This window comes from Danio aesculapii, chromosome 15 (genome assembly GCF_903798145.1).
Source record: "Danio aesculapii chromosome 15, fDanAes4.1, whole genome shotgun sequence".
Classification (NCBI taxonomy): domain Eukaryota; kingdom Metazoa; phylum Chordata; class Actinopteri; order Cypriniformes; family Danionidae; genus Danio; species Danio aesculapii.
The window spans coordinates 12,557,235-12,701,413 of NC_079449.1; the positions used below are offsets into that span (position 1 = coordinate 12,557,235).

Consider the following 144,179-nt stretch of genomic DNA (forward strand, 5'->3'; position numbering starts at 1 on the left):
GATATGAGGCCTGGCAGCTTTGCGCAGTGCATTCTTAATGCACAGCCGTTATTGACCGACAAGTATTTAGACTAGCAATTTCATCCTGGCATCTTTTCATTATGCACTGAGTGGTCAGAAGGGACTTAATGGAGCTAAATAACTTACCTCTAGATGGCAGTGTTTCACTTTGTATTTAGAGCTGACTTTTTTCTAAGGTATGAAATGTGTGAAATTATTTTAAACTCATTTGTTGGTTTTGATTTAGTTTATTTATTTATTTTTTGGCCTGATTGTATCTTTTTAAATAACCTTATGTGGTTTAATGCACATGACATGCCACATTTTTTGATGTACTGATCGGTTTTTGATATCTTTTTCTGTTACTCAAGGAAAATAAATCAATGTCAGACCTACGATCTTAACCTCTTACTGTATATCAGTACTTCTCTTTCACTGATGCACAGTAGTTTCACACCTCCTACAATGTTAATTAGCACTGTAAACAAGAAACTTTCCGCACTCGCCCACTGATCCTTCCAGTGACATCATACCGTGGTAAACCCAGAAGTTGCTGTTGTTTGTCTGTTGTGTTTGGAAAGGTCAGTGGAATATGTTTTCCCTGGAGGCATGTAGAGGAAATAAGCTCACCTATCAGTTTGCACACAGAAATTGGAGATTTTGGCACTTTTTTTTCCATTGAGGAATTATATCCAGTATGACAGATGGGTCTAAGTCAAAAAGTGCATCTGAGTATATATTTTGTAAATGCATTAGAATACACTCAAAAATGATTTTGCTGCTTGTTGAAACTACTTATTTAAAATGAGCATCATGAGAAGCTGATAAGGTTTTTTTTGGCACAACTTAATTGCTTTATGGTCAGTCCACTTAAATTTGTTGAGTTATCTCATTTTATTTGGGTTGAGACAACATTAATGAATTGTATGAAACTCTGTATTTAAAAAAATGCTGGGTTCCACGCAATCGATTTCTGTTGGGACAACATTATAAAACAAAAGGAATTAAGTTAACTTACAGCAGGGAAATTAAGGATTGAACACGTCATGTTTTTTCTTGGGAATAATATTTCTAAAGGAGCTGTTGACATGAAATTGAATCAGATTTTGTTTAAAAGCCCAAACAATACAAACATAAAAATAAAACAAAACACAAAAAACTGAAAAATGAGTTATGTGTTGTAACAATGGAATGACACAATAAGAAAGTTCTGAACTACTGAAACTGCAACTTAGCAACACCTCTCATATGGAAAATAAGGTCATGTGCATTGCTCAGGTGTTAGTTTTTCACAGACTTCATCAAAGTGTAAAAATCTTGATGGTTCTGTGGGTCTCGTCTATCAAATCTGATCATTAATTTGTATTTTCTATTGGATTCAAGTTAGGTGATTGACTGGGCCATTCTACAGCTTGATTTTCTTTCTCTGAAAGCATTTGAGAGTTTCAGTAGTTGTGTTTTGCTTCAGTGTCTTGCTGAAATTTCCACACTGGTTTCATTTACTGTTTTTATTATTTATTTATTTATTTTTGGACCTGGCGCTACATTAATGTTTATGAATTTAAGTGAATTGGACGTAAAACAATTAGGTTGTCCCAAAACATTTTGTTAAATAAGCTGTTTGAACAAGCATTTTTTGTGCGTCTCATATTTTTACCATGATTTATAGAAAACACTTACTAAAATGTCAATTCAACAAGTATATTCACCAAAAAAAAAACTTATTGTCAGATATAGTTATACACGAATCGATTGATGACGTTAAAATGATCTATTGGATGATTGCAGTGCTGCTCCAAAATGCTATTTTTTACCCAAATACCAGTTAAAGGATACAAAACAATTCTGTATTCTGTACCTTTAAATAAAGGTTATTTATTCTCATATGTGTAAACTAATATGTAAATATCATTAAAAACATTTATTTATTGGATTATTTTTTTATGCAAGGATTTGCTGTGGACTGTAAGAAGATCTGAGAGCAATATGGAGCCAAGTGGCAATAAATGTATATAATGTTGTCAAAAAATTTTTTTATTTTCAAATAATTAAACCATGAATGAAATATAATAAAAATCCTGCTTTTAAGAGCTTAAGTATTGAAAGTGACAGGTAAACAGTAAACAATAAACAGTAACAACACTGATTGACATTGGTGCGAATACAAATATAAGTATTGTTATAATTAGGGCTGCACCATATTGGAAAAATCTGACATTGCAATATTTTATTTTGCTGCGTTTTCTATTGCGATATAAACACAAATTTGTCAGATGACTTGTATAGCTCAATTTGTAATGAAATCATTAACTTAGATTGGTTAGAATAATCTTGTAGAGGAGTGAATTAAAGAAATTGCAAGAATAAATAAATGAGATAGAGCAAAGATAAAAGTGAAATAAGTAGTGAGATATTCAGGTACAGTAATATGATACGATACAATATTATGATATTTTGCCCCCGATAACGATAGATAACGATATCAGCGATATATCACAAGAAAACCATCCATAATATATCATGATATTTGTAAATGAAGAGGAAACAATGCATCAAAAAGTTAGATGTATTCCTTTTATAAACAGCACATATATTTCTTAGAATTGCAGCATCAATATATGTTTGATTCGCCATTACAAGAAGCACCACCTCATGCATATTACTATTTTTCCTGTGTATGTTTCTGCTATTTGTCCGACTACACACATTGTGATATCGATGCTGAAATGATATATTGTGCAGCCCTAGTTATATCTATTTTAATAATCTTGTATGTATGTCATTAGGTATTACTTTGCTAAACGATCATATCTGAAATTAATAATGTTGCAGAAGAATGTCATTGATTTATTCTGCTTAAGATCTCTCTATCAGGTTTAGTATCTTAAAGAGCAAGTATAAAAAAGTAAAAGGCCATGCACTTAAAGGACAGTTATGAATCTCATGACCTTTTGCATGAAAGAAAAAAAGCTTTACATGCTGTAACATGAGCAGATAAAAGTTTCAAAGCATATTTTATCATTAAATCTGTACTTCTGAATAGGTTTAGTAGGTGCTGCTACCCTCTTGGCTTTGGAATAATGCATCATTGACTACACAGTACATTCACGTGCTCAGTAAATCTGGGTGTACATGGGGGTGGGATGTACAGTGTAGTTCATTGCATTATTCATTGAGACTCATGGGAATGCATTGTACTGTGGATGAACAGAAACCAGAATGTGGTAATGTTTATTTCCTCTTCCTATGTCTGTCCTCATTGTGAGGTGTGGTTAGTGTGTATCTCTGGGAATATCTGTTCACACAAGATCAAACCCGACAGGAAGTTTCATGGTTACAATATTGATGTGAGCGCTTGTGTGCTCTGATAATGGGATTTGTAAGCTTTGACGCCTTTATTCTGGCCAACTCCCAAGTGGATTGTCTTTTCCCAGATGTTGTGTAATAAACTCTGTCACAAGACTATTTTAGAAAAAAAATGATTGGAAATTCCCTTTCAGCTATTTACAGTTTAGTTCAGAATTATTAGCCCCCCTGATTTATTAGCCCGCCTATTCGTTTTTTCCCCAATTTTTGTTTAACGGAAAGATTTTTTTTTCAACACATTTCTAATCATAATAGTTTTAATAACTCATTTCTAATAACTGATTTATTTAATCTTTGCCATGATGACAGTAAATAATATTTGACTAGATATTTTTCTAGATACTAGTGTTCAGCTTAAAGTGACATTTAAAGGCTTAACTAGGTTAATTAGGTTAACTAGGCAGTTTAGAGTAATTAGGCAAGTTACTGTATAATGATGGTTTGTTCTGTAGACTATCAAAAAAATATAGCTTAAAGGGGCTAATAAATTTGACCTTAAAATGTTTTTTTTTTATTATTATTATTATTATTAAAAACTCCTTTTATTCTAGCTGAAATAAAACAAATAAGACTTTCTCCAGAAAAAAAACATATATGTTATTGGAAATACTGTGAAAAATGTCCTGCTCTGTTAAACATTATTTTGGAAATAGTTCACACAGGGTTTTGACTTCAAACGTTTTATATAATGTAATTATATAATATACTTGTGTTTATTTAAAGGTACAGTAATTCAAATATTAAGTATAAATGTGGCTTTCCTTTTCTAAAGGATTTTTGAAATGGAAAGATTTGAAATTAAATTCCAAGATAAGGGTTTATTCCAGCAGTATTTAATTTATTAATTCTTCTGATGTTAAAACATGGCATTGTGTTAACATAAAGAGCACCTATAATGAAAATCAACTTTTGTAAGCTATTTGGACAGAACTGTGTGTAGGTACTGTATAGTGTGTCCACTGTCATATTGGAGTGATATAAACACAACAAGTCTCTTTTTTTTTTTAAAGATCCTGATGTTAAAATAAGACCCAAATCCCAGTGATTTTGTGGCACATTGCAACGTATTGTAGGAGTGCAGTTTTTCCCCATGCACTGAATTGATTGACTGGCACCATGTTTCTATTGTAGCATGTATAAACATGTCCACAGAACATTTTATTTGCAAAGAATCTGTAATTAAAAAATCTGTTCAGTATATAATCACCATGGCCACATGGTGTCAGTAAATTCGCAAATTTATGTGAGTGTGTGTGTGTGGGTCTGTGTGTGTGTCTTGCAAATGAAATTTGCGTGAGACTCATCATTTCAGAAAGGCTTGAATAAACTCCATCACAAATACATCAAATAAACTTGGTATTTTTGACTAATGAGCCGTATTTCTGCTGTTTATCCATGTCTGTCTCTATCACTGACTGCTGTTTATCTGACATAATGCATGATGAGAAGCAGAAAAGCATGTGGGAATGGTGGGCGGGGAGAAGCTGCTCATTTGCATTTAAAGCCACAGGCTACAATAACATCTACAATCTAATAAGACACCAAAACAGGCAAATTCTGGAGGCTATAATACATTACCTGATGTCAGTGTTGGGCAGTAGCGTCGCTACAAGTAGTGACACTACTAGCTTAACTACATTTCTCAGTAGCGTGGCGGTTGCATCACTACTTTCTAAATCAAATAGCTTTTCAAGAGCTATTTTTTAGTCAAGGAGTGCAGTAGCATCCACACAAGTTACATTTACTGACCGCGGATCAATAAGTGACAGCACCAACATTCACAGAGCTGTGAGGCCGGTGTCTAGCTGATGAAAGTAAATCTGTTGGCGAGAATGACGATTTCTTCCTGTTTTATGGTGGTCGACAACAAACTTTTTGGTGAGTAACTGACACCTTCTGGTCGGTGATCTCGCCAATCTAATTAGGCTAACACAAGAAATTTGCTTAATGGAAGGATGACTGAGGGAGAGGAGTTATTTCTGAAGCAGGATTCCTTGTGACCATACCTCAAGAAGCACATGTTAAGATGTAATAATGTTAACTCTGATGCTGTGCTCAAAAAATACTTAAATTATTTATAACAAGTACAATAATGTTTTTGAACTACACAATAGTGAAGTGCTCAAATAAATTTTTTGCATGTACAGTTGAAGTCAGAATTATTTACCCCCTTGAATTATTAGCCCTTCTGTTGTTTTTTTTCCCCAATTTGTGTTTAACGTAGAGAAAAATTTTTCAACACATTTCTAAACATAACAGTTTTAATAGCTCATTTCTAATAACTGATTTATTTTGTCTTTGCCATGATGACAGTAACTAGGCAGGATAGGGTAATTAGGCAAGTTATTGTAAAATGATGGTTTGTTCTGTAGACTATCGAAAAAAATATATAGTTTTAAGGTGCTAATAATTTTGACCGTAAAATGTTTTTAAAAAAATTTTTAAACTGCTTTTATTCTAGCCTAAATAATACAAATAAGACTTTCTCCAGAAGACAAGATATTATCAGACATACTGTGAAACTTTCCTTGCTTTGTTAAACATCATTTGGGAAATATTCAAAAAAGAAGAAAAACTTAAACTACTGTAGTAAAGGCTAAAGAATACTATGGTCATTACTATTAGTTCATGATAGTTACTTATGATACAACATTATGTAGTGTAATTCATTAATGAAGATTTATAAAAAAAAAATATATATATATATATATATATATATATATATATATATATATATATATATATATATATATATATATATTATATATATATATATATATATATATACATACACACAATATAATGCTTATTCCTAAATATTTCCCTTTACTATACATTACTATAGTATTTTAAATGTCTAACACCTGTTTTTATTGGATTATTTGTTTTTGCTATTATATACTATAATTAGTTTCTGTTTGGTACAGCATAATAATTGCACTAAATGACTGAACTGAACAATTCTGCCTCATATGTTTTATTGACAGTTTTATTGATCACTAACATATGATTGATTTAAGTTGCTTCGATTTAAAAATGAAAACTGCAAAAATTGCTTAGATGTAGCTAAGCTGCTTTTACCAAGCTTTTAGCTTAGCTTGCTACATTTGCTACATTTCCTGCATAAAACGCAGCATTTTTTTGCTACAAGGGTAGCTTTTAGTGTAGTTAGTGTAGCTCACTACATTTTTTTAAGTAACTTGCCCAACACTGTCTGATGGATATTTTGAGCTGAAACTTTACAGACACATTCTGGAGGCAACAAAGGCTTATCTTCAATCTTAAATGGGTCAAATAGGTGAAAACATAAAAAAAAAACATGGCACATCTGATGCAAAGAAAAAAAAACTAAATGACAAGTGCTTTTTAATATTATGAATAAATGTCTAGTACAGAATAAAGAACTAGTACTAAGAACTAGTACAGAATAAAACAAAACTTAATTATCTCCTATTTTTATTCACAGCTATTATTAATTGTATATCATTCTCATAGTTTACCTTCACAGCAGTGAATTCAGTGTTTATGGAAAAGTCATAAATGTGTTATGTGCATAAATTGTTGTGCGCTATAGATTGTGTTATAAATTTGTCAAGTTTGCATTTTTTTGATGGACATTACATGGCTGTTATTGAATCTTTCTTTCAGGTCTTACGGGAGAAAAAGGATCCTCTTATCTTCAAATAGGTCATGTCCCATGTTCCACGATCTAAACTTGTCAGTTCTCTGATTGGTTCTGAGATTGGGATAATAGGTATTTAAAAGACTGCAGAAGATGAAAGGCTTTATATTTCTTGATTCCCATGAAGGTAAGCAGCATTAAAGACATATTTTCTTGTGGCACGTTGAAATAAATATATGTTGAATTTTACTGCTGCTTCATCAACAGCCAACTTTACAGCTAATCATGGGAGCAAATCTTTTACCAGTTTGTGTTGTGATATTTCTGTTTTGGGGTAAGGCTCTTTATCTTTTTGGATTGCTATTTTAATTGACCAGCATGCATTAAAAGAGTTTCTGCAGGTCTCAAAAAAAGTTTAATTCACTCTTGCTTTCACAATTTACCTTTAAAAAGTTCTGGAATCACAGCAGAATATCGTAAAGTGTTACTGCAATAAATGTATAACACTTTATAATAACTACACACTATGAATAATTTATTAAGCATTAGCAAATAGTGAATTTATTATATGTTAAGTATAACCTCTACATTAATAAACATTAGCAAGTAGTTTAGAAATACAGCTTCAAACCCTGTATTCTTGACATAAAAGCACATTTATAATGTGCTTAATAATTGTATTTTTATGCTTTGTTAGTGATTTATTTTTCATTACTTAATTAAGTATCACATTGTTTACAAACCAGTTATTTAAGAATAGTTGGTGCTATTTTAAGATCATGCAGAATGCATATGTAAACGATTAATAAACTATTCAAATTAACATTCGTATATCTTATTATTCAGGCATATACTAATGGTTAATTTTTATGTTAAGAAATGCCTTATTTAGTCAGCTTTAACCAGTTTTGTGACCTAATCTAAAGTGAGGACTGTTTATGCTTTATAAATCCCCTATACATGACAATTAAAAGCTCAGTTCTATTCTAAACAGGAAAAAAGAAAATACATGACTTTATTCATTTCTATTTATTTGAAGATACACAAATGAAACTGTATTAAATGAAAAATAAATATTTGCAATCTTATGTAAAATAAATTACCATAAAGTTTAAACATCGCTAAATAACTTTGAAATGTTGTATGATAATATATTGTTAATACACTGTTGTTGTTTTATCCAATTTTATTTAATTGTATTTATTTCCAACTGTATTTTAATGTGTTTAAAGTTTACAGTAATTTTACTTTTTTGATAAGATCGCAAATATTTATTGTTCATTTCATACTAAGCCTTTAATTGCCATTAATTAGGGATTTATAAAGCATACATAGTCCTCACTTTAGATTAGGTCACAAAACTGGATGAAGTTGAGTTATTAAAGCATTTATTAACACATAGTAACCATTACTAAATGCCTAAACAATAAAATATATGTATATATTAAAATATATATACAAATGTTGATTTGAATAGTTTATTAATAGTTTACTAACTCATTCTGAATGATTCTAAAAGCCACCAACTACTCTTAAAGACAAATGATTTGTAAATTATATGATACTGAATTTTGTAATGAACAATTAATAAGTAATGAAGAATGAAAATACAATTATTATGCATATTATAAAAGTGCTTATAAGTCAAGAATACAGCATTTGTAGCTGTATTTATAAACTGCTTACTAATGTCTGTTAATGTAGAGTTAATGCTAAATAGACAATGAATTAACTATTTGCTAATGCTTAATAGATGATTCATAGTGTGTAGTTATTATAAAGTGTTACCATTAAGGGTTGTTTTCTGAGAAATTGAACAAAATTGATATCATGTTTAAACATGAAAGAATATTTGTGAGTAAATATGGTAAAAATGTGTTTTAGTTAAGTAGATTTGTTAATGAAATTATTGACATATTTCATTTAAATCATTTGGAATCTTTGGACTTTGCATTGGAAGACAAAACAAAAATAATAAACAAAATAGCACTTATTTTTTTGAGAACAATTATTGAAACCATTATAGAATAATTATTTATCAATTCCAATTTTTTTTTGGTCTTTACAAGTTCTTACATTTATCTCCATGAAACCTGCAGAAACACTACATAATAATATATATACACACTACCGGTCAAAAGTTTGGGGTACAATTTTTAATGAATTTACAATTCATGAATTCTCTCGCGGGGCATCATGGGATATCGCAGCTTGCATGGGATGCGCACTTCAGAATCTTGCCGGAAGTAGTAAGTCATCCGGGTATTTCTCGCATACTGATCTTCGAATACTATGAATTCGGATATACTACTCGGCTCGCATACTGACTTTAGCATACTGTAAAGTATGGAAGTATGCGGTTTCAGACGCAGCCCTAGTGATTACAACAAACTACAGGAAGTAATCTCCAGCAGAGAACACGGCTGGAGATCATAACAAACATCAGCTGTGTGAGTTTAATCAAAGGAGGTTTGGAACAGGTGTGTGGTGCATTACAGGACTTGTAGTCCATATAGAGGCAGAATTGTAGTTCGTGTGAATGTGAATGTTCTCCAGCGTTCTATGAAAGCTAGATTGCTGGTGATCGTGACACATACAATAAGTAATTAATAAATTTTTAACAAATTCATTTTTTTTTTTTTACATTTAATAAATGCCGCCACGATAAACAGAACAATTTTCATTAAACAAAAGCATGAAAAAAAACTGACCCCAAACTTTTGACTGGAAGTGTATGTTCTATATAAACATTCATTGATATAAAATGGACAAATATCTCTTTAAAGTAATCATTAAAGTATGAAACAAATTATTTCTTGTAGTAAATAATTGCATATGCAATGACATTTGATATCAACCTCTTTCTAAGCTGATTATATGAAATAATTCCCTCAATTCTTCTCTCTTGAATTCTTAAAGATGGCACCCACGCTCGATCTGCAGGACAAGAATTTGCCACTGCGTTCATGCAAAACTATGTCTCTCCTTTTGACCTCCCGCTCTTTCAGCTTTATATCACTTGTCTGAATAATAATTGCCTGGTGAAGGTCTTCATACCAGGTCTTCGTTTCACCCAGGAGGTGCAGCTGACCAAGGGTCAGGGCATCACGGTGACCCTCCCCAATGAAGTTGAGCTGTCTGGCACCAAAAGATCCCGCAATACTGTATCCATTCAGTCATCTGAAGATGTAACAGTTTCCTCATTAAACTCAAAACAGTACACAGCAGATACGTCGCTGGTTTATCCATTGAGTGAATGGGGCACTGAATATTTTGTGTTCACCCCTACCAACTCCCCTCCATCTATGTTGAAGGAGTTTGTGATTGTCAACGGTAAAGATCAAAACACTGTTGAGGTGTTTCTTCGAGCAGCGGTCCGGTTCGAAGGCCGCTTATATGCTGTTGGCAGTAAACTAGTTGTGGTGTTGGAGCCTTTTGAAAATGTTCAAATCCAAAGTCAAGGAGATTTAACAGGAACCCGCATTTCATCGCAGCTTCCCATCGCTGTGTACTCGGGTCACATGTGCACATGGTGGTTTTCTAAGTGCAATCACGTTTATGAGCAACTCTTGCCCGTGCAAGGCTGGGGAACTCAGTACCTGGTGGCTCCGCTTAGTATCCAGACCCAGTTTGACAGCATTTATATTCAGGCATCTCAGTCAACAAATATAACCATTCAGTTCGGCCGTACTTCATTAACAAACGTTCTTCAGCGAGGTCTTATCCTAGAGTACAAAATCCAGTTTCCTGATGGTCTTAACATCATGGCGGACAGCGGAATCCAGGTGCTCTTTCTGTTTAATGGTGTGCGAACATCCAGCGGTATCATATATGATCCGTTTCTTGTAAATGTTCAGCCTATCAACCGTTTCTGTACCTCGTATGCAGTTGATGGGATTGCAGGCTTTGGCAACCGAGCCCTCCTGATTGTTCCCACCAGTGAACAAGCAGGGATGCGCTTTGATAGCTCTTCTTTACCTGGAAACCTTCAATGGAGGGTCATCAAAAACAGCAACTATTCCTGGACTGAACTGATTTACCAGACTGGTGCAGGTCAGCACAAAATAACCCATCCAAGCACTTCTTTTGGCATCTATAGTGTTGGATTTGATCAAGCAAATGGGTACGGAGCCCCAGCACCATGCATTGATCCAGGTAATTATTCATTCTAATTAAAAATGCAGTGGAACCTGTTTTAAGTGAATCCATACAGTAGTCAGCATTTGAAGTGGCTCAAAACCTTTCATCAAAGTTGTTCTAGTCTCTTGTATGGAAGTATTATGATTTTAACAATATTAAAACTTTTCAGAAAAGTGTTGTAAAACAAAGATAAGGTTGCATGTAACGTCAAAAGTTAAATTTAATGTCATAAAGGTTGTTTCGTTTAAAAAAAAAAAAAAAAAAAAAAATATATATATATATATATATATATATATATATATATATATATATATATATATGTGTGTATAGCCGATAACTGGTCCTTATACTTGAAATTATCTTTAATTTATATTTGAATTATTATTTTATTTAATGCACAATTATTATATGGCGTTTTAATTAGGAAAATATGTCTTAACGAAATCCTGTTATCACAAGAAAATACTTTTTATAACATAATTGAGTGGGGAAAAAAAATGAGTAGCCTGTGTGTGGCAGCTTTGCGTTACTGTGAATGAATAGCTATCTGGTCTCAAAATATAAAAAACGTACGTTTTTTCATTTTTGTTTTCTGGTGATTTTATTTTTTGTTATTTGAAATAAAAAATCAAATAATCTTTTAATTTAGCTCATTTGATTTTCACTATGAAAAAGAAAATTTTGTCTTACGCACTTTCTGGAACCGTTCTTCACCGGACTCAAACCCCATAGTCGTTTTCAACTCCTCTCATACTGCTTCCCAGTGTTCGTTTTGAAGACGAAATGCACCTATACGTACTTCTGGCTTCATAATTCGCTATCTTCAGAAATGTATATAGGGCTACGTTAAATCCAAAATATACACTGACCTTGTCTTAGGACAATTTTGAAATGCTTTTTTAAAATTCAATTCAAATGTTGACTACTATAATCCAATAATGCATTTGAGATAAACAGTTAAAGTCTAAATTAATAGCCATCCTGTGTTTTTTTTTTTCCTTTTTCAAATATTTCCCAAATTGTTTAACAGAGCAAGGAATTTTCACAGTATTTCCTCTATTTTTTTTTTTCTTCTGATAAAATTATTTTTCGGCTGGAATTAAAGCCGAAATGGAATTGAAATGATTTCGGCTGGAATAAAAGCAGTTTAAAAAAAAAATTAAAAAAAAAAATTGATTTAAGATCAATATTATTAGCCCCCATAAGCTATATATTTTTTCGATTCTCTGCAGTACAAACCATCATTATACAATGACTTGCCTAAATACCTTAACTTGCCTAGTTAACCTAATTAACCTAGTTAAGCCTTTAAATGTCACTTTAAGCTGAACACTAGTGTCTTGAAAATATATCTAGTAAATTATTATGTACTGTCATCATGGCAAAGATAAAATAAACCAGTTATTGGAAATGAGCTATTAAAACTATTATGTTTAGAAATGTGTTGAAGAAAATCTTCTCTCTGTTAAACAGAAATTGGGAAAATGAATATTACAGGGTCAATAATTCAGGAGGGCTAATAATTCTGACTGAAACTGTATATGCATTACAATAAAACAATTATCATTAACCATCTCTTAATCAACTCACTTTTTTAATTAAACCATCATTATCTCTTTTGTTTACTAGTGGGTTTGGCATCACCTCGCTCTTGCTTCGGCATCATCTGTAATGAGGATGAGGAGTGCATGATGAAGGATTCATCCCCCGTCTGTGTAAAGAAACCATTAGGAATCTGTTGGGCTATGGGTGACCCTCACTATTCCACATTTGACCAGCGTTATTTTGACTTCATGGGCACTTGCACCTATGTTGTCACCAAGAACTGCCAGAAAAATGACAGTCTGCCTGCTTTTGAAGTCCTGGCTAAAAATGAAAACCGCGGAGACACGAGAGTCTCCTATGTGGCACAAGTAACTGTGCATATCGGTGGCATCACAATCAGTGTTGAGAGTTCTAAACCCGGCAAAGTCCAGGTAAATTGAAATTACAAAATCAATTAAAACCTTAAATGCATTGTGAGAGAACTTTTAACAATATGTAATATAAGCCTCTGGTGTCTTCAGAAGGTGTCTTTGAAATTTCAGCTCAAATTAACTCACATATAAATAATTATAGCAGGTCCAATGTTTACTTTTTGAGTGTGAGCATAAAAAACATGTTTTTTTTTTCTTGTGTGTGCTTTTCAATGCAAATAAGCTGTTGCTTCACTTCCCCCTTTTTAAAAAAGTGGACAAGTTAGGGGTGTCTAAATAGTCCAAAGAATTCAATGTGTGTATTATTGTAAAAACTGGATGATTATTATTATAATGATTAGTTTGGAAAACAAATATACATATTGTAATGATGGGGTGACAACAGGCAGTGGATCCAAATGCAGCTTTAATAGAATCATTAGGCAGGCAAGGTTCGGTACAGGAACAGATGGTAGCATACAGATAATCCAAACAATAATCTGTGTAAACAGGCGAAAGGTTGAGGCAGGCAGCTCAAAAAACATTAACATAAAACAAACAGGTTCAAAAATACGGCTAGACAATCTAGGAAAAGGCTTACGTAATGCACACAAAGGGTATAAACGGAGGTCGGAGTCAGCTCCAAGTGGGCTGTACAAAACTGGAGTTTTTATTTATTTAATGTCTTGTACATGACACAGACTCCAATATTGTGCTTTATGAATGTCTACACCTATACCCCAAACCTAAACTCAACATCACAGTAACCTGTTGTGTTTTATTAACGTCTACACCAACCCATAAACCCAACTTCACAGTAACCTGATGTGTTTTATTAATGTCTACTTCACCTACATTACCTAAACCCAACCCATCTGCGGCGTAAGTCCCTCACACTTGGAGGCCACTTAATCTATTTGCGGTGTAATACCTTCCACTTGGAGGCCTCCAGACTGCAGCAAGACCTACTTAGCTTCAGCTATGAGTGTGTAATTAGGAGTTGAACAGAAATAGGTGTGTGACTGCAGGACATGATGGTATTTGTAGTTCGGTTGAATGACGGAGTGTTTTCCCAAAGCCTGCAAGGACAATACTGCTGGTGATTATAACACATATATAAAGATATAAAGGGATTGCTTCTGTTTTAAAAATATCGACGGTTTTGGATTATTGAGTCATTGACTAACTTTGCAATCTTTTTGAGTTGTACATCTATAGTATCTAAAACAATTATAATCATACCTGTCAACCTTCGCATTTTTCCCTGGATTCTCCAACATTTTACAATTCTATCCCACTATCATCCCGTAAAGGTATTTTCTTGTATTTCTCCCATATTTTAAAGTTTTCTATGAAGGGTGGCAATAAACATCAAAGAGCTGATCCTTCCTATATGCTACCCATACCGCCGAACCACCAGGTGACGCCCCTTGCTCTTAAATGTGAATCTGTTCTGTACTTTTGTTTTATTTAGGCACAAAAAAACTTTGAAATAAATATGAAAACAGTGGGATTCCCTTCTTTTCCATCACAAGCACCATTGCCCCTCTTATGCAATCCTCAAAACAGTCAGTTCATGTAGCAGCATGTGACTGTCAGACGCACTCCATAGTGATAAATAGATGCTGTTTCCCCAAACGGATTCTGTACACACGATTTGAAGTAGAGCAAAAGTGGGCACTCATTGTTTCAGGTGCGCGTTTGAACAGACATATACACATAATATTAATAATTATAATAATATCCAAACATGTCGATCTTGTATGTATCCCTCATTGTTACATTCCAATTTTGACAGGTAGGATTATAATATCTAAGAAAATCACAATTTCTTTTAAAATGATGCTCTTGGTTATTACAATCGAGCCATTTTTGGCAGGCTGTTACTTTGTAACTTTCAGATTTTATATATGCATAAACAGCTACATAACAAACTAAAGAAAAAAACATTAAATTGCACAATATTGCGCTTTTAAAATTATTATTATTATTATTTTTTTTTTTATAAAACACATCATAAATACTAACTGTTTACTTTGATATGCATTATATTTGTATTCGTGCAGATTGACCAGATTTTGTGGAGCCTTCCTGTCATTCTTGACGATGTTGGAGTGAACATTTTTCAGTCTGGGAGTTTCATCAGCATCCTCTTTTCTTTCGGACTGAATGTGCAGTATGACTGGAGCCACTATCTCATGGTCTCCCTTCCCACTGTCTTCATGAATAAAGTCTGTGGACTTTGCGGCAACTTCAATGGTGATCCCGCTGATGATTTCACAATGCCTTCCAACACCCAGGCTCCCAATTCAACAGCGTTTGGCCAAAGTTGGAAAGTCCTGAACCTAACACTGGATAAGGGCTGTAGAGATGATAATGGAGGTCATGAATGTGATGCTCAAGCACTTCAACAATGGCAGACTGAAAACTACTGTGGACTTTTAATGAAAGACCCATTCAGCCAGTGTCACTCTGTTATAGACCCTAATATTTACATCCGCAACTGTGTGTATGATGTTTGCTTGGCAGACGGGAGTGGAAGCTACTTGTGTAAGGCGTTAGAGGTGTATGCAAGTGTATGTCAACGTGTTGGGATACAGCTAACCAAATGGAGAGAAGTGGCCAATTGTAGTAAGTATAAGAAGTAACACTTTACTTGAAGGGGTGTTCATAAGACTATCATTAAATCTTTATAAGCATGACAACGACACATGTGTTTTTATGCATGCTTATAACAACTGTCAATAAGTGTAATTTGCTCAGTTAAATTCAAATATGACATTGTTTGTTATGACAATTTGACATTTCCAAGACAGCAAAAATTGTCATAAATCTGTCATAAACATAATTGTCATGAAGCCATTAGAAATACATCAGGAATTTTATAACACCATCATTATTTTTAGTTTTTAAATATAGGGATTATTTTGGAAAACAAATATACATATTTTAATGATGGGGTGACAACAAGGGTTGGATCCAAATGCAGCTTTAATAGAATCATCAGGCGGGCAAGGTTCGGTACAGGAGTGGACGGAAGCATACAGATAATTCAAAGAGTAATCGGTGTAACAGGCAAAACGTCTAGGCAGGTGGCACAACAAACATTACATTAAACAAACAAAGGTTCAAAAACATGGCTAGACAATCCTGGAAAGTGCTTACATAATGGACACTACAGTATAACTCAGCATAGTTATCAGTGTGTGGTTTATATATAGTCCTAGTAATCGGTCTAGCTTCAGCTATATGTGTGTAATCAGGAGGTGAACTGAAACAGGTGTGTGACTGCAGAATATGATGGGATTTGTTGTTCGATACAATGACAAGGAGTGTTTTCCAGCATAGATTTGTCGTTAAAATATCAATAAATATTAGTGATGCTGTTAAAGATTATTTTAATACTGTTAATGAGACATTTTAAAGACAAATACAGTTTGTTCCACTGAAAACATGATCAGACACAATTATACAATTATACATGCTTCATGACAATCATGTTTATGACAGATTTATGACAAGTTGTGTTTTCTTGATAATGTCAAGTTGTCATAACAATGTCATATTTGCATTTAAAATGACATAACTGAGTAAATGACACTTAATAACAGTTGTCATAAACATGCATAACATCTTATTCACATTCATTCACTTTCATTCATTCAATCACACATCATGATTATAAATGCTTCATGACAGTCTTATGAACACCCCTTCAAGTAAAGTGTTATCGTATAAGAATTATGCAAAACATACAGTATATAATGTTGTGCAAAATTGATAGTTTTTGTTATTAATATTATCTGACTGTGCTTTCAGCTTACAGATGCCCTGAAAACAGCCATTATGAATCCTGTGGTAGCGCTTGCCCTTTGACCTGCATGGACCTCAAGTCTCATAAAAACTGCACTTTACCTTGTATTGAAACGTGCACTTGTGATCCTGGGTTTGTTCTGAGCGGATCCAAATGTGTCGCATCGACCCAATGTGGCTGTTCCTACAATGGACGATATGTTCCTGCTGGGGAGACTTTCTGGGCAGATAACGCTTGCCAGAGGCTTTGTCATTGCTCCGTAGAGGGTGGACTTCTTGAATGCCAGGATGCCAGTTGTGGAGCAGGATTGCGCTGTGAGGTGGTCAATGGCATTACAGGGTGTTATCCGTTCCTCCAAAGCACCTGTATGGCACTTGGAGACCCCCACTACTACACCTTTGATGGGAAGTTCTTCGACTTCCAGGTACTACTTTGTTGACGTAATTTTTACAACATTACAAGGAAAAAACAGAAAATAAGAAAAGCAATTTGGATTTTTCCATTGTCAAACATAGACAAATATTAATGTAGCAAATGCTCTTTTTCAACAGTTATTTTGCCATAAAAAAGACTTTTACATGAAATGTTTTATATGGTTGATCAGTAATTTGTCCTAGAAAGGCAGCATTAAGTCCATAGTATGTTTTTCTTTTTTCAACTTTAGCCATTCTGTGGTGTTTCACTTTATTTTGATCAACAGAAAATTATGGGAACAATAAAATAGTAATCATTTATTATTATAATCAAAAGGTTGAAAATACTCATGCTTAACTAATGCTGCATAGTTCATGAAGTCACACTGAAACTGAACTGTTCATTAGCTTGATTAAAAAAATTAGGCAATCACATATGTAAAACCAAATTAAATAAACAGTTCTGAATTGCTACAATTACCCTTAAAATGAAACTGAAATGGGTGGCACGGTGGCTCAGTGGTTAGCACTGTCGCCTCACAGCAAGAAGATTGCTGGTTCAAGTCCCAGCTGGACCAGTTGGCATTTCTGTGTGGAGTTTGCATATTCTCCCCGTGTTTCCTCTGGGTGCTCTGGTTTCCTCTACAGTCCAAAGACATGCGGTATAAGGGAATTGAATAAAGTAAATTGGCCGTAGTGTATGAGTGTGTGTGAATGTGAGAGAATGGATGTTTCCCAGTTCTGAGTTGCGGCTGGAAGGGCATCTGCTGCGTAAAACATATGTTGGATTAGTTGGTGGTTCATTCCGCTGTGGCAACCTCTGAAATAGAGACTAAGCTGAAGGAGAATGAATGAATGAACGAATGAATGATTGAATGAATGAAACTGAAATATAAAGATTATAACTGATAAAATTATGACTAATAAAAATGACCAAAAAAAACATAATGTTATTAAAACTTAAAAAACAATAATAAGAAATCAAAAGAATTAAACAGGACCCTTTTTATATTATGAAAAAAACTAATCTTTCTTATACTTTTGCCCTAAAAGTCAAAGTGCAGTATCTAGACATTTTGTCAAGTTTCAGCTAAATCCTAAAAAGGACTTTGTGACATCTATTCAGTTTTTTTTTACAGTTTAAAAGTCTTCTGGTTTCATTTTGTCCCATTTCAGAAAAACAAGAGTATCAAAATAGTCATAACTAAAAAAAATCAAGCTGGTGTAAAAACTTTTAAGGCATTTTCCTCAGTTTGTATTTTGCATCCAACGATGCTGCATTTTGCTTCTGTTGGGCAGACTTAAAAATCTCTTAATTATTTGACCCAGTTCATTTGAAATGTGGGGCTGGCACGGTGGCTCAGTGGTTCTCCTCACAGCAAGAAAATTGCTGGTTCGAGTCCCTGCTGGGCAAGTTGGCATTTCTGTGTGGAGTTTGCATGTTCTCCCCGTGTTCGTGTGGGTTTCCTTCGGGTGCTCCGGTTTCCTCCACAGTCCATAGAGAGTGTGTATGGGTACAGTACTGGGTTGTAGCTAGACGGGCATCTGCTGCATAAAACTTATGCTGGAATAGTTGGCAGTTCATTTTGCTGTGGCAACCCCTGATAAATAAGACAAAGGAAAATGAATGAATGAATGAATGAATGAATGAATAAATGACATTGGCCGTAGTGTATAAATGTGTCTGAATGAGTGAGTATGGGTCTTTACAAGTACTGGGTTTGGGGCTGGAAGGGCATCCGCTGCGTAAAACATATGCTGGAATAGTTGGCAGTTCATTCCACTGTAATGACCCCAGATAAATAAGGAACTAAGTGGAAAAAAAATAAATGAATTTGTAAAATGTAAAGTTATAATATTACACAAAAATACTAAATACTTCATTGCTTCAATGCCTTTGTACAAAATAAAAGTATTATTTGTATATATTCTCTTTTCAGGGCAGCTGCGTATATCAGTTAGCTGGAGTCTGTGTCTCAGCTCCTGGCTTGGTGCCCTTTAATGTGCTGGTGCAAAATGAGTTCCGTGGAAGCAAAGTGGTGACATTCACCAAACTACTGGAGATTAAAGTATATAACATCAGCATTGTTATTGATAGAGAATATGCTGGATTTGTTACCGTAAGTATTAGTTACACACCTAAACCACTGCCAAACTATTTTATCATTTCAAATAGCTTGGTGAAATTGAAGCAGAATTGGCTTTCTTTTTCAGGTCAACGGTGTTCTGTTGAATCTCCCATTTAATCTTCTTCAAGGTCAGGTTTCTGTCTTCAGAAGTGGCTTTTATGCTGTTGTTCAAACCTCTTTCGGCCTCAAAGTCACGTTTGATTGGAACAGCTTTGCAACCGTCACCGTCCCAAGCACCTACATGGGTGCCGTTTGTGGCCTCTGCGGGAACTATAATGGAAACCCAGAGGATGATTTAGCTGTCAAAGGAACAACTTCACTTGCTTATGGAGCCATGGAGTTTGGTGCCAGTTGGCTTGTAGCTCAGATCCCAGGCTGTGCTCATGGCTGCACGGACAACTGTCAGACTTGCGATCCATCCAAAATGAGCCTCTATGGGACGTCTGATTACTGTGGGCTGCTGCGTGACCCACAGGGGCCTTTCAGGAACTGTCATACCGTCCTAAACCCTGGTGCATTTTTTGAGGACTGTGTTTATGATGTCTGCCTGTATGAAGGAAGGAGAGATATCCTGTGCCAAGCCATAACGGCGTATGCATCTTCCTGTCAGGCCATGGGAAAGACCATCAGTCCCTGGAGAAGCGCTGAATTCTGTGGTGAGTGATATCTGGCATTTGTATCGAGAACTTTTGGGATAATAAACACCGAGGAATATTGTGTCCATTCACAAGAGATTAAGTCAGAGTAGATATAGACTTTCATGATGCTGTAGTACTGGTTTCGTTCACATCAGCAAAGGCTTTGGGAAAGTTAAAGCAGAGCACAAAAGCAAAGATAGTGAGGATAAAAGGGTGTGTTAGGACATTCAATATAAGGCTATTCGAGATCAAACCGGACAGGACAATTTAGCCCAAGGGGTTCCCATCCTTTTGATGCCATAGACCCCCAAAGTCATCCCTTTCTTAATATATAAAGGAAGTTGTAGATTTGTTTATCATTAGAGGCACAATATGTACAATTTCCCACTTGAACATGCTTATTCAAAACCATTACAAAGGCGTTGATATATATTGCCGTAAATGAACATGGAATCATGGGAGTTGTTGTGTTTACATAAGTCAGATGAGACTTTGGCAGATATTATGTTCAGGATGCTGAAAACATGTAACCATTGACTTCCATAGTTTCCAGTTTTCATCAAAATATCTTCTTTTTGTGTAAAGTAATGATGACAAAATCTTTTTAAGTTTATAAGTCAACAAAATATAACATTCTTCTAGTGTTTTAAAGACATTTTAACCGGAAACAGCATGCATATTGTGCTTTTAAGGACCCATTGATAGAAGATAAGTCCCAGTTATAATGCGAAAATGGTAACACTTTATTTTGATGGTCCATTTAAGTATTAGTAGACTGTCTGCATTATATCTACTGATACTGCTCCTTCAACAGACATTTAACTGACTATAAGAAACTTTGCAAAGTACATGTCAACTGACACTAACCCTAACCCCAACCTAACAGTTATAATCTAATGAGAGTTAGTTGGCATATAGATGCAATGTAACTTAGATTCAACGAACAGACCATCAAAATAAAGTGACCGTGAAAATTAGAAACACTTCTTCACTGACTTCTTTGCTGACTTTTAGAGATCGTTGGATGTGAGTTTAAAAAAATTTAATATCCTGATCCAGCATATCAGTAGCAACAAAAAAAAAACAGAATCAGAATCAGTTTTATTCCTAAATGTGCTTCACACACACAGTGAATTTGTTTTGGCTACAGAAGCTTCCAGTGTACATAAAGTGACAAGTGACAACATAAAATAAATATGAAAAAAAAGACGATCACCATAAAACAGTGATGCATTTAGTCAAAAAATCTGGATGTTGAATTGTGTGTACAGATTTGTTATAAATATAAAGGTTCGGAGTATACATAGTCATAGTCATAATCAAATCATAGTCATAATCATAATCAAATATAACATTTAAATGTGCTACCTATTGAACACAAAATTAGATCTTTTGAAGAATGTTGGAAACTGGTAGCCAGTGGAAGCTACTTTTATGTTCATCAATAGAAGGAAACTCTGTCCCACTTTATATTAAATGGCCTTAATTACCTCGTACTTTTAAACTTTTACATTTAAATCATTTGGTGCAATGCACTTATTATATACATGCGTGTTCTTACATTGTACTTATAGAAATGAACTGCATGCACATTAACATTATTGTTAATTAATTTTTGTAATTACATTTTTGTAATTATACTTTATATTACTTTTATAAATTAAATGGACTGTTCTATCCCTTAAATCTACCTATACCACCAAACCTGTCTCTATAAACTTACCCGTATACCTCATGAGTAGCACCATAATTGTTGTGCAATGCAATATGAAAACAACAAGTACAGTGGAAGTCAGAATTATTAGCCCCCCGTGTATATTCTTGCCCAATTTCTGTTTAATGGAGAGTAGAACACATTTCTAAACATAATAATTTTAAAAACTACTATTTCATAACTGATTTATTTGATCAGAGCCATGATGACAGTACATAATATTATACTAGATATTTTTCAAGATACTAGTATTCAGCTTTAAGTGACATTTAAAGGCTTAACTAAGTTAATTGTTCTGTAAACAATCAAATTAAAATATGGCTTAAAGGGGCTAATAATATTGACCTTAAAATGGTTTTTAAAAAATGCTTTTATTCTAGCCAAAATAAAACAAATAAGATTTTCTCCAGAAGAAAAAAATATTATAGGAGAAACTGTGAAAAATTCCCTGCTTTGTTAAGAAAAATATCACAGGAAGGCTAATCATTTTGACTTCGACTGTACATTGTATTTATTTTTTGTTGTAAATAGCTAGTAAAGTCCACTTAATATAAAGTGAGAACAGAAACTCAAATAGATTTGGAACAAAAGGAGGGTGGCTACAAGATAACACGATTTTTACTACAAGATTATTAATGTTTTGTTTTCTATCTTTTTAATCTGCCCATTTGTCTTTTTCCAGGTGTTCAGTGTCCTCTCCACAGCCATTACGAGCTGTGTGGATCTGGTTGTGAAGTGACCTGTGAGAGTTTGGCTCCTCCGGCTGGCTGTCGTAGCCTCTGTATGGAAGGATGTGTGTGTGACCAGGGCTTCATCAGGAGCGGGGATCGATGTGTCCCGCTGGCCCAGTGTGGTTGTGTTTATGAAAGCCGCTACTACTTGCTTTACCAAAAGTTCTATCCTGGCAATAGCTGTGAGGAGATGTGCACGTGTTCACCAGACAGCCAGGTAAGAAGACGCAATTCAGTGACAATAAATAGACTGAATATATAATTTTGATTTTGTTATGTGGTTGGATTTGTTTTGTAAGTGTTAGAAAGCGGCTTTAGAGAAGTCATAGAATGAGACATTTTTCTAATAATACAAATTTAAATATCCTGCTTAGTTTATAAAGTCTGTGGAATTAATATTTGAACAAAATTGGCAAATAAATTCACTCGAAGCATACACTACTGTACATTCATTACTATCTTTTACATTTCTCTAGTTTAATTTGTCTGTAATTTGACATGTATATGTCTTTCCTAGGTCTTTCCTAAGTTATGTATTTATAATATTAAAAATTATTTTAATATTGAAAGTATGACTTCTGAAAATTCAGATCAAGTATTTCATTCAATACAGATGGATTCACAACACCTGAAAATGCATTGCTCATCATTTTTGCTTCATTATTCAAACAATAAAGCAATTCTACAGATGACATTGATGACTTCATTTAGCTAAACTGCGTTCAGTGTTGATTCAATAATGAAATACTTGAATAAATTCATCAATATGTAATGGGATATTTTTCAACTTGTCATTAAAGTAATTGTTTTTTATTTTTAAAATATTATTTATTCTTGTGTTTAAAGCTTTTGTCATTGTGCTGCTTCAGTGTTTCAGAGTCATTCCAAAATTATCCTTAAATGCTGGATTAATGCACAAGCGAGTTTTTATTACAACAGTTTTATACCATTTCAAATAAATGTTTGTGCATGCTGTATACATGCACATAGAATGTTTACCCATAGTGTTTACATGGTCATAATACAGCAAGTAATACAACAACATGGTCATAATACAGCAAGTAATACAACAAGCATTTAGTTTGGGCTAGCGTTTGCAGTTCGACATTGCTTTACAATGCCCTTGATGGGTGAACATTAGCCAGTGGGGGAGTGTCTTTAGTCTCTCCAGGTGTGATATATTCATGACTATTGTCACTCCCACGCAAAAGCTAACCCAAAACAGTCTTTACAACATGTAAGTCATTGTAATGTTTTCTTTAAATGAGAGAACAGAATAATTTTCACATAATTGTGAAGTAATTATTCTATAAGACTAGTTACTCAAAAGTCTCATTTAGTTTCTTCAAAACTTACCAACCACGCATAATATTTTTAAACTTAAAAACACAAGCATGTACATCAACATTTCTCACATATTATTGTAGCACAGTTTGTGCTGAATAAAAAAAATACATGTTGGCCAATACTATGTAATAAGTAACTGAAATAAGCACAAATATTAGGGAATGTCAAAACATCTTAGGGGCCCCAAAATCACCTCAGACCCCAGAGGGTTAACAAGCCTTTTTAGGCATGATTTGACAGCATCTCTAAAATGTTTGCGAATTGTCATCTTTATGAAGCTACACTTGATTTGCCACCGCTGCATTTATTTGTTTATTGCTGATCATCTCTTTTAAACTATGTTATAAATCTTGTCCTGTGCATTAAATCTTAATACGATGTTTTCTCTTCATAGGTGGTCTGTAATAAGATATCCTGTGGCCCCTTTGAGAAGTGCGAGTTGGTGGATGGTGTTCAAAAATGCCAGCCAATCGGGAAAGCTATTTGTCAAGCTTCTGGAGACCCACACTACGTGACGTTTGACGGACGACTCTTTGATTTCCAGGGCACCTGTAGATATATACTGGCCCAGTCCTGTGGTGTGGATTGGAGCAACCTCACCTCTTTCTCCATCCAGGTGGAGAATGAGCGATGGACTCCCAATAGAGTGTACAAAGTCTCCGTTACCAAGCAAGTGGCTGTAATTCTGTATGGCAGCACCTTTGTCTTAAGACAAAACCAGCCTCAGATCTCGGTAAGTGGAGGTTTATCTGCTTTTGTTCTTGATTGTGATCTATTAAGCTCCAATAATACATAATGATATGCAATGAGTTCCTTTAATATTTGAAAGCATTGTCGACTTATTTGTTTCTCGGAATCTTAAAAGTGGAAATTGACATACAACATAAATCATTTGGGCATCCATAGATTAAGCAAATGGAAAAACTTGGAGATTATTGCTTCACCACTATATTGAAGGGATAGTTCACCCAAAATTAAAAATGTTGTCATTATTTACTCATCCTCCACTTGTTCCAAACCTTTTGAGTTGGAAAAAAACAGTCATTGACATCAATAGAAACAAAAAAAAAATACTATGGTTGGCTATTTTTCTTTTCAGGATCCTTCAGTATGTTTCTTTCACTCTTCAACAGAAGAGAGAGAGATTCATAGTTTAGAATCACTTGCGGTTGAGTCAACAATGAGAAAATTTGCATTTCAGATGAACTATCCTTTTTCAACCATAAATGAAGAATGATCTATTGTGATGTTATTTCCAGATTTTTTTCTATAATAGTTCTATCCATAAAATTCTGTATTTAATAATTGTATTTAGCTTTTCTATTGCCAATATGTGAGCAGACTTTCCCATGCTTCCAAGGTTGTCTGTGAAAGCCTGTAGACTTATATTTATACTCTGAATCAAAATAATGAATGTGTGTTCCTTCTTTTCTATGACACATGAAATGAATCCTTATTTACCTTGTTTAAGAAGCAGAATGAGGTTTTTTCTGTACTGCAATGATAAAATGTAATGCTAAGTAAGGCAGTATTCGATGCATGACAATCTCAGATAGGATCAATCACATTTGCAATATAATTTCGCTTTATCAACCAGCCCTACTATAAAAACAGTGTGAGTCAGCACCAGTTTGAGCACAACCCCTGGTGTTAACTTAACACATCTCACTTTCACTAATAATAACTAGGTTATAGCATTTAAATATGTGATGTAAACACCTGCTCTGCCAAAAATGCTTTTCTTGTTTAAAATTTTTGTAAGTACAAATCTCATAACGCAACATTCATAAGTCAGGAAGCATTTTTAGACAAGTTAAAAATATTGTTTTGTTTTCACAAATTAGTCAAAGTTATTTGAGTTTTCCCTTTAAACAAGCTAAATAATTTACCCTTGGGGAAGTAAAATATCCAGTATATATATCCAGTAAAATATTTCAAACCAAAAACTATTTTGCCAATATCAAGAGAAGCATTTTTGCAAACACAGGCTCATTGTGAAAACTGTATACATTTTTGAAGATCGTGAATTATGTAGCCAGAGATACAAATGGCTGCATTTCGTCTTTAACATGAACGCTAGTGGTCTACTGGCTGACCACTTACTTCCGTGTGGATGGCTTTTCCGTTAATACTAGTTTGCCCATGGCTCTCCGTGTACGTTGGCACAGAGACTCAGAGAGGAGCTGACCGCAATGATGGGGTTTGAGTTTGGTGAAGAATGGTTCCAGAAAGCAGGTAAAACAAAAACAAAAGTCTAAAAATAAAATAAACAAGTAAGTAACAGGGTGAGAACGTGTTAAGATTTGAAAACATAGTAAAAAAATTTGCTTTCTTTTTATGTGTTGCTTTTGTAAACATTGTCGGTTGGGTTTAGGGAAGGTGGTGGGTGGGGGGATCGGTCGGTCGGTCAGTCAGTCAGCAAGACAGTCAGTCAGCCAGCCAGTCGACAGCGGCCTCTGGTCAGTTGGTCAGTCAGTCAGTCAGTCAGTTAGTCAGTCAGTCAGTCAGTCAGTCAGTCAGTCAGTCAGTCAGTCAGTCAGTCAGTCAGTCAGTCAGTCAGTCAGTCAGTCAGTCAGTCAGTCAGTCAGTCAGTCAGTCAGTCAGTCAGTCAGTCAGTCAGTCAGTCGACAGTGGCCTCTGGTGGATTTACGCAAGAACATTATGGCACTCACGAGAGAAATTGGAGATCTAAAAAAGTGTACACAGCAGCTTCTGTTGGATTCGCGAAAACAAAAACTGCAAAATAATTTACCTCCTGGGACGTATTTCATTCTGTCAAGAAACGTATGCAGGGGTACATATTAATAATGAGCCTGGGTTGATTTTTGCAGTGTGGAAATGCATTATCACAAAGTGAAAAGGGTCTATTGCTTTCAATGTCTTATAATAATACACCAATATTCCCACAGGTCAATGGGGTTTTAACAAACCTACCATACAGTTCAAACAGTTTAAATGGCTCACTAGTGCGGGCCTATAAGGACGGTGTGAACTACATCATCGAGACTGGCTTTGGCCTCAAAGTGACCTATGATCTGGTCTACTACGTCACTGTTACCGTCCCTGGAAACTATCGTAACAAGACCTGTGGACTCTGCGGCATCTTTGACGGAAATCCATCCAATGACTTCCAACTCCCAGATGGCAATATTACAAACGATCCTAATATATTCGGGAGAGCCTGGAAAGTGGACATCCCTGGATCTGTGTGTGAAGAGGACGGATGCGTAACAGGCGCATGTCTGAACTGCGATCCCCAGCTGAAAGCCATCTTTGAAAAGCCTCCATATTGTGGGGTTCTGATTGATCCCAATGGGCCGTTTTCTGCCTGTCACGCTATGCTGAATCCTTCAGCTTATCTAAAGGACTGCGTGTTTGATACATGTGTGTCTGGGGGCAGCAGCAAGGTGGTTTGTGACAGTGTGGCAAGATATGCTATTAACTGCCACACAGCCGGAGTCAGTATACAAAATTGGAGGACAGACTCTTTTTGCCGTAAGTTTGTGCAATCAAAAAGATCATTTCTGATTTTATAATTATTTAAACAAGACAAAAACAAGGAGGTTATGTCCATAAAAAATCAATAATCAATTAAAATTGTATATTATGCATTCCACAAAAAAATATTAAGCAGCACAAATGTTTCTCGTGCATTAAATCAGTGTGTATTGATGCAGAGAATTCAGATTTACCATCCTAGAAATAAATGCAGTTTAAAAAATATTAAAATATGATCATAAACAAAGAGGTTATGACCATAAAGTCCAATCAATCAATTCAAAATATATATTATGGGTTTTACAAAAGTATTAAGCAGCAAAAATGTTTATTATCAGACACGGAAAAAACCTATATAAACATATATGTTTTGATATAGGCTTTGATATAGGTTTTTATTATATGTGACATATATAAAATTGGCCATTTTAAATTTGGCCATATATACGTGCATACATGTACATATATAGGTTCATATATGCATGTATATATGTGTGCATATATGCACATATATCTTCACCTACAGTATATGTTCACCTATATGTTTACCTATATATTTGTAAAAATATTAAAATCCATAGGTGCTAGACAAATAAAAGAAATTGACATTTTTTATTTACTTAAGAACAATTAAATAGTACAAGAAAAAATATATAGTACAAGAACAGAAATAAGACAAAAAAACTGAACAGAAAAAAAACAAAATAAAAAAACAACAAACCGTTTTGTTATACATTTCCTTCTTTTCCACTATCTTCATGCAAGAAAGAATTGACCTTGTAAATGTTTCAGGAAAACGTGTAGACATCGTAGCTTTCCATCTCCCTTCACTTATTTGCCAAATTCCATAACATGCCAATTACATGTGATACCAATTTCAAGTGTTCGCACATACATAGATTTTTTTTGCATTTTTTTGTTAGTTCTTAGTTATTGCCTTTATAACAGAAAATATGAGCTAGGCATCCTATATGACAGTTGCCAAAGTGAGATATAAGCTATTATGTGGATATAAAGAAGCAATACATGAGACCTATATGGCCTGTATATGCACGTATATGCACCTCAATTTTGCCTATTTGTGGCATATATAAGCATATATACAGCTTATATTATATCATATACTGTATGTGTATATAAACTGCAAATAGGTTTCATATATGTGTGTATGTCCTCATATAGGTTCTTTCCAAGTGGGATGTCTTAAATCAGTGTGTATTAATGCAGAAAATTCAGATTTACCATCCTATAAATAATTAAAAAAAAATAAAATATGACAATAAATAGGGAGATTATTTTCATAAAGTCCAATCAATAAATTAAAAATACATATTATGGGCTCCACAAAAATATTAAGCAGCACAAATGTTTCTTGAGCTGCAAATTAGAGTGTGATATTGCAGAAAATTCAGATTTTCCGTCAAAATTTTAAGATATTAGTGTTTTACTGTATTTCTCAATAAATTAATTAAGTGACCTAGATGTAAAATTGATGAGCTACAAAGTAAAATATCATTTAAAAATATATATATAATATAATTTAAATATATGTAAGATTAAAAAAATTGAAAATGCCTTGTATTTTTAATTTTAAAATGTATAAAAATGTACAAAAAATATTCCTGTACAAGTACATTTATATTTATTAATATTATGGATTAGATATATAATGAAATAATACATACTATGAATTTGATAATTATGAAGATAGTTTCAATATATTCCTTGCATGCCAACTTTTGTAAACATACCAGCCATTAAACTGTATTATTTATTTATAAAACAGGCAGAACATTTTTTTGAAACACATCTAACTGCATTTATTGTTGTTATTAATATGATTTTTAATCAGATCCTAAAATAAGCGCTAATGACTATAATTACATAAAGTTATTTAAATATTTTTATGTCATGTTTTATTAGTAATATTGTTATCATCGTGTTGTCTTCTTTGGACTGTCTGTTAATCAGAAAATCGAAACACAATGTATATTTATTTATAATGTCAGTCTTGCTGTTTAATCGCATATTTGTTCTTGTCTTCCAGCAATGTTGTGTCCAGCTCACAGTCATTATGAGCTGTGTTCAGATGTCTGCTCTGCTGCCTGTCCTGGCCTCACCTCAATAATCCAGTGTCCCAAGACTTGCACAGAGGGCTGTGCTTGTGACGGGGGTTTCCTCTTCAATGGCCAGATCTGTGTTGAACACCAGCAATGCGGCTGCTATGAGCAGGGACGGACGTTTAAGGTAGAGCTACAATATTGATTCATACTAGAGTTTATGAATCAGTCAATATCAGTAAGTGTCTTTCAGGATTTCCCTATAAATCCTGTCCTGCATGTGACTGTGTTTGTGCTTTCAGGCTGGTGAGGTGGTTTACCTTAACTACTGTGAGCAGAAATGTCAGTGTGATCCAGGGACAGGACTGACCTGTGAGAAATCCAGCTGTCCCAATGGCACCGAGTGTTTACTCAGAGATGGAGTGTGGAACTGCTCTTATCAAGGTCAAGATAACACTTCTTACATTATTACACTAGCTATCTACTTATGCACTTGTGTGAACTTAAGGTTATTTTGTTGTAATTCGCTAACAGAGTCTGAATGTGCTGTCCCTCTACCGCAAAACTACTACATAACTAACATAACAGCTGTGTGCATAAAGTGTCCAATATTCCACACTTCAGATTAAAATGCACTTAAAAAATAAATAAATAAATAAATAAATAAATAATAGAATTTGAGCATGAACACACTAGTTGCACTATTTTTATTTAAAAACAGGATTTAAATGTGGTAATAGAAGTGCACAAATTGGGACCTGATTTTATTTAATTTGTTTGTAGTAGACCCTTAAAGGCTACATTTTAAAATTATAATACCATACATACAGTAGTAAGTAAATGTAAGTGACAACACCTATTAAATAAATGCCACCTTATTGGGACACTTTTTTCAAATTAAAAACTGATTAAGAATTTTATTTACACATTTGAAGTATTTTATTTGTTTTCCTTTTAAATAAATGTATATATTTATTTTATTTTATTTGCTTATTTGACAATGCACATTAGTTAGCATTGCTGCAAATGCACCAGAATTCAATAGTATCTGGATGCAGCCTTTATGATGCAAGCTGAGTTTACATCACTCAGTTATATATGTGTTATGTATCACTAAAAGTAGTTTTTTGTCTTCTAATCATAGCGAACCCATTTTAATTGGTACTTTAATTGGTATTTAGCACCTTTTTGTATATAGTGAGTGTATATAGTGGTATATAGCATCTTAACCACCCAAAACAACCACTGGAGAACCATTACAGGTTCTTTATAGGCAGGGTATGAATTACACATTGACGATCGGGGGGGTCAAGTTTTTCAGTTATGTTCGGTAATTTGCCTCAGTGAACCAAAGTTATATATTTAATTTAATCACTTCTAATTTATTAATAAAACTTCTGTTTTCAGTGTTTTGAGGAATATTGAGTGGTTTTCAATGACATTTGTGATATTAAATAAACGGTGACAGGTTTGCATTCCTGCACTTTTTAATGGATGACCATGAAAGACTGCACATGTTTTTTATTTGACTTTTTAACCTCCATATGCGAGCAAGGGTATAATAAAATACAAACTATGCATCTAGTTTTATGGACATCTACAGTACAAAGGCGTATTTTACAAGAAACATGTTTTGTGAACACTTACTGATAAATTAATATTTTTAACGCAAACCAAACATTCACAATGCATTCACAATGGTATGAACCATTATAGCCATGGTCAAATGTATATTTACATTGTCTATTATTTTAATTAGTTATTTTTTTAAGTTATTAAGTTATTATTATCTAATTAGTATTATTTTAATATTATTTAGGATACAGATCAGAGCAAACTATTTCTTAACTCTTAAAGGACACCTTGTTTTGAAGTTCTTCGGGGGGAATCAAGCGTTAATTAGAGGAGTCAGAGCCCTCTAAATAAAATAAAAATTTTGTTTTAATGATGTTAAATTTGTCACTTAGTTTGCCAAAAAGAACAAAAAGCATCTGTGTATGATACAGATATTGTAAAACAGTTCAACAAACAAGAAATTATTTTTGAGCAAGCTACATTTTTTACACAATTTTGCTTGATTTTATTTTGTTGGCAATGAAAATAATTGGCTTTATTTTAAAATGATCTACTTTTCAATATTTCTTTTTATATTTTAATATAATCCACCAACTCCACTGTATGGCTTGCCTTTTGGACACAACGGTGGATATCAACAGGGAGCACATAATATCAGCATGATGATTATTCATCAATTAAACACAAGTGTTAGCTGCATAAGTTATTCACAAGACAATCAAAACCAGAAAATCCTGGTCGGGTTGACTAATATGCAACTAACCTGAAATATACAAGTAAACAGGAGATTTTACCTTGTGTTTCTTTTTTCTGCAGATCCATGTAAAAACATCCGCTGTCGAGAAAAAGAGACGTGCACCGTAGAATCTGGCAGGGCTGTTTGCATGCCCCTGTACCGCAGCAGCTGCTGGGCATGGGGTGACCCGCACTACAACACCTTTGACGGCTATGACTATGACTTCCAGGGCACCTGCAGATACGTCTTATCCAAGACCTGTGGGCTTTTAAGTGGACTGGAGCCCTTCTCTGTGACTCAGAGCAATGAAAACCGTGGCAGCCCTGCAGTATCTTTTGTGCAGGAGGTGGAGGTCATTGTATACGGCAACACTCTTACTTTGGTAAACCACCAGATGGCACAAATCATGGTGAGGAGCTCCTTCAGATATTCATATTAGTGTTAGTCGCATCTACTGTGTCATAGCTTGATTAACACTGTGCAGTGATGTTTTAGTTTTTTCATTAACATTAGCTAACATAAACTAACAATGAACAACATTTAGTATAATGTAATAATAAATATATAATTTAATATATATACAGTCAGAATTATTAGCACCCCCCCCCCCCCAACCCTTTTTTGTTTTTTATTGATTTTTTTCTTTTTTAAATATTTCCCAAAGGATGTTTAACAGAGCAAGGAAACTTTCACAGTATGTCTGATAATATTTTTTCTTCTGGAGAAAGTCTTATTTGTTTTATTTTGGCTAGAATAAAAGCAGTTTTTAATTTTTTAAAATGCATTTTAAGGTCAATATTATTAGCCCCATTAAGCCATTTTTTTCGCTAGTCTACAGAACAAACTATCGTTATACAATAACTTGCCTAATTACCCTAACCTGCCTAGTTAACCTAATTAACCTAGTTAAGCCTTTAAATGTCACTTTACACTGTATAGAAGTGTCTTGAAAAATATCTAGTCAAATATTATTTACTGTCATCATGGCAAAGATAAAATAAATCAGTTATTAGAAATGAGTTATTAAACTATTGTGGTGATACAGTTATACATAATTCACCATAGCTTACATAGGTCATCTTATTCTGTTCTTTCAGTAAGCATTTGTTGTCAGTATTTCCTGACTAAGTTGTAATCACAATGCTTTTTGTTGCTCAGTGTTTAGCTGTAGATTTCCTTTACCCTTTAAGGACCCTAGTGTTGTGATAATTTCTTTTGCCCTTTAAGGGCCTTTGTTTTTTGGTTTACAGAGTTTTGTTGGTTGGTAAAAAACGACACACGCATTTCGTGTGCTCAGCTAGAAAGTGCATCTGCGACTATTTATTGACCCTTTCTACACTGGTGACCCCGACGCTTGTTTGCTGAACGTATTCAGTGCAACGACGATGACCGCGAACGCTGTCACGCTGAAACTCCCGGAGTTTTGGGAATCATCGGCGTCCGCTTGGTTCGCCCAAACCGAAGCTCAGTTCGCATTACGAGAGATCACCACAGACGCCACGAAGTACTACTACGTTGTATCGGCATTAAACAGTTCAACGGCGTCCAGAGTGGTGAGCCTGCTGAAAAACCCTCCAGCAACGGGGAAATATGACTCTCTTAAGGCACATTTATTGAAAACTTTTGAACTTTCTGACGCTGAGAGAGCCAACAGGCTTTTCTCTCTCCAAGGACTGGGTGACAGCAAACCCTCCGAGCTAATGGACCGAATGATGGATCTCCTCGGTGAGCACAAACCGGATTTTCTTTTTGTCCAGCTGTTTCTTCGCCAGCTACCTGCCCACGTACGGGCAGCACTAGCCAACACAATGATAACTGATTGCCGGGAGCTAGCTGAAGAAGCTGATAAATTTTTTTTGGCAAGCCAACAACACTGTGTGTCTGCACTTTTCCCCGTGCATGATATTTCTACGCCACCAGAAAACCCCACACTTTTCGCTGCAACTTCTCAACGACAGCTGCCTCCTGGCCTGTGTTTCTACCACGCAAAATTCGGAGCCAAAGCTAAACGCTGCCGTTCTCCGTGCAGTTTCGGCAGAACGGGAAACGCCAAAGCCGGCGCTCATTAGTGGCCATGAGCGTCGGCCGTGCAGGCAGGCTACTTTTCGTTCACGATGCTTTATCTGGACGCCGTTTTCTGTGTGATACAGGGGCACAGAGGAGTGTCCTACCCGCATCCCACATGGACGTAATGGCTGACAACCACGGCCCGCCTATGGAAGCAGCTAATGGCAGCCCCATCCGCACGTACGGCACAAGGTATGTGGAGTTGTGTTTTGGCGGACATCGTTTTGGCTGGGAGTTTGTTATAGCAAAGGTAGCTTTTCCTCTAATAGGCTCAGATTTTTTGTGTGCACATGGGCTGTTGGTGGACGTTAAGAACTGCCGTTTGATTGACGCCGTCACGTTTTGTTCATACACATGCACGTTTAGCGAGGACAATTCTATCAGACTGTCTAGTATGATTCCCACTGTTGATGATTTCCACATGTTGCTCACTGAATTCCCAGCTCTTACGCAGCCCACTTTTTCTGCACTGACTGCCAAACATGGTGTGGAACACCATATAACTACTTCTGGCCCACCCGTTTATGCCCGCGCTCGTCGTCTCGACTCCATCAAGTTGGCTGTAGCCAAAGCAGAGTTCGAAAACATGGAACGCCTGGGCATAGTTCGCCGGTCAAACAGTCCTTGGGCTTCTCCGCTGCATATCGTGCCTAAACCTGGTGGCGGCTGGCGCCCATGTGGAGACTACTGACGGCTAAACGAGGCAACAACACCCGACCGTTACCCAGTTCCACATGTGCAGGACTTTTCAACACACTTGGCAGGAAAGGTCATTTTCTCCAAGGTGGATTTGGTCCGGGGATATCACCAAGTGCCCGTGCGGCCAGCAGACATTCCCAAGACAGCAGTAATCACACCATTTGGTTTATTTGAGTTTCTGCGCATGCCGTTTGGACTCAAAAATGCAGCTCAAACGTTTCAACGGCTTATGGATTCTGTGTTGCGTGACCTGCCTTTTCTTTTCGTATATTTGGACGACATTCTTGTGGCAAGCACCTCCAAATCTGAGCATTTAATGCACCTCCGCACACTTTTTGAGCGGCTCAGTCAACATGGATTGATCGTAAATCCAACCAAATGTCAGTTTGGCTTGTCCATAATTGATTTCCTGGGGCATAGAGTCACTAAGGATGGGGCTGTCCCCCTACCATCAAAGGTCGAGGCCATTGCACAGTTCCCACGCCCACTCACAGTAAAGTCCTTGCAAGAGTTTCTTGGAATGGTGAACTTTTACCACCGTTTCATTCCCCGTGCCGCCCAACTCATGCAACCCTTGTATGAGACTTTGAAAGGTAAAAAACCTAAACACAGTGTGGACTGGTCTGCAGAAAAAGACAAGGCTTTCATAGACACTAAGACAGCCCTAGCAAAGGCTACTATGCTGGCGCATCCATCGGCCACAGCCCCGATTGCCATTACTTCAGACGCCTCTGATTATGCTGTTGGTGCAGTGTACGAGCAATGGGTGGATAGTACATGGCAGCCCCTCGCTTTCTTCAGTCGACAATTACGCCCTAGCGAACGGAAGTACAGCACTTTTGACAGAGAGTTACTTGGCCTTTACCTTGCCATCAAACACTTCCGTTTTCTGTTAGAAGGCCGTCCATTTACCGCTTTTGTGGACCACAAGCCACTCACTTTTGCCATGGCCAAAGTGGCAGAGCCTTGGTCTGCCCGCCAGCAACGCCAACTGTCTTACATATCTGAATTCACGACCGACTTGCAGCATGTCGCCGGAAAAAACAACCATGTCGCTGACTGCCTCTCCCGTGCTATGGTTGGGGTTGTCCATTTGGGTTTAGACTACAATGACATGGCTGTAGACCAGGTCAACGACCCTGAGATACAGTCCCTCAAAACCTGCTCTACAAGTTTGCAGATAGAGGCTGTGGTTTTTGACAATGCTGGCACCACACTCTTATGTGACGTCTCCACAGGCCAGCCTCGACCAATCGTCCCCACAACATGGAGACGACAGGTTTTTAATGCAGTCCATAATCTTTCCCACCCTGGCGCAAAAGCATCACAAAGACTGGTGGCAGCTAAGTTTGTATGGCGTGGCCTCAAGAAGGACGTTAGGGCCTGGGCTTCTACATGTGTCGACTGTCAGCGGGCCAAAATACATCGCCATACTAAAGCCCCTTTAGAACCTTTCCACGTCCCAGAAAGACGATTTGACCACGTTAATGTGGACATAGTCGGTCCTCTGCCCCCCTCTCATGGCTACACTCACCTCCTAACCATGGTTGATAGAACCACTCGCTGGCCTGAAGTTGCCCCCCTAGCATCGATTACTTCTGCTGAAGTGGCAAGGGCATTTATTGCCATCTGGGTGGCCCGCTTTGGCACCCCTTCAGACATATCTTCAGACCGGGGCACGCAGTTTACGTCTGAACTGTGGAATGCCGTGGCAGAAAGTTTGGGGGTGCAACTACACCGTACTACTGCTTATCACCCCCAGGCTAATGGACTCTGTGAGCGTTTTCACAGGGTGATGAAAGCTGCTCTTCGGGCCAGCCTCAAGGACAGCAACTGGTTAGACAAACTGCCATGGGTCATGCTGGGCATCAGGACTGCGCCTAAGGAGGACCTCCAGGCCTCATCTGCTGAGCTGGTTTACGGCCAGCCACTGCGGGTGCCCGGTGATTTTTTCCCCAACACTTCTAGTCCTTGGTCAGCAACAGTTCAACGTGCTACATTACTGGACAATGCAAAGCTTTTTACACCAGTCCCAACTTCCTGTCATGGCCTTCCTCACTCTCACATTCCCTCTGGCCTTCAGTCAGCAGGCTATGTTTTCATTCGGCAGAACGCTCATAGGGGACCTCTACACCCACCCTATGAGGGCCCATTTCGAGTTGTTGAGGCAGGGAGTAAACATTTTGTGGTGGACATGGCTGGTAAACGGGAGCGAGTTTCAGTCGACCGCCTTAAACCAGCTCACTTGGATGTGTCCACACCCATTCTCTTGGCAAAACCCCTACGGCGTGGACGCCCCCCAGCTGCACCTTCCTCCCTCAGAACACCGCCACAGCCCCCTCAAACACGATATAACAGGGCCCAGAGTTCTGCTTCTGCAGACAAGTCACCTGTAGCCCCAGAGCGGCGGAGCCGCAGTGGTCGTTTAATCCACCCACCTCGCCGTTGACTTTTCTTTTGTTATGGTGAATTCTGGGGGGACGTGTGTGGTGATACAGTTATACATAATTCACCATAGCTTACATAGGTCATCTTATTCTGTTCTTTCAGTAAGCATTTGTTGTCAGTATTTCCTGACTAAGTTGTAATCACAATGCTTTTTGTTGCTCAGTGTTTAGCTGTAGATTTCCTTTACCCTTTAAGGACCCTAGTGTTGTGATAATTTCTTTTGCCCTTTAAGGGCCTTTGTTTTTTGGTTTACAGAGTTTTGTTGGTTGGTAAAAAACGACACACGCATTTCGTGTGCTCAGCTAGAAAGTGCATCTGCGACTATTTATTGACCCTTTCTACACTATTATGTTTAGAAATGTGTTGAAGAAATCTTCTCTCCTTTAAAAAGAAATTGGGGAAAAAATAAGCAGTGAGCCAATAATTCTGACTTTATATATATATATATATATATATATATATATATATATATATATATATATATAATAGTTTTTATTGATCTTAGTTGTTCATCTTGTAATATCCTAATATATATTTTAAGGTCATGAGAATATTTCATTTATAATTGAAATTTTCTACATGTTTTAATATAATATTAACTAAATACACAGGTAAAATGGCAACTGGTTTATCACTTATATTGTAATCTTACTTAACAGACACAAAATAAATAAATAAATAAATAAATAAATAAATGTATTTTAGTTTTTTTATAGATCTTAGTTGTTAATCTTGCAATATCCTTATATAAGGTCATGAGAGGTTTATAATAAAGTTTATAATAATTTTAAGTTTATACACATTTTATTATAGTATTAACTGAATACATCAAGTAAAATGGTAACTGGTTTATCACTTATATTGTAATCTTACTGAACAGACACTAATATATATAATAGTATAAATAAATAAAAAAATAAATAAATGAAAGAACAAACAAACAAATGAACGAAAGAATAAAAATTGAATGGTAACATGTTTGAAATATATTCATTATTTTTAAAATGCTTATGTTTAAATATATTTATCTTAATGCATTAACCTAAGTATATATTCTGAGATATTTGTTAAACCCGTGGGATAAAATGAAAACTTCTAGACATTGATGATATTTTTAAACTACTAAATTTAATATTTGTTAGCCTACAACAATGCCTGCTTTGAGCAGTTAATTCGATTAGGATTAAATTAAAGGATTAAATAAAGTCTTCTTTACAGGATATTTTGTAACCCCTTATTTTAAGGTACAATTCTCACTTTAAACAAATCATTAATCAGGATTTTTGCCTCAATAAAATCCAAAATTGCTGCTTATAGCCAATATTCACAGTACTACTATTTTATAATGAGAATAGGTACTTAAACTAAAATGTTCCCTGGTATTTTACCATCATGGTTATTATAGTTTTATGTACATTTGTGTGTATATTTATATAATGTGTTTATTTGTGTTACGTTTGTATTATAGTGTATAAATTTGTATTCAAATAATATTATCCGTTATTATATGATCATTATGTCTAACAACTCTTGTAGATCACTGATGATTTCATTGTTGCTTATGTATTAGAATTTCTTTCCACTTTAATCATAATATTACTAAACAAAGCACGATCTTCCTGATTTCTGGTCAGGTGGATGGTCTGCTGTTCTATCTTCCTCTTGATCTTCACGATGGCCGTGTGAGGGTCCGACAGAGTGGAACCGCAGCTCTTTTGGAAACTGATTTTGGTCTGAGCGTCTCTTATGACTGGAACTCAAAGGTTATCCTGCAACTTCCTAGTAGTTACTATGGACTTGTTTGTGGCCTGTGTGGAAACTTCAATAATAATAACGCAGATGAGCTCAGAGACCCTACTGGAAATCTTCTGCCAGGCGTGTACCAGTGGGCAAAGAGCTGGAGAGCAGAAAACAGCAGCACATCTACATGTCAGGATGGCTGTGACACCAACTGCCCTGTTTGCCCTCCCGAACTGCTTGCTCTCTATAAAACAGACACTTTCTGTGGAGTCTTGACATCTGCAGGTCAGAGTGTGTTTAATGTATGTTATGCTAAAGTGAATCCACAGGCGTTCCAGCAAAGCTGCGTGTTTGATTTGTGCTCCAATAATGGAGACCGGAGACTTCTGTGTCAGGCTCTGGAGACCTACGTCCAGCGGTGTCGACAAGAGGGAGTCATTATAACAGATTGGAGAAAGAAATACAATTGCTGTAAGTTTGCTTTAACACTTATTTACTAAAGTTAACTAAAGTTTGGAGTCATTATTGGATGATTTTTAAAAGAAGTCACTGGGTATGTACATCAAGGCTGCATTTATTTGATTGTAATTTCCATTTAAACAGTAGGTTTGAAAATATTAAAACTTAATACACAGCTCTCTGGAATACACTATTCTGATTGGTCAGTCGTGACATGCATGGTATGTTATTCAGAGATGATAACCGCCGAATAACACTGGCTCATCCGGAAACTTCAAATTACCTTGATTGTCCAACATAGGCTCATTCTGAAAACGTAGCCCTATATACATTTCTGGAGATAATTAATTATGTAGCCAGAAGTACGTATGGCCGCATTTCATCTTTAAAACGAATGCTACAGGCGGTATGTTCCTTTTCGAGCTTACCTGCTGACCGCTTACCTCCGTATGGCCGGTTTTCCACTGTTATCAGTTTGTCCAGTAGCTTGCCATGTATGTCGGCGGATTTGAGACGCAGAGAGGAGTTGTCCACGACTATAGGGTTCGAGTCTGGCGAAGAACGTTTCCAGAAAGCGGGTAAGACAAACACAGAAACCAAAGAATTATACAAAAAAGTAAATAACAGTGCAATAATGTGGTGAAATCGAGGGCTTTTTTTCTGGATTCCTTTTTAAAACTGTCAGTTGGGTTTAGGGAAGGAAGAGGGTGGGTCAGTCAACAGTTAGTTGACAGCAGCCTGTGGTGTATTTACGCAAACAGCATTCTCAAATGGCACTCATGAGAGAAATTTGAGATCTGAAAAAGCATACACAACAGCCTCTGGTAGATTCACGAAAACAAAAACGGCAAAAAAAAAAACAGCTCCTGGGACGTTTTTGGCGCTCCCCAGGAATGTATACAACTGTACGTTTTCAGAATCAGCCTGGGTTGTGATTTTCATACTTGCAGTACATCCACATTATATGCATCTGCTTGTCTGTGACCATAATCTGTCTGTCCTTTTCTCCCTCACCGTCAGAGGCGGTTTCTCAAAAAAGACCTTCCCAAACTAAAACAGCAACAGTTGCTGAATTATTTGGACTGCTTTCACAGTTCATGTATCTTTGGAAAGAAGACACTTTGGGCTTTATTATCCATCATCTAGAGTTTATAATACTCAAAATAAGGTGCTTAAGTAATGTAAGAAATGCACTGCACTGAACATTTAATCATTTCATAAACAAATATATGAAATTAGCCCTTGAGCAATGTATTGCTACCCAATCTGGCCAAAACCCATACAATCACCAACAATCCGTCTTTATAAAACTTTATTTAAAAAGGTAATTTTATCGTAATTATTTATCGTAAGTTTAATTATTTTCCTTACAAAAACAAATTTTATCGTGATCCATGTATTTACTGCTGGACTGATTGTTGTGTATAGATTTAGTTTATTATATAGAATATAATATATAGAAACCCTGAGTATAGGTGAATTGAATAAACTAAATTGGCTGTAGTGTATGCGTGTGATAAAGCGTGTATGGGTGTTTTCCAGTACTGGGTTGCAGCTGGAAGGGCATCCGCTGTGTACAACATATGCTGGAAAACTTTTGCTGTGGCGACCCCTGATAAATAAAGGGACTAAGCCGAAGGAAAGGAAATATCACACAAAATCACATTTCTGGAACAATTTTTCTGAGACAATATCTTGTGCTTTTCTCCCTGTCCTTGTTTGTGGAGAAGCAGTCAGATGACCACATGTACTGAAGTTTTCTAACAACTATTTTAGTCTTTTTCACATACCACTTCTGACTAAATATAAATGCAAAACTGTCTCCAGCACAACTTTCTCCAAAATGATGAAGCTGGTTTAAGTCAGGTCATTTTACTCGATGGCCATCTTTGAAATGCCTCTCGGGCAATATGTAAAGTTTGTAAAGCTCACAGTTCAATTACATATTTAGAAACATCAATAAAGTTAAACATCGACTGTCTCTTAAGTTTGGTTTCTAAACATTTGAATCAAACAAAATTGCCATTTTTTTAGGTTGCCCAAGCTAATGCACACTCGAAGGGAACGAGATCACGACACCAACCTCATTTATGGCCACTTAACATTATCATGATCTGAAGAATGCCTCATCTGATTGTACAGGTCTTCTGAAGTAACTTGGTCTTGACGACAAATCTTCTCCCAAAATGACAGAATGAAGATTATAAAACCAAGAAAAAAAACATTTGTTTTCATGTGTAATTGGTTCATTTGAAAATACAGATTTCAAGTTTAATGTGGATATACTGTATTTATCATGTCTGTAAAGCAAGTAGTCATATTTCAAAAACATGTAAACCTTGTACCTCATATTTAAATTGTTCTGCTGGTAATCCTCTGCTCTGATCTTCAACAGCTATCAGCTGCCCGCCCAACAGCCATTATGAGGCCCGTACATCTCCTTATGCAGTGACCTGTTCATATCCTGATCAGCCACAGAATTGCACTGATACCTGTGTGGAAGCGTGTGTGTGTGACAGCGGGTTTGTCCTCAGTGCTGACACTTGTGTACCCACCAATCAGTGTGGCTGTTCTTTTGAAGGCGTCTACTACCAGCCAGGCCAAACATTCTGGGCCGACAATCAATGTCTTCGGCTTTGTGAGTGTAATCGTAACTTGAGTGTCGTGGTGTGTCGTGAATCCTCCTGTCCTGTGGGTGAGAGATGCTCAGTTGTTGATGGAAAATGCAAATGTCAACCAATGAGCACCGGCGAATGTGTCGCATCTGGAGACCCACATTATCGCACATTCGATGGACTCCGTTTTGACTTCCAGGGCACGTGTGTGTATCAGTTGGCAGCCCTGTGTGTTGATAAAGAGGGTCTTGTGCCTTTCAATGTGACTGTTCAGAATGATCATCTCTGGGGCAATGCAGTGAGCTTTACTAAGACTGTCAATGTGTCTGTCAATGGATTCTCCATCACGATGACTAGAGAACATCCCAATCAGATACTGGTGAGTACCATCACAACATATACATATGCACATTAGAAACTTTAAGAATTGTTTATTTCAAAGTATTGATGATTCACGCTCTTGCATTCAGTTTTTTAGCACAATATTCCTTATCTCTGTCTTTTTTATATGTTACAAAATACGCTAGTATGATTCCCAAACAAAAGACTCTGATTTAGTTCTAATAGTAAATTAAATCCAAACAGTGGTGTAGTTTGATTCCCAAGTGTAATTAGATTCCAAAAACATATGACTTTAAATGAGTCTAGTGAATCTGATTCCCAAACAAATGATGGATAGTTTAATCCAAAGTGACATAGTTACAAATGATGTTTTTTTAGTGAATCAAACCGATACAACGTTTGGTGAATCCAATTCTTACAGAGCAATATATACTGATTTAGACAAGTCTAGACCGATTCCCAAACAAATAAGTTGGATGCTTTTAGTGGATTGAATCCATTTAGAATGACCAACGTTTGATGTTTGACCAACGTTGAGTTTGTTCTTTGTTTTGTAAATTAAATCAATACATAATGTCTTATCTGTTTCCAAAACAAATGACTCTGAGTTGATTCTTTTCAATGAATTCCCAGTGGATTCCCAAACAAATGAATCGGAGTCGGTTCTTTTCACTGAATCAGACCCACACCAATGTCACCCAGTTAACAAATATAGACTCTGATATTTTTCTTTATATCATGAATCAAATAAATACACAGTGACTTATCTTATTCCCAAACAAATGACTGAGCTGATTCTTTTTCAATGAATCAAATTCATACTGGGCAACCAGAGTTGTCTGATTCCAGAACAAGTGACTCCGAGTTTATACTTTTCAAAGAATCAAATTCATACTGAGCAACTAGAATTGTCTGATTTTTGAACAAATGACTCTGAGCTGATTCTTTTCAGTGAATCAAATTCATACTAAAATACCAGAGTTGTCTGATTTCTGAACAAATGATTCTGAGTTGATTCTTTCCAATGAATGGAATTCGTACTGAGCCACCAGAGTTGTCTGATTTCAGAACAAACGACTTAGAGTTGATTCTTTTCAATGAATCACATTCACATTGAGCCACCAGAATTGTCTGATTTCCGAACAAATGACTCTGAGCTGATCCTTTTCAATGAATCAAATTCATACCGAGCCACCAGAGTTGTCTGATTCCTAAACAAATGACTCTGAGCTGATTCTTTCCATTGAATCAGATTCATACTGGGCAACCAGAATTGTCTATTTTCCAAACAAATGACTCTGAGTTGAATCTTTTTATTGAATGACAGTTCCACACAGAACTATTGCAATCTGATTACCCTAATAAATGACAATAAATAAATGTAAAACAAATCATTGTTTAAACCTATATTTTCTTAACATGTTTGCTTCAAAATACTAAAAGAGTAATTAGTAATCTTAATTTAAAAGGAACTGTTTCAAATCACAACACAACAAATAAGCACTGTTGTGAATGTTAAACCTTCTTGTTTATTCTCTCTTTAGGTGGACGGCCAATTAGCAGATCTTCCATTTTTGCTGAAAGGCATCTTAATAGTTTTCCGTAGTGGTAACACTGCTCTGTTAAAGACAAAATTTGGTCTCCAGGTGACCTTTGACTGGTCCAGTATGACGAGGGTCACTTTGCCAAGCAATTACAGCAGTGCAGTGTGCGGACTTTGTGGAAACTTCAACAGTGATGTGCAGGATGACTTTGTGATGCGCAATGGGACGAGGGCACCCAACAGTAGTAGTCTGGGACAAAGCTGGCAGGTTTCCACAAAACCAGACTGTTCCTCAGGTGGTTGCCTTGGCACTGGATGCTCATCTTGCCCTTCGACCCAGAGGGAAAATGCCGAGCGCTATTGTGAGATCATTGCAAATCAGACAGGGCCTTTCAAAGAATGTCACACCTATATTGATCCTGGACCTTACGAAGAGGACTGCATATTGGACACCTGCCAGTTTCAGGGATATCAGGGTGTGTTGTGCAGTGCGGTGGCTGCTTATGCATCCGCATGTCAGAGTCAAAGCATTACGGTGTACCAGTGGAGAAACGCCACTTTCTGTCGTAAGTAATTTTGTTATTGTACTATGAAACTTAATTTGTGTACTTAAAATTGAAATGAAATAGGAAACTGTTTAAATAATTGAGATTGAGTAAGCCTGTTTGACAAAATGTTTGACATGAATACAATTAGATAAATTGTTTCAGTTTTTGTAGTTGTGCTAAGAATTTTTAAGGGCTTTTGATAACAGCCCAAATAAAAAAAATGTACAATTTACTTTTTGTTTGTTTGTTTAGATGTTAAAATAAATAAAATATTTGTTTTAATATTGCACTTGTCATAAAATATACATTTAGCTGTATTATATTTTTCCATTACATTACATATTGTATTTTTACAATAAGATGCTTATTTTTAAAATAAAAAATAATAATAAAAATGAAAAATGGCTAAATTTAAAGTATTGTTGTCAATACTGTTTTAGTATTATTGTTTTTCTGGCTTTTATTTTGATTTTTTTTGTTGTTGTTTTTGTTATTTTTTATGTATGTTTTAGTTTAATACAGTGCTTGAACTTAAATGTACTTATTTCAATGAGTTGGTAAAAAACATTCATAAATTTAATAGTTCCAATTCCAAACCTTTTATTTAAAATCAACTTAAAATAAGTTTATTTATTATCTCTCAGAGCCATATAATGGATTCAATAATAAACAAAACTGTATAAAATATTTTTCTAAATATAAAGGTCTGGAACAGAATGAGATAGGAGTAAGCATTATTTGTGGGTGAACAACGTTTTTAAATTTTGCCATCAAAATTGTATCTATTTATAAAGATAAAAAATATTTTTATATTTTTTGCATATATACATTTATAATTTATTTAACCAAAGTACTTTTTAAAATAGTTTTAGTTTTTGTAATCATTTCTGAATTTTATTTTTCTAGCTGCGTGCAAGATCCCTACATTCTACATTCCCTTCTCACATAAATCAAACCCTTGCTATTATCATCCTCTAATGTTCACAAAAACAAAAAGTCTGACTAACTGAACTAAAAATGAACTCTGTCTCCAATCTCTCATTCACAGCTCTGTCCTGCCCACCAAACAGCCACTACAACTCCTGTTCTCCAGGTTGCACAGAGACCTGTGCTCAGCTGTCTGAACACAACTGTACCAGACCCTGCGCCGAGGCCTGCCAGTGTGACCATGGCTTCATCTGGAGTGGCCAGACCTGTGTGCCACAAACTGAATGTGGCTGCTTCTATCAAGGACGCTATTACAAGAAACACCAGGTGTTTTATAACCATCCTCAGTGCATGCAACTTTGCATGTGTGGGGATAATGGAAATGTATCCTGCCAGACATCAAGTTGCGGTCCAGGGGAAGCTTGCGGGATAGTGGATGGAGTATTTGGATGCCACCCTGTCAGCTTTGGACAATGTGTGGCCACTGGTGACCCGCACTATATTTCTTTTGATGGAAGGAGATTTGACTTCCAAGGCACATGTGTTTATACACTCGCTAAAGTGTGTGAGTGGAGTGTAGGACAGCTGAGGAGTTTTTCAGTGGATACGCAAAACGAGCAGTTTGGAAACAGAGGCGTTTCTGTCATCAGGAGTTTGACTGTTAATGTCTACAATTTCACAATCACCATCAGACGAGGAGAACGCTGGAGAGTCATTGTAAGTCAGAGTTTGGCCGTTTTGTTAATGAAAATAATACTTTTTTTCTGCAAGGATGCATCAAACTGATTAAAAAAGTCAAGATTTTTGATTGATGTTATGAAATTTTTATAATTAAAATATATTTTTTTATTTACTTACTATTCATCAGGGAGTCTTTAAAAATTAACTCTACTTTTCCAAACTGCATCTGTAGTTTTACTATTTAAATAGTAAAAATCGGCTTTTTGATACCTGCACAATTAAAAAATAAATACAAAATAAACTAAAATTCTGAATGAACAGGGTAGGCTAGTGTCTAAAATAAACTATTAATCTATAATAAATAATTACTAATAAATAGGGAAATGACTGTAATAACTTCAAGTTAAATACAAATTAAAATGATGTACATGCAATAAGTTTAAAATACATAAAATAAAAAAATGGGGATTGAAAAAAATATTTTTAATGATAAACCCAGTCACAACACACATATACTGTGTGTAAACAAAAAAGTGATAAACAATTGTAATAATAAAAGCTAAGATAAATTTTGTCATGTTGACATTTGAAATCAGAATTATTAGCCCCCCTTTTAGCCTTTTTTATAATCCATTTTAAGGTCAAAATTATTAGCCCCTAATTTTTTTTCGATAGTCTATAGAACAGACCATCATAATACAATAACTTGCCTAATTACCCTAACTTGCTTAGTTAACGTAATTAACCTAGTTAAGCCTTTAAATGTCACTTGAAGCTGTATAGAAGTGTCTTGAAAAATATCTAGTAAAATATTATTTTCTGTCATCATGGCAAAGATACAATAAATCAGTTATTAGAAATGAGTTATTAAAACTATTATGTTTAGAAATGTGTTGAAAAAATCTTCTCTGCGTTAAACAGAAATTGGTGGGAAAATAACCGGGGGGCTAATAATTCAGGGGGACTTCAACTGTATGTATATATGTGCATTTATCTATGGCTACGGATGGCCAGTCCTCCACTGCACCCTGGTCCCACATTCATTTCAAAGGAGCGCTACCCTGTACTAAAATGGCGGCTCTATTGACGCATTCCTTCCAATAGACAACAACAGTGTAGGCGACATCTAAAGTAAATATCTATGATAAACCAAAAATAAAATAGTGTAGTTATTCAGGCTGATGGATGGATGGATGGATGGATGGATGGATGGTTGGATGGATGGATGGATAGATAAGACAGATAGAACAATATTTTTGTTGTTAGATAGATTAATAGATTGATGTTTTGTTGTTTGCATATATAGATAAAATAATATTTCTTTGTCCTCTTTGACAGGTAAACAATGAGTTTGTGAACCTACCTTCGTCACTTGACCAAGTCACCATTAGCCAAGTTGGATTCAATGTCATAATCCAAACAGATTTTGGCCTGAGAGTTCAATATGACACCAGTTACCATGCAGAAGTCCATATACCGTCAAACTATCAAAACAGCACTTGTGGCCTGTGCGGCAACTACAATGGCAACCCGTCAGATGACTTCATGTTGCCTAATGGGACCCAAAGCTCCAGCGCAGAGACATTCGGACAGGCGTGGGCATTGAAAACAACTGGTGTTCAATGCGTAGGTGGAAGTTCCCCGAAACAATGCATTCAGTCTGAAACCGACAGATACCGCAGAGATGATGCCTGTGGCCTGATGGCATCTGCCACCGGTCCCTTCAGTGCCTGTCATGACTTGGTGAATCCTGAGCCCCATGTGATTAACTGTGTGTTTGACATGTGCGTTATGAATGGAGACAGAGAAACACTGTGTCAGAATCTTCAGGGTTACGCCATCATCTGCCAACAAGCTGGGATACAAATCATGCCATGGAGAAATAGTTCATTCTGCCGTAAGTTTGAGATAAACTTAAATTTAAAGCTGTGGTTCTTAATTTCAGTCCTCCGGCACCCCTACCTGCAAATTTTGTATAGCTGCATCCCAAATGGCACACTATGCACTTGTGCACTATGTACTTACACACTCAACAGCATAGTATATATATTTAGTGTCGTCCTTAATGGACGTTTCACAGATGATGTTTGACGGTTGCAAATTGGCAAAATAAATGAAATAAATAAACTACTAAATAATATCTGCCATGTGTATAACCGCATTCACCATTGGGAGGCGGTATAATCATTTTTGTTGAATAATTTAGCTTTCACAATCCAAAATAAATGAATTAATACAACATAAGCGCCTGAAAGCACCCCTTCCACTATGTGAACAAAGCAGCGACCATTGAGTGCATGTGTCCAACATACAGTACTTCATTTTAATGGTTGAATAAGTGCATAATCCAGGGTTATTAAAGTACACTTATTATTATTAGAGTTTTCAATGTGAACGCAATACACTATTTATACTACAAAATGGCGTAGAATACTGCATAAGTATGTGATTTGGGATGCAGCTTATGTCTTCTTTACTTAACACACCTGATTCAGATCATCAACTTGTTAACAGAGAGATCCATGAACTGATCCTTGTGTCAAATAAGAGAGACGTTTGTTGCGTTCCAATTCGCATACTTATACTACGCCCTTGAAGTATATACTTTTTTGTTAAGGAAAAATATATACTTTTGAGTGTGTAACAGAAGAGTATAGCTGCATCTCAATGTACTTATGCACTTAAACACTCAACAGCATAGTATATGTAGGTAGTGTCGTCCCAAATGGAGCACTAATGTTTTTTTACTAAGCGGAAATTCAAACCGTTTCCTTGATGACGTTTTGTAAAATAAATGGCCAAACTATCAAATAATACCTGCCATGAGTATAACCGCATTCACCATCGGGAGGCGCTATAATCACTCTCGTAGGTGAAGTTTGGTTCACCATCCAAAATAAATAAAGTTATCCAACGTGTGCGCCCGATAGCTCCGCCCTTTCTGCTACCTGAGCAAACCTGCGGTCGTTGAGTGCATGAAGTGTCCATCATTCCACACTTCATATTACCAGTTGAAAAAGTGCATCATCCGGACAATTAAAGTGCACTTATTATTTTTAGAGTGTTCAGTGTGAAACTTACACTATTTATACTACAAAATGGCGTAGAATAGTGCATAAGTATGCGATTTGGGACGCAGCTTATGCAAGCTTTGGGACATACTACTTCCTTGTTAACAGATTGTTTAGTTATGAGCCCTGTTAATCATCCGCACATCATCCACATTTCTGTTATATTTAATTTCCTACCTTATTGGAGTCTTTCATGCTGAGAAATCTCCTCAGGTCTTTGAATAATTCTGCATTCAGACGTTAATGTCCAAATAGGTCTTTAAATAAGTTCAACAATGTTGTTGCAGTTGAAATTTACAATAAACCCCTACTGCTGGTTTTAGCTGGTTGACCAGCCTGGTATTAGAGCGGTTTTGGCCACTTCCAGGCTGGTTTCCAGCCATTTCCAGCCTGGTCTTAGCAGCTAAATAAACTACAAACATGGTACAAACATGGTACAAACATGGCGAGACCAAAGCTTCTCTCCTTTACAGTTGGTCTCGCCATGTTTGTACCATGTTTGTAGTTTATTTACACTTTTCACCCATATTTGTAGTTCGAATCGAATTCACATCCAACACGCAATGTACTGTGGGCAATTTCAGCGGTTAGAGTTTGGACGGTTCTACAGTTAAAATTTTGAAATAGTAATCCATCCGGGAACCTTTGACATACTCTTTTCAACATACTTCGATTTGGGACATACTAATTCTGTTTGCAAATACTATTTAGAATGGATAGTATGCGAATTGGGATGCAGCAATACTATACAGAGCGGTCCAAGGACCAGAATTGAGAACCACTGCTTTAAAGAGACAGTTTACCCAATAATAAGATTTTACTAACCATTTACTGACCTTGAAGTTCTTAAGTTTCTAATAAACACACACACACACACACACACACACACACACACACACACACACGCACACACTCAACTAATACTTTGGAGGTCAATGGTTACCGGTTTTCAACATTTTTCAAACTATCTTTTAGTTAACTAAAATAGGTCAATCACAAGTGAAGAGCGAGTGAATTATGAAAGAACTCTTTAAACTGTGTAATAATTAAGTTATGTACATAACAGTATATAAATACAGCTATGGGAAAAATCAAAAGACTTACAAATTCTCAGTTTCTCTGAATTTGCTGGCCATATTAAGAATTAATTCAGCATGTTAGAATAAATCTAAAGGATCACGTGACACTGAAGTAATATGGGTAAAAATTTAGCTTTGTTGTCATAGTAATACAGTGTATTATCTCCAAACATATCACTGAATAGTTTACAATATTACTAGGTTTATCATATCTTTTTCAGTTATTAACAATATTATTGATTCTCAGGCAAATTTCAGAATGGAAACTGGGTCAAGAATCAACATTTTATAATATATTACCATAATTTATTGTTTTACCATATATTTTTAATAAAAATATGCAGCCTTATAGTAAGTATAAAAGACTTAATTTCAGAACATTTAAAAAACAGACTGCTAACGTTTTAAGGGTCACATAAAATTTGTTATATATAACTTTTATATATATATATATATATATTAATGATAAAAAGCATGATTATTTTAATAAATTCATATACATTTGTGTTTTCTTTTCAGCTGCCGACTGTCCAGCTAACAGTCACTATGTGCAGTGCTCTAATAACTGTGCCAAAACCTGCGCCAGTCTTACTGCGTCCATTAACAGCTGCCCAAACATCTGCATGGAAGGCTGTCAGTGTGATGAAGGTTTCCTCTCAGATGGAGATCAGTGTGTGTCTGTTGGAGACTGCGGGTGTGTGCATAACGGCAAATACCTAAAGGTGAGATTTATTGTTTTTTATGGAATTCATAAATGATCATTACTGTGTTACTGCATAAAAAACTTTTCCACAAACCACTGCCGTCATCAGGGGTGGGCTTAACCAATAAGCAAGGTAAGCAATGCCAAGAAGCCTAAATTAATTATATAGCTCTTTAATAAATTTTCTATCATATGTTGTAAAATCTGTCAATAACTGTAAAGATTTTAATTTTACTTCTTTTCCAAACCGGGAATAGTGGAACCTTCCCTCTGACTGCACAAGCAAATATTAAAATCTAATCACAAATATGGCTAATTAACTGTATGCGAGCTTGCTTTATATTTGTGAATTTATTGTATTTAATTTTTCATTAAGAAGATAGAGGTTCCACTTAACATATATTTTTAACATGCAGTTTATTTACAAAAAAATAAAAATAAAAAATCTACAGAGAAAAAAATATCTACACTGTAAAACCCACCAGTCAACTTTATTAAATGAAATGAGTGCCGTTAACTCAAAATTGACTGAAAGCTAATTCTACTCATTTGAAGAGTTTTGAACTCAGTGTTAAAGGTAATGAGTTAATTAAATACCTCATTACTTCAACTTAAATGGATCAAAAAAGTTCACAGTACTCATATAAATATGTTTTTTTTTTAACTCAAATGGTTTGTAGCAATCGGTTTCCTCAAACAGTTTGAGTTGCCTTAACTCATTGGGTTTTACAGTTCTCAGTTGGTTTGAGTTCTCTTCATTTATTGGGTTTTACTGTGCTCAAATTGCTTCATTTACTTAAATGGATTAAGGTCAAAGTACACATTAGGATTAGTTTTTGAAGTTAAATGGTTTGTTGCAATCTGTTTCCAAATGGTTTGAGTTACCCTAACTTATTGGGTTTTACAGTGTATAAAGAGAATGTTTTGAGTTTCAGTGCTAGAGCCCCATACCTGGAATTGCTTAAGTATGCCCCATGGCCGTCACAGATTTTGAAAATGAGAGTGATTGTAAATACATTTTTAATATTATTTTTGCTCGCATGAATAATTTTTCACTTAACATACATTGTAAAAAATATGTTAACTAACTGTTTATGTATGTTGGGATTCACAAGTATTTTCTGTATGTTTACAGTTGTTAATTGCATTATGGGAGCTTAATCTCTGGGCTGTCGACTTTCGATGTTAAAATCTACAGTTGAACAAAGTGACTTTTATTGACATTTTAGTAGTTTAAAATAATATAATGTATAAGAAATAATACATCGAGAACTAAGTGTGCAAAATAACTTATTACATAATTTATTACAAGGTTTTTGCAGTGTAATATACAACACCAACCCAGACGGTATATCACTTTAAACTATTAAAAATGTTAATAAAAGTCACTTTTTCCAACTTTTCAAGGTTAGAAGTTGCTGGAAAAAAATCAAGGTCCCATAATGCAATTCAAAAGCATAAATAAATAGGGAAAAATAAAATAAAAACGTGAATCACAAAATATGGAAAACTGCTTTTTTTACAGTGTAGATCAAACTGAAGTGTGCAATTTTGGCTAAATAATCATGAAAATGGTAATGATTGTAATGGTATCTTCCTATAGATTGATAAGAATTTCAACATTGTACCTTGTAAATACTGTATATCATGATATTTTATATACTGTATATATTTAAGCATCTGCTACTAATTAAGTATACAAAAGTTGTTATGCATAGATAGAAAGCATATCAATGCTACATCTGCTATTGTGTTTCAAATGATCTTCGTGAGAGTAAAATCTCCAAATATGCGGTAGATACAGTTCCATCATCATTTAGAGATGTATTGATGCAAAAATTAAAATGAAAACTTATTCAGATCTGTAATTATTAAAACAAGATTATTAAATATGAATAATGAATAAGTGAAATATGAATAAATAAATTTTACTAGATATTAAATTACTCATTCATTCATTTTCATTCGGCCTAGTCCCTTATACTGTATATCAGGAATCGACACAGGGATTCCAACTATTCCGGCATATGTTTTAAGCAGTGGATGCCTTTCCAGCTGCAACCCAGTAGTGGGAAACACCCATACACTCTTGCATTCACACAAGCACTCATACACTATGGCCAATTTAGTTCATCCAATTCACTTATAGCACATGTAATTGAACTGTGGGGGAAACCGGAGGTCCCAGAGGAAACCTATGTGAACACGGGAAGAACATGCAAACTCCAGACAGAAATGCCATATGGCCCAGCCGGGACTTGAACCAGTGACCTTCTTGCTGTTAGGTGACAGTGCTAACCACTGAGCCACCGTGTCACCTTATTAAGTAAAGTTTTTACATAAACTAATTTCAAGAGGATCACGTGCTTATGATTGACCTACCTGAGCTCTGACTCCCCTCTCACCCTATGAAACAGGAGGAAGCCCTGGGCTCAAGGATCTTCTGAGCTTAGGGCTCTCTCCCATGACAGCATGCCAAACTTGCTCTTACTTATCAATCATCAGCAAAGTGTGAACTCTTAAAATTTGTTATTTACAGTATTACTTATTAGAATTTAGAATTGGCAAAATTCTAGTGGTGTAGAAGATGTTGACAAATATAAAAAAAAGTTTTGTGGAATATTTTGTGGACACTTTAAACAAGCTGTATTCTAACCTAAATTGATGCTTGGAAAAAATGCTACCTTATCTGTTGGTAAAAACTTTCCTCTGCTCTTTCTCTTATAGGTCGGTGAAGTCTCCGTGACTGAAACCTGCAATATGAAGTGTTTCTGTCGTGCTGCTGGAGTGCTGGAGTGTGTGAAACTAGCCTGTGCCAGCGAAGACACCTGTGATGTTCAGAATGGCAAACGTGATTGTTACCCTCTTCAAGGCCTCTGTGCATTTGATACCAATGACCAGTTGCTGTCTTTTGATGGTGTTAAAGGCACTATTGGGCAACTGGGAGCCTTTCAGATGGCATTCCTTTGTGATGAACAGTCTCCCGACTGGTTCCGTGTGGTGTTAGACATACATGCATGTGCCAGGAATCAATCTGGTAACATGAAAATAGTCCACGTTTTCTTCCAGGACATGATCATCACGGTCAACAACCGGCTACACAGCTGGGTAAGTGGAATGAGTGTTACAGTTTTAGAATATAGCAATATCTTTTCCATATTTTCAGTGGGCAACTTCATGTCAAAACCATATCAAAAGACATGTCAAATATACAATTCAATTTGATGTCAATTGACTAACTTTTTAAAAAAAAAATATTTTTATATGGTTTTTCTCATCATTAAAACAAGACATCTAAACATCTGAACATCACATTCAAACAAAACGACTCCACGACAACATACACAACTTAAAAATAATAACAACAGTAAAAAATAAAAAAGTTTTAAAATAAATAAAGAAAAATGGGGGTTAATATGGAGTATAATTATTTACATACAATATCAACAGTGATTCACTATTTAACCTTGATGTTTTATTTAAGTTCTATTCTGCTGTCAGATCCACTTGGTTGCAGAAGTGTAGAAACGGATTCTAAGTGCTATAAAAGTCTTTTAACATCCCTTTGATAATATATGTTAGTTTTTCCAGAGTAAGATTAAGGGACATTTCATTAATCCATTGATTAGAAGAGGGCCTTTGGGTCTCTTTCCATTTTAATACAATGACGCATTTGGCCTGCACAACCAGAGTACTTGGGTACATATGAAGTAAACACAGTTTGGGGTCGAGAGGAACATTTTCCTCCGTTAATTGTCAGATAAAACAAAGAGTCTCCAGAGACCCCAGTATTGTACACCAGTCAAGAATATTTGGATTTAATTTATTTACCTTTACTGGGGTAATGTATGTTCTAAAAAGCCATTTCAAGAGTTCACACTTGATAATGATTGATAATTTGGCATGCTGTCTTGGGAGAGAGCCCTGAACTCAGAATATCCTCGAGCCCGGGGCTTCCTCCCATTTGAAGGGCAATAGGAGAGTTTGAGCTCAGGTAGGTCTCGACAACTCCCCCGCTTGTGAATGCTGAGATATATCTGGCTAAGAGTTGTCTTAAGATGCTATAGTCAATTTACTAACGGTGGATATCTTTGGACGGTGCGAGGAAACCAGGAAACCCGAGAAAACCCACGTGAACACGGGAAGAACAAGCAAACTTTACACAGAAATGCCGACCGGCTCGGTGAGGGGCCGAACCGGCGGCTTTCTTGCTGTGAGGCAACAGTGCTAACCATTGGGCTGCCGTGCCGCTCTATCAGAGAAGGGGAGGAGTAGGGGTGGAAGGGAGGATTCTTCAAGACGAAGATGACTGGAGTGAAAAGCTCTGGTTATTTATAGTATGTCAGTATTCATCTGATTGGTGCAATATACAGAGCTGATGCGGTACCAGCTGAGTTAATTCATAAGCACGTGATCCTCTCGAAATAAGTTTATAAATAAACCACACTTATCCATTTATACTTCAGTAGTCTACATCTAGTGTTGATGTCAACTGACTAAATGTCAAAACGACATCTCATAAATTTTATTATTATTAAATTTTTTATTATTCATTCATAATCTTTGCGGCTTAGTCCCTTTATTAATCTGTGGTCGCCACAGCGGAATGAACTGCCAACTTATCCAGCATATGTTTTTACACAGCGGATGCCCTTCCAGCTGCAACCCATCACTGGGAAACATCCATACACTCTCATTCACATACATACACTACAGACAATTTTTAGCTTACCCAATTCACTTATAGCCCATGTCTATAGCCCCCGGAGGCAACCCACGTGAACGCGGGAAGAACATGCAAACTCCACACAGAAATGCCAACTGACCCTGCCGAGGCTCGAATCAGCAGCCTTCTTGCTGTGAGGCGACAGCACTACCTACTGCACCACCGCTTAGCCCTTTTTTATTATTATTTTTATTCATTAATTTATTTTTTATTAATATTTTATGTAAATTGGCGTCAAACATTGGTGTCAAAAAACACATCAAATAGCGATTACTGGACTGTCCTGTAATCGGTTTTTGATGTGTTCTTTTTATGCCAATGTTAGACGTCAATTTGTTGTGTGACTATCAAATGGATGTGTGGAAGTCAAATGGATGTGTGGATGTCAAATGGATGTGTGGAAGTCAAATGGATGTGTGGATGTCAAATGGATGTAAAATTTTTCATATGTTGTTTGACATCATGTTTTTTGACATCATATTCATGTCAATTTGATGTTGATCAAGGTGCCTGCTGGGTCAGTCATTAGTTCTACAATGTAAGAAAATAAATCATGCATTATTTAGACTTTTTAACTTGTAATTATGAATTTTTGCTACAAGACATGAATCACGGTGGAAATTGACTTTCCATTTTAAAAATGTAATTATTTAAGTGCTGTCAGGTTAATAACTGTGAAGTAAATTCTGTTTTTCTCTTATTGAAACAGGTGAATGGAAAAAACATCTCCTATCCCTTTATACCTAAAAAAGGCCTGTCAGTCTCATTCAGAAATGAGGCAGTCATCATTGAGAAGATGTCTACTCTGAGACTGACTTACTCTGTCGCTGAAGGGGTGGCGTTAACCATAAGCACAGACCTGAGGGGCAATGTTTGTGGTGCCTGTGGCAACTTCAATGGAGATTCTGCAGATGATATGACAATTTCTGCTGGGAGAAACTCCACTGTGATGTCTCTGGATGTATCCTCCTGGAAGGCTGAAGACTTCTTTACATGGTGAGCGCTTGCTATTACAGAAAATAAAACTCATTTAGTTTGCAAGTTTAGTCACCTAATTGAAAAGTTCACTCAAAAATATAAATTGCTGTTAATTTGTTTGCTTTAGTAGAACATTAAAGAAATGTTACAGCTGAATTTGATTTCCTTGGTGATTCACAAAATGCAACTCGAACAGCTACCTACACTTTTAGAGACATTCACAGTTGAAATCACTATTATTAGCCCCCTGTTTAGTTTTTCCCAATTTCTGTTTAACAGAACATGATCGTTTCAATAACTAGTTTCTAACAGCTGGTTTCTTTTATCTTTGCCATGATGACAGTACATAATATTTTACTGTATATTTTTAAGACACTTCTATGCAGCTTAAAGTGACATTTTATGGCTTAACTAGCATAATTAGGCAAGTTGGGGTTATTAGGCAAAACATTGTATAACAATGGTTTGTTCTGTAGACAGTCCAAATATTAGTCCAAAATATTGCTTTGGGGGGCTAATAATATTGACCTTAAAATGGTTGTAAAAAAATTTTAATCAATAATGAAACAATATTAAAACAAGTATGACTTTCTCTTGAAGAAAAAAATCATATAGGTAATACTGTGAAAAATTCTCAACTGTATAGGCAAAACAAAATTAATACCCATGGCTCCTGAAGATACATTGAGGTCTTGCATTGTAAAACAGTCATCTATGCAATAAGCGGAATGTTATTTACAATATTAACACCTTTAAAATGCCACTTTTGCTAATGTTGTCACTTAATGGCCTTTATCAAACACTGGGAATATGTAACCTCAAGACCTTAATGTATTGTCAAGAGCCACTAGTATTAATTTTGATTTGTTTTTTGTTTTTATTTTTACTTTAAGTATTGAAATTAAGTAATCTACGTTTGAGAGTAAATAAATTATATTGCAAACTTTCATTTTTGAGTGAACCCGTTATACTATATAGGGCATTTGTGCTGCCTCCACAATATTGGCATTACATATTAAAGAATGTGTTTGTTTTGCAGTTTCACTGACTAACCCATTACTCATCATTTGTTTTTATTACAGTGATATGTAACACAACTGGAAGGGAATATGTTGCCACCGCAGAGATACGTATCTGAAATTGTACATCTCTTTATTGCACTTTTATATTTTAAAAATATGCACAATAAATACACTTCTGTTCTGAAATCTGCCTTCAGAATTGTTTAGTAATGTTTTTTTTTTTTATAACTCCTTGACATGTACACAAAACACCAGCAGATGGCAGCAACAAACAATTCTTTACTCAAACGTTTTGAGTAGTATTTTAAAACCATACTATAGTAAAGTACTTAAATTAATTTGTAGTGGTCATTCTATAGTTGCTGTGGTAATAGAACAACTATAATAATATGAACAAATTAATCAAAAGGTTTTTAACAGCAAAAATAATTATTCATCAGCCATATAATTATATTAATATATGCAATTTACCTTGGTAAAAACTATCTATATTTACTAGTAATAACTGTAGTGAAATGATAAGCTGTAATATACAGTATACTACAGTAGTTATTATAGCTTACCCTAGTTTACTATAATCAATATGGTATGCTGTAGCATTCATTAAGAAAGTGTGTAAATAATAGATATTTAAGAGTTAAATGCACTTTACTGCAGTATGGTTTTTCACATGGATACTATATAGTCTTGGACTGTATGATTTAATAAGTTATGGTATTAAGTCTTTCATTAGGGTACATCAAATACAACTATCTTAACTGTCGTGATTTCTCATGCCTATTGGAAAAGAATATATATATATATATATATATATATATATATATATATATATATATATATATATATATATATATATATATATATATATATGATGTTTGTCACTGTATTCAGTTTCTGATTTAACATATGTATGACTTTCTCATGCGGTTGCATTTTACTCTGGTATTGTTCTAAAAATGTTCTTAAGAATCAATGCAGCTGTCTTTGTACTGGGATACATAAAACTACGGATTGTGCATGCTCTTTCCTCTGTTTCCTTTCTCATGATGTCACCTTTACAACTAATGCATCTTTCGTGTGTGTTGAATGAGTTCTTTAATAACGAATATACTTTTAATAAAGATATGAAGATTGTTGATTTCATTGTGTTTATCAAATAAACATGTTTTTATATATTTACTAGATTATCTGTTTATTTCACTTTGCTGAAATGTCTACATAACTTTATCCATTTAATAATAATTTCATTTATATTAATTTATGTTTTATTTATATTTATATATAGTTGAGAAAAACTGCATTTAGAAAAATAATAATAATTATGATAACTGATTTGAAGAACAAAAATCAGTCCACACCCAGCACTCCATATGTGTGTGAAAAATGCAGACAAATAGTGAGAAATTTAATACATTCAATATAATATAATATAATATAATATAATATAATATAATATAATATAATATAATATAATATAATATAATATAATATAATATAAATTCAATATATAATAATGAATAGTAAATAATAATATATAAAAATATAGATAAATAAGGCCTATTTATGTGCATTTTTGTTTATTAAACATTATAGTAGGCTGTGCTGAAATTACCCTAAACCTTACAAAAATAACTACTATTTCTGTTTTACTACAAAAAAGCATGGTTATTGTAGGTAAACCATAGTAGTTTTGTGGTTATACGAATATTAATCTTAATTTATTTTCATATGGCTAAATGCTGTGTTATGTTGCTAAGCCAAATAGGCTGGTAGGTAACGTGTATTTTGAAAATCCTTTTCTCATCCTGTAGTTCAGAAGGAAACAGTGCCACCTTCAGTCTAAAAGTAGTCCTGCACATTATTTAATTCGTTTTATAGTATTGTTTACAATATAGCCCTAGTAACTGATGTTAGCCGATGTTCTCTGGAACTGTCTAAAAACGTATCGGTTTCTGCACACCAGTCATCCTTATTCAGGTCAAACAGAGGTATGTGTGTAAGGTAAAACGATTGTTATCCTATTGGAAGAACAACATGAATTGAAAACGAAACCTGGAGCATTTTTTGGGAATCGAAACTCTTTGAAACTGACCTGTTTGTCATTTTCCCCCACAGTTTGCAGTTATATTTTTGATGCTTCGTTTGACCATCGTAAATATTGAAATCTGAGAGAAACTGATATAACGAGTTTTCCAGGATTCATCTGCTCTCTGCTGCAATGGCGAGTTGTAAACTGGAAACGTTGAGGTAAATCAGATTATGAATCACCTTCTTCTCGCACTTTCTTGTCTTTAATCAGTCCAGGATTACTACAATTCTTGAAAGTACTTGCATTTCAGACATAAGGATTCAAGGCCTGGAAAGTACCTAAAACAAACAGGTCCTTGAAAGTGCTTGAATTAAACATAAATTAGTTTATGGTGTTATTTCAGCAATTGTACTGTGCTGTTGCCAAAAACAGAACTAAAAATGTTAAATTCTTAATGTAAAAATCTTACATTTAAATCTTGTACAGGAACTGATAAATAATGCACATTTGATCACTATTTCAGAAATCACCTTTGAATATTACCAGTATTTTACTAAAGTTTTTTTAACATGAAAAAATGACATTCAAAAAATCATCAATACTCTAATGTAAATATTACGTGTAAGTGAAATATTTAGTGCAGTAAGCACTACATATGCTGGGGGAATTTAAGAAGGTGCTTGATTTGAAGTCAATGGTGCTTAAATGGCCCTTGTAAGTCCTTGAATTTGCTGTTTATAAAAGAGACCCTGTCAGTCAAAGATTTTTAATATGACAAATACAATAATCTCTCTCTCTCTCTCTCTCTCTCTCTCTCTCTCTCTCTCTCTCTCTCTCTCTCTCTCTCTCTCTCTCTCTCTCTCTCTCTCTCTCTCTCTCTCTTTAGGTTAAATGCTTGTGGAATCACAGATGATGGTTGTTTTGCTCTGTCTACAGCTCTGACATCAAAACTCTCACACCTGAGAGAACTGGATCTGTCTGGAAATAAACTGGGAGATGCAGGAGTGATGGTGCTCTCTGCTGCATTCCAAAATAACTGTTCTAATCTTGTAACATTGAAGTAAGATCACTTTAAAATAGCTTCAAAACTTTAAAATGAGCTGCCTCTCAAGAATAATATGTTCGTAATATAATAATAAATTCGCCAATATTTTACAAAAACAGTACTAATATTAAAGGGACAGTTCCACCCTGTCATAAGTCACTCGCCATCCACTTGTTCCAAAACCTGTGTAATTGTCTTTCTTCTTTTGAACACAAAGGAAGATATGCTGAAAAATGTAAAGAAAAAACAGCCATTGATTCCATTGTGTGTGTTCTTACTCTGGATGGTGTCTTTTTTTTCTTATTCTGAACATTGACATTCAAAAATATTTTTTGTGTGTTCAACAGAAGACAGAAATTTATAAATGTTAAGTATCACTTGTTTTTCAAATTTTGGAAGAATTTAAGTAAATATAAGATAAGATATCACCAATTTTAATTTAAAGATAACACATGCACGTTTTTTAACACAAATGCACAACAAAGTGAAAAAAAATAAATATACTTTTTAGAGGTTTTAGTCAGTTTAAGTTTAGCCCAACACAATAACCTTTGCTATATTATAAAATACCTGGGACACAACATGAAAATGACAACAACAAAAAAACAGCACTATTAAGGATAATTTACTGTCCAGGGGTTTGTTCTTCGTACGTGGATTACTCAGTTAACTGGATTTGGTTATTGACAGTTTGACATGATCCAAGATCGTTTCGTTCTTCAAAACTCATCCGAGAGTTGTTGTCATAGCAACAGTTCTGGTAGCTCAAACCTACTCAAGAGCAGGCTCATTTCATAAAAACAGGATTAGATCAGGTCAGTTTAAGCAAAGATAATACAGAAAGTATGTACCAAATTCTGATATTTTCTTATAGTAGAAGTTTAATACACTTGGGAAAATAGTAAATATATATTTTAAATATATATAATATATATATATATATATATATATATATATATATATATATATATATATATATATATATATATATATATATATTAATAAAACTAATGCTATCTGCACTCTGGAATAAAAGTACAAAGACTGCCACCTGGTGGTTCAAAGAGAAAATTTATTGATATGAAGTTTTTAGATACAAATGTGTACAATCGCTTTAGTATAATTTGTGTATGATAATAGACATGCACAATATGCAACTTTTTTTTCTTCACAAACGTTGCAGACGCTTACCGATATCAAAATGCTTTTGTGATGCAAAATTAATTTAAACATCCATTTATTCTTTACACTGATTAAGAAACCGGCTACAATAATACTACTATGAATACTATGATAAACAAAATCCGCTCTAACTGTAAAACTAAATAAATTGCTAAATACTCTTGACACATGAAAGTGTAAAGCCTGCAGCCCACAACAAAGGTGGAAAGTTATTGCATATCATATTTAACAAACCATTGCCTATGAATTGTATGTAATTTAGCTCACATGGATAATTAAATATTAATCAGATTATGTCATTACGCTGCTGTGCTGTCAGCCAATCGTTGTATTGCTCTTCATGATTTCGAGGATCGATAGATCTGTCCTTCACAACACACGCAGCGATCTCAGATCAGTTCATCCAGACATTTTAATCTGATTCGTGAACTTGTTTGAAGAACCAAATTAGCCTGAGATCAGTTATCAAGAATAAAAGATCCAGGATCTGCCAAATTATCTTAGATCATTTAAGCGAGGTACGAAGAACGGAACCCCAGTGCTAATATGCAGTATGATGGTCAACAACAATGGTCAATTATTGATTAATTAATTTTCCTTCATCTTAGTTCCTTTATTCATCAGGGGTCGCCACAGCAGAGTAGACTGCCAACTTATCCAACATATATTTACACAGCGGATGCCCTTACAGCCACAACCCAGTACTGGGAAACACTCATTCACACTCATACACTACAGCAAATTTAGTTTATTCAATTCACCTTTACCGCATGTCTTTGGACTATGGGAAAACCGCAGCACCCGGAGGAAACCCATGCAATCTCAGGGAGAACATGCAAATTCACACAGAAATGCCTGACCCAGCTAGGACTTTGAACCAGTGACTTTCTTGCTGTGGGGCGACAATGCTAACCACTAAGCCACCGTGTCGCCCCAATGGTCAATTAAATGATAGAAAATGTTCCGTATTAATGTGTGATTTTTGGGTGTAAAATTCTAATACTGTAAGTTGTGTCAGGTTTAAGTATTTGAAATTGTGAAAAATGTAATATTGTTTTCTGCAGGATGAATGATATTGGTCTTACATATGAAGGTTGTGGTCCTTTGGCTTCAACTCTCGCATCAAACCCCTCACACCTGAGAGAGCTGGATCTGTCAAAGAATAACCTAGACGATGTAGAAATGTTAGTGCTCTCTGCTGGACTGGAAAATTCTTACTGCAAACTGGAGAAACTGAGGTAAGATCAAACCCAAGTGCTGTATGCAATGGAAAATGAAGAATACCATATTAATAAAGTAACCTTTTGTTAAAAGCAGTAGTGTGTCAATATTGAACATCTTTCATTAAATAAATCACACAATTGTTAATTAAAAGTAAACGGTAAATCAATTTTTTGGACAGTGGATTATTTTACACCTAAAAGTTACAGCATTTACATGTATGTTGTAAATTAGTTGTTTTTAAATATCTTTAAGAAGCTAAAATTATAAATGTGTTTTCTAAGAAAATAAATAAATCAATAAATGACTGAAATTTAGTAAATATTGTATTGCATGGTAACTTTTTGGTAAAGATTAATGTGAAGAAAAAACTATTTCAAAACAAAACTCCGAGACTGTTCATGATTTCCTGATCTAAAATGTAAGGGTGTGTAACCAAGATTCAAGTGAACCAATCGTAACAATTTCAACAATATCTAACCATTAACAAATCCAAATCAGTCTAATGTCTTATGGTTATTATTATTTTCTTGAAGCATCATGTTCTGATTTCTTTCTTTTCTGCAGGTTGGTTAATTGTGGTTTAACAGATGAAGGTTTTGTTGTTCTGAATAAAGCCCTGAGATCAAACCCCTCACACCTGAAAGAGCTGGATCTGTCTGAAAATAACCTAAGCTATTTACATACAATGCTGCTCTCTTCTGTGTTGGAGAGTCCTTACTGGGAGCTGAAAACATTAAAGTAAGTTCATAAAACCAGACTGTCAAACCAGAGGCAAACCTCATTAAGGCACATCTTAGCAATTGTTGATTGGTGCACTGGTGATTAATGTGTGTATTTTTGTTTATTTTTTCAATCTTGCAGACTGGTGAATTGTAGTTTCACAGAAGAAGGTGGTGCAGCTCTGATGTCAGCTTTGAGATCGAACCCCTCCCACCTGAGAGAGCTGGATCTGTCAAAGAATAACATGGGTTACTTAATCATGATGGTGCTGTCCTCTGCGATGGAGATTCCTTACTGGGAGCTAGGAACACTGAGGTAAAGTCATGTCTTTGAGTGATACAGTTGATCCAGATGAGCATCAGTAGATTCTGGTCTTGTATGCTAGAGGTTTATTCTCTGAAACAGGACAAAATTGAACCAGGAGACTATATCACAAGACAGAACTGATGTCACAAAACCCAATTCAAGAGTTCCCACCTAGATATGCTTAGCGTTAATAGCTGGTTTGGCATGCTTGCCCAGGAGAGTACCCTGAGTTTGGAGATACTTGAGCCCAAGGCTCCCGCCCAGTCAATAAGCATATAAGGGGATCTCGACAGCTCCCTTTAGAAAACGGAGGGACAGGAGGAGATGGGATGGAAGGGAGGATTTATCCAAAATGAAGATAGAGCAGTAGGGAAAAACAATGCATTTATTGTAAGCTTGGATCACTCTGATTGGATTATTACTGATTACAGATGAGCAGCCAGTCGTACTCAATCATATCACGTGGTCCTCTTGAAATTCGTATATGAAACTTCACTTCAGGCCCTGAAGTAGGGATCACCAGACTTGTTTCTGGAGGGCCGGTGTCTGAGAAAGGTATAAATGAAGGTCAGAACCAGCTCCAAGTGGGAGGGCCTTCGAGCTCCAAGTGGACTCTACAAACCTGGAGTTTTTATTTATTTATTTATTTATTTATTTATTTATTTATTTATTTATTTATTTATTTATTTATGTCTTGTACATGACACAGAGTCCAATATTGTGCTTTATGAATGTCTACACCTATCCCAACCCTAAACCCAACCTCACAGTAACCTGATGTGTTTTATTAACGTCCTCATCTACCCCAACCCTAAACCCAAGCTCACAGTAACCTGTTCTGTTTTATTAACATCTACATCTACCCCAAACCTAAATCCAATCTTACAGTAACCTGATTTGTTTTCTGAATATCTGCTCCACCTACACCCCCTAAACCCAACCTACTTGTGGTTCAAGTCCCTCCCACTTGGAGGTCACCCAACTTACTTGCGGTGTGATCCCTCTTAATTGGAGGTTTCTGGGCTGCAGCGATACCTACTTACTGTGTCCTGCAGAGTTTAGCTCCCACCCTAATCAAACATACCAGAACAAGGCAAACAAGGTCTTACTAGGTATATTTGAAACTTCCAGGGAGGTGTGTTGAGGCAGGTTGGAGCTAAACTCTGGAGGGACACTTACCAAGATTGGTGACACCAGGCCTAAAGGTTTACTTTTCCCAAAACTAATAATTCTGGCATCTTTTATTCCTCGTCACTTGTGGCCCGTTTCCACTAAGTGGTACAGTACAGTATGGTATGGGTCATATGGGTCACCTTTATCAGGCTTGCATTTCCACTGCCAAAAGAGTGCCAATGGTAACTTTAATGTTATAAATACAACATATATGACACATACAGACCCTTATAGCCCACAGTAAGTGCAAACCTCTCATCTGTATCTTTATTTTTCACCAGCACATATAACCTCTTGTTAGAAAGCAATTTCGTCATTCCAAGTTCAAATTGTCCAAAAGCTGATGATAATAGTTGAACATGGCGGTTTGTTCATGTTTTAGGTTGCTGAAAGAATCCTTTGTTTTTTCCGGCTTCTCCTTTGTTTTTTCACGCTTCACTCTCGCATTTGTCCATTTCAGAAAGGATCAGATGTCAGAACCACTTCAATAATCACACGCCAATATTATCATCAGCTCAAGAAGTTCGGAGAAAGTGAAACCGCTCGCACTTTTAGACAGCCTTGTAAAGCAAAAACAGGACATGGCCGATTTTGTTCATCAAGACAATGTCAAGGTTTATTGAGCTTGGGTTGATCATGGCTTGTTATTATATGCCTATAGTATTACGATGTAATGTCTCGGCTATGTATTTAAAAACGTCGGTTCTTTTGTTTTTATTTTCCTGCTTGTGTTCGCTAGTGACGTATATTTGTAAACCAATAGCGTTCAGCTGCGTGTTTACGTCCGCCTTTTGGTACCCTTTTGTCATGCTAGGTACCCTTTGCAAAGGGTACACAAAAAGTAGTATGGTACAGTTTGCTTTTTGGTACCTTTTGACAGTGGAAACGGCCATAAAAGCGTACCAAACCGTAAGGTACCACTCGGTGGAAACGTGCTATTGTTCCAGACCTGTTCGACTATCTTTCGTCTGTTGAACAGAAAATTAAACCGGTCATCATTGACTTCCATAGTATTGTTTTTCCTACTATGGAAGTCAATGGTTCTCAGAGTATTTTAGTTTTATGTTCAGCAAAACATAAACTCATAACGGTTTGGATCCACTCGAGAGAGAGAGTAAATAGTGTAAGATTTCTTTTTTTGGGTGAACAATCACTTACTTTTGACAAAATATGGTGTTACTGCACTTTGCCCTTGAACAGCAGTGTAGTAAATGCTTGGTCTAATCTTTATATACAGTGAGTGGTATCTTCAAAATCTTCTGAAATTAGTTGTCCTAAACTAGTGACTGTTTCTCCAGGTTAAATGATTGTGGCATCACAGATGATGGTTTTGCTGCTCTTGGTACAGCACTTAGATCCAACCCTTCACACCTGAGAGAGTTGGATCTGTCTAGAAATAAACTGGGGGAATTTGGGGTACACATGCTCTCTATTGCACTGGAGATGCCTTATTGTCAACTTGAAACACTGAGGTAAGATCTGTCATGGATTGGTCAGGCTCTCACGACCCCCACTCACGAAGATCACCATCACCTGACTTCTAATGAGCACACAGCTGCATCACATTCACGAGCACCAGATAAAAGCACAGCACTCCAGTCGCTCATTGTCCGGGCTCGTCTCGACGAAAGCGGACAACTGAGCGACCACTCAGCGTAGTCATCCTCAGCTAAAACAAACGATTTACTTACCTGTTCTCTTTGTATTCCTCCTAGTCTTCCTGGTCCTCCCGAATCGTCCTGTCTTCCAGTCCTTCCAAGTCTGTGTCATCCTCTGTCAGCTGTATCTGGTGTGTGCTGTCCATCCTCGTGTATTCCTGTTACCCAGCCACGGAGGAAAAGACCCCAACATCATTCCTGATCCTCCTGGCTATCCTTCATGTGCTCCTTGTTGTCATTTAATAAACACCCTAACGTTTCCTTACCTCTGTCTCCTGTCCGCTTCATAACAGAAGCCCGGACCTATAACGACGACAACATGAGCACCCCCGATCACCTTCAAGAGCTGGTGGACCAGTTGAAGCGGATTCTACAGCCACCAGCTCCACTTTCCAACGCACCACCAGCACCGAGCACTTCCGCCTCCACAGTTTCTTCTTCGGCCCTTCCTTCCAGTCCCATGGCCCGACCAGCGCCCTACTCAGGCGGAGCGGGGGAGTGCAATGGTTTTCTGTTACAATGTTCCCTCATATTCGAAATGCAACCTTCTCTATATCCCACAGATAAGTCGAAGATCGCCTACATCGTATCTCTACTCTCTGGACCTGCACTTAAATGGGCTGAGACGATCTGGAACCAAGCCGGGCCGGTCATGAATTCCATCACTACCTTCACGGAGTATTTCAAAGAGGTGTTTGGACGTTCTGATGGGGAAGTAGCCGCTGGAGAGCAGCTGTATCATCTAAAGCAAGGTACTCTATCTACACAGGAATATGCTCTCCGGTTTCGCACTCTAGCAGCTGCAAGTGGATGGAATGAGAGATCGTTGTTGACCACGTACCGGCTCGGCTTGGAACCCACTCTCCGAATCCAACTGGCCACATTAGATGATACAATGGGTCTGGAGAGATTCATCCAACATTCTCTCCGATGTTCCGATCGTCTCCGTTCCTATCAACAGGACACCATCACCCCCTCGTCTGCACTCCTCCAATCGCCTGAGTCAACAGCCTCTCCAGAACCAGAACCCATGATAATAGAGTCTGGAAGACTGACATCAGCGGAACGACAGAGGAGGCTGACCCGGGGTCTGTGTCTATACTGCGGTGTCAGTGGACACACCCGTATGGAGTGTCCCCTTCGTCCCATTCGGACTTCAGTGAGTGTATTCAGTACGAATATTGAACAATGTAAACCACTTACTACCACCGTACAAATAACTACTGCCTCTATTTCTCTCCTTGTCACAGCCCTCATCGACTCCGGGTCAGCAGGGAACTTCATCTCCCAATCCCTCTGTCGTCAACTCCACCTCCGTACTGAGGCGTCCTCGCATATATACCAGATACAACCGATAACCCAGTGCACTCGATCTTCGACCCGTATCCATCGACAATGCGAAGACATCCTTCTTCAAGTGGGGTTGTTACATCAAGAGAGGATTCAATTTCTGGTTCTGGAGGGTGCAAATATGGACATCATTCTAGGGCGCCCGTGGCTGGTGAAGCACGATCCCATCATCTCTTGGGGCACAGGAGAGATAAAGAAATGGGGATCTGGATGTACACCTGCCTGTTTTCCAAATCTCCCTCTTCAAGGTCGGAACCCCATTTCTTTGTTTGCAACATCGGTCGAGAGCCCTCCTGAGAAGCAGTCTATCCACATTCCTAAGGAGTACAGCTCCTTTCATGATGTCTTCTGCCCCAAGAGAGCTTCCCAGCTACCGCCGCATCGGCCATGGGACTGCGCGATCGACCTAGTTCCAGATGCCCAGTTGCCAAGAGGTAGGATCTACCCGCTCTCGCTTCCAGAGAATCAGGCAATGGAAGATTACATAAGGGAGGCTCTGAGTCAGGGGTACATACGTCACTCAAAATCACCAGCCGCCTCAAGCTTCTTCTTTGTGGCCAAGAAGGACGGAGGGCTGCGTCCATGCATCGACTACAGGGTCCTAAATAACGGTACAGTAAAATACCGATATCCCCTTCCTCTGGTACCAGCCGCTTTGGAACAGCTCCGAGAAGCTAAAGTCTTCACTAAATTGGACCTCCGCAGCGCGTATAATCTGATAAGAATACGTGAGGGGGACCAATGGAAGACAGCATTCGTGACCCCTACTGGCCACTATGAATATGAGGTCATGCCTTACGGTCTGGTCAACGCCCCCCTCCGTATTCCAAAACTTCATTCATGAAGTCCTCCGGGAGTTTCTTCACCACTGTGTAATAGTGTACATAGATGACATCCTCATTTACTCCCGGAGTGAGGCCGAACATCGCCAACACGTTGCGGAGGTCCTACACACATTGAGAGAACATCACCTCTACCTCAAAGCGGAGAAATGCTCATTCCACCAGAAGTCGATTCATTTCTTGGGATACATCATTGACCAAACCGGTATACGTATGGATGGGAAGAAAATTGAGGCTGTTCTATCCTGGTCAGAACCCACTTCCATTAAGGAGCTCCAGAGGTTTCTTGGGTTTGCTAACTTTTATAGACGGTTTATCAAGGACTACAGCAGGATTACATCACCTCTCACTAATCTCCTCAAGGGTAAACCCAAAGGACTGGAGTGGACCAAAGAAGCAGCCGCAGCCTTCCGCCTTCTTAAGAAGGAGTTCACAAGGGCCCCACTCCTGACTCATCCTGACCCAAATCTTCCTTTCGTGGTGGAAGTGGACGCATCCACCACCGGCGTCGGGGCAGTATTATCTCAACATCATGATACACCGCCCCGACTGCATCCCTGTGCCTATTTCTCTCGGAAGTTGAGCCCGGCGGAGCAGAATTACAGCATAGGAGACAGGGAGCTTCTAGCAATCAAGCTAGCCTTGGAGGAGTGGCGTCACTGGTTGGAGGGAGCCAAACATCCGTTCCAGGTGATCACAGATCACAAAAACCTCCAATACATCAAAGAGGCCAAGAGACTATGTCCACGTCAAGCCAGATGGTCACTTTTCTTCTCACGTTTTGATTTCTCCATTTCCTATCGTCCAGGACCCAAGAATCTAAGAGCAGACGCTCTCTCTCGTTTACACGAGCATCACGATCATGAAGAACTCCCAACGAAGATTCTTCCCGAACACATCTCCATTTGTCCGATCACCTGGAACGCTCCTCCAGTCGTTGCCACTCCGGAAGCCCCTGCTCCGCCGGGATGCCCTCCTCATCGGCAGTTCATACCACCTGAACACCGGGTAGATCTGATCCACTCCTTACATACCTCGCTAGGCACTGGACATCCAGGGATCAACAATACTCTCTCGCTAGTATCCCAACGATTCTGGTGGCCAAACATGGCAAGGGATGTGAGGCAATATGTTCAGGGCTGTAAGGACTGTGCCCAATCCAAGAGCCCACGTCATCTACCCGCTGGAAAGCTCCATCCCTTGCCGATTCCGAACCGTCCCTGGTCACACCTAGGAGTGGACTTTATCACTGACCTCCCTTCGTCAGAAGGTAATACCTGTATTCTAGTCATAGTAGATAGATTCTCAAAGTTTGTCAAACTAATCCCTCTGAAAGGTCTTCCCACAGCCTTTGAAACTGCCGACAATATCTTTAATCAAGTCTTCAGGTCATTTGGTATTCCAGAAGATATTGTGTCGGACAGAGGTCCACAGTTCATCTCACGTCTATGGAAAGCCTTCTTCAAGCTCCTAGGTGTGGCCGTCAGCCTCTCTTCTGGATATCATCCCCAAACCAACGGGCAGACAGAGAGGAAGATTCAGGAGGTGGGACGGTTCCTGAGGACCTTCTGCAGTGGTCACCAGAACTCCTGGAGCCAGTATTTGGGCTGGGCAGAATATGCCCAAAATTCACTGCGGCAACCCTCCACCGGACTCACGCCATTCCAGTGCGTCCTGGGCTTCCAACCACCGCTCTTTCCCTGGGATGGCGAACCATCTGATGTCCCCGCAGTGGATCACTGGTTCCGGGAGAGCGAGAGAGTCTGGGACGAGGCTCATCAACATCTGCAGAGGGCAGTCCGTCGAAGCAAGGTAACCGCCGATAGGAGAAGGTCTGAAGAACCCAGATACACACCCGGACAAAAGGTGTGGCTATCCACCCGGGACATACGCATGCGACTGCCCTCTCGCAAGTTAAGTCCCCGATTTGTTGGTCCCTTCACCATCGTGGAACAGGTTAACCCCGTCACCTACAAACTACAATTACCCTCTCACTACCGTATTCACCCTACATTCCACGTATCACTCCTGAAACCCTATCACGATCCTGTTCTTCCCTCCACAGAGCCTGACCACGAAGAGGAACCCCCTCCTCCACTGCTCCTAGAAGAAGGAGCCGTCTACGCAGTGAAGGAGATCTTGCGTTCCCGACGTCGTGGTGGCCAGTTGGAGTACCTGGTGGACTGGGAAGGGTACGGCCCCGAAGAAAGGACATGGGTTCCCAGAGCTGATATTCTCGATCCTAGTCTCATGGTGGAGTTTCATGAGAGCCACCCTGAGTTCCCAGCGCCTAGAGGCAGAGGGAGACCACCACGGCGTCGGAGGTGTCGGCCCTCAGGAGCGGGCCCTGGGGAGGGGGGTACTGTCATGGATTGGTCAGGCTCTCACGACCCCACTCACGAAGATCACCATCACCTGACTTCTAATGAGCACACAGCTGCATCACATTCACGAGCACCAGATAAAAGCACAGCACTCCAGTCGCTCATTGTCCGGGCTCGTCTCGACGAAAGCGGACAACTGAGCGACCACTCAGCGTAGTCATCCTCAGCTAAACCAACGATTTACTTACCTGTTCTCTTTGTATTCCTCCTAGTCTTCCTGGTCCTCCCGAATCGTCCTGTCTTCCAGTCCTTCCAAGTCTGTGTCATCCTCTGTCAGCTGTATCTGGTGTGTGCTGTCCATCCTCGTGTATTCCTGTTACCCAGCCACGGAGGAAAAGACCCCAACATCATTCCTGATCCTCCTGGCTATCCTTCATGTGCTCCTTGTTGTCATTTAATAAACACCCTAACGTTTCCTTACCTCTGTCTCCTGTCCGCTTCATAACAAGATCATGAACATGAATTTCAAAAATAAGCTACTTTGCATTCAGTATTATAGTTAAGGAAAAGCTGGATTAATTTTAAGTAATATTGTTCTCTCTGCAGGTTGGTCAGTTGTGACATCACAGATAATGGTTGGATTGTTCTGGTATCAGCTCTGAGATCAAACCCCTCACACTTGAGAAATCTGGATCTCTCTGGGAATAAACTTGGAGGCTTAGAAATAGCGTTGCTCTCTGAAGTATTGGAGAGTCCATATTGTAAACTGGAGACATTGAAGTAAGATCATGGCTTTGAGTGTTGCAATTGAACTTGTTCTCAAAGGAAGTATTTTATAGTCCTTTTTATCATTGTGACACCTAAACATGCACAATGTTAAGGCCAATTCACTCAGCACAGACACACATGGACAATCACCAGATTACAGCATATAGTTTCTCAGACGATCTACAACCCGAAAAACAAGCTCAGGCAGATGGCGAAACTGACTGATCCATGAAAAACCAGCAAAATGTCTGTTGGCATCTGTCAGTGCAGTGTGAATCTGCCTTTAGGCTAAAAGTCTCTCTAATTAGGGTGTTCTATCTGAAATCTCACAAATTAGGAATCATATTCTTGACATGATTTACAACTGTGTCATGCTCAGAGATTTAATGGTGTACTTTCTCTGTCTCCAGATTGAGTGATTGTAATCTCAAAGATGAAGAATGTGTTTCACTGGCGTCTGCTCTGAGATTAAAGATCTCAAAGCTTAGAGTGTTGGATCTATCTGGGAATAAACTAGGAGATTCAGGAGTGGAGCTTCTTTTTGCTGAACTAGAGGGACATTTATCTAAATTTGAAGCTTTAAGGTAAGATCCTCATTTTGAATGCCACCCATGGTCCCATTTTATATTAAGTGGCCTTAATTACTATGTAGATACATTTGAATCAGTCATTTGGTCTAATACACAATATTCACAGTATGTAAAATATGCCTCATTTCCACTAAGTGGTACGGTATGGTTTGGTACGGGTCACCTTTATCAGGCTTGTGTCTCCACTGCCAAAGGGTATCAATGGTACCATTTTGGTGGGCACGGTGTTTCGACAGAAAGTTGCTGTCAACATCATTCTTGCCTGAAGTTCACATATCGTATGAGAAGCACTTCTTACTAAACAAATGGTTTATATACATAAATACATATGTATAAATAAATATTTATTACCAACATTTCTATGAACAGGTTTTTATTATAGCTGCAGATCAATGATAATGCTATGATAAAACTGTAACGTCTGCGATTGTCAAATACAAAAAATAAATAAAACTTTTATGAACACATACAGAGACGTACACAAACACAACATCTCTGAAATGTTACCAATTACGAATAAAAAATACCCCAAACTTACATTTAGGGCTTATATGGGTTCATAAACAAAAGGAAACATATACAGTCTGTTCGTCTTTATTATACACCAGCACATGTAACGTTAACATATTGTTAAAAAGTAATTTCCTCTCGCGTTTGTCCGTTTCTGAAAGGATCGGATGTCAGAAGCACTTCAATATCATCAGCTCAAGAGGTTCGTTATTTTAAATATAGACGCGCAGCGGGTGCACGCAAGCTCTCTGGAGAAAGTGAAACCTTCTTCTTGGCTTTGTAGCCGTTCATCAAGACGATGACAAGTTTGTTTGAGCTCGGGTCGACCATGGCTTGTTATTTTGTTTTGTTGTGCTAGGTACCCTTTGTAAAGGGTACCTAAAAAGTGGTACGGTTCACTTTTTGGTACCTTTTGACAGTGGGAACGGGCATAAAAGCGACCCGTACTGTACCACTCAGTTGTACTTTACCTAACCAACTTTCCTTCAGCTTAGTTCATGATTTATCAGGGGTAGCCACAGCGGAATATACCACCAATTACTCTGGCATATGTTTTACACAGTTAATACCCTTTCAGCCGCTACTCAGCACTGACAGTAAACTAACTCGTGAAGCCCCATTGCTGGGAAACCATATGCTCTTTTATTCACACATAATGGGCAATTTTAGTTTACCCAATTCGCCTATACCGCATGTCTTTGGAGTGTGGGGATGTCTACAGACCATGTAGTTGTTTTTTCTGCAGATTGGTGAATTGTGGTCTCACCGATGAAGGTTGTGGTGTACTAGCTTCAGTTCTGAGATCAAATCCCTCTCACCTGAAAGAGCTGAATCTGTCTGGGAATAAAGTGGAAGATTTAGGAGTGAAGATGCTCTCTGATGGACTAGAGGATCATTGCTGCCGACTGGAAACGTTAAAGTAAGACAATCTCTGATTATTGCAACTCATTCTTTATTGCTTTCCTTAATTCTGCTTAATATCGATCTTTATGATGAGGTTTGGGTCATACTTTTATAGAAAGCATGCACAGGAGCCAAGTGCAGATTTCTATAATAGTTATATAATATAGATTATAGTTTATTGTCTAGTATAGAGACTAGATGCTATTTCATTGACTGAAAGTATTGCATAAAATGTTATTTAGCACCACTTTGGCTGTACTAGAGTATGACAAATAAGATGTATTATGTAGATGAATTGGTTAAGACAATGTTAAATGTAATGTGAAAAAAATATATATTTTTTACCTAAATCACTCATTATTTGAAAAGATACTGTAATGGTTGTTCTCATGGATTAAATCTGGGTTTTATATTACTCTAGACATCTATGGTTGAAAATTGGTAGGTGGATCAAGATTTTAGTCTCTTTGAAGGATGTAAATACTGACCAGAGCTGATTGTTGTTCACTGTTCAGGTTGGTGAGTTGTGGTCTCACAGATGAAGGTTGTGCTTCTCTGGCTTCAGCTTTGACATCAAACTCCTCACAACTAAGAGTACTGGATCTTTCTAAAAATAAACTTTCAGACTCAGGAGTTAAACTGATCTCGGCTGGACTGGAGAATCCCTACTGAAGTGGAAATCCTCAGGTATCCTATTGGGTTGATGTTATTGTCAGTAAATGAGTGATGTGAGCATGCATGAGTGATGTACAGTGATGGCTAGTTTTTAGTCAGTATTTGTTTTTCCTGCAGGCTGATTGATTGCGATGTGAACGATGAAGGATGTGCAGCTCTGGCTTCAGCTCTGACATTTAACTTCTCAAATCTGAGAGAGCTGGATCTGTCTGAGAATAATTTAGGAGATTTAGGAGTGAAGCTTCTGAGTGTTGGACTGGAGGATCCCCACTGTAAACTGGAGATACTGAAGTACAGTAAAACACAGTTACAGCCCAAAGCAATATGGATGGAATTTGATCTGTTAATTGAAGAAACTTGAGTTACTTTCTAACTGTGATGATGAAATAGAATTTTAATAAACTGAAAAATACTAAATAAAAAATGACGAGAAACAAAGATCAAGTTTGTGTCCATCCTCCTAAGATCAGGCTAGATTTATTTTTCTAATATCACCAACTTACTTTCTGATTTCATTTTACAATAGTGATTTAAGTTTGAATAACTCTTTATAGAATAATAAAATAATAAACTGTTGTTCTCTCTCTTTAGGTTGAAACATTGTGGCTTCACAGATGAAGGTATTGCTGCTCTGGCTTCTGGTCTAGGATCAGACCACTCATACCTGAAAAATGTGGATCTGTCTGGTAACAAGTTTGAGGATTTTGGGGTGCAGCTTCTTTCTGCTGCATTTTCCTAAGCATACTTGAGGCAACAGAAAAATTCAGATAAGATCATGTCATTAACTTTGATATTCTAATGAAGCATATTGGCTGTTTTTTATTGGTTGGTAATGATTGATTTGTTTTTATTCTATGACTTGTGTCCCACATACAAATTGATGACTGGGCCTTAGTGATGGCAAGTTTCTCTTTCGTTTAGCTGATTTTTTTTACTTTTATCATCAGACTTATCATTTACTTACCACCAATAAACTGAATCTAGGAAGAGTTAATGTTTAGAGGACAAAGTGGATTTTATGTTATCATGTACAAGCAAAAAGGCGACAGATTTCATGAACACTAGCAGCGATTTGAGACTCATCTGAGCAGTTATTTTTTAAAATACCATAATTTTGCAAATAAGTGGGCCTTGCTAAAATAGTTTAGACCTCTATTCTTGTATGTCTTGTCAACATCTTTAAAAGACTGCAATTTAATGTATTGTATGAGTACAAGTTTTAATGTTGATAACATTTTTGCACAATTTTCCATATAATTCATTTATATAGTTAATTGTAATAGTTTCTCATTGTGGAGCTGTGATGCAGTTAAACTTTGCATTTCACATAGTGCTTTCTTTGTTATGAACATGTTTTTGATATGGATTTCGTTTGGAACAACACACCTGACTGCTCTTTGATCGCTTGTAAAAATATATGGCTCAATAAAAAAAGCAGCAATAAGGAAACAAAGTTCTGCTGTTTTCTGAAAACAAGTTAGTCTGCGCAACAGAACGTCTTTGAAAAGTGCTCAACTGTATCTAACTGCAGTTAATGCATTATTTTAAAGAACAGAATCTTACATTTAACCATTAAAGAGGACATTTAGTGTCAACATGAATCCAAGTCGTCCATATAATTCCTCAGGTAAGTGTGATGAATTTATATTACTGCAGTTTGATCGATCAGATTTTACTTTGTGTATATTAGAGCTGCACAATATGTAATGATTAAAGTATTTGTTATTAATTAACATTTTTCTTGGGCAACTGAAACCTGTGTTTCTCATTTATATATCCAAAACAACCTGAAAAGAGTTTTATATATCGTCGCCTAATGCATCAGTAAATCAAGATGTTCTCTAAGTAGTCAAGTTAACAGTAGTCAATAAGCATTATGAAAGTCAAAGTAAATAAATGATGTAAAGAAAATTTAGAATCAATGCTACTGTTATTACATTATCTATCACTTAGGCTGTCAGTCACTTCAATTTAGCTAGGACTGAATTCAAATACAAACCATTGATCAAAATGTTGTAAGTATTTACTTTTCGCTAATTAATTGTGGCAGCTATTGTTGTTATGTCATTCTTTCACAAGTTAATTGTGCAGTCCTAATGGAAGCGCTATATTACCACAAGCCAGATTAGTGTTTTGTTTTTTTGTAAAGTTCATCCCTTATGTTCACTTACAGAGCTGAGGATTCTTCTTTTGGGTCCAAAAAATGATGAGAAAAGTTTAGCAGGAAACACTATCCTGGGCAAAGTGGAGTTTGACTCAAAGCAGACTTTGCCTTGTGTGGAGAAACAAAGTGAAATCGCTGGAACAAGGATCACTGTGGTTGATACTCCAGGCTGGTGGGGAAATTTACCGTTTGAAGAAAACCCTAAACTGTACAAACAAGAAATTGTCCTGAGCGTAAATAGATGTCGTCCAGGACCTCATGTCCTGCTCCTGGTTTTAAATGTGGACACACCATTTAGACAAAATGAAAAAGACATTCTATGTGAGAATATGAGATATTTTGGGGAGGAAGTGTGGAGGCACACAATAGTGTTGTTCACCTGTGAGGATCAGACAGAAGATAAAGCCACTCGACTGTTGGAGAATGAAAACCTTCGGTGGCTTATTGAGAAATGTGGAAACAGATATCATGAGCTCAATATTAAACACTGGGGTGATGGATCTCAGGTCACACAACTGATTAAGAAAATAAAGGAAATGGTGGAAAGCAACAGAGGTGGCTATTATGAAATGAACAGAGATACTTTACAACATGTGGAGGAGAAGAGGAGAGAACAGCAGAAGAGAGCAATAGAAAGAGGGATCAAACATCTGCAGCTGAAAGACAAGACAACAACTGGTGAGCTTTCTATAACCACAAATTTTGCTTTTGTTGAAAAGAGAGTGATTGTAACACTTAAAATCTCCAAGAATGTACAGTACAGCAAGTCTCAATTTTCACTTAAAGAAGCCAATTATTACCTCTCTCTGACTTTGATCCATAACCTTTAGGCACATTATGTTATTATTTTCCATATTTTGTACTAAAATGTGCTAAAAAAAAAAGATACCAAATAGGATAGAATGTGTTTAATTTACCTTTTAATTGGTATTTGGACTGCACAGAAACACAATCTTGACAAATAGTTTTAGATACTTTAATTATGTTTAAAGGGATACTTCACCCCAAAAAGAAGACGTCCTTACCATTTGCTGACACTTAAAGGGTTCTGAATCTGGACTCTTCAACGTTTCTTTTGTTAAACAGAAAACAAGATATTATCTATGTGTATTATCTATGACTGCTGCTTTCCAATATTCTTCAAAATATCTTTTGTGTCTGCAGAAGAAACTCAAACAGGTTTGGAACAAGTTGAGGGTGAGTAAATAATGACAGAATTTTCTTTTTTGGGGACAACTGCCCCCAGTAAAGAGTAGTTGCTATAGATTAGTGACAAACTGCCTATTTTAATTGAGTATGCTACAGTACAATTAAACACACATACACTCACATACAGACATTCAAAAACATGAATGTGTTTTCAGATGGAGCATCATTCCAATAGGATCTGGATGCAGCCTTGATGATGCAAGCTGAGATTGCATATCTCAGAGATACAATGTCCGACACAATGCACTCATTGGAGCTAGTAACGTCACTGTGAAGGGTAGCGTTCGGTACTGTAGGCCTAGGCAAATACACTTAGCCTTTAAATTGGCCAACACACCAATAAAAATAAGCCTTTCTTAACAAATTAAATTCAAATAAATTTTAAATTATGATGGGTATTTGGCAATAATGAAATTAAGATAAAAGCTCTGTGGGAATTGTTTCGCCACTTCTCTTCACAATCTAGCCTTAAGGTGACGGTGAAGCTGAATATTAAAAGAACATTGCCAACATTAGCCTGTATACTCTGTCCACATTATGCATTTTTGATTAATTAATATTTAGTTATAAATTGAAAACACTTTACTCACCAAGATTAGGCTACGTGGTTTTGTGGAGGAACATTATTGAATCCACTGTAAATGGCTTTAGCGTGATGCTGCACTCATTGATGGTGTGTCCAGCAGCAGTAAACACCCTTTCACTGCTGCTGCTACTGGCCGAGATGCATAGTATTGATCTGGCAAATTTGGCAGTTTTGGGTAGGATTGTTTGTTCATCTTCCACCAGCGAAGAACAGTAATTTCATTTTTTCATGACAGCGGTTTCAATGTAGCGAGTGACCTCGTCATGTTCCCTGTCAGCTTGCTGTACATTGCTGTTTAGCACTCTACCTTAATACGCAGTGTATGAAGGACTGCCGAAATACCTTGTCGGCTAGAACGACCGTTCTTTTTGAACTGGCGGCTGGCCTGACCGCAGTCAAAATTTGCTCTTTTTGACTTCTCCATCATCATTTGTTTCACCTTCGTAGATGGATTTTAATGTTGTAACAAACAATTTGATTACTTTCTCATGCTAATCGAAATGCATCACATGAAAAAAACCCAGAAACCAGAAATCAAGCCCAAACCCGTCGGGTTCCTATGGGTTCGGCACAAATGATTTGGATATGTCCACAAACACCTTGTATAGACCAACTGTTCCTGCTAAATTTGCTGTCTGTAAACAATATGCTAATCTATTTAGGTAAACTGACTTCAAAGGTCTTCAGCCTTTTTAGTTGTATTAAGGATGTCCCTTCATATTATTGGAAGATATAAACACAGAGCTTAAAGAGTAACAGAGTTTAGACCTGTCATAAAAATAAGCATTTATGTCTGCCAGCAGATTATCACCTCTCAGAGCTGAGGATTGTGCTGCTGGGATATAACAGCTCTGGCAAGAGTTCAGCAGGAAACACCATCCTGGGCAAATCTTCATTTGACTGCAAAAGATTACGTAGATCTGTGATACAAGAAGGAGATGTTGCAGGAAGACACATCACTGTGGTGAACACTCCAGGCCGAAAAAGAAACTACCACTCGAAATATACTCCCAGACTGTATAAAGATGAGATTGTGTTGAGCCCATCTCACTGTCCTCCAGGACCTCATGTCTTTCTGCTGGTCATACGAGTGGACGTTTCTTTCACTGAAGTCTACAGAAAGGCAGTAGAGGAACACGTGGCTCTTCTGGGTCTCACAATCTGGGATCACATGATTGTTCTCTTTACTTTTGGCGACTGGTTGAGAGACACGAGCATTGAGGTATTCATCGAGAGTGAAGGAGAAGCTCTTCAGTGGATAATAGACCAATGTGGGAACAGATATCATGTCTTCAACAACAAGAACACAGATGATGGTTGTCAAGTGGCAGAGCTGTTTGACAAGATAGAAGAAATGGTTGCAGGAAATGAAGAATGCTGTTTTATGATAAATGAAACAAATTTACAAGAAGTGAAAGAAAGGAGGATTAAAATAGAGGAAAGAGCAAAACAACTGCAAGATGAAGTCCAAAAAAGAAAAGAATTAAGATCTTCAGTAGCAGGTGAGTGAATTGTGGAAACATTGTTTATTGTTGCATTATGTGCTTGTATTAAATATACTCAATGTTGATTCACTGTATTTAAGCAGATGCTGCAAAACTTTCTGAATTGAGGATGGTGTTGCTTGGACCCCACTATTCCAGCATAAGTTTGACAGGAGAAACGCTTTTGGGAAGGCAAGTTTTGGACAAAGAAATCAAAGTGAATCTAGAAGAAATTGGGGAAGTGGCTGGAAGGAAGCTCACTGTGGTTTGTACACCAGGTTTTGAGAAAGATTACCTCACTGGAGAAAGACTTGAGGATGCTAAACGTAATATCTGTAGAAGTGTAACAGAAAGCTCCTCTGGAGGAACGCATGCTTTCATTCTTGTCCAGAGTGTTGACTCTTCTTTTGCAGAAGAAGAGAAAGTTGCACTTGAAGAGATCATGGAGCCTCTCGGTGAAAGTGCCTGGAAACACACACTGGTTCTGTTCGCTGTTGGAGATGAACCAGAAGAAACTCCCATTGAGGTGTTCATTGCAAGTGAAGGTGATGCTTTTCAGTGGCTCGTTAAGAAGTGTGGGAACAGGTATCATGTCCTTAACAATAAGAACTGGGGTGATGGATCTCAGGTCACAGAACTCCTGGAGAAGATTGAGGAGATGGTGGCAGAAAACAGAGGACGTCATTTTGAAATTGACAGAGAGACTTTAGAGAAGATTGAAAGAACAATCGCTGTACCTATTAAAAAAGCACATAGTTTAGATGATCCAGTAAACTGTAAGCTGCTGTTTAAGATTATTATTATTTTTTTAAATTTCGAGGTTTTATTTGTTTTATTTGATATGCTTTTATTCCTCTTTTTGCAGTTGGTGATAAATCCAGTCTTTCCTCTGGTATAAGTTCAGCATTTGTGTCGCAGAGATCCCAAAAAACACCTGGAAAGTCAAGTTCAAAAAGAAGTTCTGGAGTGGAGTCTCTTGGCTCAATCCCTGAGTTTGATTGAGAAATTGGTTCGGATTAAGAAACATACAGTTTAACATTGTGTAGTAATGTGCGGTAAAAGCAACAATCATTTTATATACAGAAACAATAATTAATACTAAGTTTGAAAGTGAAATCTACATGATTATCATGCCAGAGTGTGTGTATGGTCACGTGATGTACATTTTAAGCAATATATTGTGGATAGAGACCTTTTCAGAAATGCGAGATGAAATGTCAGTGTGGATGTGGACTGTGTGGCTGAGGTTATTCCCTAGAGCAAGGCACTGAACACCCAACTGCTCCACGGGCAGCCCACTGCTCTGGGTGTGTTCACAGGTGTCATTTATGGATAAAAAGTCTGCTAAACGCATAAATGTAAATGTTTAAAAGCAAAAACGGGCCTGAGTTCAGATCCCCGTAGCTTTTTTTTTTCAATGGCAAACAAATAGGCTGAGGTTGATTACCAGCAATAATTATGGCCAATGAAAAACATAACAGTGTAATACGGAATAGGCAAGCAGCAAACATTCACAGGTACAGCCCATGAAGACAACTCAAAAAGAAACAGACAACGGTGAGGAATATCAGCCAGAACAAAACATCACTTTGCAAAGAGAGTGTGTTTGTGCACTGTTTGAATAGTCCAGGAATTACAATGACAATGTATTGTACATACAATATTTTAATTATAGAATTACTGTACATACAGTTTGTTTGTATATTTGTATTCCCTATTGTTATTTGAAAATTATTTTATTATCTATGTTTTTTGTCATGTCAGTGTCATTCTGTTGCACTGTAAGCTTCAGTCACAAAAACAAATTCCTTATATGTGTAAACATACCTGGCAATAAAGAAAAACGGGGAACAAAAAGTCAATACTCTCCTAAGACTGCTGCCCCCGCGATATTAAATATAATATATGTAATAGGCTACTTTTAAAATACTTTGAAAATGATAGAGGGTTTATTTCATTGCATTTTAACTTTGCCAAGTATATATGCGTCTTGTAATTTGTGTCTAACTTTTAGTCTGAATTAGTGAGTCAATTGACTTTTGCTTGCCTGCCTCTTTTTTCAGTGCTTTCCCCGCCATGCCCACTCCACTGTATTCTGCGGCAGCTCCTCACTCATCATGTAGCATTTTTTTTTAATTCGTAGGTAAACTTTAACTAAAAGAGGGGAGTTTCATGAAACTCTAAAGGCATAATTCACCCCAAAAATGAAAATTCTGCCATCATTTACTTGTTCCAAACCAGTTTTCTTTTTTGTTCTCTTCAACACAAAAGAAGATATACAGAAGAAAGAGAAAACCTTTAACAAAACAATTAATAATGGTTACAGGTTTCCAACATTCTTCAAGATATCATCAAATAGAAAAAAAAAAAATCAAACAATTTTGGAACAAGACTGGTGATTAAATGACGGCAGAATTTTTATTTTTTTGGGTGAACTATCCCTTTAATGAATTGTTATTTTAGGGATATGTGAGGCATTTATATGTAATTCCACTAGAGGGAGATATTTCTCAGTTTAACTGCTATTTCATGTGAATCTGACCATATTTAATTTAAATAGAAAACGTGAATATACATATACTGTTAAATATTTTTTCTCGTTTTCATTATTTAATAATATAATATAATGTTGGGATAGGAATGACTTGATGCCACTAATTTGATTATTACCTTGAAATTATGCAAGATATTTATCCCTTTGTTGTGTAAAATACTTTATGCTAATAGGTTATATATTGTTTTTCAATATATGCTATTTTACAAATTGTGCACAACAGCCTACTTAAATTCAATTTAAATGCGCCAAACTCGTTTTAAAACAAGCTCATCAGAACTACCTGTTGACGCTAGGTGTGTCTCTGTGTGTGTGTGGGAGGGGGGGGGGGGGGGGGGGGGGGGGGGGGGGGTGCTGTCAAACCTGTCAAACCAAAACTGCTGTAGGCCTATCACGGTCTTACTTTCACTTTTACTTAAAAAACAAGTTTGCCTTTAGGTCTGTCCACAGGAACCGAACTCCAACTCCGAACTCCGCACAGGGCGCTGCAGAAACTGGTAAAGATAGATTTTCATTATATTTATCACTTTACATATTACATAGCGATGCTAACATTATAGACTTTTTTGTTAATAGCCGTGTTCGCAAATCAGGTGATTAAAGTACAGTAAGTACGACTGTAAACAGGGATGGGCATTATGATACATGTATTTCTAATACATCTTAAGCAAAATATAGTTGCATTTTGTCATTTGTATTTGATGAGGTTTATAAAAAAAATTATTAATATTTTGTACCAAAATACTTTCTGGTGTCTTTTTGTAGTTTTTTTATTTGTAGTTTATTTACTTTTTTTTTATTGCATAACCGTCAGGAACAAACATACAACAAAATAAAAAATATGAAACACAAAAAAACTAATCCAACAATGGTAAAAAGTCAAATAAATGAATGAATTTATGTTAATTAATTAACATAAAAGTATAGAGTATGGCATTTCTACATCCAATGATTTTAAGAATTGACAGGGGAATCAAAAAAGAGTCATAATAATTGATGCATATCTCAGATTTTTTGCTTTTCAACAATTTGACTGTGGAAATAAAGAAGTCAAACTCGATACAAAAAACTGTTTATGTGGGAGATGATTTAGCAAATTTCTGTTTGTGTATGGAAAACTTTGCCAATAAAATAAGGAGATTATCAATATATTCAAGACATTTGTTAGATTTGTTTTCATAATAAAAAATAATATATTTTAATGTAAAATAATAACTAAGTTTTGTCCTTTTAAAAAATATATTTGGCTAGATTCTTTCAGAAATTCTTTACAATGTTGCATTCAAAAAACAAAAGACAAAGGCTCTCTTTATCCACATTGCAGAAACCACAGATATCCTCTATTTCAATGTACTTTGATAAAAACGATTTTACTGGGTAAATTGTATGTAATATTTTAAAATGGATTTCCTTAATTTTATTATTAATAATTTGAAGGGAGTTAACCTCTTTTCCAATTAATATTAACTATAATAGAGTTCCAGAAAAATTTGCCTCTCTGAGAAATTTTATTTTGCTTTTGAAAAATATTACGAATATGTTTGTTAGTACATTTTTTTTCAGTCAACTCAACACCTTCTAAATGTAGTTTTGGGTTTACAGCAGATAGAGAATAATAGAAAATAGGATTTTTAAGAAGTTGAATAATTTTTACATGGATATATTTAATAACTGAATTAAATTATCTAATATTTCTCCCTCTTTGAGGCATTTGGCTCTAGAGCGAAGGAAGGCACCTCTAGCGAGATCCAGGTACATTAGATCAAGTTTAGATAGAATTTTAGTCAACTCTTCCTCATCTTCTTTAGTACGAATGGAAATGGAATTACTGGATAATTTACATATTCTGGAAGAGAAGGAATTCTCTTCCAGAATATGTAAATTATCCAGTAATTCCATTTCCTTTTGTTTGTTCATTTTTTAAAATTCTTTACTACGTTTTATGGCAATTTTTCTAACTTTATATTTAAAAATTTCCCAATTACTTTTGAATTTATCTTTTAATCCTCCAAAAGTATCAGTTGCAATATTTTTATCACAGGTATTAAAGTTATTAAAGATGATTATTATTAAATTTCCAATATCCTCTAAGACTAGAATTTTCTTTTGAACCTTTAATAGATTAATAAATAAGTTTATGATCTGTTAATGTTATGGAGCATGTCTATGATCAATTTACTTAACATAATGTAAAGCTGTGTTAGAGATCAGAAATTGTGAAGACTTGTTTTTGTTAGACCGTGTGTACTCTAATTTCACAGGGTTATAAAAAGGCAAGTATCTGTAAGTCATAAAGAGGCACAAAGAGATGACAGATTGGATTGACCAGCATGTTGGAGGGTACGAGAGGGATATCTATCAAACAAACCATCTATACAGTCATTAAAATCGCCTGAGCATATAATATATGAAGCATGAAAATTGTTTAGTTTTTTAGTGATTAATTAAATCAGAAATTTTGGCAAAAAAGTCTTATTCAATGAATTAGAATTACAACCATAAACATTTTAAATTATAAACATTGTGTTGTTCAGTCTAATAGTTAAAATCAACCATCTTCCATTTTCATCTGCAACAAAGTCAAGTACATCTCCTTTAAATCGATTCAATGGTTTCATCAAAACCATTACACCTGCTGATTGTGAAGTTCCATGACTAAAATAAGTAGAGTTTCCCCATTGTGATTTCCATAATTTCACATTCAAGTCCGTGGAATGAGTCTCTTGACAAAAAAACAAAGTCGGTATCAGTTCATTTCAAGTAAAGAAATAAAGCTTTCCTTTTCGTGTTATCTCGAATACCCCTTAAATTCAAGGATGCTATACTTAAAGAACAGAACTCAAAAACCATACACTAACAACTATAGTCCAAACAGACGAAAAGTGATAATAAACTAAATAAAAAATTAAAGGAAAAAAAGAACGGGATTCCCTTTACAACCTACCAAACTACAAGACCTAGCCTATAGTCTTGAGGTTAAACGTACATCAAGAGATGCAGCAAAATATTATCATAAATGTAAAAAACAAACTAGAATTGTAATTTAATGATGCCTCTTGTATATATTATACAGTCAATTAACGTCAATTCTTTTCCCTTCAACGAATGCCCACTGACCACGGAATACAGCCATTTTTCCTTCCTCTCTTGCCTTTTTTTTACAATCGGCCATAGTTTTTCTCTTGCTGCTTTATCTTCAGGTGAAAGAAATTCAGAGATGCAAAGGTTGTTATCCTGTAGAAACGTAGAATTTCTGGTAGCCTTCCAGACTTCGTCACGGAAAATGCGCTTTGAAAAAAGAATGACAATGGCCCTCTTAGAATTCGTGTTTGACGGCAATTTGCCACCAAGACGATGAGCCACATCCACCACACGATTCAGCTGGTCTTGAATTTTCGGCACAACTTTTCCAAGAGCATCAATGTTCATTTGTCTAACGTCTTCCCCGTCTGCTTCTTTTAAGCCGTATAATTTAAGTGCCCATCGCCGGCTGTAACGTTGCGCATCAGATATTTTAGCCTTCAGCGATGCATTTTCATCTTTTAAAGCACGTAGTTCTCCATCCATGTGGGAAAATCGGACATCGTGAGCTTTAACATCAGCGACGAGATGTTGCACAGAAGTTGCTAAACTATCCACCTTGGCTGATGTAAGCTCCGTTGTTTTCTCTATCGATAATACCTTTGTAAGAGTATGATCAAGCTTCACACTGAGCGCCTGGATAGCTTCAATAATATCAGAGGAATATTCCAAACTTGTAGTGACATTGTTTCTTTTTTTGAGGGGAGAGTCACTTTTATCTGGCAGATTTGGGAAGATCGCAGAGATCCATAGCCGACTCTCCAGAGAGCTCCATCTCATCAGATTCAAAGTTTACCAGAGGCGCCTGTTGTTTTCTATTTCTTCTCTTGCCCATTCACCGTCTATATACTTATTCTGGTTAGGATTTGAGAGGCATCCTATATTTAACTAGTGCATGTTGGCTGCAAACTCCCGATTTCTTTTAACAGCGTGACAGAAGTCTACCTACGTTGACGCCATCTTGGCCGCCTTCAGGCTGTCAATCCAGTTTATATACTTTGTACATAAGAAGACTACACAATGACATCATAAAAATGTGGCCTCTGATTGGTGCTTTCTCAGTTATTTACCTAAGCTTGAGATTAGAACAGAAAACTGATTCATTTTTAAGAAGGTGGTCAATCCTTGGAGTATGGATGGAAATTATGCATCACATATAAAGAAATTAACAGGCCATTGGCAGGGGTAGATTCAGAAAGTCAACAATAATTGAAAATAGTACACTGCACAATGCTAAATAATATATAATGACAGTATTAGGGATGGGCCGTATTCATGATACATGTATTTCAAATACATATTTGGAACGGAAGGAAATTATGCATGAAGAAAGTAACAGAAAATGGTGAGGGTATATTTAGAAGCAATTCAACAATCATTGAAAAGTAAAGTTTTTTTTTGTGTGTAGTTTTTAGATGTCATAGTTAATGTTGTGGGGTTTTTCCTAGTTGAAAAAAAATCTTCATTTAGGCCTAGAAACCTTTTAAATATAAGATTGTTAATAGGTTGAATAATCATTAAACAGAGATGATGGGAATTTTACTGGCCACACAATGGCTAGAAACATAATCAACACTCAGATATAGTAATATGACTGATCTGCATTAAATGGTTGACTGCCATCATATTCACAATGCTTAGAAATTGAGGTAAAGTTGTTCAGTGATAATTTGTGACACGGTATTTTGAATAATCAGTCTGAATTCAAATGCAGGTATGACTTCAAAACAACATTAGCACTATTTCTTTGACTGAGAACTATGTTGTAGTTTGATATAGTCATTGACTGCTAATATGATTTCACTATTTAGAATTTGCAACAAATACTTTCCTGAAATTCAAATATTATGAAGAAAGTCTGAATACACGAATATAACCAACTTTATCTCAGTTGCTTAGGAACAGTTTAGATTTTAGGTTATAGAATGAAGCCAATGATTTTTGTTTCCCTGATTGGTAATGTAATATTATTTGGCAATAACCATCATTGTTCATTGTCATAAGCAACGTCTATATCAATAGACTATTTTACTGCTGTACAATATTGTCAATAAAACCAATCATATCATTTCAGTAGGCTATTTTAATAATCTTGTTTCCTTGCAGTACTTGCTAGATGAATACAATGTATTCTAATTAGGGTAATGTTGATTTTTTTTTATTGTACATTCAGACTTTCTCTTTAATAATATAATTTCAGACAAATATTCTTTGCATATTCTAAATAGAGAAATCCTATAACAACACTGAATCTTATACTTACACATTATACCTATAACAAACACACTTGCTTATATTCTTAGTAAGTAAATAAAGAATATGATAAATTAAGTTTAGCTTTGATGATGATCAAATGCAAATATGCTACATTTGTAAACACCAGGGCGACGCAGTAGGTAGTGTTGTCACCTCACAGCAAGAAGGTTGCTGGTTCGAGCCTCAGCTGAGTCAGTTGGCATTTCTGTGTGGAGTTTGCATGTCCTCTCCGCGTTCGCCTGGGTTTCCTCTGGGTGCTCAGGTTTCCCCCACAGTCCAAAGACATGCGGGTGACTTGGGTAGGCTAAATTGTCGGTAGTGTATAAGTGTGTATAGAGGTTTAATTCTGCTAAATTGTCTGTAGTGCATGAGTGTGTATGGAGGTTTCATTCTGCTGTGGCGACCCTGGATTAATAAAGGGACTAAGCCGAAAAGAAAATGAATGAATGTATACACCTTTTGTAAAAATGAACGCTTTAAAAGAGAATTCACAAGCCAAGTGTTTCTGATACATATCACTAGGGCTGAAGAAACTCTGGATCCCCAAAGTGGTGCAGCATTCAATCAAGTGTGAGACAAAGTTTGGAGATAAAGTACCCTAGAAACACGGGTATAAACAATGAAGAAAATTGATGTGGTGAAGATTTAATGACAGATATAATAACAGGCAAGGTCTTACATATAAACCTTTTCTAAATAAAGTGCAAATTCATTTTTCTTAAAGCTCAATGGAGACTGAGGGTCCAGACTCACCAGAGCCCAGCTGTGTGTCCTTAAGAAGTGACCAGTCAAAAGTACATACTATTGTCTTCAAGGAGGAAGGCCCCTTTGAATACAGGTATTAAAAAATTATGGATTATAAATTTAATACTGAAGCAATGTCTGTCTTCTAATTATATTATCACAGTATTAATAACACTGACTGTCAACGGACTAAAAAGAGATGACTTAGCCACTCTATGAGTGTCAGTTTTCCTCACTCATTTTTCAAATACTGTCAAAGTAAACCGCTCACCCACTAAAAATAAAATGAGTGAAAACATTAGCTATGTTTTCATCCAAAAATGTGAATACATTTTCAGTCAAAAAAACTAAAACAAAATCATCACTTCCTGATTAACTGGTGCCAAATATTAACAGTAAAAATTGAATTTGCTGCTGTAGAATAAGCTGCGTGAATCTTTTATTTTATAAATTACTTGTTCCTCAGATGACAAATGTGGACATGCAATGAATGCGGGGTGGTGTTTAAAGGCGTGAGACAGCAGATGCTCTTGCTCTTGAGAGTGCAGATGCTCTTGATTTTTTTATGATTTTATTTTGTGTATAAAATATGGTTTATCTCTTTAAAAAGCAATGGAGAAAGGCAAAGTCTTCTCAAACAGCCACACCATTTAAAAAGACTAATGAGGAAAAATAATGAATGCGTCTGTATAAATTAGAGCAGTAATACTTTAGTTTAGGTCACAATACATGCTATTAATTGGCTTATTACCTGCCTATTTTGAGTTATTAACTGTTCATAAGTAGTTATAAAGTCTGAATTTATTCTGCATCCCTAATCCTACCCAAAACCTAAACCCAACTTCTACCTTACTATTAATGAACAGCTAAATAGTAGTTTATAAAACTAGTAGTGTTAGCTAATGGTTTGTTAATACTGTGAATTGTGACCTAAACTAAAGTGCTAGAGCTTTAAGCTGCTACTCACACTTTATATACTATTATAACTATTATAACCTTTACTATTACTTCTTGGAGACTTTATTAATTCATTTAAGGGAATATCTGCATTGTTAGGTTGTCTTTAACCCTACAATTTCTCGTCAGACTCCCTAAAAATATATAAGTTTATGATGGCCTTAGTCACCTTTAAATTTATGTAGCTCTTAGCACATGAATGAATGCTTTATCAAACACCAATGCAGTTTATATTTGAAAATGTATAACTTTAAATATAAAGTTATCAAGTCATGTGCACATGGCCATACAGATATTTACAGAATTACACTAATTTAAATAAGAGATGGTGGCATGGTGGTTCAGGGGTTAGCACTGTCACCTCACAGCAAGAAGGATGCTAGTTTGATTCCCGGATGGGTCAGTTGGCATTTCCGTGTGGAGTTTGCATGTTCTCCTCATGTTCACGTGGGTTTCCCTCTGGGTGCTCCGGTTTCCCCCACAGTCCAAAGGCATTTGGGATACAGACATGTGGTATTGGCCGTAATAGTAGGTGAATTGCTATTATTCATAACATATCATGATTGTTTATTAAAAACCGTACACAGGTCTTGCATGTTATGAGGCAGCTGTGTGATCTATGTATTTTAACAAATGCTGCAGTTAAACAGTCAAAACAAAGCATTTAAAATAAAAAGTATTTCTTGTGACACAGAATGGCTTTTTATGGTAGAGTATGAATTTGCAAAAGTTAAATAAATATTTGGGATAGATGAGACATTGAGTATTGGATTAAAACATAAATAGTTTGAATAGACATGTTGCTAATTAACATACAGCTTTTGGTGACTACATTCATTTTTATTTATATTGAATAACATCCGCTCTTTGTTTTTAATGCTGCTTCATAAACCGGTTTGTCTGGTAGGTATGTTTGACTATTGTTCTACTTTGTGATTGTGGAGATGAGGGTTGTTTTGCTGTGAGAGTCATCAGACTTAGCTGTGAGTGACTGGAAAGTCAAAGTTTAATTGCTTGACAAAATCCCAGGTGACTGACTGGTCTCCTGTTGCTGGACCAGAGAAAGTACTCTTATCTTTGGCCACAAATCAGGTAAAGACTGAAATTCTGTTCTTAAAAATATTGCTCTTAAAAAGTAAGATAGACATTAGGTAACAACACATTGTGCAGGACATCGTTACATTCTGCATATCAATTTTTCTAATTTGGGGTGGGTATTAGTTTTCATTAATTAGCATTTTTCTTATGTAAAATAAACTTTTTAGTATGGTGTATCTGTAAAGCAGATCCTACCTGTGTGACCATAGTTTTACTTCAAATACCATGCTTAGACAATATTTAGTAGCACTTTGTGGTTCTTGTTTAACTCATTTAAAATGTATTCTGTATAAGATTTTCTGTTGTTTTTATGATCTACATAAGCAAACGAAAAATGGTTCTGACCGAAATACTAAATGCTGTAAAAGTATGTAAAATAAATATAACATACTGTAAACTTGCAGTTTTAAACTGCAATTTTGTAATTGTTCTGAAGTCCCACTATCAGCTCATCTGTCTGATTACTGTAAATGAACTTGTTTGGCGACATGTTTATCATGTGCTTTGACAAAAGCAACTGTTGTTTTGAGATAACTTGTTTGCTTAAAACATTAAAAAGGAAACTGAATGTTTACACAATTAAAATGGTTATATTTTTATTATATTCACATTAGTGACAGCATTTCACATTTAAGTGTCTTGAAATGTCCCGTTCACTGTGTTCACGTCCTGCTTTAAATCTGTATGAACATGCAAATAAAGTTAAAGCTTTGTGACTGTCAACTGTAAACATGGCCACAGCAACTATAAGTAAAATAAAGAGTGCAAACCCAAAACTTGTACATTGTACAAACTTGTACAAGTACATTTGACATGACAAATGTTCATCTGAGATGTGATTCTATCCATCAAATCATCCTCAGCCTAAACAAAGCGCTTTCTCATCACCCAAGTTATAAGAATGGAGCATTTAAGTCACGTGTAAATCACGATTACAGCACTAACAAAAGTTTTTACTGATTTTTAAAGCTTTTTCTGTTTTAGCATTAAGTAATAAAACTAAAGCCTCCTTTCTTCACTTTTCAGTTTTTATAATAAAATTAATATATCCGTTTTTATCTGAAATTTGTAGATTTTTATTGTTAATGTCAATTGTAAATTGTGCAGCAACTGGCTCTGAATCGCAAGAACATTTACTGAAATAATGTTATATTCTGTTTTACTGAAGCTCAGGGCAGACAGGTAGATCTTCTCCATCTCCCAGCCATGTGACCTTGGGCAGCAATATTTCAATGGATCAGCCTTTGGAATTTAAATCATCCAGGTAAATGTTTTATATTTATGGTAATTATCCTTTCTTCTCTTATGCTTTGATTTTTATATAATGTAATGTATAGAAAACTAAAAGATTTAATAAAAAGGAAGGAAATTCTATAGGTCTAATTCTATGTGGGAAAAATTATTTTAAATCAGTGGTTCAGAGAGGGTGGCATTGTTGCCTCATAGCAAGAAGGTCGCTGGTTCGAGTCCTAGCTGGGTCAGTTGGCATTTCTGTTTGGAATTTGCATGTTCTCCCTGTGTTCGCGTGGGTTTCCTTCAGATGCTCCGGTTTCCCCCACAGTCCAAAGACATTTGGTATAAAGACATGTGGTATTGGCCGTAATTAGGTGTATGAATGGAAGTGCATCCGCTGTGTAAAACATCCTGGATAAGTTGGCGGTTCATTTCGCTGTGGCGCCCCATGATGAATAAAGGGACTAAGCTGAAAGAAAATGAATTAATGAATGGTTCAGAGGTTGTATCAAATTGGCAAGGTCACGTAATGTCTGTAAACTTCTCTTTTACATTACGTTACTACTGTTTATAAACATTTTTAAAAAATCAATGCTTCTCTTTGGGGCCAATCTATGTAATGCAGAAAAATCCATATGGATCAAATAGGTTCACTCAGACCAATTCGCAGTGGTGAATCACTGAACAAGTTTCATAGTTTTTAAATGATTCAAGATCAGTTTTATTTGTTTTATTTTGACGTTTTCATGAGACTTTTGCAAAACAAAAAATATAAGCCTGAGAATTGATCAACGCATTCATATTTGATAAGTTACCGTGCGTTCACACCGAAGGCGACGAAAGCGTCAGAGTTTGCTCTGGCCGCCCTGGTGACAACGATGTCTGCCTTTACTGCTCCACTGGCGAGAGTGTCAAAATTCGCTACATTGATCTTATATTTAAAGGAACTGTTGCAGCATATCAACAAAACAGTTAAATTTCTGCATAAAAACAGGCTTTCTAGCATGAAATTTCCACCAATTTTCTTGCATGTTGCAAGTTTTTTTTAAATCAAATTCATTTCGTCACCTTAGAACTATAAGGTTCTATCTGACATTTTTGTCAAAATTGAGTTATTGACATATTCTTATTAAATGACATCTTATTTACATTAAGGTATGTTTTTTTTTATAAGTTGTTTACATTTTAGACTTTAAAAAAAATTAAATAAAATGTTACACATATTGTTTGCTATGGAATGCAAAAACTTTGAAGCTCAATATCTCAAAATCATTCAGAATGCAGATAGAATCTTCAAGATAGAAGACAGATAGAAGATCAAGTTCCACTTATCCAAAATATTCATATGTCTGAAATATTGTGAAGCTGTTAGAGTTAGCATGAGATTCCCACTTTTTTTAAAGAAAAAAATATATAACATTAATGCACATTAGTAACTTGCCAGTAACTTTATGTCCCTGTAAGAAAACATTGTAAATATTTGGAAATCCGGCGACTGCAATATTCAAAGTCATGGGAACAACTGTGGTCGGTTCACAGGACGTGCTCTCTGGACTCCTCTCAAGAGGTGGACTTTTACATTCTGATTGCTTGCCGTCTAACGGCATCGTAGCTCATTACCATCAAGTTGACTTGATTTCAGCTCTCCTCGAAACACACTCTGGTGAAGACACACCGCACTGCTCCTCGCCACTTATCACCGCTGGCTACCATTGAAAATTAATGACTTCTGACTACTCAGTTAGTTCAGTTGTTTTGAAGCTTTGAAGTTTCTCCCATCAATACAGAGAGGTCACATCTAGATCTTTTATTTGTCTAAACTCTAGTCTAAAGCATTGACGTGATGCTAATTCCTAGGTCAGAGTTCACCAAGATCTAAGTATGGAACAAAACCAACAGTATTTAGATGCAGACCTGCATATGCAGAATGCACTTAATGGAGCTAGTGACGTCACTGTGAGGGTTAGCGTTAGGGGTGAGGTTAGGTGTGCACATTAAAAGCATTGCATGCAGCAAGAAACTTGCATTTCTGATGTAGCACATTCACATGCATTTGAATGTAGGTCAATGGGGTAAAAAGGTTTTCATTTGTGTACTTTTCTTTCATTTACAGGTACATTACATTACCGATAATAAAGGGATCAACTGTATAATGTTACAGTTTTACAAGTGTCTCATTAATTCATTAATTCACTCATGTTTAAAATGTATTTAAGAGTAACAAGTTTTGTGTTGATTTTTCAGTATTGCCTTACTGCCGAAAGAAATTCAAGAAGCAATCCAATCAGACCTAAGGAGAAGGTTTCAGTGTTTGCATGAAGGACTATCAAAACACAGTGTCCTCATACCTCTCAATGAGATATACACTGAGCTCTACATTACAGAAGGTGAAGGTGGAGAGCTTAATAATGAACATGAGATCAGGTGGATTGAAACGGCTTGTAGGAGAGCATTGACAGAGGACAGACCAGTTAACCTGAATGATATCTTCAAACCATTACCTGGACAAGACCGACCCATCAGAACTGTGCTGACTAAAGGAGTTGCTGGCATTGGAAAAACAGTCTCTGTGCAGAAGTTCATCCTAGACTGGGCTGAAGGAGAAGCAAATCAGGACATCTGGTTTATTTTTCCATTTCCTTTCAGAGAGCTCAATTTGCTGAAGGACCAATCATTCAGCCTTAAAGGTCTTCTCCAGTATTTCATGCACATAAAACTTGATGTCTCTTTACATGAAGGTAAGATCATGTTCATCTTTGATGGTTTGGATGAGTGTCGTCTGCCTCTGGACTTTCAGAACAATGTGAAGTTGTGTGACGTGACTGTATCAGCTTCAGTTGATGTGCTGCTGACGAACATCATTAGAGGGAATCTTCTTCCCTCTTCTCTCATCTGGATCACCTCCAGACCAGCAGCAGCAGATCTTGTCCCCTCTGAGTGTGTGCATCGAGTAACAGAGGTACGAGGCTTCAGTGACCCTCAGAAAGAGGAATACATCAGGAAGAAAGTCAGAGATCAGACTCTGTCTGACAGAATCATCTCACACCTGAAGACCTCCAGAAGCCTCTACATCATGTGCCACATCCCAGTGTTCTGCTGGATCTCAGCCACTGTTCTGGAGAAGATGCTGAGTGAAGCAGGGAATACAGAGATCCCCAGCACTCTCACTCAGATGTACACACACTTCTTGATGCTTCAACTAAGAATAAAAAATGAGAAGGCCTATGATAAGAAGAGTAAGGATATAGACATAGTTCTCAAACTGGGGGAATTAGCTTTTCAGCAGCTAGAGAAACTCAATCTGATTTTCTACAAGGAAGATCTTCGAGCGTGTGGCATTGATGAGCAGGAAGCATCTGTGTACTCAGGATTGTTCAGAGAGGAATCAGGAATGTTTCAGGACAAAGTCTACAGCTTTGTTCATCTGAGCGTTCAGGAACATCTAGCAGCTTTATATGTGTACCTCTATTTTGTGAATGAAAACACAAACAAATTAAACCAACCAAATATTCTAACTAGCATCCTAAAATGTGTTCCAAATGTATTTGATATCTATCAGACAGCTGTGAAAAAAGCGCTACAGAGTACCAATGGACATCTGGATCTGTTCCTTCGCTTTCTACTGGGTTTCTCACTGGAGTCCAATCAGACTCTCTTAGGAGACCTACTGGTGCAGACAGATAGCAGCTCTGACAGCAGGGAGCGAATAGTTGGGTTCATAAAGGAGAAGATAAAAGAGAGTCCTCCTCCAGAGAAAGTGATCAATCTGTTCCACTGCCTGAATGAGCTGAATGATCATTCCCTAGTGAAGGAGATACAGGATTTTTTACAAACAGAGTCTAGAATAAATATGAAACTCACAGCCTCACAGTGGTCAGCAATAGTCTTCTTATTGCTGACTTCAGGACAGAAACTAGATGTGTTTGATTTAAATAAATACATCGGAACGTACATCTTGCCAGATGAAAGTCTTCAAAGGCTACAGCCAGTGCTTGCAGCATCCAGAATTGCAAAGTATGTCATATAAAATGTTTATTAAAAATATTTTAAAATTTCCTTTTAAGTGCTTTTATTTAAGTCTATATTAAAGATTTGTGTCATTCCAGATCTACCCATCTGTTGTACCTTGCCTATACACACAACCTATATATAACAAGACCTGTATTTAACAAGACGTTTTTTTTTTTTTTTATCTCTTTCAGGCTTTGTGAGCATAACCTGACAAAGAGAGGCTATAGTGTTTTAGTGTCTGTTCTAACCTCCAGAACTTCATGTCTAAGAGAGTTGAACCTGACTAGGAGTGCTGTAAATGATTCAGGATTAAAGTTGCTTTGTTCTGGGCTGCAAAATCCTCAATGTAAGCTAGAAACACTGAGGTACAGTAATTCATCTTTTTTCTTCATTATGTTTTTGTCATTTTTGTTTTGATTTTTAAATTACTCACTTCATTTTTGTTATTGAAAAAAAATGTAGTTGTCAACAGAGTGATGTAATATACAGAAGCGATCTAATACCAAAGTCCCTTTAGGGCAAGTAATTTCACTCTGTGGCCATCTTTGAAATGCCTCTCAGGTTGTATGCTCAGGCATTCTGTCTGAATGGTGAAACATCAAATTCTTCAAAACTGCTTGCCAAGTTTATGCTTGAATTTCATATTAGGAATCACCAATGAAATTAAACAACAACAGTCTCTTTAGTTTCATTTCTAAACATCCATATTGACCATTACACTTTTCCCTTATTCAAAAAATACGAGTGACATGTGTTGTGTATTCTATAGTCTTTGGTAATACTCAGCAAAATAGCCATAATAGCTATAACCAAAGCCATAACCAGGTGCGCCAGGTCTTCCGGAAACAGAAGAGGAAAAAAGCACCAGGCCCAGATTTTATAACACCAGCCTGTTTAAAATCCTGTGCTGACCAACTGGCCCCCATCTTCACCCTGATCTTCAACAGATCACTGGAGCTGTGTGAAGTGCCCCTCCTGCCTCAAACACTCCACCATCATCCCCATCCCAAAGAAACCCAAACTTACAGGACTAAATGACTACAGACTACAGACTCAGTGGACTTTCTTCAGTCTCTCTACAGAGCAAACAGGTCTGTGGATGATGCAGTAAATATGGGACTGCATTATGCTCTGTGACACCTAGACAGACCAGGGACCTATGTGAGGATCTTGTTTGTTGACTTCAGCTCGGCGTTTAACACTATCTTCCCAAAACTTCTCCTGCCCAAATTAACTCAGCTCTCTGTGCCCACCTCTGTCTGTCAGTGGATCAACAGCTTCCTAACGGACAGGCAGCAGCTGGTGAAGCTGGGAAAATTCTCTTCTAGTATCCACACAATCAGCACTGGCGCCCCCCAGAGGTGTGTCCTCTCCCCACTCCTCTTCTCCCTGTACACGAATGACTGCACTTCAAAAGACTCCTCTGTGAAGCTCTTGAAGTTTGCAGACGACACCACACTTATTGGCCTCATTCAGGACGGTGACGAGTCTGCTTACAGACAAGAGGTTAAGGAGTTGGCTGTCTGGTGCAGTCACAACAATCTGGAGCTCAACACGCTCAAAACAGTGGAGATGATCGTGGACTTCAGGAGAAACCCCCCTGCTCTCCCCCCACTGAGCATCATGGACAGCACTGTGGCAGCAGTGGAGTCATTCAGGTTCCTGGGCACCACCATCTCTCAGGACCTGAAGTGGGACACTCACATTGACTCCATTGTCAAAAAAGCTCAACAGAGGCTGTACTTTCTTCATCAGCTGAGGAGGTTTAACCTCCCAAAGGAGCTGCTGAAACAGTTCTACACCTCCATCATTGAATCAGTCATCTGTACATCAATACTGTCTGGTTTAGCTCAGCTACTAAATACGATCTCCAAAGACTACATCGAATAGTTCGAACTGCTGAGCGAATCACTGGTACAACCCTTCCTACTCCCCAAGAACTGTACTTATCCAGAGCGAGCAGAAGGGCCGCCAAAATCACTGTGGACCCCTCACACCCAGCACACTGCCTCTTTGAACTTTTACGTTCTGGTCGACGCTACAGAGCACTGCGCACCAGAACAGCCCGACACAGAAACAGTTTCTTCCCTCAGGCAATCCATCTCATGAACACTTGATGATAATAATTGTGGAACCAACATCACTACCTGCGATACACTTTTATACAAATATACACTTAACCACACACTTTACATGCCAATTTGCACATAACAGCTGCACATATAACGTTGTATATAGTAATAAACATGTACATACACTTGTCAATTTGTATATTTGCACTCACTACTTCTATTTTTTTTATATATATATTTATTATCTGTTTTTTGTTCTGTCTCTGTAATCCTGTTGCACTGTAGAAGCTCTGTCACGAAAACAAATTCCTCGTATGTGTGAACATACCTGGCAATAAAGCTCTTTCTGATTCTGATAATATAATTATTGATATCATATAAGTAATATAAATAATAGTTATTTTGTGTTTTTGATGCTGAATGGCTTTCCTGTGGTAAATAAATGTCATGTAATACGTTTTACTGTATTTAATGAGATTTGTATGGTCATTGTATTCTCTGTTATTGGCTAAATTTATTAGGCTATTTTTGCATAACAGAATTTGTTACAGTAAACAGAGCTAAAATACAGCACTGTCTCAGAAAACATGGGATTTCAGATCACCCTAGATACAGTATGTTATTAGAAAACGTAATATATTAGTAATGTTTTAAGCCCCATATCAGAAAAATGTACCACAATGAACATTGAGGGATATTCTTAACATTTTCTTGAATGATGAACCCCTTGTTTTTTTGTTTTTCAGACTGGAGTTTTGTGGTGTTTCTGATAAAGGTTGTGACTTTCTGGCATCAGCTCTGAGATCAAACCCCTCACATCTGAAAGCACTGGATCTCTCTGGAAATACATTGAATTTCACTGGATTGAAAAATCTTTTGGCTGAATTTCAGCAACCTCATTGTAAACTTCAGAAACTGTGGTGAGATTACTAGATTACTATAGCTATCCCAATGAGTAAAGTACCTTTATATCAGGGCTACACGGTATTGGAAAAAAATCTAATATTGCTATATCTTTTTATTCTGCTATATATATATATATATATATATATATATATATATATATATATATATATATATATATATATATATATATATATATCGGGTCTAATCGTAATCAGGTACAGTAACTGTAAAATAGAAATAAAATAATTCAATAAAATTAATTGTTATTAATGTTACAAATGTATTATGCCTGAATGCTTTTACAATCATTATACAATAACAGGCCTCAAAAAAACATGCAAATTCTCAATTATAAAACAAACTCAACATTGCATACCCTGCAATGTGACTATTGTGAATGATCACATTGCGATATCGATGCTGAAATGATGCTACTTTATATATAACATTACCTAATGTACCTTAGCTAAGATATATCATTAATTATTCTTGATGTAGGAAAATCTTTATTTTTAAAATAAACCTAATGGCATTTTTTTTTTTTGCACAGCATGAGACTTTGTGGTCTCACAGATGTAGGTTGTAATGCTCTGGCTTCAGTTCTGAGATCAGAGCCCTCACACCTGAGAGAGCTAAATCTGTCTGGAAATAAACTAGCAGATTTGGGAATAAAGCTGCTCGCCGGTGGACTTGAGAATCCTCACTGTAAACTACAGATGTTGAGGTAAGGTTATCTCACAGAAAATAATAAATTACAATCACTGAAGAATCTATGACCCTGTTTTCTTTCTGCAGGTTGGGAGACTGTGGTATTACTCTTGAAGGTTGTGCAGCTCTGGCTTCAGCTCTGAGATCAAACCCCTCACACCTGAGAGAACTGGATTTGTCTGGGAATAAATTCAGAAATGCTGGTGTACAGATGCTGTCTGGTGTACTGGAAAATCCAGACTGTAATCTTGAGATACTCAGGCAAGATGAGCACTCATCACTTTTGTTAAAGGAATGGTTCACCCAAAAAGAAAGATTTACTCCATATTTAATCACCTGCATGTGGTTTAAAACCTTTTTGAGTTTCTTTTTACTGCTTAACACAAATGAAAATAACCTAAGATAAACTGACTTCAATTGAAGGAATAACAGATAAAAGTCATGGGTTAAAGGTTTTTTGCTTTCTTAAAAATATCATCTTTTTAGTGGTGTAACAGATCACAATCACGGTTTGGATCATATTATGTTTTTTTACGGATCGGACCATTTTTCGGATCAGCCAAAAAGGGGAGGAGACAATTTGCTTTCCATTTATTACAAAAACAGTGCTGCAAGAAAACTTTGGTTTTAATAATCAGAACTTAGAACCTGGAATATTATTAAAAATAAAATGAAGAAATAATCAGCTGAAAAAAAAAAGTAAAATATTCATTACTGTGAAAAATTCACTCTTACTATACTGCTGCTGATAACGTGAAATGTAGAAATCTAACATTATAATTTGTACAATCCATATTTGTTTTTAGTCTCATTTTCAATAAATGATTCAGTTATTCACTCATATGTGTGATGGCTGGTTAACCTAGTGGTTAAATAATGTAATTGCTGCCTACAACTTTCATTTTTGAGTGTCAGTGGGTATATCTAAACTATAAACTGTTCTCCCAGTCATACCTGTCAACCCTCCCATTTTTCCCAGGATTCTCCTGTATTTTACAGTTCTATCCCGCTATGATGCCGTAAAAGTATTTTCCAGTATATCGCCCGTATTTCCAGTCTTTCCCTGAAGGGTGGCAAATAAACATTGAAGAGCCGATCCCCCCTTTACGCAACCCATACCGCCAAACCACCAGGGGCCGCCCCTTGCTTTTAAATGCGAGTCTGTTCTGTGCTTAGGAAAAGCATGAAAACTCTTTGAAATAAATATAAAAACCACAGGATTCCCTTTCCTTTTCCATACAGGTGCCGTTTCCCCTTCATATGCAATCCTCAAAACAGTCATATAGTGGTGCATAACTGTAGATTCTACATGCGATTTAAAGTGGAGCAAAAGTGTGGGTTTACGGTACCTGTTTGAACTGACATACAGGGGCACTGCTGGGGGGGTTTGGAAGGGCCCATACATTTGGGTGGGCCCCAGAGACATTATCAAGGGCCCGCGCCAATTCCCCCCCGTCCTCCAACCAGCACCACAGCAAACCCCCCCTTCACTTTCAGCCGCGATACCAAAAACCCCCAACCCCAACACCCCCCCCCCCCCCCCCCCTCGCTATTAAGTTTCAGCCCCGATACCAACTACCAACCCAAGCCCCCCACTTCACTTTCAGCCGCGATACCAACTACCAATAGGGCCCATGTCATACACATAATTAATAATAATAATATCTAAAGATGTCAATCTTGGTGGGGTTTTTTCAAACACAACTCATTTTTCCTTAAATGAGCATAAAAAGTTAGGAAAGCAATCGAAAACTTTCAGTATAACGTTAGATCTGTGCATTTTAAAAGAGACACCTGTTATTTAATGTAATGAAAAGAAAAAAATCTAAATTAATGAGAGATTCATTCATTGCTCTTTAATCAGAATGTGTAAGTTATAGAGTGAAGAAATGGCTAATGAGATTTGATAGCTTGAATCTATTTCATTATAATAGCCTTTAATTTTAATAAGCTGAACTGTTTGCTAATGTATTTGGTGGGGGGGGGGTACTGGGGGAATCCCTTATTATGGTGGGCATATCCCTTATTTTCACATCCCAATGTTGACAGGTTAGCTCACAGTATTTCTGTGTTATTTGATTGTTTGTAACTTCATAACTAACTCAAAAGACTAGAAACTGAATCTCTTTCTTGATTTTTGCTTTTTCAGATTTAAATGCAGAGATTCTAAGGATTAATAAACATATGCAATTTCCATTATTAATAATTTATGTTGCATGAGTGTTGAGATCCTGATCTTGTAATGATTAATGATGCAGCTTACACTGAATTGATCAATGCAGCCTGAATATGTAGTGACAGAAAAAACACCTTTAATAACCTAAGAAACCCACCACATCCTGAATAACCTACCACAACTTCCGTTATCATTATATTTCACAGGAAAGCCTAAATGCTTTTTTATACATGTGATTTGAATGATGCAGGAGGTGATCTCTTGGATTAATCCAGGGGTCACGTGTGTTCCAAACCGTGGCTTGTGATCTGTACGAATCCCGGTTAAACCATGATCTGTTACACCCCTAGTCTTTTGTATTGACAGACAAGGGAACTATCACTTTAGGTAAATTTTGTGTGCCAAACGTAGCGACAGATATGAGTGGCTCATTCTCTCAGCAGGTTAGAGAATTGCAGTGTCAGTGAGGAGGGGTGTGCTGCTCTGGCTGAAGCTTTCAAATCAAATCCTTTAACTCTGAAAGAGCTGGATCTATGCTGGAATAAACTGGGAGACTCAGGAGTGCAGCGACTTTGTACTTCATTGGAAAATCCAAACTGTACTTTGAAAGTTTTACGGTAAGTGTGAATTTCACTCCCAGTCAAATTACAATGATAGAGAAGCTGTTGCATAGATAGAATTACGTTCTTTTTTCCACTCTGTTTGTTGCTTGTATCTATTGAATAGATTTACAATTGTTGCGTAACACTTTAGTTTAGGTCATGCTATTAGCTACTGGCTTATTACCTGCCTATTATTAACATATTAACTGCTCATTAGTAATTATAAAGTATGATCTTATTCTGCATCTCTAATCGTATTCTCAAAACCCAAACCCAACTTCTGCCTTACTATTAATAATGATCTAATTAATAGTTTATTAAGCTAGTAGTGTTTTATCTAATAGTTTGTTAATACCGTGAATTGTGATCTTCTTTGCAGGCTGAGAGATTGCAACATATCTGAGGACGGTTGTGCAGCTCTGGCTTCAGTTTTAAGATCAAACCCCTCCCATCTCAGAGATCTAGATCTTTCTCAAAATGATGTGAGAAGCTCAGGGGTGAGATTGCTCTCTAGTGCTCTAGAGAAGCCTGATTGTAAACTGGAAATACTGCGGTAAGTTCTTAATTTTTCTAAGAATCTCCTGTACGTTTCCATACACTTATTTTTATGCACATTTTGGAAGATTTAAAAAAAAATACTTAACGGAAACACCAAGATAACTTTGAAAATGTGCACAAAAACATACACAGACAGCTGAGTAGGATAAACTTTTGATCCAATAGGAAAAAATGTGCATAAACTCAGATGGAAACACATTTATCGAATATTTATGACTTAGGCCCAATCCCAATTCTTTTTTGTACCCCTACCCCTTCCCCTTAGCCCTTGAAACAGAGTGTATATATAAATATAATCATAAACTCTTTTTGTTGTTATTTTATGAAAAAATGCTAACAATATAATTGCGTTTCAGTAAAAATTTGGACATTTACAGCATTTTTATTTCATAAAAAACTTTTATTATTAAAACGTATTCAATTATTATTCCAGTGTATTCACATTATAAAAGTGTTTTAATTACAAATATTTTTATATTTAAATATACAATATATAATATACGTAAAATTGTTTTAGAACATGTTTCGAATATATTCCAGCTTGATTATCAAATAGTAATGAGATGTTGTTTTAAGAGATGACCGTGGGATTAATAAATGGGTCTGACTCACATTCCATAAATTACATTTATCTTTTTATATTTGTCACTAGTTTGTCAGAAAGTGACAATTTTGTTCTCTTTGAACAATTGGATGGACATGGTGCTTTATTTGCAAATGTTTTATGCAATATTTCAGTTTTGCGCATAAGTTTAATTCACATCTTTGGCTGTAAATATAGCTTATGATAAGATACATCCCAATTTAAAGGCTGCATTGTTTGAATCCCAATTGCATACTGTCCTATAATGGAGGATTTCCCAAATACAAAGTCTCATTCAAATGCTTGCATCTTTTCCATGGTAATGAATGATGGGTATCACTTTATTTTGATGGTCCCTTTAATGCATTTTGTTGAATTTAAGTTACATTGCATCTACATACCAACTAATTCTCAATTGATTATAAGTAGACTTTTAGGTTAGGGTTAGGGTTGGTGTAAGCTGACATGTACTTGGAAGTTTCTTATAGTCAGTTAAATGTCTGTTGAAGGAGCAGTACCAGCAGATATTAAGCTGACAGTCTACTAATACTTAAATGAGAATTGGCATATAGTTTCAATGCAACTGTTAGTCAAAAAAATTTGCAATAGGGACTATCAAAATGAAGTGTTAGCGAATGATGCAAGCGATGGGTTCTCTAAAGTCCACGTCCTTTGAAAGGTGCAAACTCTGAATTGGGACACAGCTTTAGTGACTGAAACAAGAAGTTACTACAATTCTGAAGTTTCTTTCTCATATTTTTCTTGGCAGTTTGGAATATTGTAAAATCACAGATGATGGTTGTGCTGTTCTAGCATCAGCGTTGAAATCGAATCCCTCACACCTGAGAGAGCTATATCTGTTCATGAACACTTTTCATTTATCAGCTTCAGGAAGGCAGCTGTTGTCTGAAATAAAAGATAATCCAAACTATGAACTGCAGACACTACATTATGAATCACATTCTTTTTGTTAAACAAGTATTTTTCTGTACAGAAAGTGACATGCATGTCTGAAAATGAAAAGAGACTGATTGAAACCTTTCACTCCATCTTCTTGAGGTCTTTTGAAATTAATAGAATTTTAAGTTTGATTGATTTCACAATAAGTTTACTCTGGCTTACTCCAGTGACTCTTGTTTGGACTTACTGTCATTTTTTTTTTACATAATTTGTCTTGTCATGTGGATGCAGAATAAAAAACATGTTGCAGTGTTTAACATGAATGTTTCACATGACAACAAGGTACTGTGACTTTACCAATTTCTGTCTTACGTTGTTTATATTATTGCTTATTTTTTTGTATAAAATTTTCTGGAGCATCATTGGGGTTTTTGTGGAAGTACAAGCTGCCACTTAATTTTTATTATTATTATTATTATTATTATTATTATTATTATTATTATTATTATTATTAATGGTAATTTACAGTGTTTTTTTATTAAAGTAAACGTGCAGTTTACAACAAATACTATGAAAACGACCATACCTATGGTTACTGTAACAAATGCATGGTTAATTTGGTTTATCATCCATGTATACAAAATGTGTGTGCGCGCGTGCGTGCTACAACTTTCTGGTGCATTATTGATATTTTCACTGGAAATGCAGGCACTTTAAAGTTGAATTGTAACTTTGGTAATTGTGTGTAATAGTAATTTGTGTGTATAATACAAAGTTGTAAATGACAACAGGATTGTATTTTATAATTATTGATATTGTTTATTCTTCACATTTCCAGGCGTATTATTGGTATAGAATTTTAACTGGAAAGTCATGTGTGAATGTAGTGGAACGAGTAACCAAAATTGCATTTTTAGATATTAAATTAGCCTCTTGGCTAAATCACCATTAACTCATTGTGTATTTATTTTTATTATTATTATAATTTATTTTTTTTTTTGGTGGAATCTTTATAGGTTACTTCCGCAGAAATTGTCATCTAGAGCGGAAGAACTGTTTTATGATTTCTTGATTGTTTTTATATGGTTTTTATATAATGCATATATAATTGTGAGTCTAGAGTACTTGATAGTGCAAGCAGCCTACACAAAATATAGAATAGTACAAATAAATAATTCCTAGTGATCATTAGTAATTGCATGTTGTGACTGGTAGAATTGAGTTAAAATTGGAAGCATTTATGTATATTTCCACTAGAGGGAGATGTTTATCCGTTTTTAGCTTCACTATGTAAGGTAAACTCAATCAAGACCATATGCTTGCTCTCTCTCTCTCTCTCTCTCTCTCTCTCTCTCTCTCTCTCTCTCTCTCTCTCTCTCTCTCTCTCTCTCTCTCTCTCTCTCTCTCTCTCTCTCTCTCTTATTAGAGCAATTTTATAATATTGCAGGTTAAAACTACAAACAAATTACTTGATGTCAATAATTAGCTTGAAATCATGCAACATATTTGTAATATATAATTGCAATCCATCTCATGAACACTTGATGATAATAATTGTGGAACCAACATCACTACTTGCTATACACTTTTATACACATATACACTTATTTAACAACACACTTTACATGCCAACTTCCACATAACAGCTGCACATATAACGTTGTATATAGTAATAAACACGTACATACACTTGTCAATTTGTATATTTGCATTCACTACTTCTATTTTTTTTTTTTAAATATACTTATTATCTGTTTTTTGTCCTGTCTCTGTAATCCTGTTGCACTGTAGAAGCTCTGTCACGAAAACAAATTCCTCGTATGTGTGAACATACCTGGCAATAAAGCTGATTCTGATTCTGATTTATATATCAATATATAAGAAATATGTAATAAAGGCTATATATATATATATTATTTTATAGGCAGCATAATACCAGTGTTAAAACAGCAGAATAGAAAATAAAAAACATTAAAAAAAACATAAATAAAAAAAAAAAAAAAAAAAAAAAAAATTATATATATATATATATATATATATATATATATATATATATATATATGCATTAAATTTTAAACTAATGGCTGGCATGTTAGCGCCAGATTTTCCCCAAAACTCCTCCTTTGTTACCAGCAAATAACTTTTCAGCATTCAGCATTAGATTAAGGTACGTTTAAGCCGTTATTTTGACAATTTAGTTCTAAAATTTGCATTAGCAAAACAAGAAAAAAAATATAATTTAATTCAAGCCAAAACATCTACAGTGACATTTCCACCTCAAAATAACACCTTTGTTCCGAGGGGTGAAAAAATACATACTTTTTAGTTTCATACGCACGTAAATCCAGGCTTGTTGACAAAATCAGTGAACTAGTAGTTACTTTAAGAGTCTTCATCAATAAATAAATGTAAATGTGTGTGGTCCATGCCATGTTTACTCAAGGTTGATAGATGATTCAGATATGTTGCAATAGTCTCTGACGGTTAAGGATGAACGATTTGATTGACAGATGAATGGTTCAGGACTGATGATCAAGGCTGCAAATGTCTTTCAGCAACAGCCAATCATTGACTACTATGTTAAAGGCCCCTCTGTGTTGCACAATGCCACTTTCTTGCTTATTTTTCACAGTAATATTCTATTTATCCATGCACTCGTGGTTGTGTGCAAATATAAATGTTTGTATTTGCTATTTTGCTAGTATTTTTTATGCAAGAAAGAAAATTTCCAAAGACACAATATTAACAGACATAAAAAGTTACATAAATAAATTCCAGCAAATTATACAAGTTATTATTATATTTATATTATAATTATAAAAGATTTACACCAAGAGTTTTATATGCAATATAATTATTAGACTCTTTTAAGGAGTTCACATATAAAAAAAAAAATTAAATCTGAAAATAAAAAGGGATTTATGGATACATTTATGGATGTCAAATTTAGCCAGAAAAAGCAATAAATTATTAATACATTTACAATGAGAGAAGTCTAGGTTCTATGGAAGCCCGTCCCCGCCACTGAATAATAAATCAAATAAATAAAAAAATATTTATAAAGTCGGAGTTCCGAGTTAGAAAGTCACAATTCCGAGTTAGAAACTCGCAATTCCGAGTTATAAAGCCAGAATTTTAAGTTATAAAGTCGCAATTCCGAGTTATAAAGTCGCAATTCGGAGTTATAAAGTCACAATTCCTAATTGTAAAGTCAGAATTCTGAGTTATAAAGTCGCAATTACGAGTTATGAAGTCGCAATTCCGAGTTATAACGTCAGAATTCTGAGTTGTAAAGTCGCAATTCGGAGTTATAAAGTCACAATTCCTAGTTAAAAAGTCAGAATTCCAAGTTATAAAGCTGCAATTCCAAGTTATAAAGTCACAATTCCTAGTTATAAAGTCAAAATTCCAAGTTATAGTCGCAATTCTGAGCTATAAAGTCGCAATTCCGAGTTATAAAGTCACAATTCCTAGTTGTAAAGTCAGAATTCACAGTTATGAAGTCGCAATTCTGAGTTATAAAGTCAGAATTCTGAGTTATAAAGTCGCAATTCCTAGATATATTGTTAGAATTCCGAGTTTTAAAGTCGCAATTCCGAGTTATAAAGTCACAATTCCGAGTTATAAAGTAGCAATTCTGAGTTATAAAGTCGCAATTCCTAGTTATAAAGTCAGAATTCCAAGTTATAAAGTCGCAATTCTGAGTTATAAAGTCACAATTCCTATTTATAAAGTCGAAATTCCTAGTTATAGTCGCAATTCCGTGTCAAAGTCAGAATTCCGAGTTATAGTCACAATTCTGAGTTATAAAAGTTGCAATTCCGAGTTATAAAGTCACAATTCCTATTTATAAAGTCGAAATTCCGAGTTATAGTCACAATTCCATGTCATAAAGTCACAATTCCGAGTTATAGTCACAATTCCAAGTTATAAAGTCAGAATTTTAAGTTATAAAGTCCCAATTCCGAGTTATAAAGTCGCAATTCGGAGTTATAAAGTCACAATTCCTAGTTAAAAAGTCAGAATTCCAAGTTATAAAGCCGCAATTCCAAGTTATAAAGTCACAATTCCTAGTTATAAAGTCGAAATTCCAAGTTATAGTAGCAATTCTGAGCTATAAAGTCGCAATTCCGAGTTATAAAGTCACAATTCCTAGTTGTAAAGTCAGAATTCTCAGTTATGAAGTCGCAATTCTGAGTTATAAAGTCAGAATTCTGAGTTATAAAGTCGCAATTCCTAGATATATTGTTAGAATTCCGAGTTTTAAAGTCGCAATTCCGAGTTATAAAGTCACAATTCCGAGTTATAAAGTAGCAATTCTGAGTTATAAAGTCACAATTCCAAGTTATAAAGTTAGAATTTTCAGTTATAAAGTCGCAATTCCGAGTTATAAAGTCGCATTTCGGAGTTATAAAGTCACAATTCATAATTGTAAAGTCAGAATTCTTAGTTATAAAGTCGCAATTCCGAGTTATGAAGTCGCAATTCCGAGTTATAACGTCAGAATTCTGAGTTATAAAGTCACAATTCCTAGTTAAAAAGTCAGAATTCCAAGTTATAAAGCCGCAATTCCAAGTTATAAAGTCACAATTCCTAGTTATAAAGTTGAAATTCCAAGTTATAGTCGCAATTCTGAGCTATAAAGTCGCAATTGCGTGTTATAAAGTCACAATTCCGAGTTATAAAGTCAGAATTCTTAGTTATAAAGTCACAATTCCTAGTTGTAAAGTCAGAATTCCTAGATATATTGTTAGAATTCTGAGTTATAAAGTTGCAATTCCGAGTTTTAAAGTAGCAATTCTGAGTTATAAAGTCGCAATTCCTAGATATATTGTTAGAATTCCGAGTTATAAAGTCACAATTCCGAGTTAAAAAGTAGCAATTCTGAGTTATAAAGTCACAATTCCTAGTTATAAAGTCAGAATTCCAAGTTATAAAGTCACAATTCCTATTTATAAAGTCGAAATTCCTAGTTATAGTCGCAATTCCGTGTCATAGTCACAATTCCGAGTTATAGTCGCAATTCTGAGTTATAAAGTCGCAATTCCGAGTTATAAAGTCGCAATTCCGAGTTATAAAGCCGCAATTCCGAGTTATAAAGTCGCAATTCCGAGTTATAAAGTCCCAATTCCTATTTATAAAGTCGAAATTCCGATTTATAAAGTCACAATTCCGAGTTATAAAGTCAGAATTCCAAGTTATAAAGTCACAATTCCTATTTATAAAGTCGAAATTCCTAGTTATAGTCGCAATTCCGTGTCATAGTCACAATTCCGAGTTATAGTCGCAATTCTGAGTTATAAAGTCGCAATTCCGAGTTATAAAGTCGCAATTCCGAGTTATAAAGCCGCAATTCCGAGTTATAAAGTCGCAATTCCGAGTTATAAAGTCCCAATTCCTATTTATAAAGTCGAAATTCCGAGTTATAAAGTCACAATTCCGAGTTATAAAGTCAGAATTCTGAGTTATAAAGTCAGAATTGTGACTTTATAACTCAGAATACTGACTTCATTTCTTTCATTATTACTTTTTTTTCATAAGTCAGTGGCAGAAACGGCTTCCATAAGGTTCAGAGTGTAACCGAAGAAAACAATTTTGGAGGATATAGCAAAGTTTGCAAAAGGAATTAAAATATAAAACTCTTTACAGCAAGCACACCCTCAAAATAAATGATTTACTGTTTCTTCATTCTGAGTACAAAATGAGTATTTAGGGAAAACAGTGTTATTAAATGAAGCTAGTTTGATATTTTATTGGGTAGCGATTATGAATAATTTTGACTGAGATTTTGGCACCCTTTTCTGAAGAAGTCAAAACTGTTCCCATTCTGTCACCAAATATATTATTTTAATCAAAATGGGTAAAGAAATCTGTGATCTATGAATAACTGAGCGAATATCTTTGTTTGACATAGACCTGAGAAGACTGGTCAACAACTTGATTTGTGTTAATTTGTGTATAAATCTCTCCAGCAGTGATGTGGTCACGTCGCATTCCTGAAAGGCACACTTGCCACGCGACAGCAGCAACCCGATCCTCAGAGCGGAACACTAAAAACACCCACTAAACACACACAATAGTTTAACTGCTCTGGCTTTCTCTGTGCCTTTCATTGTATTACAGAGCTGTCTGTTTTGTGCTGTCACCTAAACGCCTCCAACCTTTCCACCAACGCCGCGTATTTATTTATTTCTCACTTCCTCGTCGCGGTCTTCTATCTAAATAATCAAAAGTGCAGTTATTTGATCAGCTTGATGATTGTGGTTATTTGATCAGGATACAGCTTTATTTCAGAGTTTGGCTTGTGGATTTGTTCATGTGTGGAGCTTCTTTCGTACAGTAGGTGGCGTTGTGAGCTGATTGATCATCTGATCAATCTGATCGTATCAGATTTGATCGTATCAAGCCAATGAGTTCTTGGGCGGCCTTTCCTCCTACTTCCACTGACCATTCCCAGTATGACTGCCTTCTCGAGTGAATTACTACGCATGACATGACCAAAATAAAATAATTTCTGTTTGGTAATCTTGGCTTCCGGCGAGGTCTTTGGCTTGATGCACCGTAGGATTTCGTTGTTGGTGATTCTCGCTGTCTTCTCCAGCACCACAACTCGAAGGCGTCGATCTTCTGTCTGTCTTCTTTGATCGTCCAGGTCTCGCAGCCATAGGTGGGGAAGATGGTAATGTTGACTAGCCTTGCTTTAGTTGCAGTGCTGATATCCTTACTTTTCCAGATGGCATTCATGCTCACCATTGCATTCCGTCCAAGGGTTAACTGTCTCTTGCTTTCAGGTGTCCATTTCGGTCAATCTTGGGCCCAAGGAATATAAAATCCTGTACTGTCTCGATTTCTTCATTGTGGATCTTTATGCTGCATCCTCCGTTCTCTGAAGTCGTCATAACCTTCGTTTTCTTGATGTTCAGGCACAACCCCACCTTCTTACGTTCTTCGGTGTCATATCTAAGATCCTTGATGTTCCTGCTGCCAATTTTCACTCAGCTTTCTATGTCTTCTGTGTGTGTGTGTGTTTGAGCTATCTGTCCAGAATGGATCAGGGGCCTCATGTATGAAGACTTGCGTTGAATTCATACTAAAACATTGCGTACGCACAAAGCTTTAAAAAATTCAGCTGTATGAAACACTGCGTACCCGGAATCCCACGCATATTCTCTTTGTACATCCGAATTAACGTGAAACTGAGTGCACGTGCACGAGTGCAAAACCCCTCCCTGGCCAGAACAAACTGAGCATGTGCGCAGAAAAAAACCTGCGCCACCGCTTGCATCACGCACACCGCTTCTGCTTGGCGCTGACTCGCCGCTTTGCTTCCAGTCTGGTTGTGAACATGCACGCCGAAAAAAATAGCCGTGTGGCTCATGCGTTGTAAAACAGGCACGCAGTGAGTTTTGCTAGTCAACAAAACAACGTTTAAATAATATGATGGTGATCTTATTTATACTGCATGGCTCCTGATAGTTTGTTTTTTTTTTTTGGTATGAAGCAGAAAGGAGGGATGAAGTCAGGGAGGTTATAGACTTAATAAACCTAATTCTCGGCCTTGAGACAACACACAACAGATAATTCTATAACATCTTTTTTTGTATTCTATTGAATTGTCCATATTTCATTCTTCTAAAATTAATATTCATGCAAAAGATTTCTTAAATTATTTTAGCATCACTCCAGTTGTGTCTTTAGATTGCTTTCCGGTTACATTTTAGGGTTAATTTCTGTTATGTAGAATAATAATTGGATAACAACAATATTACTGCTATTTATATATATATATATATATATATATATATATATATATATATATATATATATATATATATATATATATATATATAAATTTTTTATTTATTTATTTATTAATTTTTTTTTTTTGGAGGGGGTGCTGTGCCCCAGTAGAGCTTTGTCTAGCAACGCCCCTGCTTTGTTGTGTGCAATTAAACATAATTGCCTCTAGGAGTCGCCAATGGAAAAAAAAAACAAACACCCAGACATGAAGTTGGTGTGGACCAACAACACATTCTCACATTTCATCGTTAGTAAATCCAAACCTGAGCGTGAAATTTGACGTACGCAAAGTTTTTGTGCGTACGCAGCGTTGATACACGAGGATCTAGATGTTTTCACACCTCAGTGCTGGGTTAGTTTAACCCAATAGGTTCAAATATAAGCTCAACTGTTGGACCAAAAAAAAGTGCGTTTGTATTTAATAGTAAAAACTAACCCAACACTGGGTTTGTACATATTTAATATGATTCAACATTGGGTTAAAACAATCAAGCATTTTTTAGAGTGTAAAAATGATAAATCAGAGCGATTTTTGCATCTGCAGCTCCAGTTTACAGTGTACAGTTACTCAAGCTTCACAGCCATAGACACACATTAACCATCACAGCGGGCAGAGCAGCATTCCAGCATACTCTCTCCACCTTATACATGATGTATTACCGCAGACCTATTAGAGATCAAGATAACAGGGCTTCCTTAATTAGACAGGCACACACGGCCAGTTTAAACGTTAACTTTATCTCTGTCGAGTATTCTCCCAATGACTAACATCTGCTTTAGCATTGGACGGCCAGAGTTATGATTTATGATTTGCTTCAGCTCAAACACTAGCTCGTGCTTCTGAATCAGTTTGCATCGCAGCTGAATTATGGGAGTTGTGTGTATTCTGCCAGCCAAAGAGAAACTCGTATTACTTGACAGCGTAATCTGAAGTAGAATTATTGAGTACTTTGTGTATTATGGCTGATAAAGTGTAAATGGTGTGCTTGGTTATAATAGAAGTGGTGCAAGGAGCAGCCAGGAGCCTGAAGATAATGAATAACCATCAGTAGCCATCAGGTGTTTGGTTTGCCTAGTTATACTTTGGGAGAGAACTTAGCTAAGTCCAAAAATAAAGTGTAATAATCATGACGTAAAAAATGTGGTTGTTTTTATTTTAAAGAAATGCAATTTACATTTTTAAATATAGAATGTGAGCTCGTCTTGCTGTTTTGTTTTAACACCTCTTTTGTGTTTATCTGTGAATTTAATAAAGGCCTGCTGATAATATTCCATCTCTCTCTCTTGCTCTCTCTCTCTCTCTCTCTCTCTCTCTCTCTCTCTCTCTCTCTCTCTCTCTCTCTCTCTCTCTCTAATTAGAGCAATTATTGCAGGTTAAAACTACAAACAAATGACTTGATGTCAATACTTACCTTGAAATATGTAATATGTTGCATGATTTCAATATATAAGAAATATGTAATATGGGCTATATATGTAATATAGGCTCTATATCGTTTTTGTAGGCAGCATAATACCAGTGTTAAAACGACAGAATAGAAAATAAAAAAAAACTTTTTAAAAAAATTATATATATATATATATATATATGCATTTAATTTTAAACTAATGGCTGGCATGTTAGCGCCAGATTTTCCCCAAAACTCCTCCTTTGTTACCAGCAAATAACTTTTCAGCATTCAGCATTAGATTAAGGTACGTTTAAGCCATTATTTAGACAATTTAGTTCTAAAATTAGCATTAGAAAAACAAGAAAAAATTATAATTTAATTCTATGTCTACAGTGACATTTCCACCACAAAATAAAAGGGTGGTTTATTCCGAGGGGTGAAAAAATGTCTACTTTTTAGCTTCATACGCATGTAAATCCACGCTTGTTGACAAAATGAGTAAATCTCTCTCTCTCAATTCAAATTCAAAAGTTGCTTTATTGGCATGACAAATGGTACAAATGTATTGCCAAAGCATTTATAGAGTTTACATAAAAAGGAACATACATAAAAAGTAACATACATATATATATATATATATATATATATATATATATATATATATATATATATATATATATATATATATATATATATATATATATATATATATTCATTCATTTTCTTTTCAGCTTAGTCCTTTTATTAATCCAGGGTCGCCACAGCGGAATGAACCGCCAACTTATCCAGCACATGTTTTACGCAGCGGATGCCCTCTCTGGGAAACATCCATACCCACTCACTCACACACTATGGACAATTTAGCCTTCCCAATCCCAATTCACCTGTACCACATGTCTTTGGACTGTGGGGGAAACCGGAGCACCCGGAGGAAACCCACGCGAAGGCAGGGTGAACATGCAAACTCCACACAGAAATGGCAATTGACCCAGCAACCTTCTTGCTGTGAGGCGACAGGACTACCTACTGCGCCACTGCCTCGCCTCATATATATAAACATATATAGAAACATACTAAACATTCTCTCTCTCTCTCTCTCTCTCTCTCTCTCTCTCTCTCTCTCTCTCTCGTTAACACAAGGCTGTCTTTGGGAATTTTCTTTAAAATTAGTCATACTTATATTTTTCAGGGGTACAGCAGTTTTCACCAAGTCAGATCTAAAACTTTTTAAGACCTTTTTAATGCCATCAAGAATTAAATTTCAGGCTTTTAAAGGACTAAACATAACAGATTTTTTAAAGGTGCATTTTTAGGAACAACAAATCATAGCTTGACTTCTATTTGATCATTTGGTATCAGAAGTGGCTTAAATAAAAGGCAAAGGCCTCTGGATTACTCTTATTTTATTAAAATAAAATATGAACTTGCCTTGATTTTTAACTATTTAATTAGGACTGAGGTTTGACTTTGCTTAGACAAAAGTCTTGTCACTCAACATAAATAATGTACAGTATAAAATGATAAGTATAAGAAGGAGCGCTATCCTGCTGAAGAGTTTGTCCTCTCCTGTGGTTTGTAGTGTAATGGGCAGCACAAATGTCTCGATACCTCAGGCTGTTGATGTTGCCATCCGCAGATCACTGGCATGCCCCCATACTGAATGTAACCCAAAACCATGATTTTTCCTTCACCAAACTTGACTGATATCTGTGAGAATCTTGGGTTCATACTGGTTCCAATAGGACTTGTGCAGTATTTGTGATGATTGAGATGCAGTTCAACAGATGATTCATCTGAAAAATCTACCTTCTGCCACTTTTCCAAATGATCAACTAGAAGCCAAGTTATTATTTGTTTCTCTTACAACTGGGATCGAGAACAAGACTTTTGTCAGGTAGTGTATTGTTGGCAATTAGATGTGTGTTGGATCGATTGGGTAGCTTCTCATAAACAAAGGTAAATTAAGACCCATTAAAATTATTTAAGACCATCAAGACAACATTTCAGTGAATTTAAGATTCTTTAAGGCCTAAAATTTAGTTTCCTGTTTCGGTTGAGCTGAATGTGTTGTCATGTATTGATCCTGCCACATACTGTATGAAAATCCATAACTGGCCATCTTTTTGAAGTGTGAATAAATCATTTTACTTACCAAAATCATTGACAATCAGTACTATTCGCTTGTTGTGTCATTTTCATATCCATAGAGTGCTTTGATAATGGCCAACCAAAAAATACACTCAACACTCTGGTGCAGTCAAGTAAACCCAACAGGATTTTTTTCCATTGGGTTTTTAAAAAAAATCTGAAAATAAGCTTTTTAACAAGGAAATGTTTTGATTTTTTAATCAAACTTTTCCATGTGATTGTTATTAATCTCTAAACTTACAGCTGAGAAACGTACTGCTCAAGCTGAGCTTGTGATGCAGGTCTGGGTTGGTCAACTTGTTCTTCTGATGTTTGAGCTTGAACTTATATGGTAAAATAAAAAACACAGTATAGAGATTACTGTAGTTTCTGACACTAATCTGACCAGTCAGTGCAAAGTAGGAACTGGAAAGGACTAGTTTAGAAAAATTGAACAAATCATTTGAGACACTTTTAGGATTGAGGTGACATGAAAGGTACAATATGAGGAAAATGCATGTGTTTGATTCAATCCTACTGAAGAGAACTTTAAATATCGCGCTAATGTTTCCAACAACACTCCCATTTAACCACTTCTTAAAGGTCACACTTTACTTTGATGGTCTGTTTGTTGAATTTAAGTTACACTGTTAGGTTAGGGTTAGTCTAAGTTGACATGTACTTGCAAAGTTTCTTGTAGTTGGTTAAATGTCTGTTGAAGGAGCAGTATCAACAGATATTAAGCAGACAGTCTACTAAGTCTCAAATGGACCCTTTAAAATAAAGTGTTACTGGTAATAAGTATTTTATAATAAAATCTAAAAATATAATGATCTTTACCTACAGACTGCATTAGTATTGCATAAAGATGTTTTCTGATCATGTCAATTCATTTCACAGTACAACCTGTCGATTGTTCCTGCAAAATTCCCTTTTGGTCACCCCCCAATCATGTATCATCTCCTATTCCTTGTTCTTTCGCCGTTATTTTCCAGGCTCCTGTACCTCTCAAGGTGCTCTTTCCTCAATCTGGAGGCCATCTGCAGGGGGCTTAACCGTGTCATTAGAGATAGACCACTCACCCTGGCTTCTCCATGGCTAACTCAGGGCCCAAACTTTCCCTGCCGTCCCCAGCTCCCTGAGGGCAGAGCTGAGAGTGAGAGGCTGGGCAGAGGGGAGGGATAGAGGGGTGTAAGTATCCCGTGTTAGACCCCCATGGGGGTCTCAGACCTGCGGGGCGGATCGGGGAGGAAGTCCCCCTCGAGACCGACCGGCCCTCTCTTTTGTCTCACAGTGGCGCGAGAATGGAGAAGAAGTACCGGAGAGAAAGAGAGGGAGGGAAAGTGATAGGGGAAGGAGGGAAGGAAAGCGGGACAGCTGTGAGAATGACAGGGTAGAGCTAACAGTGTAGCACGAGAAGATTTGGGACTCACGACGTTGATACTTATGATGCGTCAGGTCAAAATTAAACAGGCAACTGTTGACCCAGGTGTCTGAGAACAGGTAACATATGCTCTGTTTGTATATTTGTTAACGTTGTAACAGTAAGGGTGTTGATAATCGTAACTGAGGGGCCGAATGTTTCCAAAAGGAACAACAAAATATCTTTTATTCAGAAAGAAATTTGTGATTTTAATGACTTCAGTCATGATCCTTCATTTAACATCAAAGACAAAGCCTTTCGATCATAATGTATAAAAACACTCTATACATATTCACAATGACAATATATACAAAGCTATGCAATGATAAAGTATTATCATACATAAGTTGTTGCGTTTCTAGCAAGTACAGTATGGGGCACCTTGAGTTGGCTTTTTCCTCTCACAATCCTCTAGGAACATTGTTTGGGCACCCAGGTGAAGTTCCATCCACCTTGCGCATCTCTGCGTGTGAAAGCTTGTCCTTGAGGGAAACTGTGCGTCTTCACGCTGTTTTGTGGACTTAGTGACATGCTAAATGCTAAATCGGTCTTGCTACGGGACATACGAGGTGTGGAGAACTGCTGACTGTCGCCCCCTGGTGATGTGGAGGAACCACAGCCTGGTGTGCTGTAGTATGGACTTACATCCTGAGGTCGATATGGTGTGGAAGCAGCTCGTGGTGGCGTGAAGTGTTGAGTGGTTGTCATTGCTGGTGGAGAGCTGACCGGTGACCCTGTAGACGTAATGGTGTACAGAGCTGAGGGGTCAAGGGTTGAGTAATCTGAACCCATGCTCTGAGAGGTGCTGTAGCCACTGGATGTGTCTAGACTGCAGTTGCTGCTCGAGTCTACAATGCTGTTGTAATCGCAGTGTGTTCCTGCATTAGGACTGAAGCCAGTTGTGTTGTCCACACTGTAATTATCTTCAGTAGGAAGTGGACAGCTGAAAGAAGGGGTGTTCAAACTGCGTTCTGGGTTGATGGTGTTCTCGTCTTGCAGACCTAGAGTCTCTAGTATCCATGAGTCTAGAGGTGGGGTGGCTGCTAGCTCTTCTGCAGAGCAAAACTCCAAAGAGAGGTTTCGGCAAGTGCGCTTGCCCTCGCTAGTGTGAAGCAACTGGCTCAGGTTCAGGAAATCACCATGCATTCGTTTCCGGTGCCTTGACACATCTGGGGCCTTGCCGATAGAAAGAAGTTTCTGAGGGAGAGAGAAAGTTGTTAAAAAAGGATGTTAGAGAGGACGATTGAAGGTAAAAATACAGTGACCGAGAGAGCTTAACGTGCTGCAATTTAAGAAAACATGCTGCAAATAGCAACGAATCAAACTAGGGGTGTCAAAATTAATTGTTTCTTCGGTGCACAGCGATGCAATTCGGTATCGGTTCAGTAATAATCATAACCGGTTATTATGTACTGACGTCATTTATCTCATATGCGCTCTGTCTACAACACTACAGGCGCCAACTACTTAAAAAATTCACTGTGTGTGTGTTTTCTGGAAAGTCTTTCACTGGCACAGCAGAAGCCCCTATTTCTCTGCGATTAAGGGAATGAAAGTACTCCATTTCTCTCTCTCACTCTGGCTCATTTCACCTGCTCGTGTGACTTTTCCTCTCGGCTGCTGGCATGATTTTTCCTCCCCTCTCTTTACCTCTCGGCTGTACCTGTGCATTGTTGCAGGACCCGACCAGATTTCATGCGGCGCAGGAATAAATTTCTGAATAAAAGCGTGGGATCGGTCGGTAACTCTGGTGTAATTTTAACAGGAATGGGCGGTCTCACAATATCACTCCCGAGCGAGCGAGCAAGCGAGCGAGCAAGCAAGCGCGCGTGGCGTGTGTGTGTGAGTGGGTGCTGTCTATGTTTGTGTATGTGTGTGAATAAGAGACAGTGTGGTGCTGTGTGTCCGTGTGTGTGTGTGTTTATACAGACAGCTTTTTATAGCCACCCCCCAAAATACAACACTGTGTATGGAAAGCATCGTCAATGCACCATGATGCACCGAAATATCGAATTGAACCGAATCGATGGCATGATAATCGTAACCGAACCGAACTGTGAGACCAGTATAGGTTCACACCTCTAAATCAAACACACAAAAAAAATGCACTGCATTTTCTCCGAACGCAAACATTTTATGAAAACGCGCTGCATTTTCTCACAACACAACTTAAATGTTTCAAGGAGACCCTAAAATGGCTTTTTAGGTTATGGTTATTTAGGCGAATAAATACAACACGGGAATCGGGATATTAAAATAAGCAACCAAAAAAACCCACCTTTCAAGGACCACCACCAACTTCACTGAGTAATAGTCACGGCACAGCGGTGGCCGTCATGTTTTTGGGTCCCCTTGAAACATTTCCTCTGTCTTCTGTTCGTTTTGTGTTGTGAGAAAATGCAGGTGTTTTTGTAAATTGTTTGCGGTGTGAGAAAATGCAGCACATTTTTTTAATTATGTGTTTGCATTGTGAAGATTTGCAGCATATGTGCTGTCAAACAGACAAAGGTCTTTTCTTAATTTGCTGGTGTTTTTTTGTAATTGCATGTCTTTTCTTTCAATTGCAGAATGTTAAGCTTTCTCAGCCACCGTATAAAAAGTCATTCGTTAACAGCAATGATATATATATATATATATATATATATATACATATCATCCATAACACCGACAACATGCTCTTTATTACCTGCATGCACTGTAGTTACTTTAAGTGCTAAAGTTGAAAGATGATTCTAATTAGCTGTCAGATTTTTTTGTTGGTGATTCCAAGGATATTGTTGCTTTAGTCTTTTAAACTTCACCCTGGGTCATTCCCCTGTGTAATCCTAATTTATCATACATCACACTGTTCAAAATTAACCTATGGTTTAAGATTTCATCCTGAAGTTTTAAATTGTACAACAATGGGTTAACTTTTCAAAGCTTGCAAATATGAGGCACAAGATAAGCATCTAATCGTAACATTGCATCATTCAATTCTGCATTTGTCCTGGAGTAGGGTTTAATAAAACCAGGTAACAAAAACAGTGCTAATCCCACTTCTAAACGACAATTCTGAAAACATTACCCATGGTAAAAATCAGTGTTTATAACAACGAGAATTGTGTAATTTGTGTAATTTTTAATAATAATATATATGAAGAGTTGTGCTTAAGTGCCGGCTAAAATTTTAGCCAAAAATGAACATTTTTTTCAGCCTTCTTCGTTTATGTTGATTTATTTTACTTTAAAGACAGTGGAAATAACCTAAAATTACTGGACCTACACAGGAGCCTGATAAGAATGCTCATTTTAAAAGAAAATTTCAGGTTTTCTGCATCTGAACTATATATATATATATACTGTAAAACCCAAAAGTTAAGGTAACTCAAATCATTTAAGTTTAAAAATTAATCCTAATGAGTACTAAAACTTAATCCATTTGGGTAAATGAAGCAATTTGAGCACCGTAAAACCCAATAAAGGAAGAGAACTCAAACCAACTGAGTATTGTAAAACCTAATGAGTTAAGACAACACAAACCGTTTAAGGAAACCGATTGCTACAAACCATTTGAGGTAAACTAATCTATATGAGTACTGTGAACTTATTCCATTTAAGTTGAAGTAATGAGGTATTTAATTAACTCATTACCTTCAACACTAAGTTCAAAACTCTTTTCAAAAGAGTAGAATTAACTTTCAGTCAATTTTGAGTTAACTACACTCATTTCATTTGATAAAGTTGATATATATTAGATTAAACTATTGTCATATATATATATATATATATATATATATATATATATATATATATATATATATATATATATATATATATATATATATATATATATATATATATATATATATATATATATATATATATATATATATATGCGTGTGTGCGTTTATACATCTTTATAGTTGCAGTAGTTATCAGTTGTATTTGTTGAATATGTCCATTCATCTATTTCCGCCTTTAATTTTTTTTGCTTTTTTTTTTTTTTTGCTTTTCAATAGTTGGAGTAATGTGAAGTATTTTAATATGGAAAAAAACTTGCACTCATCATTAAATATAGTGTTAATATCTGTGACAAATTGAGAGGTTTCTCACCTTAGTTTTTTCCTCCAAAGACTTCACATATGACGAGTTTAAAAACTCTTTGAGCTTGCTGTTCTCTTCTTGCAGTCGGGCCAGCTCTTCCTCTCTTTGCATTAAGGTGTCTTGGAGCTTCACGAGGGAAAATGTTACCACAATCATTAACACTGTCTCAACTGCTAGGCTGAGTAACCCAAATATGATAAACAATTTCAATACCTGTTTGTTTCGTTGAAGCTGAGGTGACAGTTGGTCATGCCAGGTGGGCTGATGTCCCAGTCCATTCTCAAGCAGTGAATCTAAAACAAATGGGTGATTTGAAAAAAAAGGTCATTATCCTCATTAGTAATGGTCTAGGGATAATTTCAATGTGAAATGTGAAGGAAAAAAGAAAAGAAAAACAAAACATCAATTAAAAAAATAGGCTCCTTTAAAAACAAAAGAAAGTACCCAAAAGAACTAACACTTTGGAGGTAGCCAGATACTCCACAGCCCATTGCTACTCTAACAAAAAACATGAAGAAGAAAAAAATCCCAGATGGAAAAATTCCAGTTTGTCAAGGCGGGAAGCCTCTCGCGCCGCTGATCCCGGCATATTGCAGGACTTACCCCGCCGCGGCGGCTCGTGCTGGCGGGCAGCGTTGTCCAGGGGACCCGCGTCCCAGAGGGAGACCAGCGTTGTTGTGGAAACGTCAACACTGCCATCAGCTGACGTCGAGGCGCAGTACTCATAGCGCTGCCCTCCCGCAAAGCTCAGATCTTGGCAGGACAGCATGGTGCTCTACAAAATCCGTCACAACAGCATGAGACAATCACAAATATTTAACATTGAATATTTATTGAATTTCAAACGGAATCACGTCGTGAGTAATATTGATAAAATCCATTGACATCCAGCAAGCATTAATTAGGACGCATTAGGCTACTACATAAACATTGTTTCTATGTTGTGAGAACTTCATAATAATAATAAGTTAAAAACTGGTTAAATAAATGCATTTTAACGATTTATTTATTATTTAGTTTTGGTGACGGAATCAGTTGAGATTCGAGTTAAGCAGCTTTTGCAGCTCTGTTCGTTTGTATGGCATTTCTACACTTCAAAGCTTCACACATGCAGTTGTTAAATTAAAAAGGAAAAAAAAATCAACGAACAATATTTAATGTTATATAATATATTCTCGCGTCTTACACTTCTACGTTGTAACAATGTAGCGAGCACGTAAGTGGCGACGTTGCCTTTGAAAAAATGCGATGTACAGACATTGCTACAACGTAAATGTGTTTGTTGGGTGATCTGTAGCAGGTGCAAAACACAAGAGCACTAACAAGTAGACTTTCTAAACTCTCCATTTTGCTCATTCTTGCGTTATAAAGTGTAAGTCATAAACATTACAGTATATTTTGTTTAGTCTATATGTTCTAACGGAAAGAGCAGCGCTGTACTGTTGCTATGGTTACTCAGTCTAACGTCACTTCTGTTTAGCATGGTCTGGCTAACTAGTAATATAACTTTCTAGTGACTGAACTGCATTTTGCAATTGTCAGCCTTTTAAGTGGTGCCAAAATTACAACATGCAGAGAAATTTTTTTAAAAACATATAGTCAGATGAAATTTAAATGTAATATTTTAAAAAACATATAAAAATATAGGAATTACAAAGTATTCTTTCAAGACATATTGACAAAATGCTAATTTTTCAGCTAAATAAATAATAATTCCATACCTACAGCTAAACTCTCCATCTTCAGTGTTATCCAATAATATATAGAAACTGACAAACATTCCCTGCGGTACCCACGTGTTGCACAGACTGCAGCACCCCACTGTCCATTTATTGGCTCATCGTTGGCGTTGACATTGTTTTTGTGTGCTAATTGGACATGTCAAATAACTGTCAATGCATAAGACAGATCGAAATATGTGCACATAGCACTTCTTAACCAATAACAACTAATAAAACGCCAACCTAAAAGTGCGCATATAAAGGCAGCTCATAAGGAACCAAAACAATTTTATTTGAAATAAATAGAAACATTTAACTACCCAAACTATTATAGTACTTATAGAAACACTTACCAGATTTGTTGCGGGATGTTGCGAGCTCTCCAAAGACTCAATGAAGCAAGTGCGCTAAACTTCATTCAGATGGCTTTGTCACTCGCTCCAGCGCGCAGCAGAAACCTGATTCGGCGTGAAGCTGTCAGATTGATGACGTGACGCCTTCAACTGTTGGATCGCTGATGTGCACCGAAGGCAATGCGCGTTATTTGTTCACCATAAGAGAGAGGATTGAGGCGTTTCTGAAGTGTTTCATGCCACACGCGCAAGGTTTTTTTTTATTGCTTTGGGATGAAGAGCTGGATGGTTCCTGTGCGCATCTGGGTGCTGCGCGCTGCCCAAATAGGTTAATGTATAATTGCTCAACTGATAGTTTAAAAGCATGATGAATTAATTTAACCAAACGAGTTAAAGGACATGTTCATGACCCCCTCTCCGAGTTAAATGAAAGGTGCATACCACAGAGTGACACATTAACGTACTTTTGTGTATTTCTGTCAGTCTGTGTGTGTGTTTTTCCAAAGAACTGAAAGATTATCATTTTAATACTCACTGGGTTTTGAACTTTGCTCTTGATGTGAAAATCATCAAATGGAGCTATGTCTACACATGATACTTAATATTGAATTTTAGCATCCACTAACAAGTTCATTTTAGTCACATTATTGCAATGTGCTGCAGGTTAAACTTTGTACAATTTTTCTATTCAGTTAACATGTCAGAAGAACTGTTCAATAAACTTTAATATATATTTAATAAAAATATTAATAATTATTCTTACGTTTTCATTTATATATATATATATATATATATATATATATATATATATATATATATATATAGAGAGATAGATAGATAGATAGATAGATAGATACATAGATCTCTCTCTCTCTCTCTCTCTCTCTCTCTCTCTCTCTCTCTCTCTCTCTCTCTCTCTCTCTCTCTCTCTCTCTCTCTCTCTCTCTCTCTCTCTCTCTCTCTCTCTATATATATATATATATATATATATATATATATATATATATATATCAGAAAGTGACCTAAATAAAGGTTCATATTTTCATCCCTTTTTTAGGGTATTTTTCTAACATGCATCATGATATGTTGAGTTTTTGATGCATAAAATGATTGGTGCAGATGTTAATTTTAATTGTAAAAATTTATCTTAATAATTTAGTCAAAAATGAACATTTATGCCACCTAAACTGTCACTTTGGCTTAGTGATGTAATGCTATTTTTGAAAACAGAAAAAATTTAATATTTTCTCAGAGGATCAACCAAAACAGTTTTCAAAACATGGGACCCTTTAATAATTCATATCGAGACTAATGTACTCCTCCAACCATCAATACCCCCCAACACCCCCTGCCCCCGTAGGTTATTTATTTATTTATTTTTTATTAATAATTTTTTTATTATTTTTTTTTATTATTATTAAGATTATTTCACTATATTTTTTTTGGTAATCCATTTCTTTTTCTTAATAATTTTATATGTTCATTTGTTTCTGTGTAGTTAAAAAAAAAAAAAAAACGAAAATACCTTTGTCGTCGAATACCTGTAATGTATTGTACCTTTTGTCAAAAACACAATAAAAAAAATGAACATTTAAATATGGAAGAACTTATTTCACATAAAGTGCATTGGGAAAGTATTCATAACGCTTCACTTTTTTCCACATTTTTTATGTTACAGCCTTATTCCAAAATGTCAATGTAAAATTTTTTTTAGAAATTGTTGCAAATTTAATAAAAATAAAAAACCAGAAAAAATCACATGTACATAAGTCTTCACAGCCCTTGCTCAATACTTTGTTGATGCACCTTTGGCAGTAATTACACCCTCAAGTCTTTTTGAATATGATTGCACAAGCTCTGCATACCTGTCTTTGGGAATTTTTGCCCATTCCTCTTTGCAGTACCTCTCAAGCTCTATCAGGTTGGATGGTAAGCGACGGTGTACAGCCATTTTCAGATCTCTCCAGAGATGCTCAATAGGATTTAGGTCTGGGCTCTGGCTGGGCCACTCAAGGACATTCAAAAAGTTGTTGTAAAGCCATTCCATTGATATTTTGCTTTAGTGTGCTTTGGGTCATTGTCCTGCTGGAAAATGACTGTCGCCACAGTCTGAGGTCAAGAGCATTCCGAAGCAGGTTTTAATTCAGGATGTCTCTGTACATTGCTGCATTCATCTTTCCCTCTATCCTGACTAGTCTTCCAGTTTCTGCTGCTGAAAAACATCCCGACAGCATGATGCTGCCACCCCCATGCTTCACTATAGAGATGGTATTAGTCTTTTGATGAGCGGTGCCTGGTTTTCTCTAAATGTAACGCCTGGCATTCACTCCAAAGAGTTCAATTTTAGTCTCATGAGACCAGAGAATTTTGTTTTCCAGGCAGGATGCTATGTGCTCTTTACTAAAGAATGGCTTCCGTCTGGCCACTCTACCATACAGGCCTGATTGGTGGATTGCTGCACGGATGATTGTATTTCTGTAAGGTTCTCCTCTCTCCATTCTCAGAAGAATGCTGGAGCTCAGACAGAGTGACCATCGGGTTATTGGATCACCTCCCTGATTAAGGCCCTTCTCCCCAGATCACTCAGCTTAGATGGTCGGCCAGCTCTAGGAAGAGTCCTGGTGGTTCCAGTCATTTTACACTTTCGGATGATGGAGCCCACTGTGCTCATTGGAACTCATCTGGAACTCACTCTGCTCATCAGAGCAGCAGAAATGTTTCTGTAACCTTTACCAGCCTTATGCCTAGAGACATCCTGTCTTGGAAGTCTACAGACAATTCCTTTGCCTTCATGCTTGGTTTGTGCTTTGACATGCACTGTCAACCCTGGGGCCTTATATAGACAGGTGTATGCCTTTTCAAATCATGTCCAATCAACTGAATTTACCACAGGTGAACTCTACTGAAGCTGCTGAAACATCTCAAGAATGATCAGTCAAAACAGAATGTGCCTGAGCTTAATTTAGAGCTTCACGGCAAAGGCTGTGAACACTTATGTACATGTGATTTTTCAGGTTTTTTATTTTTTTTAAATTTGACACAATTTCAAAAAATCTTTTTTTTCACATTGTCAGTATGGGGTATTGTGTGTAGAATTTTGAGGGAATAAATTAATTTAATCCATTTTGGAATAAGGCTGTAAATTAAAAAATGTGGAAAGAGTGAAGCTCTATGAATACTTTCTGGATGCACTCTAATAGTATCCTCCAAAATCTTTAAATCTTTAGGCGTCTGTGAAGACATTATAAAATGTTATTAATTGGTAACATCATTGGCAACATTGATCATTCTACATGATTTTTTTTTGGCAAACACCCAAAGTATTTACCATAGGGATTAGAGTTTGGATTAGGGTCAGTCAACAGAATGCAACCAAAAAAATTGTCCAAGGGGAAACTTTAGATTTTGGGCCTGGGAATTTGTTCCAAAACTAAGTGATAATGGTAACTTTGAGACTTAAATCGTTAGGCCTAAAAACAAAGACAAAGGTGTATGTAAAGACATTATGAGATGTTCTTAATTGGCAACATTCATCATTCAGCATGTTTTTTTTTTTTTTTTGCTAAACACCCAAAATATTTACCATTAGGATTAGCGTTTTGGGTTAGGATCGGTCAATTTTGATCAGCTTCATTTAAAACAATAGTAGTCTGCGGTATGTCTCAATGGGTGCATTGGGGCCTGTGGCTACTAATTGCAGGGTTTCAGAATGACTTTGTGCGGGTTTTGGGAGCAGCTTTGCCTGAGCATATAAAGGAGCTGAGAGGCGGAGGAAGAATATGGAGATAGTGTTTAATTCAGTACACTTTAACTGCCAATTAAAGGTTCAAACTCTGTCGTTTCATCTGAAACCTCTGTCCAGTCTCAGTTGCACTATCTTTCCGTCATCTTCCACGTATTAGAGATGCAGAAATCCAGTAACAGTAGGGGTGAGCTCAATTAAAAATGTAAGAAACTGCAGTGAGAGGGGCATTTATAAGACACCATTTCCAACTTTAAACTTAACATGTATTAAACATGTAAATCATGTTCGTTTGTATTATGTCTATTCACATGTATTAGGATTAACAGCTAAAACAACAAAGAAATAGCAAATAAATATCACTTATTAAATTAAAACTACTTTATTATTTCATGCAACACCCTTAAATTTAAAAGGGAAACACAAGGGCAATCTTAAGCACAAAATAAGACTCCTAGCCTATAAGGTGTTTTATGGAATCTTAAACTGACCAGCTATGTGTTTTTCTTTCCCTTTTTTCTTTATTTTTTAGCGCATGAACTCATGTGCGATCGGAAAACTAGTGTAATGGCAGCATGCCATCTTTATCAGACTCGGGCAAACTCTGCCTCTCCTTTCACTCTCACTTTGGCCCGCAGCCCCAGCTGGCCCTTTTTGGTCCAAGGTATTTGGCAGATCAAAAAGGTGGGCCACTGGCCCAGAGGGAGCCCCGCTTTGGCCCGATTAGGCCCCGGAAGTGACAGTGGAAACGCGACTGGCCCTGACTCGCCCTGGCATGCTCGCTTTAGGCACAATAGTGGAAACGTGGCTAATGGGTATCTGGGGGTACACATTTTGTTCATTTCATCAGTGAAAATTAGATCGAAAAATGATTGTTTACATTGTTTATTCGTATTTCCAAGACTAAGATGAGACAAAGATGGGATGGCATGGACATTATCAATAAATACAAACATCAGCTGACTACAGTAATTAAGCATGCAATATTGCTAATGAGACTAAAATATAGTCAAACGATAAAAACAAACCCTAATATTTGTAATAAACCACTGGACTGCTGCATTGCCATGGTCAATCTTTAAATGATCAGAGCACACACATTCAGTCACCTATCAAGTGTCTGTTTATCTCAAGCTGTAGACAATGAATATTTTCTGTCAAAATTAACACTGGGTATAAGTCACTGCACAGTGCTCATGAACATGCACCCTATACTGACACTGAGGAGAAGAAACCAACACAGGCTCATTCTGAAAATGTGCCCCTATATGTATTTCTGGAGATCGCAATATATGTAACCAGAAGTATGTATGGCTGCTTATTGTCTTTAAAGTGAACGCTACGGGGCGGTATGACGCCGTTCTTTTTCACGCTTACCAACTGACCGATTACCTCCGTATGGTTAGCTTTCCCGCTGTTAGCAGTTTGTCCAGTAGCTCGCCATGTATGTTGGCGACTTGAGACGCAGAGAGGAGTTGACCCTGACGACAGGGTTCGAGTCTGGTGAAGAATGGTTCCAGAAAGCGGGTAAGACAAAAACAGAAGCCAAAAAATAACAAGTAAATAACCGGGTGAGAATGTGGTATAATCTGAAAACGTGGTAAAAAAAAAATCAGGCGAGGGCCTTTCTTTTTCTGGATTGCTTTTTAAAACATTGTTGGTTGGGTTTAGGGACATGGGTGGGTGGGTCAATCGGTGCTTTGACAAACACTATTGGTTGGGTTTAGGGAAGGAGGAGAGTCGATCAGTCGATTAGTCAGTCAGTCAGTTGACAGTGGCCTCTGGTGGATTTACGAAAGAACAGCAGGTGTGAATGGCACTCGTGAGAGAAATTTTGAGATCTCAAGCACAGCAGCCTCTGGTGGATTCGCAAAAACAAAAACTGCAAAAAAAAAACAAAAAAAAAAAACGTAGCTCCTGGCACGTATTTAGCGCTCTCCAGAAATGTATATAGTGGTAAGTTTTCAGAATGAGTCTGGGTTGGAAGTTGGAAACTGTTGAATAAAGTCATTATTTTTGTTTTAGGTGCGCACAAAAGTATTCTCATAGCTTGATAACATACCGATTGAACCACTAAAGGCAAGTGTTCTGTTTTGAGGACATTTTTTGGTATATTTCTTCTCTGGACTTCTCATTGTCTTTGGAGGATGATGGAGCTCTCAGATTTCATCTAAAGCATCTTAATTTGTGTTCCGAAGATAAACAAAGGTCTCAAGGATTTGAATGATTTCAATGAATGATGACAATTTCTGAATATTTGGGTGAACTAACCCTACAAATAAAAAAAAGATCATCAAATTTGCATAATTTCTGAAGGATCATGACACTGAGTGAACACCAATCAGTACTGCCATCATACACTGTGAAATATATCTGTAAATTTGAATTGTATTAGGAGACCTTGATCTTCCCTCCAAATGATTTTGATGTGGAAAAGCTGACTGTACATTATCGTTATTTTACAAGCTTAGTTCTCTATTCATCTTATTTCTTAAATAGTATCTTGTCTCAAACTACTAAAACATCAATAAAAGTCCATTTGAATTGTCAACATCAAAAGTGGACAGAGCAGAGATTAAACTCCCATAATGCAATTCACTACTGTAAATAAACAGAAAACACTTGTGAATCACAAAATATGAAAAATGTTACAATTAACAGATTTTTTTACAGTATAGGGTTAAATTAAACTTTTAAATGTGTTCAAATACAAATGAGATTATTTAAATTTCAATAACACATATTTACAATAAAATTCTTACTCTTATAAATCAAATAATTGTCATACTAAAAAAATCTGACCCCAAACTATTAAACTGCTAGTGCAGTGAACTTGCATCAGAATGACTGAAGATATTTTGAATGAATTCTGTTTCAGGACATGCATGAGCTCTTCTGAATAAGTCCATGCCTTGGAAAGAGCACTCGTCAATGCACATATAAAATTATAATACAAACCGCAGAATAAGTCAGTTTAAGTGTGTGTGGCAGAATATGCGGGAGTCTATTGAAGAAATCCCGCTCTTGAAGAAGTGTGAATTGGGTGTGTGTGTTCATGCACCCCTCGATGTGCTAACTAAACTCTGAGGTGGCAGCTTGGGTAATTAAGAGTGGAGCTGTTGTCAGGTGCCTCATTATGACATGAATGGCAGTTTGTCACTCTCCTCCTACCTCTATTAAACAGCCTCTGTCCTGCGCCGTCAGCTGCTCTGACTGTTTATCAATCTGTCTGCTCCAGAGATGACTTTTTTTTTTTTTGCAGGTCTGATTTTAGATCTCTGTTCTTCAAGTCTTTAGCTGATTGTTTTGGACTGATTTTTTTAATGTGAATGAACACTGATTAAAATGAATTATGTCTGAGCTAAATGATCAGCTGTGCTTAAGCATCATTTTAATAATTTCTTGTTAGGCTGTGAATCCGGCCTACAAATCTTTGAAAAACCCATAAAATAACTTATTCAACTATAAAAAAAAAAAAGTATAAAAACGTTCAAGTGTTTGAATTACAGGAAAAACCTTCTGTTTCATTTTGTTGTTTCACACTCACCAAAGTTCTGTTCTAATGTAATTAATGTTTAATGCTAGATTTTACCGTTAAAAGTATATAATCAAAATAATTTAGTTCTTTTACTGTACCCAGATTCTATAAGGACAAAAAAAAAAGCTATGCTTATAAATCTATGATTAATATAAATGCTTGTATAAAAGCAAATAAAGCATACAATATTATTTGAAAATATATGATTAATATTAATTAGTTTACAAATTAAGTTGTGTAATAAAATGAAATTACACTGGAAAAAAGTATTGAACACATTTACATTTACGTTTACATTTAGTCATTTAGCAGACGCTTTTATCCAAAGCGACTTACAAATGAGGACAAGGAAGCAATTTACACAACTATAAGAGCAGCAGTGAACAAGTGCTATAGACAAGTTTCAGGTGTGTAAAAGTCTAAGAAGCAAAGCATTAGTAAAATTTTTTTTTTTTTTTTTTTTTTTTTGAGAGAGAGAGAGAGAGAGAGAGCACAGTTAGTGGTATAGCCAGAGAGGCAGTTGCAGATTAGGAAGGAAAGTGGAGACTAAACAGTTGCGTTTTTAGTCGTTTCTTGAAGACAGCAAGTGACTCGGCTGTTCTGATGTAGTTAGGGAGTTCATTCCACCAACTGGGCAGTTTGAATGTGAGAGTTCGGGAAAGTGATTTCTTCCCTTTTTGGGATGGGACAACGAGGCGACGTTCATTCACAGAACGCAAGTTTCTGGAGGGCACATATATCTGCAGAAGTGAGAGCAGATACGAAGGAGCACAGCTAAAGGTCACTTTGTAAGCAAACATCAGAGCTTTGAATTTGATGCGGGCAGCAACTGGCAGCCAGTGCAAACGGGTGAGTAGCGGAGTGACATGTGCTCTTTTAGGTTCATCAAAGACCACTCGTGCTGCTGCGTTCTGAAGCAGCTGAAGAGGTTTGATAGAATTAGCTGGAAGCCCGGCTAGCAGAGAGTTGCAATAGTCCAGTTTGGAGAGGACAAGAGCTTGAACAATGAGTTGAGCTGTATGTTCAGATAGGAAGGGTCGGACCTTTCTCATGTTGAACACATGAATAAAGGGAGGTGAAAAGGGAAAGCCCAGACAGCAGCTAAAATCTCTCAGTAGTTCTTCAGCAATCCTCTGCCTTTCATCATTGTAAATGAATATTAGCTGCTTCAGTCCAACATCTACATTAGCAGGATGATGAGGATGAAACCAGGGTGGACATTTCAGGAAGGCAATTATCCAAAACACAGCCAAGCAAACTTTAAAATGCTTTCAGAGAAAGAAAATTAAGCTGTAGATTGGTTCAGCCAATCACCTGACTTGAATTCAAAATAAAACACAAATTTATATTATAAATGTATATTTATAATATATATATTTAAATATATATTTATAAATGTTTATATTGTTTGGTATTTTACCAAAATCTGGTTCAATTTCATATCAACAACTTCTTTAGAATATTTTTCCCAGAAAAGAAAAAGGTGTGTTGACATGTTGAATACTTTTTTCCCCCACTGTAGGGGCCATACCTTGCATAGTGCTCGCATAGGGGGGATTGATACTGGTCATTAGCCAATGCAGATCACAACTAAAATTTTCTATGCATGAAAAGGTAAACCTCTCTCACTAACTTCTCCATCTCGATGAAATTCAAAAGGGTCAAAACATTCATTTATTTTCCTTCTGCTTAGTCCCTGTTCCCTGTTCCCCTGCAGCCGCAACTCAGCACTTACAGTACACTAAGGCCCAATTCCAATTCTACCACTTAGCCCTTCCCCTTACCCCTACCTCTCAATTTGTGTGTTCACATGAAGGGGTAGGGGTGTCCCAATTTGCTTTAGCTTGAAGGTGTAGGGCTAAGGGCAGGGCTAGATAGCCCTCGAAAGAGAGATTTTCAAGGGGCAATAAAATTTCCCAAAATACACCAGCCACAACACCAGCATAGCTGCACCCGGAAGTAAGGAGATGCACAAATTAGTATTTTTTGTCATTTTTACAAATTTGTACAACAAACTAGCATGTTTTAATACATTAATAACAGCATTCCACTTTTACTGTCATGCTTTAAAAAAAAACTATTTTAAAACACCCCGCTAAATTTCGTTATCTATAATCCCTGATAATAACTCCTGTACAGTAGTCTCAAAACATACTTTCACATCTGACACTGGAATCCCCTGTCAGAAAAGTCTAGTGGCTGAGAATCAGCTTTTTTCAGTGTTGGTATAATGTTAATGTTGTTTTGTGTGTTTACAAAGATGAGTTATGATCTTATTGACACATTATATTGTTATGATAACATGATATTGTTGCTTTCAGTGATTTCCTGAAGAAACCACAACTGGAATAACTACAGCAGTCACCATTGTCGATCTCATATGAAGTATGAGCTCACAATGGCATGTGCAAGTGCTGTTGTGGTGTCCCATTTCTTAGGGGTAAATTTTGAAGCCCTTCCCATTCACACTCTGTTTCAAGGGCCAAGGTGAAGGGCTAGGGGTAAAAGAATTGAACTGGAATTCGGCCTAACTGTTAGCTGCATACTTTTTCATTTTTGCATGTGATCTGATGGACTCCTTTCTAACATGTGATCTGATCTTTATATTTCGCACACATGGGACCCAGAAGTCCTGTAACTCATTTTGAACATGTGCTAAAAGGCTTCTGTCAACGTAATACATCTAAAACATTACCATAAAAACTTGTCAGTGGTGGGGAGGAATCATTGTCTCTCGATTGACAAGACATCTTTCATCAATTCATTCATTCATTTTTCTTTGGCTTTGTCCCTGAATTATCAGGGGTCAAGACAGCGGAATGAGCCGCCAACTACTCTGGCATAGGTTTTATACAAAGGATGCCCTTCCAGCGGCAACCCAGTACTGGGAAACACCCACACAATCTCACACACATACTCATACACTAAGGCCAATTTAGTTCATCCTATTCACTTATACAGCATGTCTTTGGACTGTGGAGGGAACCGGAGCTCCAGTAGGAAACCAACCCAGGCTCATTCTGATTATGTACCCCTATATACATTTTTGAAGATCGCCAAATATGTCCCAGGAGGTACATTAATTTGCAGTTATTGTTTTGACGAATGCACCAGAGGCCGCTGTGTATGCTTTTTGAGATCTCAAATTTCTCTTGCGAGTGCTGTTTGCGCCTGCTGTTCTTGCGTATATCCACCAGTGGCCGCTGTCGACTGACTGACTAACTGACTGACCAACAGATCGACCCCTACCCCTTCCCTAAACCCAACCAATGCTGCCCCCACGGTAGCCTGACTTTTACTACGTTTTCAGATTTTACCACATTCTCACCCTGTTATTTACTTGTTCATTTTATTTTTTGGCTTTTGTCTTATCTGCTTTCTGGAACCGTTCTTCACCAGACTCGAACCCCGCTGTCTCAGTCAACTCCCCTCTGCGTCTTAAGTCTGCCGATGTACATGTCGAGCAGTGGAAAAGCCATCCACATGGAGATAAGCGGTCAGCTGGTAAACAAGAAAAGTAATGCTGTCATGCGACCCCGTAGCATTAGTTTTAAAGACAAATTGCAGCCATATGTGCGTCTGGCTACATAATTTGAGATCTCCAGAAACGTATGTAGGGCTACGTTTATAGAATGAGCCTATGTTGGAGGAAACCCATGCAAACTCCACACAGAAATTACAACTGGCCCAGCTGGGACTCAAACCAGCGACCTTCTTCTTTTTTACATTGCTTGTTCATATATGCATATAAATACTTGATGAATAAAGTGAATTGATTTTAACCTGACATGTTGGCTTCCTAAAAGTATTATAATATTAAATAACTAGTTTTGGAGCAATGCTGGGTGTTTGGATTTCATGCACTTGCACATGGCTTTTGCTGGAGGTGTCTGCTAAATGAATGTTAATGTATAAGTGGAGCACATATAGGAGCAGTGAGTGTGTGTGTGTTTGTGTGGGAGTGTGTGACCCCTGCTGACACACTCAGACAGTGGGAGTGAAGAGGAGTGTCAGGGGCTTAACTAATCAAAAGACTTCAACACAACACACAAATCCTATTCTGACTCAACCAGACATATCAAAGTCCCTTAAGTTCATACATGCATTGATACACACTTCAGTAAACACTCTAATATATTAATTCACCGCCATACACACACACCATCTGACCCTCCACCCGGTAACAGCCCTCCCTCGTTCCGCAGTTGGAGAATTAATTGCCTTCTCTCAGGGCTGGTGATGATGGAGGTACAGGTGGAGATACCTGGGCGTCTAACCCTTCTGCCCCGGCCCAGCTGTCTCTGAGTACCGGCCCTTTTTTCCTGAGCTGCTCCCCACCGAGGGCTCTAATAACCAGACACTGCTGCTCAAGATTTGTTGGCCAACAAACTGGACTCATGGGGGCTTGCAACCTGTTAGATATGTTAAGTGGTCGCTAAACTAGTTAAAGGCTTGATGTTTGGGTGTGTTTGTGATTATTGGGACATGTATAAATGAAGGCTTGGTATTGAAACTTATCAAGATAAAACATAAAAATCATATTAAATAAATTAGAATGTGCAAAGAAAGATGCTAATCGGAAATACAAATATAATGGTATTATAATGTTTATTACACTACAGTCTTTGAGATAAATACCAAGGTAAATAAATATACATGGTAGACAAAAAATATATAATCCCAAAGGAAGTGTTTAGGTTGTTCCTAACTTTTGATTTAGTGGCTAATTCGTATGAATTTATATGATCTCATTCATACATTTTTACATGCGTACCTGTCAACATTGGGATGTGAAAATAAGGTACCCCCCACACCTCACCCAAAAAATAATAATACAAAAAAATCTCCTAATAGCTAAATATGTTCTTCTAAAGCATTGTAAATGAACAGATGAAACAATAATACGTTTTGATGCTTTCCTAAATTTGTATGCCTATTAAAGACAAAATTGTGTTTAAAATAAAACCACCAAGATCGACATCGTTAGATATTATTATTATTAATATTATTATGTGTATATGGCCGTTTATGTCCATATTCGTTCTGCTTTAAATAGTGTGTACAGAATCCATTTGGAAAATAGCGTCTATTTATCACTATGGAGCATGTCTGAGTAACGCACCGCTACATGAACTGACTGTTTTGAGGATTGAGAATCCTGCTGCTTTTATACATATTTAAAAGTGTTTTCATGCCTAAATAAAATGAAAGTACAGAACAGACTCACATTTAAGAGCTTGGGGCATCCCCTAGTGGTTCGGCGGTAGGGGTTGCGTATATTCAGCGTTTATTGCCACCCTTCATAGACAGATAAAGCATATGAGAGTAATACAGGGAAATACCTTTACGAGATTCATAGTGAGATAGAAATATGGGAAAATCCTTGGAAAAATGGGAGGGTTGACAGGTATGACAATTTTGTATGATTTGCTCATCCCCCAATGATGGTTGGGTTTAGAAGTGGAGTTTGGTGCCATGCCTCCTTTTCAAAATTGTACATTTTCATACAAATTTAGCCACTAAAATGACAAAATGTAAAATAGTTACGTTTCCTTGTGAGATCAGGCTGATATATAAATATCTTTTGGTCAGCAAGACTGCATTTATATGATCAAACCATAATCTTTTAAATGATAATTTTTTTCAGATATTTTTGATGGATATCTCTGGGTCTGAAACATAGGTCCATAACAATAAGGAGAACAACAGAAAAGTTACTTAAAAACCAAACATATATTAGCATACTTTTAGTATCTAATGCAGAGATGCCCAAACTAGGGCCCGCGGACCAAAGTTGGCCCATGGTAAGCTTAGATTTGTCCCACCATCAAATCTGAGGAGAGGGAGAATTTTGAGAATGGTTTAGAGACTGTGATTTTTAATTTAATATAAGCTTTTTTGTTTGTTTGTTTGTTTGTTTTAACGCTAAGCTACAAAAAAAAAAAAAAACTAACTGAAATGAAATGTTTCAATAAAATGTTGTAAATAAGTATTTTACGTACTGTCACCCGACGGATAGAGCACAATGCAAAGACATCAGTGAGCAAATGAAGGCCAAGGCAGATTCAGCTTAAAAGTTAAATTGTTTATGTTTTTATTGTAATAAGTTATAATTGAAAATAATACTGCTTTAGTTAATATGATTTAAAGTAAAGTTTTCAGTTTATTTTTAAACATTATAAAATAAATTAGGAAATTAATAATGACAGCTCTGGCCCACAGCTCTCAATATTTGGTTTGTGGTCCTTCAAACAAAAACGTTTGGGCACCCCTGATCTAAAGTAATGCAACAGTTACCGCTATGAGAAGTATATCATATTTCAGCTTTCAACAGTGTTTAGATTTGTCTTTAATGAAATCAATTAGTAAAAAAAGTACTGATATGATATAAAACTGGCTGTACAGTAAGTAAAAGCAGCGTCTTGTTCGCCAAGCGTCCTCAGACCAATTAACTGAGAATCACATGTCGATGTAAAGTCAAAACAAAGTCAACAGAGCCCTTGACTTCTTCACAGGGGTCCTGGATCCCCTCCTCTCTTCATTATTTCCAAGCCCCCTCCCTCAGAGAAAATTGCCCCCCTTCCATCCAGATTACGCTCCATACGCGTGTCAAAGCGGCCTCGGTGTGCTGTTAGCATGCTGCGATGCTAAGCCTCTTTTACCTGAACAATGGTCTCCAGCGGAGCACACGCTGCCAATTAAGCCCAAGGGCTCTCTCCTGCATCCCCGCCCGCCATGGTTGCCCATGTCCCGGCCCGATCCCCAACGCCCCTTCCCTCACTACAGGCGCATGTAGGACAGCCCTACTCAGGGGTCCTTTTGTGTGGTGTGAGGAAAGCCATATTGGTTTCGGCGGGATATGTACAGACTGTACAGACCCCCTCACACGCCGAACCTGATGCCGGGTAGATGAAAGTATGGTCAACAGTAGCGCCCCCTTTGCACCGCTAACATCCACTTAAAGCTCCGCCCTGTTTTATTACTACCTTCTGTCTGAAGTGTTTTTATTAATTTTTTTGGCAGTGGTGGAAAGAGTACTGAAAAAAACACACTCATGTAAAATATCATTCGATTAAGTGACTCAGTGGTTAGCACTGTTGCTTCACAACAAGAAGTTTTTTGGTTCGAGTCCCAGCTGGGCTACATAGGTGCCATTTCTGTGTGGAGTTTGCACTTTCCCGTAGATTTTCTCTGGGTGCTCCAGTTTATCCAAACTACCATAAATTACCACAAAATGTAGTGAAAGTACAGTAAAAGGCATGCAGTAAAGGTGAACTAGTGTTTCCCAGCATTGGGGGTTTACTGGTTAGTGTTTTCTCAGTGCTGGGTTGTGGCAGGAAGGGCATCTGCTGCATAAAACATATTGCATATTGAGTAATTGGTGGTTCATTCTGTTGTGGTGACCCCACAAAAAATCAGATACTAAATCAGAAACTAAGGGTGCTTTCACACCTTGGGTTCGGTTCATTTGGTCCAGGGCAACAAATGATACATTGTAGCATTTTTCTGCTGTTTTGGGGTCCTTTTCACACCACACTAATTGCTTTGATCCGAACCAGTTGAAAAAACACCAAAATGCAGTCATGTGACAAAATCCACACCACTCATTGGCCAGATGTTATAGAATGTATTTCCTAAACTGCTTTTTAAATGGTCAGAATTAAAATGCGGGAAAATGCCAATGGAACTCCCACAAGTAAACACACCGGCAGACACAAAATGTCCCTTTTTACTATGGAGGGACCAGTTGTGCCCCCAGAAAAGTTTCTTAGGGGTGGCCAGAAAAGGCCACTCCAAATCTTGGAGTGGCACACAAAAAAATAATGAATTGTGTATATATTGTGAATAATGAGTACTGTTATATTGTTGTTTCTGGTAAATGAATGAATGTGGTTTTAATGAATTTTATTATTATTATTTTTAAATATTGCAATTTATTCCTTGAAATAATTCAGCAAGAACATGTGCAAACCAAATAAAAATCAATATTTAGTTTAAAAACACTTCAGGTCAGTCATTTTTCGCATGCTTTTATTGTACAGCATACAGTATATGCCATGTCTAAATTAATGAAGAATAATGAATTAATTTAAAAAAACAGAATTACAAATTACTGTAACAAACTGAACAAAAGGTATTACTGCATACACACACACACTAGATCCTAAAAATATCATTTATCCATGTTCCTTTTTTAGCCACAATATTATTAATACATCTTCTTCTATTGATGTACCTTTTCGCAAAATACATCCACAAATTCATTGAGATTTTTGGCCCTCGTAAGTCAACCACGAGCTAAATAAACTAGAATCTGAAAAGCTGATTTCAAAATGCATCTTTTTTTGTGTGTGTGTGGTTTTCAATCGGATAAAACAACATTTTCATTAAAAAAATCTCAGTGAATCAGCTGCGTCATGTCGGTGGCGCCGATCGATCCACAATAATTTAGTGACTGCATTTTATTTATTTATTTAGTTTTATTTATTTAATCATTCAGCCATTTTCTTTTCGGCTCAGTCCCTTTATTAATCTGGGGCCACCACTTATCAAGCATATTTTTTACGCAGTGGATGCCCTTCCAGCTGCAACCCATCACTGGGAAACATCCATACACACGTTCACACACACTCATACACAACGGTCAATTTTAGCATACCCAATTCACCTGTACCACATGTCCCACGCGAACATGGGGAGAACATGCAAACTCCATACAGAAATGCCAACTAACCCAGCCGAGGCTCGAACCAGCGACCTTCTTTTTATTAATTAATTTATTTATTGAAATATTGTGAATTTATATAAGTACATTTAAATTAACAATATCAACAACAAATCATATTGGGTTGGACACAGGGGTGGCCCCTGGGAGGAAAGAGTGCGCTGGCTGATTGTGTCCCTGGTCACAGCATACTTACTATATATATATATATATATATATATATATATATATATATATATATATATATATATATATATATATATATATATATATATATATATATATATAGTTTGTATACATCACTTTAGATGAACTATACATTTTGAGAATGAAGCATGGCTGTGGCTGAGAAACAATGTTTTAATGCATTGCAAACCACAAAGGCGCATCGCAAGTCACTTCAGGAGGAGGCATGAACTAATTTAACTAAACTGCGACATGATCATCTTCCAGAAATATTACCAACGATCCATCAGGTAATGTTTCTCTCTTTTTCTCTCTCTCTGTTTACAATTGATGGTAAAGCTCTGTCAACAAATATTTTTCCTCCACAGCCCATAAGATTGGACAGCTCATCCGACTACAGCAGCTGGATTAGTGCAAAAAGGCTCAGTACTTTTTGTGGTTGGGTCTGTTTTATTTCGAATCATGTTCTCACCACAAACGAACTGCTCCAGGGTTTGTTTGAAAGCTTTTTTGGTTCGCTTCTGGTGCGCACTCGAGTGCGATTGCTACATTTACACATGATCCGCACCAAGAGGGAAACGAACTCTAGTGCGATTCAAACAAACTAAATAAGGTAGGTGTGAAAACACCCTAAGCTGAAGTAAAGTGTGTGAGTTAGTGAGTGAGTATAAGAGGAAAGTAGCGCTTCTAAAAGTACTCATGAGAAGTGAGTATTAGGCTGTGAGTACAATGTGATGTGTTTATATGTGAAACGAAAACTGCATAACCTATCAGGTAAAATCGACAATAAATTAATGCTTAGGTTATGCACTTATAAACTTATAAGCTATAAGTGTCCAGAAACTGTCTAATGCAGAATTGATAGGAAACATGCAATCTGAAAACGTTCTGTAGTGCATTTAGCTGTTGTTTAAGGCCATTTGGTGATTATAGTCATCATACAGTACTGTAGGTGTCATTCATCTTCTCATCAGTGACATGCAATCTAAATGTCTCTGTCATATCAATTTCACATTATTCTTGGACACTTTTAATGCTTTCACACTGTACATGTTTGCTGCATTTATAAGGTGTCCATGTTCCGAGGTCGGTTTGTTTGATGTGATTTTTCCATGTGTGATTTGATCGGACAGGAATCACAGGACTGGTTTTTCATCTTAACCAATCATTGTGGAATATTACAAAAATAAAGTAGTTGGAGGAAAATAGTGGAGTAAAAGTACAGACAGAACTCAAAATGTACTCAAGTTAAGATAAAATACACATTATGAAAACTACTTAGTTAAGTACAATTCCAGACAAAAACTAATTACAGTCATTTGAGAATTTGAAATTCATTATTTTTTTGGGCATATTCACACATGCTTAAACCATTAGTTTTAGATCCTGGTGTATTGTCTTCCACAAACTGGTTCATATATCAACATGGCAATCATGCTCAGATCTGCATCAAAACAATCAGTCTGAGAACGGCTGAACAACATTTGTCTTGGCCTGACAGAAAACAAACTCTGGAGTGATTGTTTTGAGGTGCTAAATAAAGTTGAATTTATAAGTTCAAAATATTCAATATATTAATATATAAGATACGATATTAAATCTGTTACAAAAGTAGTAGTGTCTGATTATGTGAGCACATCACAGTTATCACAGTTTTAAACAAAAGAGTGATAACTCAAAAGTGATAACCAGGCATAATAAAATTATTACCAGTGGCTCCAGATATTACATTAATGTCTAAAAGGGGTAATTCATCCCATCAAACAATTTCATTCTGTCATCATTTTCTCACTTTGACTTAGTTTTTTTTTTTCTTCTGTTGAGCACAAAAATGCTGAAAACTTGTAACCACTGATGACCATCGATGATAAAACAAATACTATGGAAGTCAATGGTTATAGGTTTCCAACAGTCTTGAAAAAAAAAACTCAAGTGAAAGTGAGAATTTTGGGGTGAACGATCCATTTAAGGAGCGAAATGCACCAATCATGCACATAAAAAAAGAAAAGAAAGAAGAACGTTATATACAACATGTCTTGGCTATACACAAGAATCATCGTCTCAATACATTAATGTTACTCTGAGGTCCATTACATGTGTTAAATGTTTTTTGTACTGATTAAATATTCTTAACATCCTTACATATATAAAAAATAACATTCTCATGTATTTCTCATGTTTTGCACATTTCATATTAGACTGAGGCCTCTTGCAAAACCTCGGTTTTACAACTGTATATAATATAGAGATTCAGAGATTTCAGTCTTTCAGTGTAACCAATGCATATCAGCAGACAAACTTGTTTAGCTGGTGCTGAGCAATTCATTGACTTGTACAATGCATTTACTAAATGTTCAACACATTGTACAGACAATGACACTGAAGCATGCCAATTAAGCCCAAGGGATCTAATTACTAATCTCAAACAGATATATAGTACACTACCATTCAAAGGTTTGGAGTCTGCCATTTTTTAAAGGAAATCAATATCCTTTATTCAGCAAAGAGATATTGAATTGATTAAAAGTGACATTCAGGGCATTTGGGAGGTGATAAAGATTTATTTACATGCAGTTATTGGCAACTTTTGATTAAAGCATGATTGGGATGTTTTCCTTCTCATGAAAGTGAAGACTGAGAAAATAATGGGCTGCACGGTGGTGCAGTGGCTAGCACAATCGCCTCACAGCAAGAAGGTCACTGGTTCAAGCCTCGGTTGGGTCAGTTGGCGTTTCTGTGTGGAGTTTGCATGTTTTCCCCGTATTCACGTGGGTTTCCTCCGGGTGCTCTGGTTTCCCCCAAAGTCCAAAGACATGCGCTATAGGTGAATTGAATAAACTAAATTGACTGTAGTGTATGAGTGTGTGTGTGAATGTGAGAGTGTATAGGTGTTTCCCAGTACCGAGTTGCAGCTGGAAGGGCAACAGCTGTGTAAAACATAATCCGGAATAGTTGGCGATTCATTCCGCTGTGGCGACCCCTGATAAATAAGAGACTAGGCTTAAGGAAAATGAATGAATGAATGTAATTTGCGTCGAATCTATAAAGGATTACTCTTAATATGCATATTACATTACATTACATCACATCTATACAATACAATTGAATGCAAACACTGAACAACCCTCTCACTTCATTTCTCAAGCATGAAACGCTGTAGCTCTTAGCTTCCGGCATGTATAGATGTGTGTGTAGGCTGGGTGTTTTAAGTGTGGAATGTGAGCATTACCGAAACGCAACCCGCCCCTGTGCACTGCCTCTGATTATGTGCTTGTGTTTCATTTCTTCTCTTTATTCTAATGAAACTATTAGATGATCAATGAAAAGACAGATTACGGTGGAATGCCTAATACCTTCCCCAGTCTGGCACCTACAACATAAACTTCAACAAGAACTCGCCAGATCTCAGGTGACACCCAGCGCCCAACAACACCTCCGCTCGCCCACACAGTTCCCCTCCCACATAATGGGCCTGCCGCCTCATCATGACCTAATCCCCTTTTCAGTGTCTGATTGGCTGATGGTCAGGTCATGTGATGTATTGAAGAGGGGGGGGGGGCTGCAGGTTGAAATTTTTGCTAGACAATGTGTTCTACAGGCGCAGCGGACCGCGAGGAATAAAAGAGTTCCTGGAGGACTTGACAGGCAGCAGAGCACGACCGGAGTGATGTCTTTGTCTTTAATCCACTGCTGAGGGTGTGTGTGTGCCAGTGTGTGTGCGTTTAGGTTACGCTGTTCCCCGTCTAGGGTCATTCACCTGGGTGGTTAGTTAAAAATATGTGGATGCATGTCAGCCAAATTTAAAAAAATAAATAAGTGAGGGAGCATAATGTTCTGAGTGGTGAAAAAATGCTAGGGGAAAACTGACAAGCAGGTCAGTATTAAAAAAAATATATCACCGTTTGTCACTTCAGCTGCAAACACACTGAAGGCCTCAGTATATACAAGGAAATAAAAGAAGGATATAACCAATATAATTGTCAAAAGACCAGTTTACACCTGGTATTAAGGGGATAGTTCATCCAGAAATGGAAAATCTGTGATAATTTGTTATCTTTCATTCTAAACATTCTTCAAAATATCTTCTTTTATGTTCAACAGAAGAAAGCTTTATTTTTGTGAACTATCACTTTGAGATGTACTTTTGTCAGTCTGATAACAAGAGCACAGGGCTACAGTAAAATCAGCTTTAAAAGCTTTTAGACTTAACCGCTTTTAACCACAAGTCTGCTTTTTTTCTGTTGGTCACGTTTTACAACAGGGGTCTCAAACTGCCGGCCCGCGGGCTATTTGTGGCCCGGCTTCCTGCTCCCTCCGGCTCGCAACTGACGTCAGAAATATAAAGAGATTTGGCCCGCCAAAACATATATTTTTGAGCCTCTATCATTGTTATGCAGTCTCGTCTAGCCACTTGTGATTTTGGCCAGCCACCTAGTCGACATTTAAAGTACTATTCAGATTAGTTTTACTTTCATTTTCTCTCAGTGAACAGTCAAGCAGGGGCCCAATTTACTGGGGAA

At 36.6% G+C, this 144,179-nt stretch overlaps 5 protein-coding genes across 6 annotated transcripts; 4 read left to right on the forward strand and 1 right to left on the reverse strand.

The window, feature by feature from the left end:
* Positions 1-7,259: 7,259 nt before the first annotated feature.
* On the forward strand, positions 7,260-57,840 carry LOC130241850 (IgGFc-binding protein). Its single transcript, XM_056473815.1, has 22 exons — positions 7,260-7,322; positions 9,908-11,143; positions 12,758-13,104; positions 15,150-15,714; positions 16,903-17,321; positions 19,251-19,430; positions 19,525-20,095; positions 22,474-22,739; positions 24,264-24,602; positions 26,779-27,364; positions 29,415-29,614; positions 29,730-29,871; positions 31,819-32,147; positions 38,587-39,163; positions 41,547-42,145; positions 43,653-44,217; positions 45,248-45,843; positions 47,146-47,704; positions 50,477-50,679; positions 53,388-53,768; positions 56,096-56,382; positions 57,447-57,840. The coding sequence occupies exons 1-22, from the start codon at positions 7,274-7,276 to the stop codon at positions 57,454-57,456; spliced, it is 9,006 nt and encodes a 3,001-aa protein (XP_056329790.1). The 5' UTR covers positions 7,260-7,273; the 3' UTR covers positions 57,457-57,840.
* A 1,434-nt stretch (positions 57,841-59,274) lies between these two features.
* si:dkey-23k10.3 (ribonuclease inhibitor) lies at positions 59,275-75,867 on the forward strand. Of its 2 annotated transcripts, none has more exons than XM_056473254.1 (13): positions 59,275-59,387; positions 59,502-59,633; positions 60,302-60,475; positions 62,707-62,880; positions 63,431-63,604; positions 63,728-63,901; positions 66,364-66,537; positions 71,846-72,019; positions 72,418-72,591; positions 73,853-74,026; positions 74,526-74,697; positions 74,803-74,976; positions 75,277-75,867. In XM_056473254.1, the coding sequence occupies exons 2-11, from the start codon at positions 59,605-59,607 to the stop codon at positions 74,680-74,682; spliced, it is 1,578 nt and encodes a 525-aa protein (XP_056329229.1). In that variant the 5' UTR covers positions 59,275-59,387; positions 59,502-59,604; the 3' UTR covers positions 74,683-74,697; positions 74,803-74,976; positions 75,277-75,867. The 2 variants fall into 2 exon arrangements, with proteins under 2 accessions (XP_056329229.1, XP_056329228.1); XM_056473253.1 differs by having other exon boundaries at positions 59,275-59,374.
* A 271-nt stretch (positions 75,868-76,138) lies between these two features.
* On the forward strand, positions 76,139-82,021 carry si:dkey-23k10.5 (GTPase IMAP family member 8). Its single transcript, XM_056473256.1, has 6 exons — positions 76,139-76,312; positions 76,859-77,527; positions 78,014-78,046; positions 79,448-80,146; positions 80,233-80,904; positions 80,994-82,021. Exons 1-6 carry the CDS (start codon positions 76,282-76,284, stop codon positions 81,128-81,130), a joined length of 2,241 nt encoding a protein of 746 aa, XP_056329231.1. The 5' UTR covers positions 76,139-76,281; the 3' UTR covers positions 81,131-82,021.
* Positions 82,022-91,980: 9,959 nt separating this feature from the next.
* Positions 91,981-105,491, forward strand: si:dkey-23k10.2 (NACHT, LRR and PYD domains-containing protein 12). The gene is made up of 9 exons (XM_056473252.1): positions 91,981-92,082; positions 94,296-96,065; positions 96,254-96,427; positions 98,881-99,054; positions 99,591-99,764; positions 99,836-100,009; positions 102,368-102,541; positions 102,906-103,079; positions 104,437-105,491. Exons 1-9 carry the CDS (start codon positions 92,051-92,053, stop codon positions 104,639-104,641), a joined length of 3,051 nt encoding a protein of 1,016 aa, XP_056329227.1. The 5' UTR covers positions 91,981-92,050; the 3' UTR covers positions 104,642-105,491.
* Positions 105,492-117,551: 12,060 nt separating this feature from the next.
* On the reverse strand, positions 117,552-122,507 carry gmnc (geminin coiled-coil domain containing). Its single transcript, XM_056474177.1, has 4 exons — positions 121,998-122,507; positions 121,608-121,687; positions 121,404-121,520; positions 117,552-118,505 (listed from the first exon to the last, which is right to left on the reverse strand). The coding sequence occupies exons 1-4, from the start codon at positions 122,161-122,163 to the stop codon at positions 117,720-117,722; spliced, it is 1,149 nt and encodes a 382-aa protein (XP_056330152.1). The 5' UTR covers positions 122,164-122,507; the 3' UTR covers positions 117,552-117,719.
* Between the last annotated feature and the right edge of the window lie 21,672 nt (positions 122,508-144,179).

Bases quoted from the DNA above. Each gene is read 5' to 3' on its own strand.
- gmnc (XM_056474177.1), bottom strand. From the start codon at position 122,163: ATGCTGTCCTGCCAAGATCTGAGCTTTGCGGGAGGGCAGCGCTATGAG. The intron at 121,688-121,997 runs GTAAGTCCTGCA...CATTTGTTTTAG, and splicing joins GCACGAGCCGCCGCGGCGGG to ATTCACTGCTTGAGAATGGA. The intron at 121,521-121,607 runs GTATTGAAATTG...TCCCTCGTGAAG, and splicing joins AGCTTCAACGAAACAAACAG to CTCCAAGACACCTTAATGCA.
- si:dkey-23k10.2 (XM_056473252.1), top strand. From the start codon at position 92,051: ATGGATCAGCCTTTGGAATTTAAATCATCCAG. The intron at 92,083-94,295 runs GTAAATGTTTTA...TTGATTTTTCAG, and splicing joins TTGGAATTTAAATCATCCAG to TATTGCCTTACTGCCGAAAG. The intron at 96,066-96,253 runs GTATGTCATATA...TATCTCTTTCAG, and splicing joins GCAGCATCCAGAATTGCAAA to GCTTTGTGAGCATAACCTGA.
- si:dkey-23k10.3 (XM_056473254.1), top strand. From the start codon at position 59,605: ATGGCGAGTTGTAAACTGGAAACGTTGAG. The intron at 63,902-66,363 runs GTAAAGTCATGT...CTGTTTCTCCAG, and splicing joins TGGGAGCTAGGAACACTGAG to GTTAAATGATTGTGGCATCA. The intron at 66,538-71,845 runs GTAAGATCTGTC...TTCTCTCTGCAG, and splicing joins TGTCAACTTGAAACACTGAG to GTTGGTCAGTTGTGACATCA.
- LOC130241850 (XM_056473815.1), top strand. From the start codon at position 7,274: ATGGGAGCAAATCTTTTACCAGTTTGTGTTGTGATATTTCTGTTTTGG. The intron at 7,323-9,907 runs GTAAGGCTCTTT...GAATTCTTAAAG, and splicing joins TGTGATATTTCTGTTTTGGG to ATGGCACCCACGCTCGATCT. The intron at 53,769-56,095 runs GTAAGTGGAATG...TTATTGAAACAG, and splicing joins ACAACCGGCTACACAGCTGG to GTGAATGGAAAAAACATCTC.
- si:dkey-23k10.5 (XM_056473256.1), top strand. From the start codon at position 76,282: ATGAATCCAAGTCGTCCATATAATTCCTCAG. The intron at 78,047-79,447 runs GTGAGTAAATAA...GTCTGCCAGCAG, and splicing joins AGGTTTGGAACAAGTTGAGG to ATTATCACCTCTCAGAGCTG. The intron at 80,905-80,993 runs GTAAGCTGCTGT...CTCTTTTTGCAG, and splicing joins TTTAGATGATCCAGTAAACT to TTGGTGATAAATCCAGTCTT.